Genomic DNA, 144,179 nt, shown 5'->3' with positions numbered 1-144,179 from the left:
AGTCCAATTGTTTGCAAGTCCAACAATCAGTGTCTAGGTACTAGGATGATGAACTAGGTACTAGGTACTAACACATTTGGCTACCGAGGTATATTACAGTACAGTTTGCTTTGGTCATGCTGATGGTTGATTGATTTATGTTAAAATAACTAGCAATGTCTGTCATCTTTTTACCTTGCTCATGTGACAATGTACCCCAGACATGTGATATAACTTTCACACTTAAACATGCGTGAATGCATGTTCATATCTCAAATGTTCATATGTAGGGGACTTAATGTATGTTGTTTTTTTTTCTTATATAGGTATAGCATTAATTACATATCAATGTCCATATTAAATCTATATGGATAGTCACACAAACCTGAAAAAAATGGGTTGCGGTGATCCACCACTATCTAAACGTCTACTTTGTGTAAAAGGACAAAAAAACCTCATAAGCATTTTAGAAGAATTCTAATAGTTCCTCTGGGAATGTCTCTGTCCTCCTTTTTTCCTGTATTTGCATTTTATTCGTGTCTTGGTCCCCCACCACCTTCACACACACACACACACACACACACACACACACACACACACACACACATGTGCGCATACACACGCACACACACAGCTATAGGCTGAGAATGAGCACATATGGCATAAGCCAGTTTTAATGAAAGCCAGCTGAAAAAAAGTACATTTTAATATCAAACACCTACAACCTAACCATCTTTCTCGAGTGTTTTGCTGCACGCTCACGCTTCTTATTCATATTATTCATTACAGAACCTCATAACCTCAAAAAGATCCTTAGAATACCAATAATATTTTAACTTTAACATTTACAAATGGAAATTGGCCCTTCGATTATTCATCACAGGTGCACTTCACGAACCCCGGAAATTCTCCCGAAGCCTTCTTGTCTCCAGCACCTGTTCCCAGCGCAGTCTCTTATTTGTCAGAATATAAACCGGAATATTTTATCATGGGAAATTTAAGTAACTATGTTTTAATGTCAAAAATGACAGATTCAATGATAACTCTCTCTCTCACACTCTCTCTCCTCTCTGTGCACTTTTAAAAAACATTAAGACCTTAATCAAATTGGAAAGAGCAAAATGACAGAAATATTTGATCATTATGAACAATATCAGATAATATACTTGCTGCCAGTAGATGAGGCTATGCTTAGTGTTTGCCCTCCTCATCCCTCAGTCAAAGGTTATATTATTTTTTTTTAAATAAATTTGCTATTCTTTAATGTGCACTTATATACAACGAAAAAATATTTAAAAAATATATTTAAAAAAGTCAAGTTATTAATTTAATCTGATGGCAGTGATAGGATTTGGTCAACCATCCCATAGTTGATCATCTGTTTGATTAAACAGATCGGTTTAACCGCACAGTAGAATGCTTCTGCGCTCTTTTTGTTTCCTGAAAATCAGCTACACCCCAAATTACAAACAACATAGCTATCAAAGCAGAAGTATGAGGGTGAGTCAAAAATTATCCGCACTCTGGTTGAGAAACTTATTTTACTTTTAGTAAAGACAAATACATAACACTATCTCCTTACCGCTCACAAAGTCTCTAAATACCGGCACCAGGTACACCCTCAGACCACAAAAAAAAAAAAAAGAAAAAAGTCACTGCATGCTGCTCTTTTATTGTGCTAATCACAAGAAGGAAGGGCATTTATGCACCGCGCTTACAGATGATTTGATGTAACACGTTCACACTTGCACAGTCCCTCCCGACTGAATGGTGGTGGAAGCTTAATGTGGGAGCCCCTAGTGACTGGGAGGAATTGGACGCTACTAAATTAGGGAGAAAAATCAGGGGAAAATACACAACAATAGCAAAACAAAAAAAGTGCTGATAAGACAGTGCTGCCAACAAAGTTTTAATATAATTAAACTTAATAGTGCGGATAATTTTTGACTCAGGCTGATACATTGTCACTTTAGGCATACTAGTAATTACTTTTATACGCTTACTCTTTTGAGAGATTTTGTATATCACACTCTTCATGTTAAGAGTTTGTATCATTGGTGGTTTAATTGCATCATTTTTCCTAAACTCAAAGTATGCCCACATCCGCGTAGTCTTCTTCTTCTTCTTATTATTATTATTATTATTATTTTATTTTTTTTAACAGGAAAATTGTATAACAGGTCACCTTGAGATATATTGTCTGCCATTTTACATAACCGTGTTGTAAAAATCTTGAAGATGTGCTATAAACACAATAAATATGGTCTATTTTTTTTTTATATTAAATTAAATATATACAGACGATTCAGTTTCGCCCACTCCAAGAAAGGAATGAGAAACCATAAGAATTGCAGCTGATTGTTTTACTGAGCAAGTGTGTACCATCAGAATAAAGTATTTATAAAGAACATCTCAGTGGTGACTTACTTCCACAGCAATGAATTAGTTGTTGCTATGGCAGCAACCAAGCACGGGAACCTAAGGAAAGAATATTTATCTCCACTCACTGAACTTTAGAACTTCAGTGGAATGAAAATGTTTTAATCAATACGAAAGGATTCTGTCTTATCACCTTTATCCTATGATGAAACATTTCTTTCCTGATGGGACTGCTCTAATACAGGATGACCTCCATACGAAGGATGGATACAAAGATTCGGTTGAAAGATGTAAATTCTGTGCTATGGGCTTCAACCTAACTAGATCTCAATCCAGTTTAAGAATTATGGGAGAATTTCATATAAAATTTTAGCTATCTACCACCATCATCAAAATGCCAACTAAAAGAACGTCTTTAGGAAGAATGATGTTAATGCTCATTAAAAGGAAATTACTTCCCAAAATTTAAAAAATTTGCTTTCACTTTTTATGCAAGCAACAATTTAATGCAACAGACAACATCCCCAAATTACCATTAATGTTAATGCTCAAATTAAAAATGAACATAACGGGTTTTAAGTGCACTGGTTTATATACAGTACCGGTACACCACATTGAAAGACTGGAATGGAAATGCAAAGTTTTTGTAGCTGTCTATGATAGTAAAAAAAAGGGGAAAAAAGCAGAAAACAACACAAAATAGCAAAAAGCTTCATTTAGAGAAAAAAGCAGCTGAAGGTCTAGAGAGAGCTGATTAACCGAGTTCTCTCAGAGGGGAGGGATAAGAGATACATAGTGCTCCTACATTAACTATGGCTCTACAGCCAATCAATGTTGTAGCTTAATGTGGGAGCTCCTAGTGACGGGGAGGAATTGGACATATTTTCTAATCAAATACCAACTTATACGTCTACAATACTGTATAATATGACCGAACAAGTACAGTATATGAAGGCACTCTAAAAATGCAAGAAATATGAATGAGAACAAATTTGTGGATTGGTATATAGTACCTACTGCTGTGTTCATAAAGACAATATTTTATTACAGTATGCTCATACAGAACGTCCACTTTATAGTGAAGTGTAATTATTCATAATCATACTATTCTTGGTCACACAGAAGAAAATAAGGACTCTTTTTCATCAAGGTACTTTCTTGTAGGCTTTCCTTTTGCCGCTGCTACCTCTCGCTTGCTTAATATACATCGATCAGCCATAACATAAAAAACCTTCAACATAAAAACTGATGAGGGTTTTGCATGGTGGATTGGGTGTTTTGGTGCCTTTCTGTCATGAATAACATTAACTTTTTTTTTTAGCAATTTCTCCTGCATTGGCTTTTTTGTTGGATTGGACTGAACTTTGGTCTTCACCATCATGGGTGAGCCTTGGGTGATGTCTAGTTGGTGATTAGTGTTGTTCAGAGGGTTATGGGTGATTATTGTAAAGCTATTATTAAAAGATAAATAATGACAAAATGTTAAAACCTAATCCTAATCTTAGCTACTTATAACTTTGGCTTGTTTAACTTTGACATTTTTGTTCAATTTGGAACCCATGTGCTTTACAGGCTCTAATGAAGGGAAAAATTCATAACTTAAGATGTTTAGCAAAAACACAGCAACAAACTCTGACTCAAGCTCTAGTTTGTTGACTTCTAAGAGGGATCCATCTCCAAATAAATACCAAGCAATACAAATGTGGTTAAGCTTTTTATGGAGGAAGTAGTGAAGCGAAGCGCAGCATTGTTTTAGTTTCACCACATAGGCTTTTAATGTCTATACTGTTTTAAGCCATCATAAATAACTTGATTTAAAAAGGAACAATGTATCCATTTTTACAATGTGTAGGCGCAGTTAAACTAATAGTGCCTTGAAACGACATCACTCAAAGAGGTTGTTAAGATCCATTTGCTGAAGGTTTATTAACAGTTGACAATCCATCCATCTATATACTGTATTACCTATACTGCTATACTATATATACACTATGTAGGATCGCAGAGGGGCCTGGATCACAAGCACACACACACATAATCATACATTAAAAGGAAATGCCAGTCAGCCTACAGTCAAAGAGGGGGAGCTGAGTATCCAGTGAAAATCCACCATCTACAGGGAAAACATGCAAACTTCGCAAACGTAGATGAGATTAAAACCCTCAACCCTAGAGATGCAAAGCAACAGTGCTAACAACTAGGCTGAAGGGCTGCCTCAGGCCACAATCCAAAACTCAGTATTTAAATAGTGTTAGGGTAAATGACAGTGATATCAAAATTAACAAAATTATTCATGAAAATAAACTAAAAGTCAACACAGCTGAGTATTGCCTTTTTAAAATGCAGGTGGTAATCTACCTGGGTAAACAAATAGTCAAGGCCAGGATCATACACAACAATCAGGAACTTTGGGAACTATGGCTCCAAGCTTACCTGGATAAGAAATATCAGTCAAGCTTCCAATACATGCATTTATATTCTGTGACACAAACGATAGCTGAATTTATGTTTCTTAATATAGTTTTATATTTTGTGAAAAGAGGAAATCAACCAAAAAAGTTGAGTGACAACCAAAGAAGTGGCCATTAGAACCCAGGGAAGGGTGCCTTCTGGTGGTGTGGAAGTCAAATGTTCCAGATGGATGATGATCCTTCTCCTTCTTGTTCTTCTTATTCTCTGAATTTAATGGCAGATTGCATCCCAGATGGAAGAGATGAATGCATACACTAATAGCTAGTCATGCATGTGAGCCAGACTTTAGACTATATTTCTGGCCCACTTCATCAGTAAACATGGCTGAGAACTTGACTGACACAGTAAATGACCACATACACACCTGTTAGCTGTTTGGATTTTATTTTTTTTATCTGGTTAAAATATCATGTACTGAAAATGTTTTAAAAAGCTTGTTTTCCACAAGGATTTAATTGTATCACTATAGTAGCATTTCCCAGTAAAAAAATTTGCATTGCAATTTCATATATATATATATATATATATATATATATATATATATATATATATATATACTGTATAAACACTGTATACTGTATATAAAACAGGATAACTGTAGGTGGAGTGACTGAAATGCAAATCAGGCTTTCCAAACCCCTAATTTGTCACTATATATCATTAACACGGCTGCTTACAGTAAAGTAGCACATTTTTATTTCAAATGACTTTTAAAACACTCATAACCAAAAGAACCATTGCCCACATAAATTGCATACAAAAATTATTCCTGTCAAATAAATAATAAAGTTTGTTAAACAAAAAAATAAAAAAATCTGTGTCCATCAGCATAAGAAATTAAAAATTCAGATGATGATGACCATGACGTAGAGTCACCATACTGTAGGCACACGCATGCACGTCCAGCTAATGCATCTGAAGGCAAACATCACTAAATAACGACTTTTTATGTGTAACCCTGGAATACCAGCAACCATAGTGGTAGTATTTTCTGTACAATTTCTCATGTCTCATGTCATGTCTTGTTGTTGTCTCTCTTCCAGACCTAGGGCGATCAGTGGGACCAGTTGTTCTGATTCTGTTCCATAGCCTGGAAATGATATTCATGGAAACCCCAAACCATCTGGCAATGTCTGCTTAAAGTCAAAGCATTCCGATGACGCTTTCCTTGCTAGCATTGTCTAAACAGGGCATGATAGTGTGAAGACAAAATGCACAATCATAATGTTATCCTTCCTTTTGATACAAAGCCATGTCAGCTGAACATAATCACATGGCGAATTTTGTGCATGTGCACGGCAGCCCTTATGTGAGTTTATCCATGATTGGCTCACCCTCTTGTGAGCATGATGGCAATTAATAATTTAATTTATCAATGCAAACTAAATGATGAACTTCAGGTTTTAGTAGGAGTACAAATGTTTGATACTTTTAATGCAATGTGTGTTATATATACTAGTGTTTACTTTGAATTAATCCATATTTTTACCAAAAATTAAACACAGAGTTGTCCATGTCTTTCTACTTTGTAGCTTGATCATCTGGAGGATGACAATGAAGTTTAAATTGTTCACCTCCAAGTCAAATGCAGCATATCTTTGATCTTGCGCTTGTGGTTTTGCAAGTTATACACTTTGGAGAAAACAGTGTTAGAGATAGAATAAAAGCTCCAGAAGTAATACAAATACTATTCAGAAAGATATGAAGATATACTGTAGCCCTACATGTACAGTAGCAGTCTCACAAGTTACCTTAGCAACCTGTGGTTGCTGAAGAGGACATTAAGCACATGGTTAACTACTCAGTTCCTCTACCAGTTTATGCTTGAATTGTATTATTAGTCACTTTGGATGAACGTATTTGCCAAATGAATGAATTCAAATGCAAATGCAAATGATTTTTGTTAAGCTCAAGCATGAGCTCTTAGCACTTGGCACATCTGAATTATATTGCAAAGGGACATCTTATTGGAGTTGAAAGGAGTTGCAGACAGCCCAGATGGTTTATGGTATTTAGAGGCCATTAAATTAGGCCATTTCTTGCATAAAATGGTCCTTAAGTCATCAAAGAGAACAGACGTCAACAAAGGGACCGGTTTTGTCTGTGTTCATTATGTCTTCTATGTTTATTTGCAAACTCAGATAAAAGAAGGGCATTTATGCCCTTCATAATCCGTCCTTCAAAACAAGAAATTAATTAGACCACAAAGACAGTTGGATGCAAAATCAGAGAGTTTGAAATTAATTTGCTCCAAAACTGCACATCACTGATGGCTTTTTCATCTGTCTAAATAAGGGAAAGCATGAAATTAAAAATAATTTAAAAAAATCCTTTTGGAAAAAGGTGCAACAAAATGAATGGTAACCCACCGAATCAAAGCTTTACAGAGGAAGAAACTTAAAAAAATAATAAAAACAAGAATCACGATTAGACAATCAAAAAAAAAAAAAAAACAAGAGAAGAAAAATGAGATGAGGGTATTGAGCTCCTCTGTCAGGAGAGTTGTCTTCAGGCAGATACCAGCAGATCGTCTCTGAGATTGAAAGGAAAAACAAATCTTCAAATGCTGTAGTAATTGAGGATGCATTTCATCTTGTTCTTGTTGGAACCCTCGGGACTGTAAATCAAAAGTGTGTACAGAAAGGTATGGATCATTTTTTAATGGCTTGATAGCGAGATGGATTTGCTTTTCCCATAGTGCCTAAACATTGCATTAACTCCCCTTGTTACTGGTAATAAAAGTGTCACACACACAGTACTTTGGGAAAACTGGGTATATCAATATATATAAAAAAAAAATATATATGTATATATATATATATATATATATATATATATATATATATATATTAAACCTGGAAAATGAGACACAACCACACACATTCACACACTTTTTTTACTCATATAAACAGAAACAGTCTCGAACAGAAAGATCCTGGCGAGAAATCAGTCAAGAAGTAGATGCAGGGAAGGATTACTTAATGGGGATACTGGGATGAGCATAAAAAGCCATGACAGATTTTATATAAATGATTAGGATCACACACAATACATACCAATGAATGTAAAGTCACAAAATCCAAATGTTACATGTGTGCGTATGTCTAAATTTGTTATGTATAAGCAGCTTTTGAAGCTTCACTTATATCTTTTCTAAATGTTTGGATTGTTTTTACAGTGGAACCTCAGATTGCAAGTAACGCAGTTTTTGAGTGTTCCACAAGACGAGCAAAGATTTTAAATAAATTTTGACATGAAAAAAGAGCAAGTCTTGGTTCACCAATAACAAGTATCATGTATCATGCATGCGCTCCTTGTTTTGTGATCAGTGACACACAACTGAGCCAACGTTTTTTTTCTCTTTTGCGCTGCGGAATTGTGGGTAATCGTCTCCCCTGCTAGGTCTTAATGCTCGTCTCTTACTGGTATAATCAACATCCGTGCACACGTGTACTGTTTACTAAAACACTGTGACCACGTGTGTGTATAATGTGCATGCGCACACACACACACACACACACACACATTAATGGAAAGACAATTTTATCGGAAAAATTACCAAGGAACATCGCTAATTACTCTCGCATAAGCGCAAACTAACGGAAAAAAAAAAATAATAACCTGCACTTTACTGGCTTGCATAAATGTAAACACTTATCTGGTAATCTGGTAAGCAGGTAAATTTGTTTAATGTTTACTTATATTGTGTGTTAATAATTTTTATGTTTTTTTTTTGGGGAGGGGGATGTGAAACGAATAATTTGAGTTTTCAGTATTTGTTATGGGAAAATTAAATTTGGTTTACAAGTGTTTTGGAATACAAGCCCACTTCCGGAATCAATGATGCTCGTAATCCATGGTTTAACTGTCTATGTTAAAATAGTGTTGGAAATTGAGCGGTATGGCATCTTAGTGTGTAGAACTGTCGCCTTGCACTTCCAGCCTTAGGGGCTGTGTACATGTTCTCCCTCTGCTTGGTGTTTTCCCACCGTCTGGTTTTCTCCCACAGTCTAAAAACATGCAGATTAGGCTAAATGGCATACTCAAATTGCCCGTAGTGTGTGACTGTGTGTACCCCGCTATGGATTGACACCCTGTCTGTAGTGTACCCACCTCGTGCCCTGAGTCTCCTGTAATAGGCTCCAGGCGCCTTGCGACATCCAGAGTGTTAAGTTAAAATATGATGACTAAACTGTTCTTTAAAACTGTTGTCGGTCACTTTTTCAATCAGGAGAAACACCATCACACACAAATGAACGATGGAGTGTCAAAATGTTATCTACCTTATTAACAGAATAAAGAGTTCCTAAGCCACATCTGCTACATTAAAAAGCATGTTACTATAAAGCATGTTCTATAGAAATCCAGGGAAACAAAGAAGGGGATGCTTTGTAGACATCTGGTAGAAGTATTGCCATATAAGCAACGAGGAAGGGGAGTAGCATGGAAAAAACCAACACAGTCAAAGGAAAATATTACAAAACACTAACACAGGATATAACCCCACACTGTGCCCTAAGCCCCCTGGAATAGGCTTCAGGCTCCCTGCAACCTTATAGACAGTATATACAGTAAAATGACTGAATGCACTAACATGCTTAGGCCCCTTTCCTACTTATTCTTTTTTATGTAGACAGTATTATTAATACATAGACATTAGAATAAAACCCTAATTCACATTAGATACAGTATGTTATCAGTTACATCTTAATGTGATGAGTGCATTCACTAAAACTATGGATTAACGAACTTTCTCATTTTGGCACTTATAAACTTGAAAATCAGCAAGCACTGAATTCCTACCGGCAGCAATTTTTCATCTCATATAGCTCAGATTGCTCAGGCTGCTAGTGGGTGGCATTAGTTGCCATGGTTTCACTGGTAGTGCCAGGGTAATGTAATATCCACAGAAAAGCTATCCGTACGAGCTAGCTACAGAAGGTATATAAAATGCATCCCTGGCTTTTAGTATCATAATGAGCTCAAAAATGACATTTTGCTCATGGATTTTCTTCCACCGAATTCAGCAGAATAAAACAAAAAGTCATATAAAGAGATAATATGGCAAAAAAACAAGACATTAAAAACAGGTTAAGAAGTCTGTAGCAGCACAGAATTTGGGGGGAAACAGTAATAATGTTTCTCAATCAAGAAGTATTGTTGCTGAAGTCACTTCATGTCTTTCACCCACTGTTGCAGGAAATGTTGACTTTGTATCTTCACTGCTGGTGTAAATGAGTCTTTTTGATGGTGGCTTCATCATTAACTTAACATCCTTTGAAAACAAATTTTGAATCATTATTGTTTTAACACTTACTGTGGAGTTTGGATCCAGTCCATCTACTGACTCACAATTAGTCTCTATGGCAAATTCTGAATTCCAAAATTTGTGTAAACACGATCTCCGCTGACCAGTCACATTTCAGTTTAAAGAGGTGTATAAACATTCTTTGTGCATGTATTAGACTGTTACACAGGTGACTTTTCCTGACTTCCAGCTCCAGGGTGTTTGGTTTGATCTCGAGCTTAGGTCGCTGTCCGTGGTGTTTCTCCTTTTCTTCTGCATGTTATCTTCCCGGTTCCCAAAAACCATTCCCATACAGTATGTACAGTATCTGGACTGGAGACTCGAAATAATGTAAATGGATATACTAATTTGGGTGTGATGTTCTGTACTAAATCATGTAACCCATGTAAAAGAGGAAACGGTCCTGTTTAAACAAGTGCACCTTTTGAGTAGATACAGACTACCTGGACAAAAATGTCATCATTCAGTAGGGTCAAATTATTGTTCTTCAGCAAAAAAACAAACAGTTAAATTTGACAGAATTTGGCATACAAACTGTCCAACACATTATTAGGATTAGCAGAAGGATTAAGCTAAACTATCAACTTTGTGGAAGTGAAGGTGCATTATAAAAAAAAAAATGCACTTGTTAGTGGAACTAATCAGAAAAAAAATCTTAAGTTTGCTAGGGAGCATAAAGATTGGAATTTGGAGCAATGGAAAAAGGTCATGCCATTTCAGAGCAATGTGTGTGTCAGAGTAAAAAGAGAAGCTCATGAATTGATGCACCTATAATACATAGTGCACACTGTACAAGCCTCTGGAGGCAGTGTTATGATGTATGATATATATGGGGTTGCTTCAGTTGGTCAGGTCCAGGCTCCGCAACATTATGTGGCAATAAAATGAAGTCAGCTGACAGCCTTAATATACCGAATGAACAGGTTATCACATCTATGGAGCTTTTCTTCCCTGATGACACAGACATATTCCAGAACTCAAATTGTAAAAGAGTGGCTCGGGAGCATGAGGAATCGTTTTCATACATGAATTGGCCACTGTGGTTTAAGGTGGTCTGTGACCTTGTGACCATATTAAAATGCCTACTTTGTGACTAAGTCTACTAAGTACCTTTGAAATCAAAATTCGGACATTAAATGATTACTGGAATAAAAAAAATGTAAAAAAAAAAAAAAGAGTCTAAGGCTGGAACACCGTGAGACACTACTGTATATACAGTAGCTTACTATATTGTATACACCTTCATGTGGGGTTTTAAAACTCATGACAAGTCACACTTCCTCTGTCGTAACATACAAAGACCAGTGCTCCATCTGATCCGCTCATCCGTCGTCTCTGCAGCTGGCTATCATCCAATCCCAGTATCCTAGTAGACGCTCACATCATCAGATGTCCGCTCTTTCATTTTCTCTCTCATTATGTGTGTAATGAAGAGGAGCCTGGCAGACATTGTGTGAACCGTGTTGTCCTCTTCTTTTTTTTATCCAACCTATGCCTCACTTTTAGTGTGTGTACGTGTGTATGTGTATGTGTATGTGTGTGCCACCATAGAAACTGTCATGAAGATGAAATACACTATAACCAAATGTCATGACGCCCAGATCCAAGTTGACAGTAGAGCTTTAAACACAGCTTTCTCCAACTCGTTGCCAAGCGGCGCCTCTCTTTCTCTCTCTCTCTCTCATACACACACACACACACACACACACAGCTGTGACCTAGCTTCACCCTTCTGTGGCAGCACGCCTTTACTATGACAAATTTGTTCATTGCAATTTGCTCATCAGCCTTGCGTACTGTAGCCAATACCATAACCACCTGGATGATGTGATTAATGTTCACATTGCTTGATAACAGAGCCAATTCTTTACATCATATCATGGCTAAGTACAACAGAGAAGGGAGACAGGTGGATCAGGTGGTTTGCCTTTTTTCTCCTCCACAGTGAGGAAGCAAAGCTCCATACTATGACTTTGTGACTCTTCTTTGTCTATGTGTGCATTTTCTGGCCATGTGATTGCCGTAATCGTCTTTTGCTGTGTAGGGAAAAGCCTGCAGTGATAGCCCACAGCACAAATATATGAGAGAAAATATTTACCTCTATCAAGTTATCATTAATCGAGTGATAGATGAGTAGTCGAATGTGGACATGGGGAAAAAAAAAGGTTGTGTTTGTTTGACTCTTTGTGCCTGAAGTGTGACTCACAGTAAACTAAACTTAATTAACCTAATTGACTGAAAAGCCAAAAGGATTCCTATAGGCTACTTAAGGTTTAAGTGTAACATTAATTACCTGTGTTAACAATTTTAAAGGATATCAAGTCAACTTTGGGTGTCAAGTTATATCTCTCTTTCCTCGTCTTTAGAAAAAAAAAGAGTTTGGATTTGAATCAACAAATCTTTTCACAGGACAGTCATTTTAACTTGTTCTCATTGCTCTGCAAATCACTGTAACTTAACTCTTGTATTTTACATTTTACAGCTTGCAACTGAAGTTAAAGGGGGACTGTATTCAAATCACTGCCCAATACTGCTTTTCCAGTAACCAGAAAATAAAATTCTTAAAAAAAAATAAAACAAATAAAATAAAAAGTAATTCTAGTTAATGCCGTCGCCTTAAACCCCTATGGTCCAGGTTTAATTCCTAATCCCTGATTTGATCCCTGCATCTGTTTGCATGTTTTTCTCCTGCTTGGTGGGTTTCTCCCGGGTCCTTCCACAGTTCAAAGACATTAGGTTTACTGGCATTTCCAAAATGGCCTTAGTGTGTAAATGAGTGTGTGTGTGCCCTGTGTTGGATTGGCAGCCCGTTTAGGGTGTACCATGCCTCATGCCATAAGTCTCCTAAGACAGGCTTCAGGCCCCGTGACCTTCTATATAGGATAAAGTGATATAGGTAATGAATGAATAAATAAAAAAATTCTGACATTCCAAATATTCTAAAATCAATTTTGGTAAAGCTTTATGTTAAGAATTTCCTAAATGTCAGTGTTAATGTGCCTCGAATACATTAATATATGAAAAACATACATTTTTAATAGAAAGTTACATTTCAATTTTTTTTTATTATTATTAGTAGCTAAGTGAGTTAAGGCTCTCAGTTACTGATTGGAAGGCTGGCAGGTTCAAAGCCTAGTTCCACCAAGGTGCTGCTGTTGGGCTGTTGTTTGTTCAATACATTACATTAAAAGAAAAATGTCATACATACTTATATAAATATATGTAAAAAAATGGGATGGGTGGCACAGTGACTTAGTTGCCTTGCACCTCCAGGGCTCGGGTTCAATTCCAGCTACGGGCTCTGTGTGTATGGAGTTTCCATGTTTTCCCCCATACTTCACAGTGGGTTCACAGTCACTCTGGCCTTCTTCCACAGTCCAAAGACATGCAGGTTAAACTAACTGGCATTTTCAAATTCCCCATAGTGTGTGAATGACAATCAGGCATTGAGCTGGCAAACTGACCCCGCCACAGAAACAATGGATATATATATAAATTAAATCTATCAACTTTTTTTTTTGTTCCTTTCTGGACTCGAAGACGCAAAACAAGCTTAAGGCCACTTTGCCACCAGAACAATTAGGTGTCAGAAACGTATTGTATACCAGACATCAGTGACCTTAAATCTTTACTGTGAAAACATATGTTTTGTTTTACAGTTAACAAAGAAGATCTGCACTAGCTTGATTCTCCTGGCATCCGTTACTTACTTATCGTCATAAATAATGAGGCTAAAAATGTCTGGTTTGTTATTAGGATTTAGATTAATTTGCTCTATAATGGAAGTTAGGAGATGCTAAATGTAAAATGTTATCAATAATGTTCCTGAATAACTTTTACAGAGTGATGTGTCTTTACGACATTTTGTTCTCCAAATTTAACCATGATTTGATTACAATTTTCTAAGAAGAAAATAATTTCCTCCAAAGGCTCATTAATAATGAGGGTCAAAACCAATTAGCTTCTGGTTTGAGACTTTTCATGAGCCTGTTGATGCTCTGTGAAATTAATGTGTGTTAATTCAGCGTTGAGTCAGCGTGTGTTTATGTGTGATGTGAGGCATTAAGTTGATCAGTATCATTAAAAAGATCCTGTATTGATCTTCCAGGTTAACACAAGCCCTCTTGCTAAGCAATGCATTAATCCATTTGTGAGCATCTGCCGCCACTTCCGACACAATCAAATCATCAAGTCCCACCGGCAATTACTATAGAGCTATGATCATTCATTCACAGAGGACTGTGTTCATGCTCTCCTGCACGCTCTATGATCCATGCAATGTGTTCATTGTCTGAGTGAAATAAGTGTGTTAATTAATGTGGAATTCACACTGCAGTGCAGCAAGATTTCCCAAAGGGTTTGGCAGAAAGCTCCAGCACAAGTCCATACCATATATAGATCAAAGTAAAGATATATATATATATATATATATATATATATATATATATATATATATATATATATATATATATATATATATATATATCTGTTCAAATCCTCTCTCTTTTTGTACAAAATGATTTTGTAGAAGAACTGAGTATATATGAGCATGTGGAGGACCACAGGAAACTCATTATCAGTCTGTCCATCTGCATATCAGCTTCTCTGGGTGATTTTCCCTATGCCATATAGGAGAGCAGGATGATGGCAAATGGCTTATGTAACATAACATATAACAGAAATATGATAAATCAATCAGCCATAAAAATATGACAACCTGCATAATGTTGAGTAGGTCCCTTCTTTTGCCACCATAACAGTGATGCACTGTGTTTTGACATCTTCATTACAACCCGCATTAACCATTTTATCAATTTGATCTACACTAGCGCTTCTTTTGGATATGACTACACATGCCAGACTTTGCTCCCCATGTGCATCAGTAAGCCTTGGCCTCCCATGACCTTGTCACCAGTTTACTGGCTTTCCTTCCTTGAATTACTTTTGGTAACTCTACAAGCCAGCAGTTTTGGAATTGCTCTGACTCAACCGGCAACAATGTAGTGGCCCATGTAGTCTGAATAGAAGATCTACTAGAGCTGAAATTGAACCTGCAGTATAAAAGGTTCGAGTCCCACCTTCTGGTATTTGATTCTCTTTGTGGATGCGTGAGTTTTCTCCCACACTAAATTGCCTATAATATTTGACTGAGGGTCTAGGGTGCCAGATTCCCCAAGACCCTGTAGAAAATAACTGGTATGGAGAATGAGTGAGTAAGTGAGTGAGTCCATATAATTATCAGTCAATAATAAATGGATGATTAAAATGTAATTAATGTCTTATTTAGTTTGATCATTTGATTACGGATGGTGAGATTGTTGGAGATGGGGTCTGCTGTGGCTGGTGTAATGGTAAAATGGTGTTGCCTTTGCAATTCGAGCAAGTTGCAGCTCTGGCTTGTTTCTTCTTACAGGACCAACCAAAGTGAATTCCGCTACAGGAGCTGCAAGACACAACATAATCATAGTTTTCGTGACTCCACCAAATCAGCCAAAGTAAAGGTGTTCAGATAAGGTGTTCAGCCCACATAAGTGGGAATCCTGTCAAATTTAACTTTACGGTGGCCACATGAGTAGCTTTTATGTGGATGTCCAGTCTTTGTCTCTACTGTCCTAATGGCAGAAACACACAGACAATTTGATCTATACTTTTACCCAAAATTCCAAACTAAAACCACCCATTGGTTATTTTTATTAAGTTTTTTATAAGTTCATTCATGGGTCATTTCATTAAGTAAACTTGCCCGGTAACAATATTTAGACATCTAAGCATGGACTAGCCGGTCTGCTGAAGTTCAAACCGAGCAGCAGAATGAAGACCACAACAATGTCTATGGTTTACACAAAATAGTTTGAAAAAAATAAAAAAATAAATTATATCCAGTAAGCAGCAGTTCTCTGGATGAAAATGCCTTGCTGATGCAAGAGGTCATAGGAGGAGTAATAAAAAGGCAACAGTAACTCAAAAAACATCTCAGTGCAACCTGGGGACACTGCAGAGCATCTCAGAATGCGGAACATGTGAAACCTCACAACAGAATGTCTTCAGTGCAACTATAGTAGAAGATGTTGGTTGATCTAATGAGTCTTGATTTTTGCAGTGTCATTTACTGTACATTGTAGGGTCAGAATTTGGCAAAAATAACATAGAAGCAGGGATTCATCCTGCCTTGTATTAACAATTCAGGCTGCTAGTCCTGGTGTATTGGTGTGAGGGGATATTTTCTTGGCACACTTTGGGCCCTTTATTACCAGTTGTGCATTGTTTAAATGCCACAGCCTACCTGAGTATTGTTGCTGATCATGTGCATCCCTTTATGCCTACAGGATAACATGCCAAGCTGCACAGCTCGAATCCTAAACTGGTGTCTTGAACATGAAAATGAGTTCACTGTACTCAAATGGACCCCATAGTCACCTGTTCTCAATCCAATAGACCATATATATGTTAATTAATTAAATAATTACTAATAAAATTCTTATATAATTTGGATCACTTTGGGAAAATTCATACAATGTTTTATATAAAGTATGAAGGATCACACAATGATCCTAAATTGGGAAGAAGTGAGATTTTTCTTGGCAGTGGAGTCACTACAAATTTAATGAGGTTAATCTCTCTTTGAAACAGAGAATATATATATATATATATATATATATATATATATATATATATATATAAAACTTATGGTAATTGCATAAGTTTTAAACAGTAATGCTTTCTCATTTCGCAGGTAAATGCCAATAAAGATGGCTATCTGGGAGAGATTACTAGTCCTTAGGGTCCACAATTTTGTCCTCGCCTCGCCTCGCCGGGTATTCATTGTATTCCTTACTCGATTTTGGCAGGTTAAAAAAAATATAGAAAAAATAAGTGGACTACTGTATCTGGGAACCTAGAGCAATGATTCCCAACCCTGGTCCTGGAGGACCCCCTGCTCTGCACATCCCAGCATGCCTGATTTGACTAATCAGCAACCCACCAGGCTTTTCTGAATGGAAGTGGGTGTCTTAGAGGGAGCAGGGGAAATGCGAAAATCTGCAGGACAAGGGGTCCTCCAGGACCAGGATTAGGAACCACTGATCTAGAGGATCAGTTTTGATAGTATGAAAGTCTCGAGCCTCTTTTTTGAGGTTTACTTTTTTATTATTTTTTTAAAGTGCTGACTCTAAAGAGAGAGTAATCATACGTGTCTAATTAATCTAGAAGGCTCCTAATACTGACACTGTGAGAAACGCACACATGCACACACTTACACACACACACAAAGAGACAATCCGAAGCAAAAGGGCAGCGAGCTCATCAGAGACAGAGAGGCAGACAGGAAGAACTCCTCAGGGCCCTGTGGTAATCCTCATAAACATTGCTGAAGTCAGGCTGATGCTAATGCATCATGTCTGCTGGCACATAGGCACTCAAGAGAGAATAGGATCACAATATACCTCCTCCAGGACACACACACACACACATATATAGAAGTGCACATACTGTATTGTAAAGGTCGATGATAATTATGAACAACACATTACAAAGTAACATGCTCAAGTAATTACTGCAGATCACCGTTTTAATAGCATCAATTAACCAAGCATGCTTTACTTTCAGTAATGGAATTCAATTAGTTTATAGGAAAGCCATCAAATGTACTTATAAAACTTGATGCAGTACAGTGCTGAAAAAACTTCTTTCTTTCACTTTCAGGATAAGAAGCTCAAGCGATTTCTTCCGTATCTATTGCATTCTGTCTTGACAGTTTACAAAAATAAATGGAAACAGAAGGTAAATGAAAGAACGTCATGAAATAAACATACGGATCAGGGATCATCAGAATTATTACAAGTAAGGATCAAAACGATGACGAACGAGGCAGGCGGAATGAAAAGGTGATAAAAAGAGTCAAGCTCCATTCCACTGTGGGATGATTCATGTTGGCAGCAAAATTCAAAAGGTTGGAAATGAATTTTCTCCTTGTTTCTTTATTTTTACTTGTTCTTCTTTCGTCCCAGAGCATCCACACATTATGTGCAGTATTTTTGTAGCTTTTTTTCTTTTGGTGACTCACTGCATATGCAGTGCCAATGAAAGTTTTCAGTTTTTTCTGAACATTCTACACAGAGTTCCCCAAAATGACAAAGTTAAAACAGGTGCTTTGAGTGTTTTGTTGATTACAAAATAACCCTGTTTAATTAGGTATTCAGAACCTTTGTTATAACACTTGCATTGTGCATCCTGCTCCTATCAATCGTCCTTGAGATGGTGTCCTCCATGTGCCTAATCGAATTTACTCATTCACTCATTGTCTATACCGCTTCATCCTGTGAAGAGTCCTGCCTGCAGGAGAACCCAGAGAAAACCCACCAGGAATGGGAAGATCATGCAAACTCCATGCACACAGGCCCAAGGTGGAAATCGAACACGGACCATGGAGGTGCAAGGCTATAGTGCTAACTAGTGGTGGGTCGTTCATGAACGATCTGTTCTTTTTGAATGAGACTTTAACGTGACTCAGAAGAACAGGTAGCGATTCGTTCTTTTTCTACTGGACGCGTAACACATTGCAAAACCTTTGTAGGTTATGTACAGAACAGAAAACTAGAAATGAGTAGTTACCTTTGAGTCTTTGGGTCCTAAACGTTCGTTCTTTTGTCACGTGACTCCCATAGACACTTAAAGTACAGTACACAGGAAACAAAATTGAGCGTTTCTTCTAAATTAGTGTTCTAATCCGAAGTGTTCATTCTTTTGCCATGTGACTCCCATAGATGCTATACAGTGCAATAGATTCAAAAGAACGAACAACTCGGACCAGAAGATATGAGAGGTGAGCTGCTCATTCTGTTTATCATAATACGTCCTTAGGTGCATTGTAATATTTTCATTACTGGAACTATAGCCAAAATTTGTGTATGTAGACAGGTTGGGGGTCTGTTTATTGAAAATGTAACATTTAATTTTATTTTTGAACAAAATTATGACATAAACTAAATGACTTACAAAAAGATTAGTTTTTTTGATGAACGAGATTTAACGAACCGAGTCACTTAAATGATTCAAAATTCCCATCACTACTGCTAACCCATAAGTCACCGTGATGCCCTTATTAATTTCTTAGACATATTTAGGAAAGGCACACACCTGTCTGTATATGGTCTCACCATAAATAGTGTATGCCAGAGTGAAAACAAAGCTAACTTGGTAACTGATAATATTAAAGAAAATTTATAGTTACTTCCAACCAAGCAATCTGATTAGATCTGCGGTGTGCCATGAGTGGTGATAACAGCAACAAAAGATTGTACACCGTACATAGTTGATGAGCTTTGAATTTTACAGAATTTGGTGTTCAACCCCAGAAGGGTTAGTTAGCTGTAGCTAAAAGCTAATGTGAAATATGTGTCGACATTAAGAGAAACGTACAAGATTTACAGGTCTGTTTGCCACCTCTGTGGTTTATTCTTCCCAAATTTGGCTGCACATTGCTAGTAAGAAAGTTAAAATGTACTTAGTACATCATACATCTGTCTTATTATGTCTTGCAACATAATTATGATGTAGTGTTTCACATTTTGGACTTTTGACTCAGAATTGGAACATTTTAACTTGGTTTTTAATGATTGAGAATCATCTTGTAATTAATATATTAAATATTTGTGTACAATTGGTGGAAGAAAAAGCTGAAACCACAGTTGATGCACTTTGGTGTGCTAAGTCATGGTTTATCTTGGCTGCTGTCCAGGTTGTTAGTCGACGCGCTGTAGTTTCTTATTTGATAACGTGTTTGCAATTTATTTTCACTTTTTTTTTTTTTTACTTCACCCTCTAAAATATGATCCATGCTCCCAGCCAAAAGACCAAAGAACATCGGGTCTATTCTTATTGCTTTTTCACATCTTATAAAAGTCGATGTTTTGGGGGGGAAAGAGGCAAAGGAAATTTATTCTTCTCCTCTTTTAAAATGAATTTTTTTTTACGAACATTATTTTCTGTCTCTCTCTTACTCTCGCTCTCTGCTAATACTGTTAGCATCTTAATAAAGAGATGATGCATGCATAGGTTGCCATGGCATCTGTTGTGCGTTGCCAAGGCAATTGCCCCCATATGCTCTTTGCTCCGTCTCTGCCCAGGTTAACCCTCCTTTTAACACGGCTTCTGTCTCCATGGCAACTATAATTATGCCAAGTTGAGGTAAAAGTAAATATGCAACGGTGACTGAGGGTTAGCTGAGCTGTACTGTACACCTAAGAGAACAAAGCAGAATTAATAAAAGAAAAAAAAAAACAGGTAAAGTGGGTTCTGATTCATATGTAGGCTGCAAATACAGTATATAGAGAATTTTTCCTTTTGTTCTTTCCTTCTTTTCCTTTTTTGCTCTTGTCAAAAAAAGCGCCAGACATTTGTAGCTTTAATAGAGCACACACAGAGCTGAGGCTAATTCATTGATGGAGAAGTAAAGAATAAGCCTGCTGTCTTGCCGAGACCCAAAAATGCAATAGAATTGGAAAATTAAGCAGAGTGAATGAGAGCGTATGGTTGGCATATTGTACATTCTTGTTAATCCATTCTCTTTTAGAGAAAGTGTCAGGGCGGGCAGATTGATCTGAGTAAGGTAGATTATTCCAGATAAGTGTTTTAGATCAGCTGATCTCGATGGAGCTCAGGTCAAACCCGCTCCGAATCAGCAGGAGGCAAAATCGATAACCGGAATTGAACATGGATAAACAGTTCATTTTGACGGGCGGCTTAGGAGTATTGAGCACCAATGAAGGTGAAAGAAAAAAGAGGGAGGAAAGACATGAAGGGAGGAAACTGTTCATGCTTTAACTTGCAAGTTTCTCAACCATGAAGAAAGTCATTAATGCAGTTTGGCTTCGAGAAACTCACCCTAAGAGAATGAGTAGAGGGCAGGACTCGATTCTGACAGACTGAGCCCTGTGATTTGGCCCCTTGAGTGGTACTGTATTCGGAGTATTTTTGTAGTTTATAGCAGTTACTGAAGGATGGTTTGGGCACGTTAGCAAATCTAGAGGGGAAGACACCAGGGAAACTTCACCTTTCAGGGTAAGCTTGAGACTTAACATGCTCTTTTGCGAAGGACACAGCACATGGTCTGAGTGAAATGCATGCCAATGTAGGACTAGAACCATTACAGCTGGTTCATTACATGAGCTCAATTTCTAGTGTTCTACAGTATGTACAAAATTTTCTACTTACCAGCCAAAACAAAAGACCTTATGGTATTTTCTGATTTTTATTTATTTTTGCATTGTAAAACCAAAATCTAAAACACGCCTTTGAACAGATATTAAGATGTAACTTATGCTCTAATCTTATGCTCTATAACTCTAACTGAACTTCTCTTCTGCAGCAGAGGTAAGTTTTGGTTTTGCTTTCCTGGGAAGGTCTTCATTAAAGCCAGGTTCTTTCTGGTGTTTGATGGGTTTTGCTAATGAACTTGACACAATACTGTTCTTGCAAGCACTGTTCCAGAATAGCTGACCTCCGTGTCTTAAAATAACAACTAACTTTTTTCTTAATTTACTAATATTATGGTATTCCATAGTTTTTAAAGAAAAATCTAGTATTTGGATATAAATTTGGATAAGCCTAAATCTTTAAATCTGCCAAGTGACCTAAAGTCAGCAATTACACATGCCAATGCATGTGTAGGTTGGCAGAAAACTTTGCACAGCATACATACATATGAAGTGGTTAAAATGGAAACAAAAATTGTTCAGTCCACCAGTAATTTTGCTGTAAATCTCCCATATAAAATATGTATACAATTAAAAAGAAATTATTTACTTTACCATTGGTACCAGTGGTACTGTACTATAACCATTATTTTAATTTTTCATTTTTATTTGATTAGATAACTATATATTAAATTAATTTATAGTTATTCTAACTGTATATTTTATATTGTATAATATGATCTTTACATATAAAAATAATAAAACAGTAAAAGTAAATGCACAAAGAAGGAACTCCCTAGCAAACATGCACATACACAGGTTATTCACGTCTCTGCCAGTGGCTGTGCTGTTGGCTGAACACGCTGCTTCTGTCTTACACTCACTGATGAAGTGTAGAAGCTGATGGGCTCATTCTTACATCCGGCACCTCAGACTGCACCCTCAGTTGCTAAAAGGGTCATTAAATCTAACAACAAATTCACTAAGTTGGCAGCACTGCCGCTACATTTATCAAGAATATGCCTGTAGCATGGTGCTGCTGGATTATTGATTCTCACTCACTCACTCATTCTCTATAATGCTTATTCTGTTCAAGGTCACGGAAAAGCCAGGGCGAGAGACAGGGCAAAAAGTGGGGTACACAGGGGGGGCATTTTATTGCAGGGCACACAAGCACACACTCCCTCACACACTACAGGGAATTTAAAAATGCCAATTACCCTACCCCAAATGTCCTTTGATTGTTAAAGAATACAGGAGAACCAAATATTTTTGGTTCGGATTTTCTGTAAGAAAAAGTGTTTCAGCCAATTTAATTCCATGTAATTCATTTATATTCAATTTAGTTTATATAAAGCTTTTAACAATAGTCATTATCAGAAGCAGCTTCACAGGATAAAAAAGAAAATTAGGGAAGTGAGTATGAAATATATGAAGAAATCATATAAATCTGTATAAATCAAAACGATCAGATTGTCCCCGATAAGCAAGCAGAGGGAATTGGTGGCAAGGAAAAACTGTCCAAGATGGCAATAGGAGGAAACCTTAAAAGGAACCAGACTTAACATTAAACCCATCATCATTTGGGTGATAACGGATAGCGGGGATTTATCTGCAGTTATACTGTGTGTTTGGAGGCTGAAAAGTTTTGTCATAGGAGGTTCAGGTACAAAACTAACCATTTGTTGTAAATACATTTGTAAGAATTTCACCCTTAACCTATTGAGTGATAGTCACACTAATTTTTTTGATTTTTGATTTCTAATATTTTGTTATTTCTATGGTACTGTAACAACTAATTTCCTAACTACTGTAACTCACTTTTCAAAACATGCCCTGTATTTAATGAAAGAAACATACTTGTTTTTTTTTGTAATAATTTTCGAAATTATTTACTCAGCTGTGATGTAGACACCACTGACTTGGACATCAGTCCATCACAGGCTGCTGTTCTCATGCAAATTCACGAACTCATTTACATGGAAAAGTGGCAAAGTTTTTGGAAGATGAAAGGAAACCATCACATCCAGAACATACATAGAAACCCCTTACAGACTGTAATCTAAGCAAAGGATCAAATCATCGGCCCTGGAGCTATAAAGTGAAGCAAGTACAGTAAACCTCAGATTGCGAGTAATGCTGTTTGCGAGTGTTCCGCAAGACGAGCAAAGATTTTTAATGAATTTTGACTTGGAAAACGAACAAGTCTTGGTTAACGAGTACCGAGTATCATGTATCACGCATGCCCTCCTTGTTCTGACACCGAGCGATACGTGATCACAACTGAGCCAAGGGTTTTTCTCTCTCTTGCGCTGCGGAATTGTGGGTTATCGTCTCCCCTGCTGGGTCTTAGTGCGTATCTCTCACTGGTATAATTAACATTCGTTCACGCATATACTGTTTACTTTAACACTGTGACCATGTGTGTGTGCGCATAAAACATATTTTATTTTGTGTCTGTATGCATGTGTGTACAGCGCACGTGATGAATAAAGCAAAAGCAAGTCTCATTAGAGAGGATAAAGATCCAATTTCTCTCTCTGCTCAAGACTTAGCATGCTCTTCATGTCTGTGCGCACGCAACATTGGACACCGTGCCACACACACACACACAGACCCCTCCTACTTTCGCCCTTACAGACATGCAGGCACACACACTGCTCTACACAGAAACACTGCTCGCAATTCTTTTCAAAGGTAAAGTGCAGGTTAATTTGTTTTATTTTTACTTTACAGCAGTGATTCCATTAGTATGCAACTTAATCGAGTGTCATTAGAGAGATTTCTTGTTTATTTTCCCGATTAAACAGTGTTTCCGTTGTGTGAGCGTGTGTGTGTGAAAAAAATAGAGAAAGGGTAACTGTGTAAGACCAGAAAGGGGAGAGCGGGAGTGCAGAAATGGAAAGACTTATCTGTTGGGATTTATTTTAACTTTTTTTAAAGGTAAAGTGCAGGTTAATTTGTTTTATATTTTGTGTTAATTATTTTTATGTATTTTATTTTATTTTATTTTATTTAAACGAATAATTTGATTTTCCATTGTTTCTTCTGGGAAAATTAAATTTGGTTTACGAGTGTTTTGGAATACGAGGCAAATTCCGCAAAAAATTATTCCGACTCATAATCCAAGGTTTCACTGTAGTACAGTACAATTTGTCTGCAAAGTTGCATTCCTGGAAAAGGGTCTAAAGGTCAGTCACTTCTTTCAAAATTGTTGATTCATTTACGGAAAATGAGGGATGTTGCAGACTCACCGTGTGTAATACACCTTTAAAACATTCTTTTTTTTCTCTTCTCCCTGGCAGACAGTTGTGTGCTTTCTCCTGCTTCAAAGCAATTAATTAAATCACCTCAGTGCTTTGGGGAAGATGACAGGTAGTTTATCATTTTTTTTAGACTGCTGTTTTACTATCTGGATGGGGAGATGAAAGAAACATAGAATGATGAGCAGATTTTTACTTAGACACAGGCATCACTTTTTCCCAGAGCTTGACTGAACTGAAATAGACGTATAGTTGTTCATCCATCTCTTCTTAACCGTCATTTATTTACCAGTACTGTTTTTTTTTTGTTTTTTTTTGTCAGCCATCAGGAGTTGTGTAGAGAAGATCTGTCTTTGGCCAGTGAGCAGATTCAGAACTGTTTTATTAGCAAATCACAGGCAGTAAACACTGCACCTCATAACACTAACTCTTCTCTTTAAAAAAAAAAAACCCATGTTAAAGATTTTTAAAGAACCTCTGAGACTGTTTAACCACTGGGTGGTTCCATCAGACCCTACCTAGACTTCTGACCAAGCTGCTACTTTTAAAACTCTGTTTTCATCATTATTGTCCTTTACAAGCCAGCTTTCGCAAATTCACTATCCAAATCTTAAAACCTTTCCTAGCTCGGGCATTCCAAATCCACTTTGGTTCCATTCGTCTCCTCTGCTCTGCTCTTCCCTAGAGCGAACAAACGGGTGCTAAGCACCATCTGTAACTGTAGTAATTCCTCGAGCGAAACACAGATAAGTCCTCTTTAGCTTCAGCTGCACACTGGCAAAGCTGAGCTGAATGGCGAGCCAGCAAGCAGCTCAGCAGGATTGGACAGCCGAATCCTTTGCGGGTCGAGAGCGTGCAGTGTGGAGAAAGAGGGGCTAAGCCCATGAAGGAGAGAAAAATCCGAAGGCCAGGAAAAGACTTGCTGGAGACCAGGATAGAGGTTACCAGAGGTCACTGCAAGCTGGGAAATTGAGAGAAATTGCATGTGTGTGTATAATATATTCATCTGCATGTGCGCCTTTAGTATATGCACCTGCATGTACAGTATATGCACCTGCATGAATGTGCACCTGCACCTTAGTATATGTAGCAGCATGTGATTGTACGAACTGTAATAATGCATGTTTATAATGAAGTCCTTCATATATTTCTTTCCTCAGATGAAACCAGGGGGCTGGGTGATTAATGTATTCTGTTTTGCTGATATTATTTTGAGCTGATATCTTTTTTTTTTTTTTTATCAATTATCATTTTCACATTTTTGTAACATACCCAGTGTTCCTGACTAAATACATTATTTTTCATTGTTAAGCAATAAAACATAAAAAAATATCAAGATATCCCTTGAACACACATCAATTGTTTCACTTCATCTCATTTACAAATAGTACACAATATGTTGTTAATATTTGACTATTTTTTGTTTGATAATCAATAATAATTTCTCAATAATCCTTTGTTAATTTTTTCGTGATGGTACAAATCATTACCCTATATAAATATGTACAATTTTTTTTAGCGCCACTGAAATTTGTTCTTCTGTCACTACAGCTTCAGAAAGTCAGTTATACCTACAAAATATTTTATGTAAATAATAAATAGACTTATACATTTTCGCACACCACATAAGGGACAGAAATAAAGCCAATGAGTCAACATCTTTTTGTCGTTTTGTAACGGTTACCTCAGCCACAACACTGCCAGGTAAACTAAATAACATTGATTATCTATTATATACCAGTAAACTGTAACAGGATCATAGGCACCCAAGGCTCATCTATTCCTGTGGAAGGGAAATGCAAGCCCATCTGGTCCGATCTCACAGAAAATCCCAAATTCCTGAAAAGAAAAAAAAAAAGTAAATGCTGGCTATGATAGAAAAGTATCAAAACACCTAGTGCACAAAAGCCTGCCATGTATGGGGCTTAGCAGGAAAAGAGTTGTTGGTCCACTCTCCAAATTCCCCAGATCTCCATCTGACTGAGCATCCATGAGATGTGCTGGACAAACAAATCAGATTTATAGAGGCTTCACCCCAAAACCCACTGCACCCAAAGGATCCTATAGTAATTACAGACACCACAGCATGCCCCTAGAGGTCTTGTGGAGTCATGATGTGAGACTCCAGAGCAGCCCTGGTGGCACAAGGGAAACTCACATACTGTACAGTAGATACTGTATTGGGCTTATTGCTATAGGTTTTAATGGTATGGCTGATCAGTGTAAATGTGTAAAGAAGTAAAGGGCAACAAAAAATACGTTTTCAACTTGTTCTTTAGAGCAAATGAGCCACTGAGTGTGAGATTAAAATATTAATTTGTTGTAGACATTTTTTTCTTTTCTTTTTGATCAAAGCTTTGAAATTGGATCTCGATTAACATCGCACCCCGGGATGTGTGTTTTGAACCTCTGAAGCATAACAACAGACCTGCATCAGGTTAAAGACATTAAAATGAGCCTTTTTGTAGGTTGCAAACAGCACCAGACACGTGGCTTCCCATAGGAACTATCTTCTCAGTTTAAATGGAGCTATAATCTAGTTAAATAAATAAACAAATAAATAAACTACTACACAGCTAACACAGGATTCTTCTGTCTTTAGTATTGTAAGATTTTATATATATTTTTTATCCTTGTTCTTATTGTAATAACTAGAAATCACAGCTTGTTAAATTGTGAAAGTAAAACCATTTTCATACTTACAATGCAATTAGAACTCATTGGATTGGGACTAAAAAGGAACACTAGTTGTTAACAAGAATACTTGAAAAAAATGATTCAGGTTGCCAAGGAGTGGAAAGAAGAACTTTGAAGCAATGGAAAAAGGTTATGTCGTCTGATGAATTCAAAGTGATGAGTGCGTCTGGATAAGAAGGGAAGTGCATGACGTTATTCGTGCATAGTGGCACAATCCTCTGGAGGCAGTGTTAGGATCTGATGTTGCTTCAGTTGGGTCAGGTCTAGGCTCAGCAACATTAAAATTAAGCAATAAAATTAAGTTAGCTGATGAGCTGAATGTACTTAATGACCGGATTCTGAAAAGCATGAGGAATAATTTTTATACCGTACATGAAGGGGTAACCACATTGTGTGCATAAACAAAGTGTGGGCCTTTTTTGGCCAGGAATTTTATGGTATTGCATTGAAATAATGCTGCATAATATGCAGCAATTAAATAATTTATATAGAAACGTCTTGTGGAAATCTAAAATGCATTGCAGGTTTTGCATTTAAAAAAAAAGTTGGCCAGCAGCATTCAGGAGGAGACAATGGGCATAGGATGAGCAGGATATGGGACAAAGCTTACCCATAACATAAACACATAGTTCCCCTTTAAAAGCTACACTCGATGCGGCGTGAAAATGCTATAGGAACATCTTTTTGTGCACGACAAATTTTTGGCTTAGATAACCTTGGTCAGGTGAAATCATCTGATAAAGTGCACCTGAAGGTTATAAATAGGATTGAACCAGAAACATTCCTCATATTTTTTTGTCTTCAGGACTGCATTGTGTTTGCATGTGATGTGTGCAAGCGAATTTTAAAGAATTAACTCACCGATATGGTGGAGTTTGTTAGGAGATCCGTATCCCTGCTCTTTCGAGTGCTTTGCGCGCGGCTCGCATTCTTTTAAGAGAAACCGTGAGCCACAGCGCATTCCTGGGGTTAAACAGTGCAATCTGGCAGACGTGCACGAGACGGAATTCCTCCTTTCTCCTGCGTTCTCGCCGGATCAAGAAGTTTTCCGTCCACTTCTTAAGCGCGCCTCAGCGCTTCCTGTGAATGGACAGGAGAGACCTACTCTCACTTCCGCAGGTAAGGAGGAGTTAATGCAGGTAAGTAATGCATGCGATCAAGCGATTGCATATCGTCTGGCCGCATGAAGAAGAAGTCCTGAAGCTCATTCGCCCAGGACCGTGGGGGTGGCTCCCCCAGGGAGGGGTGCATAGATTTCCTTTTAAGGATGAAGTGTTCTCCCTGGCACACCCAGGAGGTTGGTGTTCATGCTTCGCCACCACTGGTGTTTCGGGCAACACCGGTTTCCAAGAAATGTTAGCACCTTCGGTCTTTTCCTGCCATGTTTCAGGATGCCGAACTTCCCTCACGGGCTGGGGTGCAGTCTTAAATGGCCATACAGCGCCCAAGGGAGGTGGAGAGGGCATCTTCTCGCGTGGCACATGAATTGATTTGAAATGATGGCTTTACTTCTGGCCCTGAAACACCTCATCCAGCAGTTGAGAGGTTATGTTATTATGTCCTAGCGGGTGGACAACACTATGGTAGTCTCATACATAATCGCCAGGGCAAACTGTGCTCGCGCCACTTGAACAAGCTAGCGCATTAGGTTTTTCTTTGGGCACAGGACAAGTTCCTGTCCCTCAGAGCGATTTACATTCCAGGGCATATAAGGTGGGAGCAGACTTGCTGTCCAGACAGGCTGTGACACATGGGGAATGGAAACTCCACCCCGAAGTAATCAGTCAAATCTGAAAGAGATTTTATGTAGCAGAGATGGACCTCTTTGCCTGCAAGAAACAGCACAATGTCCCCTCTTCTACTCTCTGACAGCCCCCCCCCCCCCCCCCACCTCCCCTCCCATTACCCCAATGGGAACTACAATTCCCATCAACCCAGGTGTGGCCATCATCCTTTACAGTCTGTTTTCGCTACAGATCCAGTAATGCTGAATTAGCGGGTGCTGCTATTAGCAGCGATGGAAAAGAGATCCATTCGCCTGAGCAAACTTTTCTTAGAAGACCAATTGTTTTATCGAGTCATGCGACTACGGTATTATCGAAAAAATCTGTTATTGCGGTCCAACGGTATTTACAATACCGTTACATCCCTACCAATTAGCTTTTAAAGGGGTAAATGGTTGCAATATCTTCCATTTAAATACTGCATAAGATAAAGAAGGGGATAATGCCATGATTGGTTAACAACTTTAACATACTCAAAAGAAGAGGCAACTATATACAGTATAATTTATGCTTCATTGTTTTGTGGTTAAGACAGTGTCCTAATAGGTCAGACAATGGGGTTGATAGCAGTCAGATGGAGCAGCAGCTCTTAGCGGGTAATCTACATTTAAAACATACCTATGTGCTCTACTGTAATAATATAAGTATACAAAACCACTAGCTGCTATCACCCCACCATCATCACACACTCACCCACAGCATGGCACTCAGACTGATTATATTATCCAGCTTAAATTGCATTGTAATCTATTGGGCTGAGCTTGTTACCGTTTTAAGCGTATTAAAGGAAGCCTTTCTATGGCTCACTTTTTTTGAAGGTTTGCAAAAAAATATTTACTTACATTCTTAGACAGCAAAGTTTAGGATATTAGCCAGTTCAGCATTTACACTAAAATATGAGGGGATGTGGCTGCAAAAAGCTAGTAGCATTTTTTTTACCTAAACCGTAGCTTGATAATGCAACTTTGTGAGTGGTTTCTGTCACCTAGCAACCAATTAAATTAGATCCAATTATTAAGCTGTTAATTAGCCAGGATTGCTAGTTATTAAAAGAGAAACAAAAACATAAAATGTAAGAATACAGTGGGTACAGCCATCACAAAAAGTTTTGTGACCCACTTCCTAAGGATTGACCACAAGATCTCAATGAGATTAAGGTCTGGGGAGTTCCCTGGCCATGAACCCAAAATTTCGATGTTTTGTTCCTCAAGCCATTAACTGTAGTTATCACTTTTGCCTTATGTCAAGGTGCTCCATCATGCTGCAAAAGGCATTGTCTGACACCAAACTGTTATTGGATGGTTGGGAAAAGTTGCTCACATTAGATGATTTTGTACCATTCTTTACTTATGGCTGTTTTAGGCAAAACTGTGAGCAAGCATGCTCCCTTGACTGAGAAGTAACCCCACAAATGAATGGTCTCAGGACTGATGGTAGTGAAAACACAGCATTGACACTGTATAAATTTGTAATTATACTTCAGCATCCTATTGTAACATCTGACAAAAAGATCTAAAAGCACTGAAGCAGCAGACTTTGTGAAATAAATAATAGTGTTATACAAGTACACGACATCAGGTAAGATTGGGGAGGGGCGTGTTCTTCAACTGTCTAGTTTTGGTGAGTGAGTGCCCTTCTGTACATGAAGCCCACTGCCTTAATGTTTGGTGCATTGTTCATGTTAAGATGATTTTCTGATAATCGTGAATGGTCGAGTAAAGGTAGCCCTTCCATCAACGGTCTCCGCTGACTGGTTTAAATAACAAGGTGGTTCCATCTAGACAACAGCTGCTTGCCGAATGCTGTGTGAAAAAACGAAGATCAAGAGATCAGTCGTTTCCCCTCTGGCACCAATAAGTACAACAGACTCAAAGTCAATGAGATCACATTTTCTCTTCAGTCTGATGTTTTGGTATAAACATCAACTGAAGCATTTTGACTTGTATGATTAAATGCTAGGTTAACTGCTTGAATGTGCAGGTGTCTAAATTAGTAAAGTGATGGAGAGTGAGCTTAAATACATATGTTTTTTTATTTATATTTGTAGCTGCTTTTTTATTCCATCTTATTTACTCAAGGTTGAACTTGTTACTATAGTACTGTACTGATAGACTGGACATATGGAGTTTCTAAAAATGTTGGTCAGCTGTTTTAAGTTATTTTGAAAGGACATTGTTCCTAAATCAATGTTTAATTACCAAGATAGTAATGGAACAGAACAGTCAGCTAACACCAGTGAAAAAAAAAAAAAAAAAACATGTAGTCTATATACAATATTCTATAAAAATTCTTTAGTCTGTTCAGGTTGAAAAGTATACTACTTGGCTTTTCATGGATTACAAACAAACATAATGTTCTGTCTGGTATGTCAGATAAAATTGCATCTCTCGGGCCAATAGCAGCATAAAAGACAATACAAGGGCTTTATACTGACAAGTCTGAGACAGGACTAGACAAGAGCCTTGTACAAAACTACAGGATTAATAGACAGACAAGTGCAGCACAATACAATAAATGCACAGGACAATAAAAACACCGTTCACGCTGACTGCGTGGAGCCGTGTCGGGATAAATGGAGCAGTGATGGCTTATGAACTATCCTGCCTGCCGAGAGCAAAATAGCGCATACAAATGCAGACCGCAGTAGTAATCAATAGTCACTTCTTTTGAACTCAGCACTCAATTGAGTTCAAAAGAATTCGATATCAGTGCTGGGACTCCCTAGCCATGGACAGTAGCTTCTACTTAAATCTGAATCACAGTAAGGGAGAGCATCAGAGGACTATTTGCCTAATGAAGCTTGATTTCCCCATACATTAATCAGGATGTTTGGTTACTTCTTGGTCCCTTTTTTGTCTAGTAAAACCTTTTTTTTCCCCCTGTTTATCAGAACCATTGATGAACTTATTTTTGACATTTTGCGATTTTGACAATTCTTCAGATTTGTCTGATCTGTTGTTTGTTAAGATTTAGTTCAGGGTGTGCATTTGTATATTTGTTTATGATTGCGAAATCTTCACTTTGACATGTTTTATAAGCAGCTACAGAGTTTTATTGTCATTCTAACCATATTGTCACGGGGCGCTAGAGGGCGTGATGGATCCAAGCGCAGAGTTAGACCTGTGATTAGTGGTAGTGCTTGTGTAGCAGACTGAGCCGGCCGAGTGCCGGTTAAGTTCTGTGCTGTGGCGTGAGCAGAGTCTCGCTGGAATGCGGAAGCGCGCGTGAGCGCTCTGTGTGCAGCGTGGACCTGTGAGGAATGCGAAAGCGCCGCGAGTCGGCGAGAGCGTCTGGTGTGTCCTGTGCAGGAATGCGGAAGTGCAAAGAGCCGGTGAGGAAACTTGGTGTGCAGCGCGATTCGCGCAGTGTTGCAGAGACGTGGAGAACCGGCGAGCGAATGGAGACGCCGCACAGGTTGGTGGCTGGTCTTGCTAAGCTTTTTCGTGGTCGAAGGCGAGCGAGGTTCAGAGCCAGAGAGACAAGAGAAAGTCCGTGATCCAAATTCGTAGTCGTTATAGAAAATCCAAAGGTCGATAACAAAAGTCTGTGAGCGTGGAATCCAAAACATGAGACAATGGCGAGGTCGGGAACAAACAAAGCGTGGTCGGTAGCAAAGAGTCAAGGCATGAAATAAACGCTGGAGAATTGGGCTATGGAAGGCACACAATAATCTGGCGACATGGTGGTGTCATGGCATGGTTTAAATAGGTATGATGGGTGATGACTGATAGTGAACAGGTGTGTGGAGAGCGGAGAGTGAGGCGGTAAGAGATAAGAGGTGGTTGGAGAAATGGAATGGAAGTTCTCAGGTGATCATGACGGGGCTGTGGCTTGACGTGTCGTGACACATATATGATGATACAGTAAACCAGTGTGTCCTAAATATGTAACTGTGAGTAGGTTTTATAAGAGGGAATGAAATAAAGAGACAGAGAGCTTAGTGGTTAAAGTGGTTAGTGTGTGATGGGGTTGTGTTTGTTAATTCAGAGGGCGGTGGATATTGGGTAGTTTATTATTGAGGGTGCTGACAGCTTGTGGGTAGATGCTGGTGGAAATCTTGGCCTTGACACTTCAATATTCCATTGTGAATTGCAAAGTTTATGGGAGGAATTAGAGGCATCAGATACTATTCTAGTGCAATGTTTGTGGTGTATGTACTGTATGTCAGGACATAGATTCTGTATTAGGAGCAAGGAGACTCTGATGGTCTTCTCCACTGTCTTCGATATCCACTTGCAGTCTGATTGGCCTTACCACCAGACAGCGATGCAGCTTGTGATGAAATGACTGTAAAAAGTGGTGAAGAAATGGGGTGACTTGCATTGAAAATACAGGCATTGATGGTATTTTTTGATCAAGGACATGATGTTGCTTAAAATAAAAATAACTGTCTCTAAAAGAGAGGCATGCTGTGAGCAGTGCTGGTTCAGTGTGTTAATGCTCCAGGCAACTGATCTAAAGAGGGTGATCGTTTAAGCGGCAGCTCAACCAAGGTGCTGCTGTTGGGCCCTTCGGGCGGACCCTGTGTTCTCCAGGGCCATTGTACCATGGCTAAACCTGCATTCTGACCCCAGATTGCTGATAAGCTGGGATTTGTAAGAAAGAGTAGTTGACTGTGCCATAATGAATATGTGGGAAATTAAGCTTAACTTAACTTTGTGGTAAGAGGTGCAAACTAGTTAGCAAACAAGTCCAAAGCCAAGATCGGGAGAATTTTTGGCTGTACAAACAATGTTGTGATGTTAATTTGGAAACATTAAAGACATTGGACTAACTATGCCAGATCGGAACCTAGAATACTTTACTCCCCTTGAGGAGAATGAACTAATTTCACTCATCTCTTCAGCAAATTCATCAACCTGTATATGAGATCCTATACCGACACATTTTCTTAAAAAGATAATAATAAAACCCCTGTTAAGAATAATTAATTCTTCACTCAGCAGTGGGTATGTTCGAAATTCTTTTAAATTAGAAGTAATTAAACCGGGTATTAAGAAATCTGACCTTGACCCCTGTCAGCTGTCCAATTACAGGCCAATATCAAACCTCCCCTTCGTCTTTAAGATTCTCGAAAAGATAGTAGCGGTGCAGTTAAGCACATATCTACATGGAAATAGCATACATGACCTGTATCAGTCAGGATTTAGGCCTTATTACAGCACAGAAACAGCACTCGTTAAAGTAGTCAATGATCTCTTATTAGCCTCTGATTAGGGTTGTGTAACTGTACTTGTATTACCCGACCTCAGTGCAGCATTTGACACTATTGATCATAGTATTCTTCTTCACAGGTTAGAAAATGTAGTAAAAATTAAGGGTACAGCCCTCTCCTGGCTTAGATCCTATTTGACCGATCGTTATCAGTATGTACAGTAGATATAAACGGTAATTATTCTGCATGCTCTCTAGTGGAGTTTGGTGTTCCACAAGGTTCAGTTTTAGGCCCACTGCTTTTTTCCCTTAACATGCTTTTTTGGGCAACATAATCCGTAAACATGGTATTAGTTTTAATTGTTATGCTAAAGAAACAGAGTTATATGCCTCAGCAAAACCAGATGAGAAAAAACAGCTTACTTAAGTTAAGCAATGTGTGCAGGACATAAGAGTAACAGTAAAAGACCTCAGTGTGAATATAGATTCTTGCCTTTCATTTGAAGCTTATGTACAGTAGATAATATTACCAGGATAGCATTCTTTCATTTCAGAAATATTGAAGGAATATTAAGAAATATACTGTCGCTAAACGATGCAGAAAAATTAGTTCATGCTTTTATCACCTCTAGGTTGGACTATTGTAATGCCTTACTGTCTGGTTGTAAAACTAGATGCATAAACTAGCTTCAGCTAGTCCAGAATGCAGCAGCGAGAGTCCTCACTAGAACCAGATGATGCGAACACACCGAAGATAAGTGAACTTATCTTCACTTCATTGGCTCCCCGTGAAATTTTAAAATACTACTCTTGACATATAAAGCATTAAATGATCTCGCACCACAGTATCTGAGCGAACTGCTAGTGTCTTACGATCTGCCTCGATTAAAAGATGCAGGCTGCTTGTCAGTACCCCGAATTAGGAAAACTACAGCTGGAGGCAGAGCTTTTTCTTACAAAGCCCCAAAATTATGGAATAGTCTTCCAAATAATGTTCAGGACTCAGACACAATCTCAGTGTTTAAGTCCAAAAAACCCTATTTATTTAATCAATCATTTTTATAAATAGATTTGTCTTGGGTAAAGGGGCAGATCTGGGATGTAAAGTATTATGGTGAACTGGTATGTTTAAATGCTGTCTTCCCCACCCCCCACTTGATCACTCAGGTTTGTTGATGGTGAGGTGATTGTTTGCTTTACATTTCAGGGAGCCCTCAAGTCTGTGTTTCCTTCTGGCTCTCCCCTTTTAGTTATGCTGTTATAGTTAGTACTGCCGGAGTCTCTGCTTACACTCGACACTAAATATACGTTCACATTTTACATTATGTGACTACGACCATACCCAACTGTTATTTCTCCTCTTCTGCTCTCCCCTTTTCTGTTCTCTCTCCTCCCTCTCTCCCCCTCTCTCTCTTCCCTCTCTCTGTCGAGCTACACATGTCGTTCTGAGCTGCCAGTGATCCAGACTCCCCCTGCCCTCCGGACCTGTCTGACCCATCCTGGTGCCCCGCTTCTGGTTCAAGGTCTTGTCGCATGGATATCATATGTCTCTTTGGGTGCGTCTGGCATCTGGAGATGGTTTCACTCTACCATGAAGACGGTACTAGCCTCGACTGGTGTTGACAGCTGTTTCTCAGAGGGCTTGATTTGGCTGCAGTTGCTAGATAGTTCAAGACTGGATTTACCTGAGTCCCCAATAACTACCTGAACTCCATATTAACATCAATTAACATCAACTCTTATAGCTGCTCCATCTGCTCATTTTGATTCATGCACACTTGCATTCCATACAAACTTAAATAATTATTTTAAATTTGTAAAGCTGCTTCGCGACAATGACAATTGTTAAAAGCGCTATAGAAATAAAATTGAATTGAATTGAATTGGGGCAATGTTTGTATGTATAGGTTGTTTTTAATAGTTGGAATTACTTTGATAAAAAGATAACAGAACAATGTTGACTACATACCGATGGGATAGCGAAAAGCTGCAAAAATTACTTTGGAACAATATTAAGAATAAACCAGTGTCCTGAGCGGATATCCACTTGATGCTGCTGCGGTATGATCACTGTTTGCTTACCAATGGACTACTTGGGAAACAGGCTGCTGATATACAGCAAATGCATCTACATGACAAGTGCCAGAAAATAAAAAAAAATTCAAAATATTGAACTGGAAAGCAGTCAAAAGGGCAAAACTAATTCGTTTCTGGTATAAAATACATTCTTTGAAACAGGACGGGATGCAGTTTGGACACTGTACACAGCACAGTAATTTAAAAGCTAAAATGCATCTCATGGTAATATTTCAGACAGAAAATGAAACAGAGAGGTAACATTACAACACTAAGAGATGTCTGACATGAGATGCATGCATTGTCTGCAGAAAGCTGTTGTGCCTGCCTCAATCTTTCATCAGAATTTCAAACCCTGTTAGAAACGTAAGGGACGATGTATGTAAATTTAAGGTTGTATTTTCAACTTTATATTTGGGTTACTTATTTACTCATTTAATATTATCTCATCTTTTCAACTGAATTTTTTTTTCCAACCTTGGACGTTATCGAAGCATTGTTACAACTATATTTAACTAACTGTCGTGCAACATAGGGGTTCCTGCTGGGAATTGTCGAGCTGAAGTTTCTTCATTAGATGATTCACCTCAAATCTGCCTACTCTCTTGTTGTTGATAGGCACAACTCCTGTGGTATCATCTTTAAATTTGATGGTGCAGTTTGAATTCATTTATGAATTATAGTTCATTATTGTTAGTGAAATATTGCATATTTTTAAATGTCATGTCCATACTGGCATACTGGTTAGCAATGCGGCCTGGACTTTCAGGATTGAGGTTTTGATTCCCACCTGGAGGCTGTGGGCATGGGGTTTGCATGTTTCCCCTTGCTTGGTGGGTTTCCTCCAGGAACTCTGGTTTCCTCCAAAGTCCAAAAAAATGCAGATTAGGTTAATTGGCATTCTCAAACTGCCTGCAGTGTGTGTATGCTTTACCCGGCTTTGTACCCAAATTCTACTGGGATAGGCTTCAGGCCCATTGTGACTCTGTACAGGATAAGTGATATACAGTATAGTAGTGTCCTTGTTTTCTATATGCATCCATACTCTGAAGCAATACGTGATTGCCTTGGTTAATAGAAAGGAATTTGTTAATTCATTCAGGAATTTTGTTTTATCCCTTGAGGTGATGGTGGATGAAGCATATCCCAGGTTAACCTCTATGTGAGACAAGAATAACAGCAGTTCATCCTTGGATATTTTGCACACATGCAATCAGCACCTGTCATATTTTAAAAAGTCTGGAGGAAACAAGAGAACATAAAGGAACACGTGAAACTTAATAATGTGAAAATTGAGCTCAGGATCCAACCAGGGATCTTGATGAGATAGCGACACTACTAGTGTCATTTTTATTTGCACCCAGAATTGGGACATGCCTAAGCAATGAGCCATGAGGGTTAACCTCAGAACCAAAACAAACAGAAAGGAAAAAACCCCAAGGGCCTTTTTTTTTTTTTTTTTGCTTTCAGACAGACTCAGTTAATCATTGTTTAACCATACACACACACAGAGACGCACAGAGACAGATGCAAACCCCTCAGGTGGCCATCACTGACAGACCTGAGTTTATACAGGAATTTCAAAGTTAAAACTCAGACAGCAAGCAGGAAGGAACGTCAGAGTGACATAATGTAACTAAAATTCACTCCACAAGGCTCCCACTTCATATTTGGAAGAAACTTAAGATTTTTTTTTTACGCCCCATGCAGAACAGTCAAGTGTTTGGCAACACACAATGACAGATCCTGCATTTTTTAATTCACAGGTTGTGTGAAATCATCAAGAGGACTGCTATCGTTTTCCATTTCACTGGACAAAAAGAAAACAACCTTTCTTCTACAAGGTCAGTGTGAGAAGCAGACAGCAGGCTCTTTTCTTTTACATCACTACGCATTTTAGTAAGCCTATTGTAAATCTTCACAGTACAATGCATGCTATGTGTCAGCTATACCGACAATCTTTAGGGCTTTTATGTCTGATTTCTTAGATTCTATGCTATTACAGTCTTTCAATACAGAACGGGGACATATCGATTATAGTGTAATGTCCTTTGAACAGCCAGCATGTGACATTACCTTTGTAAAGTCTGGTATTGTAACGCATTCATTGGGTTCACAGTAAAGAAACAACTGGTTAGACCATCCAGAAAAGCGTGCAACGATAAAATTACCATTGAGAACGCCGTCAGCATGTTGTGCGTGTGTGCTTGTGAGCACGGGCCTATTGCAAATGTACTTAGAAGATAAAATACAACAGCGATATAAGCTTGAGTGAATGTTAAACCGGCATATGAAAGTGTTTGGCGTATAAGTGAATCCATGCTGTATTTCTCAGCTGGCATCTCAGAGATGATCTGCTTGATGCTCGAATCTAACTGAGATAATCCCAGACTTCCGATAAACCTGTAGAGAACACATATTGGGATTAATATTATTATTATCATTATTTTGATTCTATATAAAGTTGAAATCGGCTGCAGTTAAACAAATCTCAGTTGAATTGTAACGCATTCATAGTGGTTGCTTGGCTTTTTGCAAATTTTTAAACTTACAGTACTGTGTTTGCTGAGATTAGTGATTTCTGTTAAGCTTTAAAATGACTACATGACACAAAAGTGACGCACACACAAACAGACAAAGACAGCGTTTGTTCTACCCAACAAAATATGCCACTTTTAGCCTATGACCTAATAACTAAGTGGATATGAGAAAATAACATCAAGTTAATGAGCAGGAAATCAGATGCTATCAGCAGCCAACTGCATGCCTTTTCATGTTTAAAGGCTTTTTGATTACACGAGGAAGTATACTTTGGATGTATCTTCAGGTCATAAAGAGACTGACTCATAGTAAAGTCATTTAAAAGATAAAAATATTTCTAAACATCGAAGTTAAATTCTGCATTTAGGGATTTTCGCCCTATCCGAGACATTCTCTGTGTATGTGCGCGCGTATGTGTGTGTGTGTGCAAGTGTTTTACAAAGTTCCAGCAGTGTAACAGAGACATGAACGTGGCTAACAGCAACCCAGTGAAGCAGAGCAGAGTCGCTCCAAACAGACATCAATAATGAATGAACCCCATCTTCTAAGGCTCACACAGCAGGAGGACGATAACGATACACAACCCCGTCTGCGGCTCTAAGCTTCCAGACAAAGGGCAAGCAGCACATGATCCTGACCCCCTGCACCTCCTTATCCGGCCTCATGAGACACTTTGGGACTTAGCGACTGTTTAATCTTTAATGCCTGTGAAAGCCTTAAAGAATGCTAATTTCAGTGACCTGCCACCAATTTTCCCTCTTATTTTTTCGTTCTACAGTTCCTTGAAATTACAAATCTCAGTTCCCTGTGGTCCCATTTACTTCTACAGACTACAGCTGAGGACAATTAGACACAGGAAAGCGACAGGGGGTTGGGGGAAAAAAATCGAGAGTGGTGCAGGAAGTTGTGGAAGATGAAGGAAAGAGGAGTCCAGAGTTGATGCATGTGAGAAGATTATCAACAGGATAATCTTCAATAAACATGAAAGATGAGGCCAAAAAAGAAACATTATTAATTCATTGCACTGTCTGCACACCTGCTGGTTTGAAAGACACATGTTTGTTTGTTTGTTTGTTGTTGTTTGTTTGGTTGTGTTACTGTTTTATAACTGCTGGCTCTTCAGATCTAATGACATTAGACATGGCTTAATATCATCCATAATGTACTTCTGTTTTATAATTCATATTGTCTAGTTCGATAATTCTGCATCATGTTGTGTTTATTCAGTGTTTACAAAAGAAAAGGTAGGGTACCCGTACCCGTCTGCGTTTAAGGCGCATAAAAACAATGAAACAATACTGTTATAGGCTAACGTCATACATTTTTGTAGTCCTTTTGCACATGCGCGGGTGCGTTACAATAATAATAATAATAAATTCGGAGAAACTACTACTAATAATAATAATAATTCTGAATGAAAATGAAGAATAAATACATATCAGTTTGAGCTTGACACGTTTATGAGCTCTGTCGCTTGCTGTCAATGGGCGCCTAAGAGACATAACATTTTTCGGCTTCAGTAGACACACAATACTTTAGACTGAAACACGTCTGCCCCCTACAGGTATTGAAGGGCATTTTCACAGCTTGCCCCGCGCAGCCGCGGCAAGTCGTGGGATCCGTTTTCCGAAAACGTGCGTTTTTAAAGGCCAGATCTGTACAGTTAAGGAAAGTTTTCAAACCTTCCAAGTTTTCCATCTCTTATGTTTCACACTCATCTTTAAATGGATTCAATAATTTAAACACTCAGGTGTTTGGAGTGTTCTTTTAATTTATATTACATACATAAAAATAACAAATTAAGACTGAAATATTTTATTTACATAACCATGGAAACCTGTTCAGGACTTGGTTGTACTGTAGCACCTTTGGCAGAAATCACAGCCTCTAGTGAATGATGCTATAGTACAAGCTTGGCACACCATTTTTTTTGGAAATGTCTTCCGATTTTTTTGGCAGAACCATTTAAGCTCAACCAGGTTGGGTGGGCATAGCCATTTTCAGATTTCTCCAGAGATGCTCTATTGGGTTCAGGTCCAGACTTTGACTGGGCCACTAGGGGACTTTTACAGACTTGTTCTGAAGCCACCCCTGTGTTTTCTTGGTGGTATTTGTCTTGCTAAATTCTAAACCATCGCCCCAGCCTCAGATCCTGTGCACTCTGGCGAAGATCTTTACGTAGGATGACTCCATATTTTTCTGCACCCATTTTTCCCCTTTATGCTCACATGTCTCCCAGTCCCAGTTTTAGAAAAACTATCCCCATAGCATGATGCTGACACTGTGTTTTATGTTTTTTTTTTTTTTTCAGTTTAGTCCCTGTACCTAATCAGTTTCAGAGGAATAGTAGCCTCACAGTGACCTACAGTATAAATCATTCCAGCATAAAAAAAAAATCTAGTTTAAGGTATGAACCAGTGAGAAACAGATGCAGATGATCAGGCTGGTAATTAGTATACTGCTGATGCTAAATGCTGAGTGGTAGAAACAGACGAGAGGGGAAATAAGGTTGCTGTTGAGGTTGTTACATAAACAATCAATTATTAAACAGTAAAACAATTGTTCTTTAATTTAATCTGCATAATTTCATTTAATCTAATATGATGAATGAGGGTTAGTACTTTTTTGGTACTGTATCATAACTGTTTATAATTTATGCATTTTAGTCACTTTGTAAAAGAAACACACTTATTGAACATTGAAAAGTTCTCTTTATTAAGTTTCACTTCACTGTTTCATTGCAAAGTAAAGAATTACATTGGGCGGTCTTTAAAGTCAGATTTTGCTGAAGTAGTATATTAAATTTGAATGCAAATGAATAAAATTGACAGTATAAGTTGATAAACACCATTTTTAGACCTTTACTCATTTTGCCAAACTTTTTTTTTAACACACAAGGTTGTCTATATTAAATCATTTAATTTAAAAACCACTTTTTATCCTTACTATTGCAAGTATACTTCACTGATACAGAGTTTGTAGAAATTGTAAAAAGGTTAAAAATAAAAAATAAGCTGATCAGCTTTAATGTAATCAGTAATATTCTTATTTCAAGTTGAAGCCCATGTACATGTCTGTCTGTCTTGCTGTACAGCAGAACTCTCTGTCTCACTTATTAATGCAAAGAAATACAATTTAGTCAGGTTGAGTATCTTATGCTTTGTTTATGCGTAAACAAGGTGTTACAGTTGGTACAGGTGGTATTTCTTTCATTGCCAGGCAAATACATTCCCTGTTTAGTAATCGGAGAATAAATCACATATACTGTGAATAAAAAATCAATAAAGTAGATTACAAAGTACATTAAAATTCACTATACCACATCATTTTAATTGATTCATTTATTTATGTTCTACATCCATGATAAATAAATGATACTCGAAAAAACTTGTGGCTCATAGTGTTCAACCCTTGTGTGAACCTCAGGTCACATTTATCCCTTTAGGAAAAAAAAAATTATATATATATATATATAAACAAATAATTTCCTACCTGCAATTTAATAGTATTGGCTTATTTTCTGTAATACACATGTACAACATCATCAAATTTAACCGCACCTTCTACATCCTACAAATTTACATCCCTTATAGAATCATAAAGTCCTTCTATGATCTATAGTTAATTTTAATAATTTAATAAATGTGTGTGTGTCTGTGAACATTTTAGGAGTATTGGGTGTCTGATAGAGACTTTTCTCCATTGTTATGTTGCAGCTAGTGGCGAAAAAGACAGAACTGCCAGGATTTTATATCAATAAAAGACACCAGAATGTCTTAAATGTACCAACTGCAGCAAGTACACTTGCAATGCTCATACTGTAAATCTTCAGGAAGATTCCAACTCCCGACAGGTCTACCCCGACTTGAGTACTAGTTGTCCATTCCCGGATGCTAATACATTTAGTATATAAGACTCTCTACACACACACACACACACACACACACACACACACACACACACACACACACACACACACACACACACACTATTCAGACTATTCTGTCAACACTTAGCTGTCTCTTCCTTTGCTTTACTATATTTGACCCTGTTTGTTTTTTGCTGGTTTTGAGTATTCTAATTCAGGCTTGTTTTTCTATTGCCTGATCTTTAGATCCCCCTGGCTCTGGCGCTGATCTAATGTCCCAGTATTTACTTAGATTGTTTGGATTTTATTAAAAGTTGTTTAGCTGCATTTATTTCCTCACTGCAATGATTCAATTGTTTAGCAATTCAGTAATTGAATCTTGATTGTTTAGTGATTGCAGTCAGTTACTGCGGTTTTAATTGCGGATTGCACTGCCAAGTTTATACAGTATACAGCCTGTGTATTTTGGTTACAAACAGTTTTATGAAACTTGAAACTATGCTTTGCCACCGTGTTACAGTATTAATATAGAACAATCAGTTAATGATAGAGTATACAGTACCTTAAAAAGTTTATTTGAGAACATGCCATAACACATCAGGACATATCACAGTGTGATGTTATTTCCTCATTAAGTACTAAAATGAATTATAATAATTATATCATAAATTAAATTATAAATGTTGAATAAAAATAAATGTAAATTATTGTATTATTTTGTTAGTACATTTTCACATAGATTTAAAATAATTCACTTCAATTTTATTTTATTCGTATAGTACTTTTAACAAGTGACATTGTAGCAAAGCAGCTTTACACAATAAAAAGAATTATTTAAGTTTGTATAAGATGTGAACGTGTATAAATGACAATGATAAGACTGTCCCTGATGAACAAGCCGAGGACGACGGCGACAGTGGCAAGGAAAAACTCCCTGAGATGGTAATAGGAAGAAACCTATCCTTAAAGGAACCGGACTCAACAGGGAACCCATCCTCATCTGGGTGAACGGATAGCAGAGATTGATCTGCATTCATACTGGATGAGATACTGTGTGAGACTGAGAGTTCAGTATAACAGGAGATGTGTTGAAGTTAAACTTGAGTCCAGTTTATTATTGGAGGTTCGTGTAGACTGTAGGAAACTCCAGTTCTAAACTATCGAGCGACTGAAGTCACAAGTCCTCAGAGAACAGCTGTCTGCATCAGCCGAGGACAGGACCGTCTTCATGGAAAAGTGGAACAGTCCCCAGTCACCACACACATCCTAAGGCAGACCACTCATTAGCTTGGTGTGACAAAAGCAACCACTTTTGTATGTGTATACAAAATATGTATTTATTAAAATAACAATGCAAATATGGAAAGAGATGTTAAGTAAAGAATTACATTGGGCGGTCTTTAAAGTCTTTAAAACATTTTGCTAAAGTAATATATTAAATGCTAATGCAAATAAATAAAATTGACAGTAAAAGTTGAAAACTTTTTTTTTCAACACACAAGGTTGTCTATATTAAAACATTTAATTTAAAAAACACTTTTTATTCTTACTATTGCAAGTATACTTCACTGATACAGAGTTTGTAGAAATTGTAAAAGGTTAAAAATAAAAAATAAGCTGATCAGCTTTAATGTAATCAGTAATATTCTTATTTCAAGTTGAAGCCCATGTACATGTCTGTCTGTCTTGCTGTACAGCAGAACTCTCTGTCTCACTTATTGATGCAAAGAAATACCATTTAGTCAGGTTGAGTATCTTATGCGTTAAGTTGTATTTCTTTCGTCGCCAGGCAAATACACTCCCTGTTCAGTAATCGGAGAATAAATCACATATACTGTGAATAAAAAAATCGATAAAGTAGATTGGATTTTTGTCAAGTTTTGTCTTTAAATAACCCAAGTACATTAAAATTCTACTTCAATGTTGCTATTTCAGTGGTGAAAATATGAACTAATCCCAGTAAAAATATTCCTTCATGATTTTAAACCTCAGGCAGATATCTAATTATTGCGAATTTCGTTAAATTCTGTCCAGCCAGTTTTGCGTAATGCTGTAACGAAATCTGCCTGGACAGACATAGAGATAGAGAGAGCAATTTTCTGAGACTGGTTTTGGGTCCTCCAATGTACAGTACATGTCAATATATCATAGGAAGAGTACGTTCTGACCAATGTACAGACAAAACCTTTCTTTTATTTATATGGATTTTAAAACTTTAAAACTTTCATGTTTTAAGAAAACCATGACACATAGTGGCCAAATTTTCAAGCAAAAGCCAGTGTGTCACGAAAATCCAATTTTCAGTTCACCAGCTGCACAGAAAATAGGCTGCAATGAGTGAACCTAATGTGTTCAGTGGATTTTGGGGGACGAGTATGCATTGCTTAATGATTACAATACATTCTGGGAAATATAACAGCATGCAATTTGGATGTTGTCCGAACAACATATTATAAATGTGAAGCTATGTAAAATTGTTTTGTAGTGTAAGCGCTGTAGTAAGTTTAATTTATGGTAAATTATAATATAATTATATTATAACTTTTGCTCCATTTCCAAATTCTTATTTATGTTAATTTATTCTTTCTTCAGCTTTTGCACTGGTTTTACTGCATTTGGGGGCCATGATGCCCTTACAATATTATCTTTTGAAAGAAATTTAAGCAGTAAAATAACATTACAGCATTAAAAAAAAAAAAAAAACATGAGTAATTTGTGCACAAGAGACAAGAGATGCACATGCTGTGTGTGGGAAGATGTTGCATTTTCTTTGTCTGGTTTTGTCTGCTATGTTATAAACTTAAGAAAATCACTGATGTACATGTACTATACCTGTACCAAAATTTTTACAAAAAATTGGTGGAAGTGCAATCTGATGATGCTGTGAAGTAAAGTTTTTGTATTGTTTCTAATGTTTTTTATGGTCTTCATCAATCTTATTAATTAAAAAGGTCTCATGTTCAACGAAACTTTTGATCTATTTTTTTCACTAATATATATATATATTCTTTTTATAAAAATAAACCAACATATTACTGATATTAAATTTCATACTTAAATAACCACAAAGACAACTGCAGGCTAAATTTATCTATTATGACAAAACTGTGGGAGATGGAGAAATTTACAATGATAAAACCTAAAGAAATTTTCAAATTTGTGCTTATTAACACATTTGTGACTCAAAAAAAAACATGCACAAAACATTTTTTATCAGTTTACAATGCTTCTCTCATAATTTCCTTCTGAAACTGCAAAAATTGAGTTATCCCACTGGTCCTTAACCAGCATTCGTGGCAGAGGTCCAAATGTAGCTCAAATGCTGCTTATATTCAGACAGATACAATAACAAGAAATGATGACTAAGATTTGAATACCAATTGGATGGGATATTATGTGGAGCCTAAAGTGTATGCGCACTGGTAAATAAAATGTGGCATAACTAATATTGCACGCAAATCCTTGCTAGATCCTCATTCGCATATTGCCACACATATTGTATTGACATTCCCACTGTGTCCCAGATAATAATCATGTTGTCCTGATACATCAAGACATTATAATCAGTCACTTCAATAACAATATGCATATGACAGGATTAAGAGTCATGAGCATCTAGGAATTAATCATCGCATTACTGGGCCCAGCTCCCTGTCAGAGGTGCTAATGAAAATGAGCTCATCGAACCCTGCTTCTTTCCTTAATACCTTATCGAGCAGATCGGCTGCCTGGATCTCAGAGGGATGATCCTAATTGCTAGCATCTCTGATTAGAACAATAGGGAGAAAGGAAGCCCTGCCAGTCAATTAATGGCACGCTTTATCTTCCAGAGGCCGGGCCCGATGGGGAGATGGATGTAGTGGAGTGGGAAAGGAAACGTGGATTCATTGCCTCATGGGCTGACACAATGTTGTGTTTGTGTGTGACATTTATCGAGAAGTGGGAAAAGGGGGAGCTCTTTTGTTCTTAAAACCCCCCGTGCTTTTTAATAATTTAGTAGTGGCTTTTTCCGTTGCCATGTCATCCTCTCTGTCTCTTCATTCTTATTTGCACCACTTCGGCAAGCTACGCCAAGAGCCACTCAACTCTGTGTCACATGACACATTGTATTTTGTCCCCTTATTATTCCTTTTAACCTCAGAATCATCTCATGTTCAAATCATGTTAATGAGGAAAAAGAAATATCCATATGAGTCAAAGTAACACTGTATATGTGATGAAATGTTACTGAATATGAATTCATTATTTCTAACAATATGTTCCTAATGAATGCAACTACAGGTGTGATGCTTTAAATAAGTAAATAAATGACAGGAAACTTGTAAGGTGTGAGGTCAAACAACAATCATATTGGTTAATGTGTAATTATTATTATTGTTATTAATATTATTATTATGATTATTATTATTTTAATCCAGGTTCATTAACATGATGATAAACAGGACAAGTATAATTATCTTCTAAGACCTTTTACATTCTGCAGCTTAACCTAAACATTGCCTTACTGAGTTCCAAAAGAAAACTGTATTTCTATTATATTTCTATTCAAACTAGTCTAAAATAAAACAAAACAATATATTTTTATTTATAGAGCATTAGCATCAAATAAGCTATGCAGAACACACAATGATCACACGTATTACAACTGAAAACACTGCACATTTTTTTTTTTGTTATTTGTTTTTGTATTTGTTGTAATGGTTTTCACTGGAGAGAAATAAAAAAATATATGAGGCATAAAGATATTCCGAGTTATTGCCGTTGTGACATTGATACTCTTGTGACATCAGTCTTAAAGGGAATAGACTTTGCTTGTTCCCAAAAAGTAATCAAATGGAAGTAAGATCTTTGGCACGTCATAGATCCCCATTCGCACCATTTCAGCCAGCTAATGAATCACTGCTGTAGGAAGATTACTAACCGACAGGATAAGGGCAAACAAATGTACCCTTTGAGATGAATGAAGCCAGAAATGCAGCTGCCAGTACAATGCTGCTGTGCCGCTGGGCAGCTGAGCGCACTCAGCAGCGATTGTTTATGTCCCGATGATTTCCCGATGCATGCCACACTTTTTATTATGAAGGGGGAAAAAAAATACAAATAAATGTTGGAGGAATCCTGAAGTGTCTAACTTTTGCACTAATTGTAAGTCTTTTTATCTGTGTTAATTTATAACAGGTAAAAGTTATTATACTATCCTTATCATAATAGCAAATCAAACCAAAAATATGAATAAATAAATGCTGCATTTAAAATTTTCATTAAGTAATAATAGACTGTTTTTTTGCGTGTATGTGCTTTTTTTTTTTTTTCTTTTTCTCCTTGCAGTGTTTTGTTATCTTGCTTTGTAAGCACTCACACCAAATTAGCTTTTAGGTGCTCATAGTTTCCTTCCTGTAGGCCTGTTTCCTCATCCATCACTCTCGCCCATTACCTACAGGTCACAATGAGCCTCGTCCTCTACAAAGGAGATATGAGAGGGCAGCCTCATTAGAGTGATTGATCTCTTACTCTCTCTCTCACACACGCACACATAGATGCTCACACATGCACCCAATGGATTCTGCCTTTACCCATGATGCCTGTTGCATATTACTGCATCTCACATACTCATATATATATATATATATATATATATATATATATATACAGTGGTGTGAAAAACTATTTGCCCCCTTCCTGATTTCTTATTCTTTTGCATGTTTGTCACACTTAAATGTTTCTGCTCATCAAAAACCGTTAACTATTAGTCAAAGATAACATAATTGAACACAAAATGCAGTTTTTAAATGAAGATTATGTTATTAAGGGAGAAAAAAAACTCCAAATCTACATGGCCCTGTGTGAAAAAGTAATTGCCCCCCCTTGTTAAAAAATAACTTAACTGTGGTTTATCACAGTTAAAAGTTCAATTTCTGTAGTCACCCCCAGGCCTGATTACTGCCACACCTGTTTCAATCAAAAAATCACTTAAATAGGAGCTACCTGACACAGAGAAGTAGACCAAAAGCACCTCAAAAGCTAGACATTATGCCAAGATCCAAAGAAATTCAGAAAAAAATGAGAACAAAAGTAATTGAGATCTATCAGGCTGGTAAAGGTTATAAAGCCATTTCCAAAGCCTTGGGACTCCAGCGAACCACAGTGAGAGCCATCATCCACTAATGGCAAAAACATGGAACAGTGGTGAACCTTCCCAGGAGTGGCCAGCCGACCAAAATTGCCCCAAGAGCGCAGAGAAAACTCATCCGAGAGACCACAAAAGACCCCAGGACAACAACTAAAGAACTGCAGGCCTCACTTGCCTCAATTAAGGTCAGTGTTCACGACTCCACCAAAAGAAAGAGACTGGGCAAAAACAGCCTGCATGGCAGATTTCCAAGGCGCAAACCACTTAAGCAAAAAGAACATCAAGGCTCGTCTCAATTTTGCTAAAAAACATCTCAATGATTGCCAAGACTTTTGGGAAAATACCTTGTGGACCGACGAGACAAAAGTTGAACTTTTTGGAAGGTGCGTGTCCCGTTACATCTGGCGTAAAAGTAACACAGCATTTCAGAAAAAGAACACCATACCAACAGTAAAATATGGGGGTGGTAGTGTGATGGTCTGGGGTTGTTTTGCTGCTTCAGGACCTGGAAGGCTTGCTGTGATAGATGGAACCATGAATTCTACTGTCTACCAAAAAATCCTGAAGGAGAATGTCCGGCCATCTGTTCGTCAACTCAAGCTGAAGCGATCTTGGGTGCTGCAGCAGGACAATGACCCAAAACACACCAGCAAATACACCTCTGAATGGCTGAAGAAAAACAAAATGAAGACTTTGGAGTGGCCTAGTCAAAGTCCTGACCTGAATCCTATTGAGATGTTGTGGCATGACCTTAAAAAGGTGGTTCATGCTAGAAAACCCTCAAATAAAGCTGAATTACAACAATTCTGCAAAGATGAGTGGGCCAAAATTCCTCCAGAGCGCTGTAAAAGACTCGTTGCAAGTTATCGCAAACACTTGATTGCAGTTATTGCTGCTAAGGGTGACCCAACCAGTTATTAGGTTCAGGGGGCAATTACTTTTTCACACAGGGCCATGTAAGTTTGGATTTTTTTTCTCCCTAAATAATAAAAACCATCATTTAAAAACTGCATTTTGTGTTTACTTGTGTTATCTTTGACTAATAGTTAAATGTGTTTGATGATCAGAAACATTTAAGTGTGACAAACATGCAAAAGAATAAGAAATCAGGAAGGGGGCAAATAGTTTTTCACACCACTGTATATATATATATATATATATAATTACTTTAATAATAATGAGAAAACCAATGCCTATAAGTTTCAGATCTCTCTCTCTCTCTCTCTCACACACACACACACACACACACACACACACACACTTTCCTCAAACTTAAAAGTTGGGTTTATATCTGATTTCAGCATCACAGTTCACCTTCACTGACCCCAGCATGTTAGTATTTATCCACTGCATGATTTAACATTAGTGGGAGTATGGTGGGATCAGGGGTGACATCATTATTTCAGGATGAGTGTTTATGACACACACAAACACGCACTTGTGGAAACACACTCCACAAGCCCACCATTAAACATTCATTTATTATAGATATGTTTGTGCCAACTAGCCGTTGCTTGTCGTAATAGTTTAGAGAAATAGACACACAGAGAGAGAGAGAGAGAGAGCAGAAATTAAAAGTTGAGAAAATACTGGATAAATGACAAGCGAGTGGAACAGAGAAAGTATGACACATTTGCTTCACCTTTTCAGTTTGTTACATTTAGAAAAGGTCAGAAAAGTCTGCTTTTCTAATCAATGTCTAGACATTATTTCATTACAACAATGCTCTATTAATAAAAGCATTTTTCATACCAGGCCAGTTTGTTTAGATGTCTATCATATCTGTCATACTGAGAAACAGAAAGTACAAACTCATCTCTTTTCAAGACTTAAATCTCTGGAGTAAGTTAAAGCATTCAACAAAGAACTCTTCATAGAAACAATCCCTATGAATAATAAGGCATTGTAATTATATAGGGTGTTATAGACATAAAGAATGTCTTTATAATGTCTTGCATAACCCTTCATGAATAGAAGATTAATGGCCAATATTGCCTATAATACTCGCCTGCAATATTGGCGCAGTTACCGCATCCAACTCTGAGTTTGCAAGTATTGACTGAATAAACTGAAATACTTTTTAGAAACATTTCTGCATTGTAAAACATTTTGTGATATATTCTAATATTTTGAGATACTAGATTTTTGTTAACCATAATAATTAAAATGAAAACAAAAAGGCCTCAATATTGATCTGTAATAAATTTACTGTAGAATGTGATTTTTTTTAAATATTTTTTTGCTGTCAGAAAGTGGTCTATACCGAGTCTGCTCAATACTAGTTTGTACCAATCTGTACCCATCTGGTGTGTATAAGGTCAGACCAAACTGACAATGTATTTCACAGTTTACATAAACACCCTGTCTCACTGTGCTAGACTGGTGCAGTCTGTACCTGGTCTTGTGTCCTTTAAACTGATCTGTACAGAGTTATACTGGTTTGAAATGGTGTGTGCCAGAACAGGTTCGGACTCTTCTGTATCATTATAAACTGTTCCTATTACATTGCATTTTTTTTATAATAATTTTGTACATACAACATCAACTTCCATATACCAACTGTAACAAAACACGAACATTCTAATAATGTATTCATTTTTGCTTTCATCCCTACTATTGTATCTGTCTACTGTATTTATCTATCACTGCCATGTGTGCTTGTTTATCCTTCCCAGCTCGAATTTATTTCAGAAATCAACTGATAGAAAATAGAGAGAACTGTGATGGTATGAACAGTTTCAGACAAGCAGAGACCTCCCTTCATCTAGTCGAGGAAATCACAGTGTGCCATTTACAAAGAATCTGTTTGAGAAGAGCAAAGAAAACCGTCCCAACACATTCTCTAAACAAGATGAATGAAACTTTCAAAGTGTCTTGAGGGGAAACACAATATCCTTCATAACAGCCTCAGCCCAAACCGGAGTTAATACAGAATAAACAACAAACGCTCTGAGGTTTGAAGTTGGAAGCAATTGCACAAATAGCTTCATATCTGTCCCCTCTGAAATCTCACTCTTTCTACCAGGGAAGCTGGAGATACAGAAGTCTTTATTACATTAGTTCCAAGTATGTGGGGACTAACACATGCATGCTTGGTTATTTTTCCTCCTTTATTGGGGTGTGTTATTGCGCTCCGTGTCAGTTATTAGGTAGCAACGGTGTTGCTGCGACAATCAATTATCCGCACAAAGCAGCACTGTTATGTCTGTCTTTATAATGGCAGGTGGTGAAATCAAGACATGGTGTAGACAATGTGGAAAAGTTAGACAGGTAATACACAGTCAGAATCTCCCTCTCTCTCTCCCTCTCTCCACTATAATGCACATAAACACCCTTAGCATATCCCTGCTGCAGTAATGTAATCACCCATATCCACCAGGCACTCGTATATCACAAACAAGTCCAGTAAAGACGACAGAGGAACTTCGCAGAGTTGTCTGGAATCAGAGATAGATAGACTCACTTTGCCCTTGTGCACATAATTTACCACTTAAATACTGCAGATAAACACTCACTGCCTTAACTAACATTTTTGTTTCTATCTCCTCTCATGCTAAGGTATTCACACAAAAAATCGGAGACAACTGCACTTGAGATGATTTTCATGAGGGGGGTCGTCAAGTCTACGCAGGACATTTGATTGTGAAGAACACAGAAAATAAAGTCAAGACCTTCCAGAATAATGACCAGGCTACCTGCTTCATGTCTGAAACACTGGCCTCCCAGGAACACCTTTAATGACTCAAACATGTGGAAATTGCTTTAAAGAGATCAAGGACTCCATATGGGGGATGTGGCAATAACTCGCAGTTGAGTTTCTGTAATATACAAGAGGTGCTGGTGAATTATTGTGTGTACAATTCCCATAGACAAATGCATCTTTTCCACATGTTGACGTGTCATTTCAAGGATCGGGCATTTCACTTGCCGAATGTTTACTGGGATGACTGCCATCATCCTTACAGCCACACCGGCCAGGATCATCATTCACAGACATATGGCATTCTTTAAAAATATTTGCACCATTCAAATGTTTTACTAAGAGTCTCATCACCCTACTGTCCCTGAGGTCTTCTGTAAATGTCAATCAGTTTTATACCTTTATACACAAGTTGTCTTGAACACCCTTTATATTAAACACTGATTTAGAGTTAAATATGGATGTCATTTTAGAACCAACCCAGCAATGTTAGTGTCCTGATTGGACATTTATGACTAATCATATACTATAGTATTTTAGATTAAAGGGTCAGGTTCAGAAGTTAGCGCCAATTCTTTTGGCATTGGCTTCATTTTTTTAGGAATATTAATTGTTATTACAAAAACAAAACAGTTTTGGGAAACCAAGTCTAAATCTGATCATTTTGATTCTTACACATGCACATTTCATACAAACTTCCATAATTTTAATTTTGTAAAGCTGCTTTAAGACAATGACAACTATTAAAAGTGGTTTACAAATAAATTGAATTGAATTGAAAGTCCATGTTAATGCCCATTGTTTTGAAAGCTGATGTTCGACAATGATGGCATGGTGGCTTAGCCTTTACGGGATTGAATCTCACCTCCTGATTGCGTATGGAATTTGCATGTTTAATCCACACTTTTTGGGGTTTTTCTAGTTTCCACCCAAAGTCCAAAGACATGCTGTAGTTTGATTACCATTTCTAAATTACCCATAGTGAATAAATGCGTACTGTATGTGCACCTGTGCCCTTTGATAGGTTGGCACCTCATTCAGGGTGACAACTTGTGCCCTTGGAAAGACTACAGGGTAAGAAAGGTAGATAAATGATAGCAAAATGTTTGACCAGTAAATTTGATTGTTATGGTTAGGTGTCAAGATACATACATGAGGTCAAATACTGTTGCTTGGCAATTAAATATATATTTTAAAAAGCAAGCTAACATTTGTGCCTGGGTACTGGGTTTTATGTCTCGAGCACTGTACGGTGTACTCGGATGCATCACTTGAATCAAATATGAAAGCCAACCATATCTAATCACAAAAGTGATGCAAAACGTCCCCAACACCACCAGCACCAGCATGTGCCATTCGCAACCTCTGAACACAGCCATAGCTGATAAAGATGAAACGCTCGTGAGAAGGTCGCTCGTCATAAGTCATTGATACAATTAATTATAGTCCAAAGGTTGGCTCCATTGTACTCTTATTCCCTTTGTGTTTATTCAGTTTTTACAAACCAACTGGGTGCACACTGCCACCTGCTGAATTGGAGAGCGTAAATATGCAAGTGTACAGTACATAGGTACAAAATCGTTTTATGGTGCCTAGTGGGAAAGCAGCCCCAATGAATTTTTAATAATATAGTTGGCACCAAACAAAAAATCTGTATACGGTAAAAATTTTTTTTTGCATTTTGTACACTGATTTGGTGCGATAGGGTTGGGCAAATAATGGCTCTTAAATAATGGCATAAAAAACACCTACAGATTGTTCTGAATTTATTATGAAATTCTCCACACTATAGTTAAGGCCTTCATTTGATAAACTGAGACATTTTCAATGCTATTTTCATCAATACACAACATCATGGAAATGCAGTCATTTTAAAAGAGCTGACTTTTACCTCATTATAGTCACACTCATTAAGTCTAATAGCACATATGGGAAATGATCGGGTTAATTTTAAATGCCTGCTTATGTTGCCATCAGGGCTTGATCAAGGAGACACTTTTGAGAGCAGGATATGACCTTAGCGGCCACATAGGTATAAACACACACATACACACACACAAACACACAGCCCTCTAGCCCTAACCCTGGTAACTAAAATTAAATAGTTTAGCTCTTTTAGTAAAAGCTGTGGGGTTATGGTGTGGGGGTGAGGGGTTAATGTCAAATGTAATGTGTTAGAACCAGGTACATTTCCTCTTAATACCATCCGCACACATCCGTGTAAACTAGTCCAGATGGTGTTTGAAAGGGAATGGGAAAAGAAATGCAGACAGTAAAAAAACAATAAAGGAATTAATGATGAAGCCAATTCTACAGACAACCACTGAACTGCTTGAATGTTTAGTCCCCCGTCTGTTTAAATGGAACATTATTACTTTGTGTAAAGATTTTTGCAAAAGCATTTTTTTTTGGTTGTCCCTAAAAAACATATAAATAATCCATAAAACAAAGTCACAATCCCGTGAAAGACTGAATTTCGTTGTGAACGGCTGCTAAATGCCTAAAGACACTATTTTAAAATCAGTTCTTTATGTAACAACCTCAGCAGCAACCTTGTTTCCCCTTTTATCCAACCACTCAGCATTCAGCATCACCAGTGTCCAGCACTAATCACAGGCCTGACCATCTGTCATCATCTGGGAAACCTGTTTTTTACTGGTTTATGCCTTAAGTTAGATGTTTTAATGCTAGAATGGTTCATGGGTGGCTTGCCAAACATTCAACTGAACTGCTTAGGTAAAAGGACTAGATCAAGGCCATGTTCACATGTAGCCAGTAAATAATTTTGTCCAATCACTCTATATTTTAAACATATCTTTGTTCACATGAAAATGCAAAACGACCTTTTAAATGTTTTAAGGAATGTCCCTAATCAACTGGGGGCCAATCAGAAGCCTAGACAAAACATTACTGGTTGCGTTTAATAGACGTCCGATGGGTTTAGGTCACTGACTGCTGTCTGCTGTCTGTGTCCTCTGAGTTTTTTTTTATGTAGCAGCAGTGAGCTTCATTCTACATTCAGGTACCTCTGTTCAGTAACGTAATGTGCGAGTAATTGCACCTGCACGTACATGCATGTAAAAAGTCCAGTAAGCAACAATAACACAGTCACTAGTTTACTGTACGTAAGTCCACTATTGCACAAATGTCCTCATAAAAAAAAGCTGATGTCAAATCAAGAAGACCAGCACACAAACGATGACATTATCTGCACACAAGCTGACATTACAACAAGCCAAGATCTCTGTTTTTCCTGTCCACACACCACCACTGAAAACAGAGTTTTCCAAAAGCTCAGTTTTCAATGACCAAAACTGCATTTGCATGTGAACGAAAGGCCAAAACCGCAGATAAAAATCTTGTTTTAATTTTTTTTTTTTTTTTTTTTTTTTAGAAATAGGGCCTGGTTCAAGAGCTGTAGGTCTTCTTTTAGTTAAGAAAAACAATAAAGAAAAAAGAAAAAATAATAATAATCTTTCCTAAAGCTAACAAAATTATCTTTCAATAGAAGCTTAGAAAATAAGTGAAATTTGCCTAAAACTTGGCATAAAAATATTATATTTGATTCCTTGTAATTTTATATTAAGAGATCACAAAAGCCATTTATATATGAAAAAAAATGGAAAAACTAGCCTCACTTCAAAGTTAGAGAAAAAATACTTCTGTTATATTAGATCAGATTAAACACTTCACAACAGGCCAAACCACTTTGCAAATGTCAAAATGTTAGATTCTGATTGAATGCTCTGAGCATATAAACACACATCTCATCAGATCAGCATCCATGATACAGGTAAAGTTACGGTAGAACTTGTAATAAAAAGGATTTCAGTTGAAGAATTTTTTCCATGTAAACGAAGCTACTGCTATAGACATTAAATCCCCAATCAAAGACAAACATGTGTGTTACAAAACATACTCATTCAGCCAAGTTATAGTGTCATTGGGTATTATCTGACACACTGATTTATTATTTTCTTTTCGTTAATATATTTTTTGTATTTATTTCTTATTGCAAAGTGATTTATTCATTTTTCAGTAAAGCTTGAAATTTTATTTGCAGCCTGAGTGCAAACAGTAATTAATTGTTAAAAAATATATTATTTTAAAACTTATTTTTTCTTTTGATTCCTGGTTTACTGTACTAGTGAAAATTCACTCATGCAACTCATCTCTCTCTCTCTCTCACACACAAATACACACACACACACACACACACACACACACACACACACAAACTACATCTAATGGTTTCCAAACAGATTCCTAACTGCAATTACCACTGTCTCTTTCAGATAACTCGTCTCTTTCTTGTGTTCCCCTAGTGTGTGACATCTTACAGTCTTCTCCTTTTTGATCGCCGACACCCTGGTGAAAAGCCGGTCATCGTACAAAGCTCAAATTCCCAACAATGCCGGACTGAGAGTTTCTGTTTGTTGTTTTTAATAACATCCCACATCCTGTCTTCTGTCTAAGTCCTCCAGCAGAGTTCATGTCTCTTTTAAGGTGTTTTTTTTTTTCCCTTTCAGAAGAAAACGCTAAATATGCAGTGAAAGGTAGCAGTTCTAGAAACTGCTTCTGAAACTCATTTAACGCTACACAGAGTACTGAATTCCTAACACATCCAGCCACACCTGCTGAAGATGTAAACCACTGCTCAAACTCCAAAAAAAAAAAAAAAAAAAAAAAAAGCATATTCGTATGGAGTGACACTCATCATATCTTTTTATTTTAAGGTTTGGGGAAAGTAAACATTTTAAATCTGTATAATTTATTATTAATATTATTTATGCATACACTTACTGTACACCTTATTAGGACTACATGAATATGTGTACACCTGCACATTCTTGCTTAATAATGTGGAAGTAATGCGATGCATAAAATTATGAAAATATAGATTTTATTTATTTATTTATTTATTTTTGTGTGACTTAACTAGAGTATAATTGGTGAAGTGGCTTGAACATTTCATAAACTGTTGCTCTTCTGGGATTTTTATACATAACCATTTACACAGACTGGTGTGCATAATAATAATAAGAAGAAGAAGAAGAAGATGAAAAAGAATCTTATTATTAGATGGTCAACAAGCTGAATATGTACAGGGGATGACAAAGCTGGTTTGTTTTTTAAAAACTACTGTGTTAAATTCTTACTATAATTTGAATTACATTCTTTGATCAGTGTGTGTGTTTTCATGTCTAAAGTAGATAAACTACATTCTAAGAACCAGAACAATAAAGTATCAGAAAAACGAACCCCATTCGAATGTGCACGCTGTCTACTCAGCACATGATGAAGTCATGTTTACAGTACAGTGTGTCTGCATTACAAATGTACTGGCTGTTTATGCTACATGTAGAAGGTGTCTTTGTCCGAGTGGCGCAGTGGTAAAGTGCTCGCCCTATCATCCGGAGATCGCTGGTTCGAACCCCGGGTGATGCTGTTTTCCTCTCACAGCCGGAGGCACAGAGAGAGCTGATTGGCCGAGCTCTCTTAGGGGGGAGGGATGAGAGGTACTTGTGCTCCCACATAATCACGGCGCTACAGCCAATCAGGGGCGTCTGTGAGCTCGCGCACGCGAAAGGAGCGGCTAGCGCTTTCCTCCGAGTGTGTTACTCCGCCCCTAACGGTGCGTGAGCGAGCAGTTCGAAAAGATGCGGTCGGCTCGCGTCACGTGGTTCGGAGGAAACACGGGATAGCTTTCGTCCTCCCGACTGAGTGGTTGTAGTAGCCTTGATGTGTGTGGGAGCCCCCTAGTGACGGGGAGTAATTGGCCACGACTAGATTGGGGAGAAAATCGGGGAAAAAAGAATTGGACAGGACTAAATAAAAAAAAAAAAAGATGTCTTTGGTTGGTATGAAATCCTAGCAGTGCTTTCTCTTATCACCATCAGTTCCAACCCACAGTATAATTGACAAAAGACGTACATTATATACCGATAAGAAAAAAGAAATCCCTCATATTTCATGCACTGAAAGTGGTGGATGTTTAGGACGTGTATTTTTGGGTAACAGGAGCATCATCCTTAATCCTTTTCACCATGAATGAAGATTATTGGGATTATTCTCTACTCTGGACATTAACGGTCACAAGTGCCTTATATTGTCTCTTTTACATGAGCTTGTGTTTAATTTCATATATAGAAAGACTTGAGTGTTTTAAGTGCTTAATATCTTATAGGGGATGTACAATAAATGTGTAAATGTGTATTTCTTCACAAAAAAGGAGTAACAATCACAGGGTTATTTATTTTATATTATTATTATTATTATTGTAAAAATTCTAAATGATGGTACAAGATTTATATAAAAATGTTCCGTTTTATAATATATATATATATATATTATAAAGGAAAAAAATATATATATAATCCAGAAACTCTATTGATATATCTGTCAATAAAAGCTGCCTTATTTCTTTCTTTGCACTTTACTTCAAAAATGTAGCATGATCGTTGTGTTTTGTTCCGTTTGTATTGTGTTAAACACATCAAAACAATATTGCTGCTTTAGTCTTTCTTGCTATCTGCAGTTCTTGATACTGACAGTGGGACTAATGAGCAACTGGATCCTATGGGAGGGTTACGAAGGACATTAATGAGGTGTGTGGAAGCTTTTGTGTATACTTCATTGACCCAATTAACACCACCAGTCTTCGGGGTATTGAGACGGACATGTGCTTTTATTTGTTCACTTGTGACACCACAATCTCATTTGTCATTTTGTGGAAAATGATCAATACGGATGTTTTGGTGCTTGATTTCTCATCTTTTTTATAGATTTATATGAATCATTTTATATTTGTTCTCCCTGTTTCTGTTCATTTGTTCATTCTTTTTAAACAGCAGTTGGTGTGATTTCTGTGTTGAATATTAGGAGCAGTGTACCAAATTGAAAAAAAAGTGACAGATTACATTAGACATGGAAATATCAATGAATTAAAGAATCTGGGTTTAAAATCTATGTGTATTTTTAGGATCTAAACGATTACAGTTCCAAAGAATTTGCACATCGAGTAATTGATTGCTAATTGGTGTTGCATGTGGCGAATGCACGTGTGGATGTTGAGGAAGTCCTGCCATGGTCATAAAAATGGGGGAAAATTCCACAGTCCCCATTGACCTCCACAGTCCCTAGTTGAACTAAACATGTTCCTAGATTGAGTAAATAATAAGGCATGTAAAATAAACATACATATATTCCAGCACAATGAATTAATATCCATAATGACAAAAGATGGATTTAAGTTTCCTGGCTGCCTGAGAAATTAAAATTTTTTCACCAAAGAAAAAAATGATCTGATTTTTGTAATTAAGAAATAGTTAGCAACATTTATAGTAACGTACTTAAAGGGTTTTAACCGTTCTTAAGGTTTTTAAACCACAAGTGATAGATAGATAGATAGATAGATAGATAGATAGATAGATAGATAGATAGATTGGTTAATTGATATTGCGTATTGTAAGGAATTTGAGATGTCTGATGATTATTAGTGGTATCAAAACACTGTAAGAATGAAATACTCAAGCCAAGGTGTGATCAGACAGATTCCAGTTTCCTGACAGGGTGGACTGAAAAGAGTCTCAGCACAAGATCAAGACATCAAGGTCCTTCAGTAACTACAGTGACAAGAGACTGCCAAAAGCAACCCCATCTTTCCTCTATCTCTCTCTCTCTCTCTTTCTCTCTCTCAAACACAAACACACACACACACACAATTGCTGCCAGAGTCGGCCTCATGCTGTCTGGGTCTGACTCAAGCTGTGCTACATCCCTTTGAAATCTCCTCAGTGATGTATTTCATATTTATGAGTTGGCCACTGGACTGCATTCATGCCATAATTATACCATTGTCAGCAGTAATTTCCATTCATTTCACCGGGAAAAACAGAAAGCCAACCCAAAACATACGACTGACTGTATTTCCTCTTGGTGCAGGGGGAAAAAAAGCTGGCCACGCACATCGGCAATATGTTTCTATTAAACAGCAGGGGTTGGACGTGATCGTCTTTCAAATGGCCAATCAATCTTAAAGCATGAGACAGCTCTGGATGAGCAAAGCATGTGGTCTTAATTGATCCGTAATATGGAGATGATCATTGGTTGCCGGCTTTCATTTTACGCATTTGATACAGTCTGTTTACAATAAGGATGTAATAATAATAATCTTAACCATACTGAACGCATCTCACGATCAGAGCGGGTAAAATGTTCTGTACGCAATATTGGGGCTCAATCAAATATGACTAGGACATCAAGATGATACCCAGTCCATCAAAGTAGCCATCATGTCCATCTTTAAACTCTAAAACATACATGTGTCTTCATACTGCATTATTGTGTTTGACAGCCTCTTTCACATCCCTGCTTCTATTTAGTTCCTCCCCTCTCATCATGGCTCCCCCTGCATCAGATTCCTTTATCTCCTCCCTTCTCTCCCATCCATCTCCCATAAATGGATTTGCACACGTGCGATTCAATCATTTCAGGTCCTGTGTGTAATCCACACATCGCTACCTCCACTTCTCTTGTAGGATGAGACCGTCTCCAAGATATTGCTGCCTCTATGATATTGCAGCCGCAACCATCACTTCAGACGGTGATTTCAGCCAGCATGCAAGATCTGGGAAATATATTTCCATTATGATCCACTCAAAATAATCCCAGCATGGCATGATGAATATAGGTCCATGCTCAATTTAAGATTCCATAAAGAGCACTGCCAGTGAGATGAGGAACGTCTCTTCTGGGGTACAATGAGCATTAGCAATCAGACCAAAGAGAATGTGCATTTAGCCAACTGCTTCATGACAGCAAATCATACTATGGGGGGCACTCAAGTCAAACCAGGACTTCTGATTGAATGACAGCATAAAACCGATTGACATTTATACAAGACTTCAAGCACAGTATGGTTATGAGACCCTTAGCTGCAGTAAAACATCTGAATAGTGCAAAGGTTTTAAGGTAGGGCCGTGAATGATGATCCTAGTCAAGGTGATGCAAAATCCACTGTAGTCTTTAGCATGACTCAAAGCGGTGAATAAGGCTCGTAGGCATGAATGTTCAGTGAGTAGGACATCTCATCACTGAAAATTGTTTGAATAACTGCCAGATTGCAGAAGAGAAGCATCTGTCTGTGGGAACTGTACACCATCATTCACAAACACCACTTGCACATTACAGGAACTCGGCTGGGAGTTATTAGCACATCCTTTATACAGCCCTGATCTCGCTATAAACCATTTCCATATGTTAGGACCTTAGGAGAAGTTCTGGAAGGCCAGACATTTTTAGACATTTACATTTCTGGCATTTGTCAAATGCCCTTATCCAAAGCGACTTACATAAGTGCTTTGAACAGAAACACAATCAGTTAAACATTGATGGGAAGGATTATTATTATTATTATTATTATTATTATTTTTTTTTTTTTTTTTTATTAGTATTTTAGTTTTTGGCAGTTAAAGTTTACCCCAAATACCTAAGAAACAGTTATGTTTTTAGACATTGCTTAAAGAATGTAAGTCTTTGCACTTTCTTGGTGTTAAAACAGAAAACAGTCTGGATGCATGTCTTCTTCAATTCCTGAGAAATGGTGGGACCAGTTGAGCAGGATGGGAGGGAGCGTGATGCAGTGGGGGGATAAGTGCTTTGGGGTAAGTGGGTGCTAGGCCATTTTTGGCTTTGTAGGTGAGCATTAGTACTTTATACTTAGAAAACCTGTCGTATAGCAAAAGACAAATGATGTACAGAGGCAGATCTGCCAGGAGTAAGTTCCAGTAGTCCAGTCTCAAAAGGTACTAAACAAGCACCTGAGTAGAACGTGTGGACAGAAATGAACAATTTTTTCTGATGTTAAAAATATGAAATTGACAAAAGAGTGTAAGTTTAGTAATGTAAGGGGGAGAAAAATAGTTGATTGTCCAGGGTTACCCCAAGGATGTGGGCAGCCACTGAATGTGTTATCTGAGTGTTGTCCAGGGAGATCACAAGATCCCGACAGTGGGATTAATAACCCAGGAACATGTGAAAATGTCCAATCATGGCTCCGGCATACTGAAAGAACTTTGCTACCTTGATGGTATCCAAGCACTAGTGAAACACTGGGATAAGTGCATTAGTGCATTTTATATATATATATATATATATATATATATATATATATATATATATATATATATATATACTGAGCAAAAAAAGAAACATTCTCTGACTTTCAACTGTTTTTACTTTCAGTAAACTTAATGTGTAAATATTTGTATTAACACTAAAAGAGTCAACACCATAAGACTTGAACTAAAAATGTACTCAAAAGTACCAGTCAGTATCTGGTGTGTCCACCAGCTGCTTAAAGTACTGCAGTGCTTCTCCTCCTCATGGACTGCCTATTGCGGACAGTCTGAGCACTGATGGAGGGATTGTGTGTTCCTGGTGTGACTCGGGCAGTTGTTGTGGCCATCCTGTACCTGTCACGCAGGTGTGATATTCGGATGTACCGATCCTGTGCAGGTGTTGTTACACGTGGTCTTCCACTGCGAGGATGATCAGCTGTCCTTCCTGTCTCCCTGTAGCGCTGTCTTAGGCGTCTCACAGTGCGGACATGGCGATTTATTGCCCTAGCCACATCAGCAGTCCTCATGCCTCCCTGCAGCATGCCTAATGCACGTTCACGCAGATGAGCAGGGACCCTGGGCATCTTTCTTTGGGTGTTTTTCACAGTCGGTAGACAAGTCTCTTTAGTGTCCTGCGTTTTTGAACTGTGACCTTAAATGCCTACTTTCTGTAAGCTGTTAAGGTCTTAACGACCATTCCACAGGTGCATGTTAATTAATTGATTACAGTTAATTGAACATGATGGAAAACATTGTTTAAACCCTTTACAATGAAGATCTGTAAAGTTATTTGGATTTTTACAACATTATTGTTGAAATACACAGTCCTGAAAAAGGGACGTTTCTTTTTTGACTGATATATATATGTATATATATAATTTATTATATGTATTTTTGTGAAAAATATTTGAAAAAAATCATCTGATCATAGTGTGTCTTAGTATTGTGAAAAGAAACAAACAAAAAAAAACATGTTTGCAATATTAAGTGCCCCCGTATTGCTTTTACAGGTTTCAGAGGGTATGTTGCTGCAGTTTGCTAGTCTGGATCATTTAGGTGTGTGTTAACATAAGACATAAGCAATTGTAAGGTATTATAATATAATTAGAGGGTCCTGGGCCAATAGAACAGCCCCCTTGTTGTGCTTCCTGACTCCTTATGTGGTAACACTTCCTATAGTCTGTATTTAAATGGCTCTTGTCCACTAGAACCTTTTTTTTTTTTAACCAAGGAAAATGCTAATTTATCTTCCATCGCCTGTCTATCTCCGTGTCTGACATGTTAACGTCTGGATATATAGATGTTCGGGACACAGCACCTGGCCAAGTGCTTTAAATGTTTTCTGAGAATAAACAGAGATCTTCTGACATCATGTCTGCATGTGTATGTTTGTCTCTCCCAGTTTGGGCCCAGCTGGTAAGTGTATCGAGGTGCGGTGGACACAGCAAGCAATAACTCTTTTTCTTAATTCGGACTTACTTCTTCTAGTAATACTAACAGCAATGGTCTTATAAAATTGTTGCTGTGCACTATTCTACAAGCTATTGAATCATGGGGTACATAGTATTGGACATGTTTTTATTTCTTCCCTTTTTTTGTTGAATAAATAATTGCATGGCTAAAAGAAGTTACATATTATTGACTAAGACTAAGACCAGATAGGAACGCATGGTTTTTATTTTGAGAAAGAGAAAAGGAGAGATACTAACTTTGAACAAGACTTTTTATGGTAGTCTAGCAAAACAATATTTCATATTATCATTAATCCTTCTTTTTATATCATATATCATACAAGCCATGGATATAACTTCTATTGTCAGCTCTTCCAACCATCTCATTAATTAAAGGCTGGTGTACTGGATCATCAACAATGGGGCCAGACCTTTTAGTTCGAGAGGCCCAAACACTGGACTACCGCACTTTCTTCTCCTGTTTTAATAGTCACCTTTCCACTAACGACGTCTCTACCAAAATTTTCCTTTATTCTTTTTACTAGTCCTAACCAAGAAGCCTGTATGGTGTGTCTAAAGATTGTTCACATTTGATAACATTCAGTCCCTAATACAACATTAAATACGGGGTTAAATTTGCGCTTAACCTGTTGACAGGAAAATATTTAATACCTATATGGAACCACTACCTGAACTTTCCTTCAGATATGAATCATAAACCATAGTTAATCAGTTATGGTATGTAAGACAATTACAATAGCAGTATATTGTCTTTCCTTTTTTCCAGACCTCTTATATCAAATATTTCTTGTATTATAATGTCACTGAGGAATAATAAGATTTTTAAATACTATAACAGCAATTATTTAAATGAACTTCAGAGCTAAAAGATCTTGATCTCAAGCTTTTACTATGCCTCTTACAGGACTAAAATCCACTTGATTGAATCATTTTGCTTAAGTAAAGACTTTTCATTATGTATCATGTCACAGCACAATCACCAACACAAATCCCACATGTTCCCAACAGATGGTTGTGATTACTTTCTGCAGCTAAAATGAGACAGAATAGAGGAATAAATGTAATATCAGTCTTCCATCTTCATTTACAAACTCAAATTTATAGCTCCATAATAGCAACTTCTCCTCATAACAGAAAATATCAAAGTCAGTGCTTTTGGTTCATGCCACAGCATGGACAAACAGAATCAATCTTTCACACATGCCAAAAAAAAAAAGTCAATACCTGAAAATTGTGTGTTTGACCATCGTGGACTTTCCCCCAAATCTATTTTCGGTCTTGAAAAGCTCTGTTGACTAGGAAAGGACTCCACGAACACTTCAGTAATGAAGATTAGTCCTGTGTCTGAGGCGGGGGGATAAAGCGATGTAGCGTGACAGGCCTTTTACACACCCTGTTATTGAACCTTTCCTAACTAATTACGTCCTCCGTGTGACTGGGTGACACGCACAATCAGCCTCATCGTGGCGGAGAAAATCGCTTGGGGCTAAGCCATAAAGATTTCGATTCATTACTCCAGGATGAGTGCTAAAAAGCCTTCAGCAATAACAATACCACAAATTATATATGAGTAGACAATAGTCTATGAATTACACATTGAAGGTAGGGATATGGGTGTTGTTTAGTTCTAATGGGAAATCTGTGATAATACTAGAAATCCCTAAGTTCCTCTAAGGAATATGCAAATATTGTTTTTGCATTAAAGAAATCCACATTTAGTTTACTGAAAGCTGACATTTTAAAGATGTCAGCTATGTAACCGATTTTTAAAGCCACATTTTGTCTACCATATTATGTAAAAGAATATATTATTGAAAAAATGCGGTAAATTACCAATTTTTTATTTTAGTGTTAAGAAATATAATGAACACTTTTGTTCCTGCTCATCAAGAATTTATGCATGACAGCATTGGTTGTTTAACGGTATTATAGGGGTTCAATACACTCACTCACCCGGAGGAAACCCACCAAGCACAGGGAGAACATGCAAACTCCATTCACACAGAGATGGGAATTGAGCCTGGCCGGGAATCAAACGCTGACCCTGGAGGGGCAAGGCAACAGTGCTAACCACTATACCACCATGCCGCCCTGGGTTTAATGCAATGCCACTATATTTATTTAGAATTTTAATCCGAAATTAGCATATTTTTAAGCAGAACCAGTGAATTTTGACAACATGATATACAGTATCACTTAACATCAACTACGATCCGAATTCAGGAAAAGTTGGGACGTTTTTTAAATTAGAATAAAATGAAAACCAGATCACATGAGCCAATATTTTGTTCACAATAGAACAGAGAGAACATAAATATTTAAACTGAGAAGTTTTACAATTTTATGGACAAAATTGCTCATGTCAGGACATGACAGCACATATGACTTCCTTTTTGCATTAAAAAGCTTTAATTGCTATCTGCAGATGGCACGGCAGATTGTGTTTCCAGTGGTTTCTGTAAGTATTCCTGTGCCCATTTAGTAATGTCAATGACACAATCATGCCGATAAAAGATGCAGTGTTGTCTGAGGATATATATATATATATATATATATACACTCACCTAAAGGATTATTGGGAACACCATACTAATACGGTGTTTGACCCCCTTTCCCATTCAGAACTGCCTTAATTCTACGTGGCAATGATTCAACAAGGTGCTGAAAGCATTCTTTAGAAATGTTGGCCCATATTGATAGGAGATTTGTGGGATGCACATCCAGGGCACGAGGCTCCCGTTCCACCACATCCCAAAGATGCTCTATTGGGTTGAGATCTGGTGACTGTGGGGACCATTTAAGTACAGTGAACTCATTGTCATGTTTAAGAAACCAATATGAAATTATTCAAGCTTTGTGACATGGTGCATTATCCTGCTGGAAGTAGCCATGAGAGGATGGGTACATGGTGGTCATAAAGGGATGTACATGGTCAGAAACAATGCTCAGGTAGCCCGCGGCATTTAAACGATGCCCAATTGGCACTAAGGGGCCTAAAGTGTGCCAAGAAAACATCCCCCACACCATTACACCACCACCAGCAGCCTGCACAGTGGTAACAAGGCATGATGGATCCATGTTCTCATTCTGTTTACGCCAAATTCTGACTCTACCATTTGAATGTCTCAACAGAAATCGAGACTCATCAGACCAGGCAACATTTTTCCAGTCTTCAACTGTCCAATTTTGGTGAGCTCGTGCATTGTAGCCTCTTTTTCCTATTTTTATTGGAGATGAGTGGTACTGTACCTGGTGGGGTCTTCTGCTGTTGTAGCCTCAAGGTTGTGTGTGTTGTGGCTTTACAAATGCTTTGTTGCATCCCTTGGTTGTAACAAGTAGTTATTTCAGTCAAAGTTGCTCTTCTATCAGCTTGAATCAGTCGGCCCATTCTCCTCTGACCTCTAGCATCAACAAGGCATTTTCGCCCACAGGACTGCCGCATACTGGATGTTTTTCCCTTTCCACACCATTTTTTGTTAACCCTAGAAATGGTTGTTCATGAAAATCCCAGTAATTGAGCAGATTGTGAAATACTCAGACCGGCCCGTCTGGCACCAACAACCATGCCACGCTCAAAACTGCTTAAATCACCTTTCTTTCCCATTCTGACATTTAGTTTGGAGTTCAGGAGATTGTCTTGACCAGGACCACACCCCTAAATGCATTAAAGCAACTGTCATGTGATTGGTTAATTAGATAATTGCATTAATAAGAAATTGAACAGGTGTTCCTATTAATCCTTTAGGTGAGTGTATATATGGGAACTCGGGAACTTACAGTATTGGAACTAAACAGCTGCAACTAATTTAAAAAAAAAGCTTCAGTTTACTTAGGAGCATTAAGATTAACCCTTTAGTATGGAAAAAAGTTTGTGCGTTTTGCTGAGACCAAATTGATCTTGTTCCAGAGTGATGGGCACCTCAGGGTAAGAAGGAAGCCTATGAAGCAATGCATACATAATGTATAGTGCTCAGTGTACAAGCCTGTGGGTTCTAAACTCAGCAACTTTTTGTGGCAATAAAATTAAGTCAGCTGTCCTGAGTGACCAGGTTATCAAATTTATTTTTTTTTTTTTGTTCCCTGATGGTACAGACATACTCCATAACCCAAGAATTGCTTTAGTAATATGAAACGTGTAAGGAGTTTTTCTTTTTTTTTTTTTTTTATTTGGCAAGGATTCTATAAGTACAAAGTGTACCACACATGCTTACATACAGTAGTATTTCTTTACTCAATAAGCTTCATATCTGAGCCACGTGCAACATGCTGCTTACACTTTGTTCCTTGTATCTTTTAAGATCCTCCAGTCACACACACCTTCAGTCTCATTTTTCTGTCCCAGATGGTCTGTGAACCTTTTGGCAAAAGAAAAAAATAAGGAAAAGGTAAATATGCCTCCTATCCATATCTGCATTTCTATTTAACACGGCTATTACCTGTTTATTTTGTATATTCTTATTCAGTTTCTTCCCTACTCTGCTGTACATTAAAAGCCAACAAACATCCAGCCGTCCACATCCTTATGTTGGAAAATAACTAGAATCAGTCAGGTACATCTTTGAAGTTTAATAGGTACTGGCAGAATGACACTACCTATCAAAAGATATCATTTGTTATGCTGAAATATTAAATATTTCTACAACTACAAGCTGCCACTTTGTATTCAGTAACATTTTGCCATGCATTAAGAAGATTAGGCTCCATTCATCGAGGCTCTTTCATCAGCAGCCATGCTTTTATTCATCCACTCTGCTTACAGACTCAGCAAACTGAACATTCAAAAGGACACAGTCAAGGTTGGTGTGCAGAAATCTAAAAATGATGCTGACTGCTTTGTACGAACCTTGAAAGGTCACAGTTCAAAATCTTGGCTGTGAAAAATATTGATTACAGACACCTGTTGAAATTAAGACTAAAGTACACAACAAGACAACAATTAAGTGCTGCCTTCAAATCACAGATTTATATTAATAAGTAAATATATACATAATAAGGACAGCGGCTTTGTAGTTTGTTATTGACATATCAAATTATTATTTTTTGGGTATTATGAACTTTATAACTTAAACTGAATGAAATTAAGGGAACAAGTATTTATTTTAGTTGTACATAGATGATTCCACATTACTGATTGTAACAATTAAATGAGAGATCTTTTAATTCTAATTCTAGAAAACTAGCAACAAAGTTGTAAATAAGATATTATACTATAAAAAATATATTATTGCTTTTGTTACTAAAATAATGAAATACAACCAAAAAATATTTTATCTTTTTAGTTAGTATCTTCTTGATTGATGCACTTGGTTACAGTAAATAAACTATTAATAACTTTTCCTTTCCTCTTCTCCTTATCCATGGATTCCGTATGCCCTCTGTCCACTAAAACAAGGAAGACTACTTGTCCTGCTTCAACAGGAGAGAATTAAGAACTGCAGAGAGAAGATGGAAGAAATCACAGCTTGATACAGATCTTGTCTCCTACCTGACTTCTCTCCAAATTCTTATGTGATGTGACTTTTGCTTTCTACAGGGAAAAGCTGAAAGCCTCTGCAATACTCTCCTTAATACTCAACCAACCGGCTCCTCCTGCCCCATCTAATAACTGATGATGACTTTGCCACATTTCTACAATGGAAAAATTGCAGCAATCCGCGAGTCCTTTGACCCTAACCTAACTTCCACACCAGAACTTCAGGACCTTCCGTCCACTCCCTTAGCAGAATTCTGCAACCTGTCATTTGATGAGATTCAGCAGATCATCTTGTCAACCATTTCATATCATGGTCATGTTCTTCTATCAGTCACTGAGAAGCTCCATGCTGTCAGATCAACTAAACTATCATTTGTCCTCATCTTCCTGGACCTGTCGACTGCATTTGACATAGTGAATCATGGGATTCTATTTTCTATTCTTACAAGCCTTGACATCTGTGGAACAGAGTGGAAATGGTTTGCTTCCTACCTAGAAGAAAGGTCGTACGAGGTGACATGGAGGGGATCCACATCTGCCCCACACAGACTCTCTACTGGTGTCCTTTAGGGCTCAGTTCTTGGCCCTCTTCTGTTCTCCCTCTATACCCGGTCCCTTGGTAAGGTCATAACATCGCACGGCTTTTCATATTATTGATATGCAAATGACACACAACTTATTCTCTCCTTTCCTCCCTCAGACACAGGTTTCCACTTGGATCCCAGCATGTCTGGCAGACATCTCATCCTGGATGGCAGCTCATCAGCTGAAGATCAATGTGAGTAAAACTGAACTGCTGTTCATCCCTGGCATTTCATCCCCAGATCAGGACCTTGTGATCTCCCTGGACAACAATCAGATGACACCTTCAGCCACGGCCTGCAATCTTGGGGTAACTGTGGACAATCATCTGTCATTTTCCCCACACTTGCTAACCTTACTCGCTCTTGTAGATTTGTTCTTTACATCATCAGAAGAATATTCCCATTTATTTCTTCATAGGCTGCTTGTTCGGTTCCTTGTTATTACAAGACTGGACTACTGCAACTCACTTCTGGCAGGTCTGTCTCTGTCCACCATTCGTCCTCTGCAGCTGATCCAGAATGCAGCAGCACATCTCGTTTTCAACCTTCCCAAGTTCTCCCACACCACCCCACTCCTCCACTCCCTGCAACGGCTTCTTGTAGCTGCCCGCATCAAATTCAAAACCCTGATGCTCGTCTACAAAGCTAAAAATGGCCCAGCACCCACCTACCTCTCTGCATTGATCACACCAACCACTGCACCACGTTTCCTTCAATCCTCCAGCACTGCTCGCATCATTCCACCATCTCTCAGGAGTCAAGGAAGACATTTATCCAGACACTTTTCTGTTCTGGCACTTAGGTGGTGGAACGAACTTCCTCTGGATGTCCGTACAGCAGAGTCTTTGACAATCTTTTAAATGACGACTCAAGACATATCTATTCCTTCAATACTTGGACTAACCCCCCTCTCCAACCCACCTCCGACCCAACGCACGGAGTGCAGCGCGGGACAAGATTTGATGGGTGAATGCGGGTGCGGGTAAGATCCTCATGTATGTGCAGGAGAATAAAATTAACCGCAGGACTCCCGCAAAATGGACTTATCTTAAAATTAATTTATTGAAAACAAAAACTATATTATTTATCTACTGCACAAAAGCAACAAGAACGACTAAATTAAAATAAAAACTATTTACAGGCGCATGGTCAGAACTTATTTTTATTTATTGAGAAATAAGGATAAGTTATGTTTAATGTTTGGACATTGCTGAAAGCAAAAAAGCCTAACATTCTGAAGCAGTATTAGGCCAAATGCTTTTCTGTTTGACCACTTGAGAAATCAACGTTTATTATTATTTTGTTTCATTGCAAAATTATAAGCCTATTTCTAACAGTTCTGATTGTATTTCTATGTTCTGAAAAGCTTCTTGTTCGTGTCCATGTTCATCATTCCATTTAATCAAACTCAAATAAAACAAAACATTTTTATTTTCTGTTTCTTTTTTATACTGTATATACTCAAAAGGGAAGCATTGAATACTGCGGGCGGGAGCAGGAAAAAAATAATATTTATTTTTGAGGGAGCGGGACAAAATCTTGCGGGAGCGGGACTGAAAAATCCGTCCCGTGCAGGTCTCTACCTCAAAGCACTTTTTGTGAGTCGGTCTGGATAAAAGCATCTGCTAAATGCTTAAATGTAATAAAGAACCCAGTAGAGGGATTTGTTCCTTTTTAAATGCACATATTTGTAATTGTCCAACTTAAATGGACAGTAAGTATGTTTAAATCTTTTAATTGTTAAGAGGGTAGTTCAAGTCAAACAGGGACTTTTGATTGTGCAGGAGAAAAGAACACAGTAATGAGAATAAAGACTCTCTTTATTGTTTTATATAATCAGCTGCTACACTAATGCACTTATTCTAGTGATTCACTGGTACTAGGAAACCATCAAGGTAGAAAGTGTTCTCAGTACACCAGAGCCTGGTTTACATCTTTAATGCTAAAAATAAAATAACGGCTTTTATAATGAACAAAATCTGCATTTTGGGGTTTCTGTCTATGTGGAAAAGCTGAAACAGTTCATGGAAACACCAGGTTGCTTTTGGCACAGAATGTTATGCAGTTAACTCATACTTATATATTTACTTACTACTACTGTGTAAGAATGCCACGCATACATAAGTAAAGTGTATAACGTACTGTAAATTTGCTTAAAAGTGAGAAACCAATCACAACCACCAGCTTTTGGCTAAGGCAAGTACATTTTAGAACTAATAATCAGATTTTTTTTTACTAATATAAACATTCAAGTATATATTTTTTCCCTTTTTTGCTATCTTGATACTATCTATCATTTTACTTCATTATTAATTTCTGGAAATTTAAGTGTATTTAAAATTTTTCATCTTATTTTAAATATACTCTACAAACAAAGGCTCTTTGAGGACCATCTTATTGTTAATGCTTGCTAAGTGCTGGAATTAATGTAATGGTTTACATTTTCCTAACAGTTGGGAAATGGTTGAACATTGCCCTGATTTTATAGGCATATTTACATAAACAGCATGTTGGGTGAAAATTGCAGTGTCACTGATATCCTATGCAGAACCCAACATCAACAAGAAGTACTGTTATACAAGAGTTATCATGAAGCCATTAGTGTGATTAGACATCAGAGGACAGGCATCTGAATAGGCCGGTGGAAAAGTAATACATCATGAGTGCGTGCACACACATACACACACCGGAGAGAGAGAGAGAAATGAAGAGGGAGAGGGGAAAAAAGGGAGAGAGACGGAGATGGATGGATGGATGGATGGATGGAAAGAGTGCTGTAGATTGCTATTCGTGTGATCCTGAGTGCCTTGCTCGAGAGCTCTATGATGGTGCCCGCTTTCACCCGTGCCACTGAGAAGGTTGTTTCCAGGGGCAACTGAGTGCAGACAAGAGATGTACCGGGCACTCGAGTGTATGTGAAGAGCCATGGACTCAGGCCGAGCATCTTAGAAACAGAACACTCACAGAGATGACTCATGCAGACCTACATCAAGAGACAAAGAGACAAAAGTGACTGACAGAAACCAGTATACTAAAAATATACACGATTTTAGATTCATGAACTGCTTGACAGTTAGGCACTAGTTTATTATGCAAAATTATGAAAATATTATTTTATCTTAGACTTGTTGCAATTTGAAAACAGTGTTTATGGTGTTTTAATGAAAAAATAAATTAATTAATAAAACATTTAACTGTAGTCAGACTATCAGACTTAAACCAAAGTCTTTAGCATTTAGAACAGTAGGATAATTTGCAGAATTATACAGAATCCATTCACATGCTAAAATAAACCCTACTCAATTAAAAGACATGTTTTTAATGCGTTATTTTAAAAATGATACTGATGTCTTCAGTGTTCTCTGATTATACATTTATTTTGACGATCAGTTTGGCTGCATTTTTTCCAAAACCAGCGCAAATGAGCCTACAGTATGTATAATGGATTTGTGTTTTAAAAATATCTCGGCTTATTACTGTTGTTGTGTTGAGTAAAAGATAACTGTAAACTTTCATTGGAAAAATGTGCACACGTGTGTGTGTGAGTGAGTGAGGGGGGGAGTGTTGACAGAAACTAATTCAGAATCTCACACCTACTACCTACTAGACTAAATTCAGAGCCTCTCTTTACTGTTTACACACACACCCACCCACGCGCGCACACACACACACACACACACACACAAACTAAGAAATCTCCTATTCCTCCACCATATCCCTCTAACACACTTCAAATCAATTTCTACGACATTTTGAAGGATCTCTAGGTGAGCCGGAGTGCTGGAGAGTTTTTCACGTTGTTCCACTTCCCATAATGAGATACTTATTGAAGCCGAATGCAGCACTCGGATTTAACTGGCATTATCTCATCAATCTCACACTGATTTTGAAACCCGCGAACGCTCAAACGCTCTTATGAACAACATGACTTGTTCCTTAGTCAAAGAACTTTTATAAAACCCTCTTTTAGGGCTGGTGTTTTAGATTATGTGAGCAAATGTTTAAGAAGCTTTAACCAGTCTTTTATGAGGAAAGTACGTAATATGTACATGAATAAAAAAAAAAGTTTTAGTTTGTATGTTGGTCAGAACTAGATTTTTCAATTAGATCTTTATATTTCATACATTGGTGGACCCAAACTAGTCTCAGAATACTTTTATCTGTCTGTCTGTCCAGCCAGATTTTGTCAAAGCATTACCAAAACTGCCTGGACAGAATTTAATGACACTTTGGCAGAACTTAGATATTTGCCTTAAGTTAAACCTGCACTATAAACTCAATTGAAATGTTTAAAAGTGAAGTTTTGAGTAGTTATGTACCAGATTATAAACCAGAGGTTTTAATAGTGTACTGTGCATGCATCAAACTGTAGGTGCGTCTTAAATCGACCGCTGGACAGGATTTATTAGGCCTCTTCCAGATATCTGCATAAAATTTAACTTGCACCATACAGTATGTGAAATAAAAAATGTTGTGTAAAAGCGATGGTATGAACAGTTATGTGCTGGTTTTAATAATCTACTATAAACTAAGCTACTAATATGCTACTTGCTCAGTGTAAACAAACACCTGCACCAATAAATATTAATTAGTAAAGCAAACCTGAACTTTTTTACTGGGATTAGTTCATATTTTCACCGCTGAAATAACAGTGCTGTATATTCACTTAAGTGGTATTAGTGAATTTTAATGCACTGGAGTCATTTTGAGACAAACTTTAATCTTTTCCCGATCTACGTTTTTCTCATCTGTAATTCCATCTCCACTTAGCGAACAGGTTAACAAAGCATAAGATACTTTTAACAATTTTAACAATGGTCATTGTCGCAAATTAAAAGAAAATTATGGAAATGTGTGAGAAACAATGTATGGATCAAAATGATCAGTTTGTCCCTGATAAGCAAGCCAAGGGCGACAGTGGCAAGGGAAAAACTCCCATGGCATTGGAAAGAAGCCTTGAAAGGAACTAGATTGATTAATGAACCCACCCTCATTTGGGTGATAACGGAGAGCAATAATTGTTTTCCAGTCATACTGTGTAATAGGCTGCTGGAAGTTCAATATAACTGATTATTTGTTAATAAGTTAATATTGAATCTTTGTTATTAAAGGATCAGGTACAAAACCGTATGAAATTCCAGTTCTGAACTGTTGAGCGATGGTAGGCTTAATAGTCAGGGAAGTCCTCAGAGAACAGCTGACTGCATCAGCTGAGACCAGGACCGTCTACTATACATGGTCCTCTGGGTACTCCGGTTTCCTCCTTCAGTCCAAAGATATGCAGGTTATTGGCATTTCCAAATTGACTGTAGTGTGTGAATAAGTGTGTGAGTGTGTATGTGTGTGTGCCCTGCGATGGATTGGCACCCTGTCCAGGGTGTACCCTGCCTCGTGCCCTAAGCCTCCTGGGATAGACGCCAGGTCCCTGCGACCCTGAATACAGGATAAAGCGGTATAGAAGATGAGTGAGTGAGTGAGTGAGTGAAGTTAATAAATAAGTTAATTCGGCAGAGAGTCCATGTATGTGGGCTTCAACCTGAAATAATATCACTTACTACATTAAAGCTGATCAGCTTATTTTTAGCCTTAACCTTTGAACTATTTTTAAAACTCCTATCCTAGTCCTATCAATGACGGATACTTATGCTAGTAATTAATAAGGAAATCTTCATGTCCTTTGAGACATTACAGTACAATAAACTAGACTTTGGAAAACCGTTACCAAAGTTTTTGCATGGTATCTTGTCTTCATGGATATACAGTACAACACTGTGAATCAGAGTGTCAGTTTGACATATGACTAAGTGCAAGCAATAGCCTAAAATCAGATGAACTGGAAAATAATAGCTCCTGACAGTATTGGATTTTAAGGACAACACAATGACACCTAATAACTCCTGTGGAAATAGCAGGTTACGTCAATCGAGACAGATGACAGGATTAATGGACAGGAACCTTTAAATCTCTATCCTGGTTGGAGCTGCTGGGAAAAGAAGTGGGATTTGTTCATACAACAAATCCTCCCATGGGAAAAAAAAAATCTTTAAACAAATCTTATCAGTTATCTGTAGAGATCTGCTAAACACACACATTTCATAAATTTTTTTTATGAACTTCCATTTCACAGTTGCATTATTTTACTGATATAAAAATTCAGTATAAATAGTAAATACAAACACAGGTAATAAATACCAGTCAGATCAGTCGCAGAGCATCATGTACACACATTCACACACTTTTTCACACCTAAGGGCAAATGCAGCCAATAACCATGGTGGAATGTTTTTAGGAGGTGGGAGAAAGTCAAACCAGAAAGAAACCCAGACAAGCACAGAAACAATAACCCACGTTTAGTATTGTGGGAACTATGAAGCTGTGAGGAAGCAATATTTAACAACCTATTATGCCACTGATAATCTAATGAGTATATGAAAAAAACAAACACAGGAACAACTAAAAATTGTGGACAGGGGTATCACAGCGGATAAATACCAACAGTAACAACGGTCACATGTTTGCGGCTAACCACATAACATACTGTAGGGAGGGCAGGAGTAGGACAATCTGTTTGTATGCCTTGTGTTCCATTGTGCTCACTCTAGTAAAAAAATAAAAAAAAAAGTAAGTATATTAAATCCTAGCATGCCAAAGCATACTTAAATGTACTTGCAGCCAGACTAATGACTAGTATAATTGAAGTTTGCTATTTTGAAACAACTAATTTTGTACTAAGTGTATTTAAGTTGTAATTCAATTTTACAAAAGCACAATTTTAAGTGTATTACTTTTAAGTGAGTATACTTTTGTGCGCTAAAGTGGAACGACTTTAAGTATATTTAGTACACTTAAAGTATATGGCTGTGTGTGTACTAACGCACATACCTGACAGTAATTAATAAAATTTAAGTATATATTTAACTTATTATAAGTACATTACAGCTATTTTTACTGCATTACAAAAATTTGTGAACAATTTCTGAACACAGACAGACATTAATATTAGAGTATACAGGTACAGTATAGTTTAAACCTGGTGTGTTGATTCTAGCTGTTACACAGAGACTGAAAACAGGCCGAGAGCTACGGAGCCATTATACCACAAGCAAAGTACATAAGTTTTAGCAACACATAAAACAATACATTTTATAGATTAAAGTATGTACTTAATTACAAATTACCTAACAAAAACAATAAAATTTACCTTATGTCGATGTAAATAAAATAATAACGATACAAACTAACACACGAAATGACGCAGCTTCCAGCCGTTAATTCAAACTAGAAGCGGAGAACTGGGGAGCCAATCAGGAAACAGATGATTGGCTGGTGTTGCGCCGATTCTAGTCTCTGGTTTGCTGGAATAGCTGCAAAGTTATAACACTGCTGCAGTTTGTGCAAGTGTTTCTTCAGTGAGCAGACAGAAGAGTGAGAGAGTGCAAACACAAATTATCTTGAACGATAAATGAGTTTCAGCGCAAAAAACGAGAGAGAAATTCAGCGAGATTCAAAAACGAGTCTAAAAGCGCACGCGCATGAGAGACTAGTGCACTGAATATAAGTACACATGTATAAGTTCATTTAAATTTAACTGATAATATACAGAGACTAAATTTGTATTCTAATGTGTACTTTCTGTACATTTGTACAATGATTATTTCGAGCATATTTAAAAAATATATACCAAAAATACATTAAAAAACAAAGTTTAAATAAGTATACTTTGGAAATTAGACAAACCTTTCACTTAAAGTATATTTTTCAATAATATATTTTTTGGAAAGTGTACTATACTACAATTATTTTGAAGTACATGTAAAGTTAAATTTTTCAAATCAGCAATTCAGATTTTTTTTTTTTTATATATTTCCTTCCAATTTTTTTGTGATATATAGTATACATACAACAAGGTTGGACAAATCATTCATTCTTTAGCTAACTAACCAAGTAAACCAAATAAAAGATCCAATGCATGGTATTGTACCATGCTTTGCATGACCACAAAGCTAAATAAAAAACTGATAAACTTAATAGAATACATTATGAAGAGCTAGTGATCTTCATTAATACAGCTTGAAGGTCAGTTTGTGATTGATGCATGACTTTGCATGCACATGCAAAAGCAGCACCTGCATACTTTATGTACATCTGGAAGATTTAAAGTGACATTTAATAGACAGATGAGGTCTGTTGAAACTTTCAATCATTGTTGTCATGATGGCTGTCAGGAACTGTGTCCAGGCATAGACACTGTGACCTTCAGTTCAGAAAACAGACCTTTTTGTAGGTTTGAAGACTGCTGCAGGTTTAAAAAAACTCTAAGTTTTAGTACTTAATACATAAGTATTAATTTTAAGATGAACAAACTCGAGTTTGTTTAGTCAGCTTTAGACGCAGGGTCACATGGTATTATTCTGCTCCTGCTGTTTTACTCTGGTTTTGCACTTTAGATTTGCATACTGTTAATTTTCGAGGATGTACTGTACACAAGCGGTCCCTCAAATGACCGCAGCATACAAGTGACAGCTTTTTTCATTGCAGAAACTATTCACCTTCTCTTCCAAATCACTGAATCCTGGGGTTACAATCACTTCCATTGTTAGAGGTTTAAAAAATCAAGCACCTAAGCATGCAGACTGCATCTACAAACATTTGCGAAAGAATGGGTCACTCTCAGGAGCCCTGTTAATTTCAGTGTGTATGGTAATAGGATGCCAACTGTGCAATAAGTCCAGTCATGAAATGTCCTCGCTACTAAATATTTTACAGTCAACTGCTAGTGGAATTATAAGAAAGTGGAAGCGACTGGGAATGACAGCAACTCAGCCACTAAGTGGTAGGCCATCACAATTACAATCACAGCGTGAGGTTAGTCTATGCTGGGACACATAGTTCACAAAGGTCGCCAACTGTCTGCAGTCAATAGCTACAGACCTACAAACTTCAGCTTAACTCAAAACCAGTGCGTAGAGAGCTTCATAGAATAGATTTCCATGGCTGAGCAGCTGCATCCGAGCCTTACATCACCAAGTGCAATGCAACGCATCAGATGCACACCACCACTTGACTCTAGAGCAGTGGAGACGTGTTCTCTGGAGTGATGGATCACACTTCCCTGTCTGGAAATCCAATGGACGGTGTAACGATGCGGGTCTCATGAGGGGCAAAACCATGTGAAAATACTTTGCACTGTGAGAATGGGCAGATCCTCAGGCTCTTTTAAATATCTAGGGATTTTGCTGAAAGGTGTTCCACATATTCCATTCATCATTATTTACAGACCTCCAAAATACTCTCCAGACTTTACCGAAGAGTTCACAGAACTGCCATCAATGATTTTTTCAGAGTTTGATGGTTTTGCCATGACAAGGGGCTTTAATATTTATATTGATAATGCAGAAATCAATACTACAAACTAAATGATAATTGTTTAAAACACTTTTGACCTGATTCAGCATGTGCACGGGCTTACACATAATCGTGGACACACTTTAGATTTACTCATCAGTAAGGGTCTAAACATCTCATCCATTCTTATTAAGGAAGTAGCACTATCTGATCACTTCTGTATTTTCTTTGATATACTGATCTCTGTTACCACTGAATCTAAATCTGTCTCTGTCAAAAAGAGATGCATTAATAAAAATACAAGCATTTCTGCAGACTCTTTTGATCCTCTCCTTGATTCATTAACTTAAAAGTTATTGATGATATTGCTCCGGAAAAGGTCCGAAAGACAAGCAGACAGAAACAGGGGCGGACTGGAACCAAAAAGTGTCCCCACTCATACAGTTATTCACTCATACAAATCCTCAGTAAGGGCGAACGCCGAGAGGATCAGAAAGTTTATTTTTGTTTTCCCCCATTCAGTTTCGAGGAGATGGCGGATCTCTGCTTCTAACTTTGTAAAAACAGTTTTGGGATAGCCCCTTCCTGTTCCAACATAAAAATGTCCATTAAGACATGGATGATGAGCATAAGCAAGTTTGGTGTGGAAGAACTTGATTGGCCTTAACACCTTTGGGATGAATTAGAGCAGGGACCTTCTCGTCCAACATCAGTGTCTTACCCTAACCCCCATAAAATGGGCCAACATCATATTAAACCCTATGAATTAAGAATTGGATGTTACTCAAGGTCATATGCATGTGATGGCAGGCAACAAATAATTTTGTATATATATATATATATATACACTCACCTAAAGGATTATTAGGAACACCATACTAATATGGTGTTTGACCCCCTTTCGCCTTCAGAACTGCCTTAATTCTACGTGGCATTGATTCAACAAGGTGCTAAAAGCATTCTTTAGAAATGTTGGCCCATATTAATAGGATAGCATCTTGCAGTTGATAGAGATTTGTGGGATGCACATCCAGGGGATGAAGCTCCCGTTCCACCACATCCCAAAGATGCTCTATTGGGTTGAGATCTGGTGACTGTGGGGGCCATTTTAGTACAGTGAACTCATTGTCATGTTTAAGAAACCAATTTGAAATGATTCGAGCTTTGTGACATGGTGCATTATCCTGCTGGAAGTAGCCATCAGAGGATGGGTACATGGTGGTCATAAAGGGATGGACATGGTCAGAAACAATGCTCAGGTAGCCCGTGGCATTTAAACGAGGGGCCTAAAGCATGCCAAGAAAACATCCCCCACACCATTACACCACCACCATCAGCCTGCACAGTGGTAACAAGGCATGATGGATCCATGTTCTCAATCTGTTTACGCCAAATTCTGACTCTACTATTTGAATGTCTCGACAGAAATCGAGACTTATCAGACCAGGCAACATTTTTCCAGTCTTCAACTGTCCAATTTTGGTGAGCTCGTGCAAATTGTAGCCTCTTTTTCCTATTTGTAGTGGAGATGAGTGGTACCCGGTGAGGTCTTCTGCTGTTGTGGACCATCCGCCTCAAGGTTGTGCGTAACAAGTGGTTATTTAAGTCAAAGTTGCTCTTCTATCAGCTTGAATCAGTCGGCCCATTCTCCTCTGACCTCTAGCATCAACAAGGCATTTTCGCCCACAGGACTGCCGCATACTGGATGTTCTTCCCTTTTCACACCATTCTTTGTAAACCCTAGAAATGGTTGTGTGTGAAAATCCCAGTAACTGAGCAGATTGTGAAATACTCAGACCGGCCCGTCTGGCACCAACAACCATGCCACGCTCAAAATTGCTTAAATCACCTTTCTTTCCCATTCTGACATTCAGTTTGGAGTTCAGGAGATTGTCTTGACCAGGACCACACCCATAAATGCATTAAAGCAACTGCCAGAAAGAAAATACAGAAGTGATCAGATAGTGCTACTTCCTTAATAAGAATGGATGAGATGTTTAGTCCCTTACTGATGAGTAAATCTTAATCACCTTTCTTTCCTATTCACACCCGTAAATGCATTGAAGTATATATGAATATTTAAAAAGCAAGAATAAACCAATGTTTTGATATTTTCCCTAGAGTGTGTTAACTTTCACATCTCTCTCTTTCTCACTTTCTCTCTCTGTTGTCTTGAATACATGCCTCAGATGTCTATACCTAGTGTTAGGGTTAATTTCATTGCATTTACATAAGCACACTTCATTAATTTTTTTCAAACTTTTTTTTCTTCTGTAATTCTTAAAAAATAAAACCATATAAAATGGCATCCAAAAAGAAATTAAAATCCCTAACTGTAAAGCCATGTTGAAAAATTTGTTTCTGAATATCCTCACCCTGGAACTGGTTTTCAAAAAAGGAAATTTTAGTGACCTAAAACGAAGAAAAAGGCCAAAACGCTCAAAACAACTTCAGTTTTAAACAATAAATAATAAATACCAGAGTACGTTTCATGTGGATAGACACAAGTTGTTGCCAGATGTTTTATTTATGAGATGCTGTGTGCCTTCACACTGCAAATAAAAATATATGTTGAACCACAAGGTGATGCATCATGTGTAAGGCACTAGCAGGAGAGTCATATGACAGCTGTGCATTGCAGTTGATAAATGCTATTTTCTGTCATTAAGTTATAACAATTCTACAGGCAAACCGATCAGGGCTTTGGAGATGTTTGTAGAAGAGAAAGTTGTGGTATTTTGAAGCATGTGCTGTAGGTACTGTAGATCAAGCATTAAATTCCACTACACTGTCGTTTTGTAAGACATTATATTAAAGCACACACAGTGAGAGTAAAAGACTTCAACGTTTTTTAAAGGTAGATTGAATGAATGGATTAACAAGCAACTTGAAGCTACAGGATAATTATTGTTATATAGTCTGTATAGCCGAGTCACTGGCAATCTGTAATCTGTTCCTTAGGCATTTGGGATACCCAAATACCTTCTTCCCAACAGTGTTTGACTGGTGGTACTTACAGTTAGCAACCTATTAAAAAGTGTTAGAATGTATCCAAGGACAGAAACTTAAGTAAGGAAAAGAGCGCCTGCCAATTGCACGAATGTAAATGTTACATATCATACCTATGTTTGTATTTATGATGCACCAGACAAACCATAATGACATGAATGCAAAGGCAAACGCTACTGTATTTCGTTTCCGAGCATGATTGAATGTGTGTATGCAATTTAGTGAGGTAGCAACCGGAATTTAAGGATTAACGTTATTAAAGATCTCAATTGTAAATCCATCAAATCAAATGACTAATACATTCAGCATGTAATGAGGGTGTAATGAGTCAGGGGTCGGTGTCAAGGCTGATGTTCCTGGCTAGGCTAACACTAGCAAGTGAGGTTCTCATTATGTCTTAGCTTCCTCTAAGATATGCTCCAAGGCATTCTAACATAAACAATCTGTAGCCGCTTTGACGAGTTCGTTGCAGTGGGAACACAAGTATGGATTTGCTCTCTCTCTCTCTCTCTCTCTCTCTTCTTTCCCCTAAAGATGCTGATGATATTTGACAACTACAGCAAGATTAGCCATTAGTACCATTGCTTCTTGAAAGCTAAGAAAAATCCCTCTGTCTGCTGGAGCTGATAGAGAACATGTTGATTCTTTTTGTTTGCCTACAGTGATTTTTAGTCATGTCGCTTTAATTAGACTTGAGAACCGCGTCATCAGTGCACCGTTCCAAAAAACACATAGACGGTGTGAAAGACATGGAAGGTGATGTAATAATAGTAAGGTGGTGAGCACTGAAATGTTCACCATAGTTTTAGGATTGTGTTCACCTTCAGGGCATGGAAAACATTTAATAGCTGTTAGACACCCTTTAGCACAAAGGAGGTAACACTTTCGACTATAACTTTGAGGATTGCCCTGGGAATGTAATCAGCCTCACATCAGCAATCTGCTTTAATTCCCTTATGTCCATGTGTATAGTTTGCGATATTGTGAAATAGCAGCCAAGTGCATATCTTCCATTTCCTCCCATTAGAATTAACTTGATGTCCTACTGCAGAACGGTAATGGAATTTTAACTCTGTGATGCCGTAAGAAGAAAATGGGAGAGGGAGAGAGAGAGAGAGGGAGAGAGAGAGAGACTGCCCTTTTCACTTAATGTGATGTTAACCTGTCTCTCCCCCTGGAGCCACCCCATATTCACCCTTTCTTCCCCCATACCTCTAAAAATAAACCATAGAAAAAAGAATTGGGAAATGAGAGAGAGAGGGGGCGGGGGTGGGGGGTCACCTCCATCCTACTTAACACACACACACACACACACACACACAACACACACACACACTTTTGTCCGCCCAGGGGAAGGAGTGTTGTCAGCTTTAGAAAAAGAGTAATTAATTAATTCTTCATAGTAATTAAACATTTGCTTGGATAAACAATGCATTAAGTGCATAAGAAAAGCACTCGCATGTCCTAAAGGATCCAGGCCGAGGTCTCGGAACAATGCAGAACATGGCGTGCTTTAGTGTAAAGGGGTATTTAATGCAACGGAAAAGCATTAGGTTAGTTCTATGAGCACAGGCCAGTCAAATCCAGCCAACTGAAAGATTAATGTAAAGCATTAAGGATTCTCACTACATTCAGCGATTGTCCAAGTATAAGATCCAGATTCAGTTTTTGGCTTTTAAAAGGACCCTTTCACCACCAATAGTCAATTCAAGGCCAATCGAAGCACATCGCCAGACGCTTCATAAACCATCATCGCTTTGTCCTTTGAAGGTGATGAAGTGCGTGCTCACCCTCGCAGCCAAATAGCCTTTCACTCCAATTTGAAATGAAACCAACTGCCATTTCTGCAAAAGGGAAACGTTTGCTGTTTTGACTGTGCCATTTGCTGACAAATGTAAGATGCCTTTGAAGAACAAGGATAACCAGTCGATGCAAGGAGTCCTAACAGAAAAAAATGAGAATAGGAGGAATGAAACAAAACAAAGGCTAAGGTATGAAAAAAGACCTGTAACAAAAGCTTGTACGGTAGTGCAAACCACCAAAACTAATAATTTGTTTAGAGTAATTTAAACATGCTTTAATATTCTGTAATATTTATGTTTGAGAATGAAAAAAATGAATATACTGTATAAGAAACAAGAAGTCAAGATCAAAGGTGTCAAATGTCGATGAAGGATTATTGAGGTTCGACCACTGTTTTTTTTTTTTTTTCCTGAGTCAACAGTAACCCTTCAGTCCATTACAACATATAACAAAAGGATTACAAGTTCTCTAAACCATTCAGAAGTAAATAAATAACAAACAGCAAATGTTAATAAGAAGGACTGATTCAAATTTAATATTTAAAGTCTGTCCAAATCTGTTTATTTTACATCATCCGTATTGCTGCTGTGTAAACTATGATGCTACCCTGGAATACCAATTTATCGGTTACACTTATAGTTACAGAAGACTTTAAGCACAGTACGGTGATGAGACTCTTAGCCACACTAAAACATCTGAATGGTGCTGAAAAATATTTTTAAAAGGCCATACGCCTGTGAATGACTATCGCGGCCAAGGTGGCTCGGAGCCCATTGTAATTGTTCCCTTGAACTTCCAGCAAGTGGAATGCTTAAACCTTAAAAATTAATAGGTAACTTGTCCCCAACTGAGAGATGCATCTGTCTGTGGGAACTGAACAGACAATCGTTCATCACTTGCACATTCCAAGAACTCGGCTGAGAGTTATTACCACATCCCCGTACAGTCCTGACCTTACTCCAAGCCATTTCCACACGGTTGGGGATTAATGGAATTCCTGGGAAGCCAGTGTTCCAGACATGAAGCAGGCAGTCAGATCATGGCTCTGGTGTACTGACAAAACTTTCTACCTTGCTGGTATCGAAGCACAAGTGAAGCACAGGGGTGAGTTTGTTATTGTTGTAGGGTGTTATACAAAATTAAGGAAAAAAAACTAACACTATACAAAATATATACAGTGTCCAGGAGTGGTGTAGCTCCTGGAGTGCAGCAAATCAGAATGATTTCTCTTAGCAGAATGAACGATATGCTGGAGTCTGTTTTTGTCTTTGGCAGTAGAGGCAGCATACCAGATGGTGATGGAGCAGGTCACAATGAACTCAATGATGGCATGTGTAGTAATGCACTGTCATTGACTGAGCATCCTCTGTTGCGGCTTACTGGATAGGGATCTGATGTCAATGAGGTCGTGGGTGATGATGGTGCCCAGGAAGTGGTAGGACTCCACAATACTGATTGTCGAGCCATACAGTGTGACAGTGTTGGCTCAGCCTGCATTGCACATAGCTATTATTTATTTGTTGCCTGTCATGGATGATCCGTCCTTCACGACGAGGATCATTACCGGTGATGAAACTATGGGTACGACCCTGAGACGAAGCAGCAGTGGAAGAGCCCATTATGGAAGAGCAAGGCAGGTAGACAGCTCGACCATGTGCATGGACATCGTCTTTTTTAACGTTTGTGGCGATGTGTATTGAGAATTGTCCCCGGGAGCCAGACTGTCAATAGCAAATTCTACTGCCAGGTTTAAAGGCATCTGACGGAGGACATAGGGTGAAAAAACAGAGCTTGTAAACAGAGCTAAACTTGTAACTTTTAGATACCTCGTACCACACCCACACATGCATTCTAATATATGCTAATATATATATTTTATATATTGTTCTTGTAATTAATCTCTTTTCTTACTTCCTCTCCATTAAATAGTATTGATCCACAGTTTGTAGTGTACAAAGAAACTGGGATAACTTCACTGATGGGGATGTTTTTCAGTGGAGGCAAGCAGTCAGAGGTTCTGTGTATAACAGATGTTTCCCTATTCCACAATGTTTGTGAGCTGAGCTACACAATCTTCACAGAAGAGCAATGGACATTTAATTAAAAAGTACCAAAGTACCTTTTATAAACACTTTTTCTATTATAACTCAGTAGGGATGGGTTTCTTGCTACACATGAGCATGACTGATTATTCAGTATTGACCGGTACTGAATGAAATTCCAGAAAGAAGGGAAGTAAATGCGACGGCTTATACAATACTGGCCTATGGAGAACAAAAAAGAAAGAAAAAAGGGAAAAAAAGGAATCTTAATTATTTTATTTGTTTACATTTATTATTATTCACATATTATTTCTTTTTGATGTTTGGCCACAACACAATAAATTTAACATTCATATCTCAGAAAAAACACAAGTACTATTCTAATATACAAATATCATACATAATATAACACCTGATATACAAATATTACACAATAATATGAAATGAAGTGGAGACAGAAATAGAGGCTGGGTGTACTGTAGTTCAGGGTGCATTAAACAGAGTAGAAAAATTCTTATATATTGTAATTAACATAAATGGTAATTATAATTTCTATTTATTAATAAGAAGAAGAAATAACATTTTAATTGTATTTTTTTTTTTTATTAACATACAAATTTCTTCTAATAATAATAGCCAAAGTAGTAGTTATACTATGCAAGTATCTATCACAGGAACCGAAACACAATTATAAGTAAAAACATTCAATGCAATATTGCGCATACCTGACAGGTCAGCATTATAGTGATTACAGAATACTGCCTAGCTGGCCTGGGTAATGACAGAGATTGCCAGTGCAAAGAAGCTCTCTCGATAATGTGCAGTTTTTGTTGTCAGGGTGCAAAATCACTTTCCTGATGGTAGTTTTTGGAATGGGCAATTAGCAGGGTGGAAGGTGTTTCTGCTGATTTTTTTCCTGCTAGCGTCTTTGTCCTGGCGATGTACAAGTCTTCAAATGATGACGGATGGCACCCGATGATTTTCTCAGCAGGCTTTTGAAAGTGCATCGCAGTTTCCTGTTTTTTTTTTTGTTTTTTTTTAAGAAGGCTGCACCAAACCAAATAGTAATGGCAGACATTAGAATGCTCTCTACAGTGCTAGTACAAAATTGTACTGGTATAACCTAGGGTCAACTTTTGTAAAAAGTACCTCCTTAGCTGAGCCTTCTTGTTGGTGGGTAATGTGAGCACATGTATGACTGTAAACGTTCCCAAAAGCTTGAATGAAGTGACAGTGCTCACTCAGAAGGGAGAAGATGTGCATTTGCTGAAGTCACTGTGAATCTGGACAAGGTTGTCCAGGCTACACCGGGAGGGCTGGTTGTTGATCCTCTGGTGATCCTACTGGTGTTGGGACCGATCACAGATTTAATGAACTTCACAGATGTACCACTGGAAAAACAATGAGTAAGGTAAGACTGCACATGACCATGTGATGGTCCAATGCTGATTGACTGGGGTTCAGAAATGTCCTGACTGTTTCCTGTCGGAAAGGAAGTATGTGATCATGTACAGAATGCATGAAGCCAGGTACTTGCAACTTGATGAGTTTCTCTTGAAATTTCTCAGAGATGATTATATTCAAGGTTCCACAAAGAAGCTTGCGGCATGTGTTTGGAGAGTATATGCTTTAATATGAAGTGAATCCTGATGTTAACTGCGTTAACTACAGATGTGTTGCTTCTGTATTCAAACTCCAACAGATCCAGATCCTCAAGTACTAAATTCAAGAAATCTTATCACCAGTCATGATCATAGAGTTCAAACCTAATGACTAACTAACTCTATAACTACAGGTAACGCCTAACTTGTGTAAGCATTTTGAGGGAACTTTTACCTTTTACACACCTGTACACTTGCACAAAATGGCGTAGTCGTAACTTTACTCGCTGACTGATTCCAACGGTGACTTTCCAAAAATCTGGCTAACGCATTAGGTAAGCACAAAAGAAGGAGAGGTTGTGGTATATAGAGAACAGGGCATCATTGGAAGAGAACTGCTGATAAGACCTTTACCTCACCATCACACCACTAGACCAGGGTCCTATTTCCCTTTTTTCCCCACTTGTGCTTTCTATCGCACCCTGTGTTTTTTTTTTTTTACTTATTCTTTGGTCTACTGACTCACTGCTATTGAAGTTAAGCGATAACATGACTGGCCTTCTGGTTCACTGACCCCTTCCGAGTGTGTGTGTGTGTGTGTGTGTGTGTGTGTGTGTGAGAGAGAGAGAGAGAGAGAGAGAGACTCCTACTACTGTCTACATGATTTGTGTGAAGATATATAAAAAAATTAACTCATCATGGATAAATTCAAGACTTTAGTGTTATCCCAGGAAGTTAAAAAAAAAATAGCCCCTTTATCATGGATTCACAGAAAAAGAAAGGAAAATCACCACGCTAGACTTCTCAGAAGTCAGACATAGGCCGTCATAATTTGTTCTATATTTTCCTTTTTTGTATTCTTTCCTCTCTCTCTCTCTCTCTCTCTCTCCCCCCTCTCTCTCTCTCTCTCACACACACACACACACACACACACACACACACACACACACACACACACACACACAAACACACACTCCAGTGGTTTTTCTGCAGGTGACCGAGATGGAAGAAAAACAGATTTAACCTTGTCAAGCTGTAGCTATCTTCTCTTCTCCTGCTTCCTTTACCTCAATTAGAACCTGACCGATCCAGCCTGAGGCAGAGGAAGGAAAGAGGAGAAAGAGAAAGCTCACAAGACTGATGGAACACAGCTCCAAAAGAGTCAGGAGTACCAAGGGTTTAAAGATATTTGTATGAAAAGTCAAATCTGAGCTATTTCACAGTGTCTCTTCCACGTGCTACAATGACACCAGGGTTTATTTTATATATGCTTGATTTTCATGAACACTCATTTAGTTATGTCGAAATCCTCAAATGACAAAAAACACTGTGCTAATTACCAGCTGACTCTGAAAAATGTGATTACTTTAAGTACGGCGATTCGTCTGTGATGGGTGAGTTTGCGTCAGGGCTAATCAGAAATACATGCACGTGCAGACACAAGGTCAGCTGGGCAATTAACGGATATTAATCTTCTGTGGCTGTTAATAGACTGATTACAGGTAGATCAATGTGGGGTGTCACTCATTCTTGGAAGTCTGCAAATAATAATAATGACAAAATGGCCGCATGGGATGTAAAGGTCATCTACAGGACACCAGAAGTGACTTAGTGAGGAATAATTTTAGAAAAACACATTATAGAGCACATTACAGTATAGAAGTCTGGAAAGCTGCCCATGGGATACCCTGGACAAATATGTCCGATCTACAGAAGCCTCATCCCTCAACCCAGAGCAACCAAAAGGCCTGCTGTCAACGTCTTGGCTCCAGACACAACAGAAGAACAGAACACCCCTGGAAGTCTTGTGGAGCCATGCCCTGAGGGGACAGAGCTGTCCAGGCAGCACAAGAGGACCTAAATGGTTCTAATGTTAATGTTTTTAACACTATGGCTGATCAGTGCATACACTTGACACACTTTTTCACACTATTTCCCTGTGAAAAGCAAAAAAGTGGTAAACATGTTACAAACTAACCAAATGGTAACTTGAATACTTTCATTACTACAGGAATTTAAAGTACTGATCAACTTATTGGCTGTGCTGCTAACCAGTGAGACCAACTTCTTGTTTTTTGAGTTACAAGCTTTTACATACAGTGTACTGCATTATGGATAAACAATAATTTGGATTATTATTATTAAGATAATAATTTTTATAAATACAATTTGACTAGCATTAAATTACTATTTGAATTGAATTAAGTTAAATAAAATTTTAATAGGCCGTTTCGTAAAAATCAATAAGCATCATTTCATCCTTTGTGTTTAGCTTTATATAGTTACACTGAATGCCGTGGAATGTCCACTGGACAGATTAGTTCCTGTTTTAGTAACTATAAATGTTTGTTCTATCAGCAGTTTTTTTTTTCCTCGATCTTTCTTCAAGTTAATGTGAAGAAAAAGGGCCTTGTTAACAAGAAACCTCAAAGGGCAATGTTCTTTTTCTCGACAAGTTTCCCAAGAAATAGTCCTCTCCTAACAAAACGCTTTATCATATCAATAATTATGCTTTCTTCTTTGTTGAGTGATGGTATAAATTGTAAAATCCATTACTACTATGCTGAGACTTTGTGAAGTGTCCTCTATACTATATTAAGTCCCTTGAAAAAAAAGGCTACTGTAAAAATTATGGTGTTTCGAAACAGGAGGATGAATCAGTTAGAGCTGTTATTGCTGTCGAAGGACTAATTAGATTTTAATACCATAATAGCCACAAATTCATGAATTTGGTAATATTATTATATTTAATTATCTGCATAAACACCCTTAAATTTGATTTTTAATATGTCAGGTATTAAGCGAATCGCTCTTAAACCAAAGCAACTATTAAACTATCCATGCTGTTAAAGGGAAAAAAATGGAGAGGGAAAAATGTTTTCATTCTGTCACTAAAAACAATGGGGCAAAAAGCAAGCGCAAACGAAAACAGTGACTATATTTACCCAGCATTTTATCATATAGACACCGCTCACATTCTTCATTGGGCCTTTTGTCATTGTTGGCACACATATCAGCTGCAGGGCAGACTGTTTATATGAGCTGAAAAAAAAATGTGACGTAATGGAGGGGTGTAGAAAGGAAGTAGAAAGGAACGATGATCTAGGCGAAAAGCCTACTTGCAACAGAAGTCCAAAAATAAAACCTTTAATATACCTTTTATATTTAAATATAAAAAGGTAAACAGCTGCTGATGGAGTGTGTGTTACTGTACTGTAGGTTTGGATTCTCCGTTTCATTTCATCCCATTGGATTCAGCAATTTTAGCTGGACCACTGAATCCAGTTTAAATCCTTATCATCATCATCATCATCATCATCATCATCTCCGTTTAATCTATACAGTGTTCTCTTTAGTCTCTATTACACGGTATGCATGGTACTAGAATTCCCCTTAAGAGAGAACCAGTAATTGAACATGATCATGTAGATATGCTATAATTCACAAGCGTTTGGGAAACCTCATCATGCCAGGTTCATCAGGCTCGCTGTTAGTCATCGCTCTCCTAATGGTTTCAACACTGTTTCAGCACACAGCTCCAGATGTTGCGATCTCAAGCTCTCCCCTTTGCCCGAGCACTGGGAAATTAGAAAAAAAAAAAAAAAGAGCCAAAGGAAAACGAATGAAGTTGTGTCAAAATGCAGCTGCAACTCGTGAACCCCCTAATTGCTTAACTTGTCCCGTTCCTCCCAAAATCAATTACCCGGGCAAATTGCAGATGATTGAGTAGGTGAAGCGTACAAGCAAGCGAAGAGAGCTGCTGTTACATTTGTTGACTTGTTCCACCATGTACTTCTCAAGACCAAGCACATTGTAAGTAAAACGGCGTAGCTCAAGGCCTCAGCAGGTGTTGGATGAAGCTTTAGTTCCAGCAAAACACACACACACACATACACACACACACACACACACACACACACACAGAATGTAAAATGCTTTTAAATGCTACCACACTTCCCACTATAGAAATAAGAAGAAAAAAAAAGCTTAGGGCACAATTTCTGCTTCGCTTAAAAAGAAGAAAAAATACAAAGTAATCAATTGCTAAAAATATGCTCTTTAGTCAATTATTTAAAGACTGTCATTATGTCCTCAGTTAAAATAATCCATTACAAAGTTGTAGGGCTCGCAGGTCATATGGGGTATAAATAAATGTTCGTTCTAAATGACTGGATTTAGGGAACAGGATTTCATCGGCATTACACACATGGCTAAGAAAGCATTTCTGTAAAAACAAACTCTTGCCCTGGGACAAGCGAGATGATAACAGATAAGTGCCTTTGAAGTTTAGGCTGCTGTTTTTTTTTTTTTTTTAAGCATTGCTGATTTTATGCAAAAAAAAGGAACAAGGAAAGATGCAGTGAAGTGGTGGAAATTAGGAACAAAATAACAGCAACAAGAAATATTATGATTATCATGATCTATTTATTTATTTTAACCACTTCACATTCTTCTTTGCTTTTTTTGTAGTTTTTTTTTTTTTTTTTTTTTTTTTACATAAAAAAGCTCTTTATTCTAAAAGAAATGTTGAGTTAATGTATTACAAATAAATAAATAAATAACTTTTTGGACATAAAGCATGAACTTGTTTTTTAATAACACAATCCTGATTATAGGTGTCTGCTGTACTGTACAGAATACCACAAGCAATTTCTCCTGTCCATCAGTAGGTTAAGACAGGAAATGTACAGTATGTTGTTGTTGCCGGCAAGGGGTCGCCACAGCGGAATACCCAGTCCGCACTACAACTTGGCACAGGTTTTACGCCGGATGCCCTTCCTGACGCAACCCTCCCAATTTATTCGGGCTTGGGACCGCTGGGGCTAGGGTTTGGGCATTGACTGGGAATCGAACTGGGCCCTTCCGCATGGCAGGCGAAACACCTACCACTGAGCCACCAGTGCCCTTAAGACAGGAAATGTATAGATTTTTTAAAATGTAATGAAATTCAACTAAGAGTGTGTGTGTGTGTGTGTGTGTGTGTGTGTGTGTGTGTGTGTGTGTGTGTGTGTGTTAAGAGTTTACCCAGGGTATACACCACCATGTGCCCCTATGACCCTTCATGTTACTGTATATGCAGTGTAGCTGATGGATAGATGGCTAAATAAATGAATGAACTATCTGGATATGCGTAAAGTAGATACATGCTTTACCAGAGACATCTCAAAAGTTCTTCAAGCTATTCAAAGAAATTCGGTGATTAAAAGAGAGTGAGAGAGAGAAAGGATGGAGACAGCAGTAGTGTCAGCATTAATAGCAATGGGACTCCCCAGATGACTTAGTAGTAATCCCTGCTAGTCTGCACACTCATACTGATGGTCTAACAAATTTGTAAATAACCCCACCCAACACACATGTACACACACACACACACACACACACACACACACACACACACACACACACACACACACATTTGTGTGTGTGTGTGTATATATACTGTATATGTTTGTGTAAGAGATTGAGACGGGGTGGACAGGGCCGTTTTCAATCCCTTGTGCCATCATTTACTTGTCCGCTCATAAGCTCTAGCTCCACACATTGACATCCTGTCTCTTTATTTTAACCCCTCTTCTCCTGTCATCCCTTCATTCTATCCCTCGTTCCTTGTGGAAGCATTGACCACACTCACACGAATGATTCCACGATTAGGATGCCAGTTCTGTCCCATTGATCTTACTCTGTACTGTGTTTTTGTCTGGTTCAGCTCACTATAACTACTTCCTTTTCCTTTACAGTATGTCAACTCTAATGCATAATAAAAATTTGTGAACCCTTTTTAAACGCACGCACAGAGAGAGAGAAAGAGAGATGATGAGAAATTTCTGAAATATTCTACGTCACATGTTTCACAGGACATTTTATTAATAGAATGTCTTAATGATCATTTGAGCAAACAAAGTGTTTTATTATTTTATTGTGGAAAAATGTGTACTTGGTTGACTGATGAAGTCACTTGAAAAGTAGAAACATCTTAGTCAAATTATTGGTGGAAAATCAGACATTGAAATTTCTATTTCAACATGTTTGGGTCATTAAAAGAGTTCTTGGGAGGCCAGCATTTCAGACTTAAAACAAGCAGTTTGATCATGGCTTCAGCATACTGAGAAAATATTCCACCTTGTGAAATACATGGATAACTTGGGTACTTGAATAAATATCTAAAAAACTTGGATATTTGGGTTAATACCCACTTCACCATGAAAAACTAAATCTTTTTAACAGTGCTGCAGTGACACTTTTGTAAGTGGCTTTGGATGAAAGCATCTGCCAAATGCCTAAATGAATATGTAAATGTAAATATAAGTGCAGTAGTGTTACAGGGGATTATATAAAGAAATAAAGGTAGTTTTTACTTTCATAACTGTGTTCTGCACAATCAAAAGTGTGACTGAACCTTGTACATTTTCGTATCTGTAACTGTAGAAAACCTGAGCCTCACATACATTTAACGTATGATGTCACTGACATTATGATATATAAACTTGAAACCAATACTTCTGCATTTATCAATTCTTGAAAGTAAAATGTTGAGAGAGAGAGAGAGAGAAGGATAAATGTATAATTACTTAAATGTATTGTGCAAAAGTTATATTTCACAAAACTCAATAACTCATAGAATCATGAGGACCAGCCAAGTTGAGCAAATATCCAAAGGGTTTTCTAACCAAACATTTTAGTAGGATTGTATTGTTGGTATTATTTGTCCACTTATATACCTGCTGACTTCTGAGCTAAATGTGCTCAGAATATTTCTATCCCTTAAGGCTTTCTTCACACGGGCGTTAAATTTTTGGATAAACGAACGTGCTCTGAACGTCCTAGACGTTTATGTTGTGTTTTGTAGTGGCGCTTGATTGACTTCTACACCGGCGTTCACTTGTCTCTGTCTAACGTCAGCCTGCAGCCCAAATTGTAGTTTGTGTGTTAACCTGTGGGGGCAGTGTGTCGGGAACTGGATATGAAAGCCTGCCGCTACCGGGTTCACTCTCTGACTGCACAACGTCGGATTAAAGGACGTTTTTTTGTGGTTTATGAAGGAATGCGAAAAGTTATTTTGTAAAGTGTTTATTTTGCCCTTTTACGCATTTCCCTATGTATAGCATGTAGGATCATGGGATATATCCGGTCCTCCGAAGTGTAAAATGAACGTGCAGAAAACGAACTAGAAGCGGTTTCCTTGCGTTCGTTGGGTTTTGAACGCCAAGGAAAAGCTGCATGCAACGTTTTTTTGATGCCGTATAAACACGCAGCTGGACAAACGCACGTCATCAAAGCCCGTGTGAACACTCTCATTGACTCCTGCGTGTAGAAAACATCATCGCTTGATCCGCGCTCACCGGACGCTACGAACGCAAGAAAAACGCTCGATTTTAACGCCCGTGTGAACAAGGCCTTATAGTATGTTACTTTTCTGTAGCACTCACCGATCCATGAGTACCCTCAGTCGGTCACCATCATTTCTCTCATTCACTCTCAACAGTGCTTTAAAGCTGTATATATACACAATATCTCCAAAAGTGATGAAATCATCTAAGGTAATAAGAAAAGTAGCCTCCAGGAAAAACAGAGAAACAAAAGAAAAATGATGGGGCAACATCGGAATTAAATCTCTGTCTGTTTTTACTTTCTTAATGCATCTCACTGTGTTTTCAATTTCATTAGAGAGAGGAAGGAAAAAAATATTTTTTATAAATAGACAGAAGGCTGACATTATCTACTATACCGTATATTACAGACTTTATATAAGCAGTGTGCTTTCAGTAACCTTACTCTGTTATTCACTTTCAAATAATATGTCATATACTCATGATGTATTAGGGGTATAAGGACTCCAAGGACGCATGAACTAATAACCCCATTTAGTATGAGTTATCCTTCTAGCTCGCATGTTAATCGATTGCACTTTAAGCGTAGTCATGCTTGTCCTTGTCGTATGTTGTGCATGTTGAGTATCTTTCTGTAAGAACTTAAAGATTGAGGCAGGCCTTTTTCATTCTCAATTTCCAGACAAAAAAGACTGTATGTCATCAGTGCAACACAAAGCAAATAACAGATTTCCTCTAGCTCAAAGATAATAAGAGACTACAGATTATCTCTATAGACACAGAGAAAGACAAAGTACCGCCATTACAGCAAAATTTGTCACAACAGACCACTACTTGAAGGACACTATACACCGAGCATGCTGCACTAGAATGGTTATAGCAGTTATACACTGATCAGCCATAACATTACAATGCAAAACATTTTGCCTAGGGCGACCATGGACCCTCAGGGCATGACTTGACAAGACTATTTAGGGATGTGCCGTGTTGTCTGGAACCAGCACATTGGCATCGGATCAAAACATGAAAAAAAAAATCACAAACATATAAAAAGCCTTCTATACTCACCGTAAGAGTGTACACTTAGCATGGAATTATGGGCGTTCCGCAAAATAAAAAAAGGTGCAGAAACTCTTGTTTGCGCCTGCGCAGTAAGCGTATGTAAATAGATACACAAGTAGGATGAATTTATAGAACACCAGCTGGAGATTTTTTTTCCTCCACTATGCCACCTGATCTGATCAAGTAATGGAGTCATGTGATCATTGTTGCTGTGTCTGATTGGTGAAACAGTTACAGTACAGTAGGTGGTAGATCCACTGACTGCATGTGTAGAATAAATGATTGAAAAAGTAACTGGTCAAGTGTAGCCAAATGTAGTGGTGTAAGAGTAGCATTTCTTCTTTATTAATCGACTCAAGGAAAATGGAAAAAGTACAGTAGGGTGCAGTAAAACTACTACTTGTTTTCAAAAAGTTACTCAAGTAAATGTAACAGAGTAAATGTAACTCGTTACTACCCACTTTTAGGTTTAAATTAGATATCAGAAGTGTTGGGAAGCACTGAAACCAGTAGAGAATATACAGTACTGTAGCACTCAATGGCAAAAGTTTACACACACTTAAGCAAAATACATCAAAACACAATTTCCACACATTTCAGCTTTAATTTATATCAGAATTCCAATGGACCAGAGGTTTACAAACAAATTTAACTGTCTCTTGAATCGTCTGGAAGATCCCAGAAATTGTAAAGATGTAATGCTTAAAAGCGTCTGGTTGGGCATTTGTTATAATTAAACAATTTTACATGAGAAGTAGTGCTGTTGTGCTGGATATCAGCACAGCTTTGATGCCTAAGGTTGTTAAAACAAATAATTTGTGTTTCTATTATTTCTTATGGGGAAATTAAATTTGGTTTACGAGTGTTTTGGAATACGAGCCCGTTTTCTGAACGAATTATGCTCGTAATCCGAGGTTTCACTGTACTTAGATTATTGTCTCTATATGATCACAAGTGTTCATTTATTTGCTGTTTTTTGATTGATTTGCTCAGGACAAATCCAAAGCACATCATGCAGTTATTGTAAAATAAGGCAAATAGCCCTTATAATTACAACTTATCCACAATCTGTATTACTGTATGTAATGTAGCCTGTGCAATTAACAAACAGGCACTATAATATAAATTAATGAAGGTTTACTTTACATTTATAAAAAAACAACTCCAGTTCCAGCGCTTCAGAGTAGTATTTGGCTACGCTGTTTCTTATTCCTCAACATTAAAGAGATAGATAGATAGAGAGAGAGAGAGAGAAAGAGAGAGAGAGAAACTGAGTTTAGGTAGGAAATTATGATAGACTACTCAGCCAGGCAAAGGTTCATAGAAGAATTTTCCTTTTTTTTTTTTTTTTACAAGTTTCTACTATTTTTGAATAATAACGAAGGCACTATGGAGTAATACAGATGGAATTATTCAGTGACCATGAAATGTGTTAAACAAATCAAAACTCATTTATATTTAAAATTCTTAACAATATTCCTTATGAGGTTTTGCACACACTTAAGATCGACTTCAAGAGAAAGTTTCACCCAAGAAGACTTACGTAAAGTTCTCCTAGTTCCCAAACAGGCTGTGCATTTGTTACCTGCTATTACCCATTTCCTTAAGAAAATTACTTTTTGGTTAAAGACAAATAAATTTTTAATATAATTGCTTTTATTCACCAGTAAGTAACAAAATATTGTTCACATTTCAGTACAGTATATAAGAGGATGACTCATTGTAATAGAACTTATATATATATATAACAAAAATATATAATTTTCTTTTTCTTTTAAGTTCTCCAAAAAAATTCCTTTTTTTTACAGTATTTTCATCACTTTACAGACTAAACGTGAACAAGTAAGTACATTAGTAAGTATGTAAGGAAGCAAATAAATGGATGTACAGTCTAAAAAAAGCAAATAATTTTCAGCAGCAATGTCTGAGAAAGTGCAGTTAAGTATCCTTGACCTAATTAATCAGGTATCTTCCATTTTAAATTGTTCAAATGAAATGGGAATGATCTGCAAATTTTGCAAACCAATTGTGATCTTTCACATCATTTTATTTATTAAGTCTCATTTAAAATTATTTAAGTTTGCATTTTTTTTTTTTAGATTCCTGGTTTAATAAGCTCTATTTGGATATCAAGATTATTACTGTATCATGTCCAATAGCTACAGTACATACAGTATGTGAGTGTTTGTTTACAAGGAGGGCCTCTAAGAAAAAAAATATTAGAATATTTAAATGAGGATTTTGTGACATACAGTAGTATGAAAAACCCGTAGCTTTATTTTAATATTGAAATATCCCTTCTAGCCCCTAAAATAGTAGGGATATTTTGACCGGCAGCATCAATTTATGGTGAGGGAAAAAAAAGCATGTTTTTTTTTTAACACAACTGAAGTAAACAGCTGCTTAAACAAAGTGCTTTTAAACAATGGTTAGGTTTAAAACTTTCTTAATTCTGTTAAATTACCAAGATAAGATAAAATGTTTATAAAATAAGGTGAGGAAGATGATTTTTTATAATTTAATACATTTATTCATTATTGACATAACATACCACTTAACATTGATGCTAGAGGGGATAAAGAAAAGAATTGACCCATTAAAATAAAAAAGAAATAAACAAACAAACAAATAATTAATAAATGAAAGAAAGGAAGAAAGAAAGTAAATTTTATTGCTTTTCATAAAAAGAATTCAACTTTAGGATTATCTGACCACCTGCATTTTTCAGAAACTTGCAAAACATGTGTTCTTTCATGTGTTTTTTTTTTCTTGCAACCTTCTGATATAAGCCATATTTGTGGAGAAATTGTGATATTGTTGTCACTTGCCTCTAAATAATTTCCTGCAACTGCTTCAGAGTTGTTGTGGGCCTCTTGGTAGCGTCTCTGACCAGTTTTCTGTAGTTCTTTTAACAAGTTTGGGGCAACACAAAGTGTTTCGGTGGTACCAAATACCTTTCTCTTCTTAATGATAGACTTCAGTGTGCATCTAGACAATAATAAAGTCTTTGATTTTTTTTTTTTTTTTTTGCATACACCTCATGACTTGAGCCTGTGCGCAACTTGCCAGAGATCTTTTGACAATGCCTTGACACCCATAGTTGATTGTTCGCGGGGTGCGAGTGAAGGAAGGGTGTTTTTTTCCTGACATGTTAGTGTTATATTTTTCACTAGTACTGTATGTTACGAGTTAACTTAAATAAATATAGCCGAATAAAACAAAAGCAGCATCTGTCTTCATTTCAGGCTACAAAGCAACCAAATGTGATTATTTTCAAAACCGACTGTCTGCAAACGGAGAGAGGCATTATCAAACATTCCTTTTGATGTTTGAAGGATGTCCACTGACCCCAATCAAGGACTATTCACTCTTCTTCCATCCAGCAGGCGCCACAAGTCCCTCAGAGCCTGCACCAACAGACTGAAAAATAGCTTTTTTCCTGAGCCTGTTTCTGCTCTGAACAGCTGATCATAATCAGCTAATCAGATCTAAATAATACACTATTGCACATTGTCACTTTCTGTAAATATTGCATTGCTTCGTCCGCTATGCATGTTAACACCATCAATAACTCATGCCTATCATATATACAGTAGGCCACTTACAGTATGCACCTCTTACTGCATATATATATATATATATATATATATATATATATATATATATATATATATATATATATATATATACGCAGTAAGAGGTGTAGTTATATATATAGTTAAAGGCATTGAGGTAGCTAAAGAAGCTAGAATAATTTTGGCAAATTTTGTATAGTATTGAAACTGTAATAAACCAAAGGTGTTAATGCCATTAGGTATTGCATGTTTTGTCAATTATGGTATTAAATACTTAAATATAAGTCCTGCTATAAATTATAATTCTGTTTAAGTGGTGTTGACATAGCTACAAACATGTATTAATTAGAAGTAAATGACTAGCTAATGGCATTTACATGCTACTAAACCCACAACAACATGTGGCCAAGTAAACTATTCAGCTAATTTTACTTTATTTTATAATGTTTTTTTTTTTCGTTAATATTTTTTTTTTATGTTGATAATAAAGATTGTGTTCAATCACTGTAGCTTACTTGAACATTTAACATAACAGGTCAATTTATTTCCTCATATATACTGTAGAACATTTCAGAGCTAGCTGTGTCAACTGGGTTTGAAAGAAGAAAGTAAGGAAACAAGCAAGTATTGTGTCACCAGGGAACTCATTTACTTCAACTCCAGTGAATTTCTTTTATTTTCTTAGCAATACTTTCACGAAAGTCAGTATTATTTGTATGCTTTTCACAACTGCTATTGTAAAGTAATAACCTATTAGTAACCTAGAACATGTAACAATTCACAAGCACATTTATACTGCAATATCTTAAAGCTCACTTACAGTATGTTTTATTAATATTAAATGTCTTAGAGGTCTTTAAAATGGATGAAATAAAACTTTACCCATGCATTCTGACTTGCCTGATTTTCTGTTTTAAATGATCTGCTCCTTTATAGAAGTGTATTTTCCTAGCGAATTAAAACACAGGAAAACAGCTATTTAAAAAAAATTGCATGTTTGAATCCCATTTGTGGTTGGGAGCTTTTCAGACATATCCCACCTATTTTCAAGCTTTTCCAACCTAACAATATATTTGGAATATAATGTTTTACAATAGCAACCAAACGTTTGTGTTTATATATAGGAGTTTTAGTATACTCGTACTATGATTTCTTCAATGTTTAGCCTTTTAAAAGTTGAAAAAGGCCAGTTTATCTGTTAGGGGCTAACTGCTCAGCTTTCACCGTCTTTAGCTTTTAAGGAAGGGAAGGTCTGGAAATTTAGCTCCATGTAAGTTGCATTATAAATTTTATATCACTAAACATATTAAGATTGACATTTTTATATCCATAGGCACAATACTTTTACTGCTACAAAAAATTACCATAAAAATAAAAACCACACCAGTTTTATGAGTACTATCATATAATACACTAATGAATTTGGCTTAAAATTGACTGGGTGTCACCCAGATTTTCTGGGACTATTCTGACTATACTAAATTATAAGCACACAGAGATATTCTGCCTTGACGTGCAATGCATAATAAAATGTTTATCTCAATATTAGCCTCACAGTGTGCCTAAATTTAACAAATTACATTAACTGACTTAAAGTCATTATAAACTTAAAGTAACTTATAGCAACACAGCTTCAGGGTGAATCTGAATCACAGACAGCCAGAACAGATCCACTCCTGAGCCTCAATATGATGCAAATTCATGATTTAAATTATTATTTTTATTTAGTAGTCTCTCTCTCTCTCTCTCTCTCTCTCTCTCTCACACACACACACACACACACACACACACACACACACACACACACAACCTTGGAAAAAAACTGTCAGAACATTTCCGAAGAAAATAAACTATAGCCACTGTTTTTTTTTTTTTTTGTTGTTGTTGTTTTTTTCATGCTTTGAGGTCCGGAGTTAATAAAGTTCTTGTTTATAGACCAAAAAGAGATCATTTACAATATGCATTGATAAGCTGTACAGTAGCTGTAATATGCTCTAATCAGTCCTAATGTAACACACCCACTTCATTTATTCATGTTATAGATACAATATCAATTGTTAAGCAATTAGAAATGTAATATTTATGACGTAGTTTTAAACATTTTTGTAAGACAGATTTCTTTCCTATAACCTTAAGCAAATGTATACAGTAGGAGTGCTTGGGAAATGCTTTTACACTTTAGTTTTTAGATGCAATTTTTTCTTTTTCTTTTTTGTCCTGTAGATTAGCTAAAGAAGTTCAGGTGCATGGCTGAAGTGCCTGGCCAATGGTTACAATGTGTAGGTAGTTGTAAGTAATCTTTGCTTAGCTCTCAATATGTTCACTATACTACATTCCTCACATAATTAACTGGATAAAGTACCTGTAGTTAATGGTAAAAGAGCTTGTATAAATAGTTAAAAGATTAAAGCTAAAATAAGCTGATCAGCTATTAATTTATTTATCGATATTATTATTATTATTTCATGTTGAAGCCCACTTACATGTCTGCTTGTAGCGCTATACTGTATGTCTGCTTATATATATATTTAATATTGCATATGCATTTCACAACATACATGAGACAAACTGGTTTTAAACTTCCTGCAGGAAGAATAAACATACCTTTATCTGTCTATTCTCCTTTTATTAGTTTTTATAGTCTACTTACTTTTTTTTTTTTTTTGGAGTAAGCCATGCTTGATATCACATTAATTGGCTCTGTTGAGTGATGCGTGTAGCCATGCCCACCTCAAGGGAAAAAGCACTGTATTCATCTAAAAAGGCACTAGATGTTGTAATGTAATCTGGTACATAACTATGCATAACTTCACTTCTACTCAACATTTTGATTTCTTTTATGGTGCAGGTTTAACTTCAGGCAAATACCAAAGTACTTGAGTGAGCCAAAGTATCAAAGTAAGTAAGTTTCATTAAATGTCATTTAATGAAACTTACCTACGTACTTTGGTACTTTGGCAGACATACAGACAAAACTACAGACAGAACATTTTCTAAGACTGATTTTGGGTCTTCCAGTGTAGGAAACATAAAACATAAAATATAAAAACATAAAATATCATCACTCTGGATAAGATCGTCTGCCAAATGCCTAAATTTAAATGTAAATATCATTAAAAGAGCGAGTTCTAACCAATTTAGAGACAAAACCTTCCTTTTATTTATAGTAAGTCCCTAAATTACAGTACCATCGTGTTCTGGTCCCAGAGCACATTTGTAAGTCGGATTTGTTAATAAGTCAGACAATGTTAGTATTATACACCTTTGACACAAATATACAATGTAAACCATAAAAAAACAAACACACAGGTTTGTTGTTTTGGTTTCAGATTAGACTCTCGCAAGACTGCACCTTTAAACTGTGAGGGGAATCCTAGTGACACAGCGGGGTCAGCTGACCTTGTTTAAAGCGAACCCAGGAACACGTTGGGGGAGGACAACCCTACTGTACATGCTATTTATTATTTTATTTATTGTGTGCTTAAACAAATGCCATTTTGTCTCAGAGCTGAATTGGACTTTTAAACTCTGTGAACCCTGTCTCGCTTAGGATTTTCCTAAATTCACCATCAGGATAGGTAAACTGGTGAGGCCGACTTATTTCTCCTGCACCCCCACGCACTTATATAATTGTAAATATAAGTATCTGGGGCACTGCAGAGTCTACTTTTTGTACAGTACACGTGAGCTAATTTCATGATTTGTCCGCATTTATGAATGTTCGTAGATCCATGGTCCATTTGTATTAATCGTATAAATTTTAACACAAATGTTCGGAAGTCGCAGACTTATTGTATAGAATTATATACTGTATATCCTTTTTTTTATTAAACTATATATTGTTTCTTGCCATTGTTTAAGTACTGTTACTAAAACATCCTGGCCTAAGAGGATTAAATTACCCTTTTTCCTAAATAGTAGGGAAAAAAAGATAATTTAATGATGTTTTTCAAATCTGCAACTTTGGGGCAATAAGGGTGTCATACTGTATATTAGCCAGGGTTCAGAAAGTTATTTTTTTTTAAACAAGCTAGTACTGCGTAGGTTTGCAAATATAAAGTTTTATGCTAAGTATCTAACACAAAATGTGTAGAAATTGTATATAATAGAAAAAGATTGTTTTATGATTTCATATGATGTCAAACAACTATGATAACTAGTCCTGCAAATGTTTTAAAGGTTTTATATTACATCATGTTTTCTTATACAATTGTGTTGCTTTTTCTCTTTTGTCACTCTTGTAAGTAGCAACACAGCCAAAGCCTTATTAAAATAGTGCATCCTCACTACACAACTTAAAAAAATGTTGGCTAGACTGCACACCTACTGGATAAAGTGAAAAGGACTAGGGAACAACAAATCTGCCGTCAAAAGAACAAGTGCGACCATGTGAAGAGAGAAAAAGGAAGATAAATCAAAGATGGGAAAGTAAATGTGACAATGCTATAGGCGCAGCACGTAGCCCAATAATTTGGGTAGATTAAAGCAGTTCCCATGGGCGAGTGAGAGGAATTTAAAACAGGAAGATGAGACAGAGACTCGGAGCGCTGAACGTCATCCTGACTAGTACAGAGACTTAAGATCATCAAGCATTCATGAGAAATGCTAACTTCTGGATATAAGTACAACATTGCTTCTAAGTAATCTCACATTGCATAAGACAGTTGGAAAACCACCAGCTATTCATGTAATGGTCAAAACTAGTGCCACTTTGGCTTAGGAGACATCTTACCCACAACGCCTCTCTTTCAGCTGCAGATTGTTGCAGGTAAGGCGATTTCTGCCGAAAATGCTAGCATAACAAAGTATTTCTGTTATACATAGCAGCTACCAGCCAAACTCCATCAGTCCACAATTCTCCATTAAAATAATAATTTTACAGCCATTTTTTTTCCAGCTATTAAAAATGCAGTGATCTCCATGCTCATGAAATACAAGAGGTCTATATTTATAAATGTGAAAAAAATAAAAATAAAATGAAAGATAAGAAATTAAAATTTGGGACCATACACATTTAAAGTGTTTTAATCATTGTAAGGTCGTCATAAGCTGATTTGTTTAATTCAAGTGATTAAACGAGATTGATCATCTGACACTTGTCGCTGTTTGATCACTGCGAGTGCTCACGTTCAGTTCATCAAAATGTGCTTCTATTTGCATATTTAGAAATGTTGCAATCACAATCAGTGTGTCTTTTCATATCGAAATTATTTTAAATCTTACGCTTAGAGCAGAATAATGTGGTGTGCATTTCTCACTTAAATGCAGCAACTAAACCACAATTACTATGACAATAAAGTTGAATGACAAGTGTGTGAGCACCAGGAATTTGTTATAATATAAATGTTAAATAAAATATAAAAATCTGTTTTAATATTAAGTAACAGCTTCATGCACAGTAAAGGCATGAGTCCCTGTGATTCAATTTTTTAAGGCATTTTAAAACATTATGTTTGCTATGCCAAATATTAATTTGACCATAAGCAAATTAGTTTTTTTTCAAGGGAGACTTTATATGCAATTTTTTTTAATCACTCAGATTGAGTCTGCATGAACCACATACAAAAATTGCTGTCCCAGCTGTTTGTAATTTTTTTCATTTGTGTATTGGCCAAGGCTTAAACAAGCAAATCGGATTTTCATCCTATTGTGACCTCACTTAACAAGAGAGCCTCCCCGGTTCAATGTCCACCAGTTCTGTCCAGTTCTCTTGGCACCATTTTAGAAGAGCTACAGTAAATAAGGCTAGGATTGAAAGTAGTGACTTACTGCTAATGGCTAACCCAGCTGCTTTAGTTCATAAAAAGGGCTAAGTTACATGTTAGTGGTAAGCAGTTAGCAGCTACAGTAAATGCTTAAGCTAGACTTCAAATTCAAATTCAAATTTTATTTGTCACATACACAAACATACACAGTACGAAATGTAGTGAAATGCATTATACGACTGCCATTGACCCTAAAAGAGAATTAGAGTTTACAAATAAGAAATAAATATAGATAAAGAATACGATAGAAATTAAATAAAAAAATTAAATTAAACTAGGAAAAAATAGAACTAAAAATAAAAGTAGAAATGTGCTAGGAAAAATAGAACTAAAAATAAAAATAGAAATATGATGTGCATAAAAATAGAAATATACTGTACATAGAAATATGATTTGCATAAAAATAGAATATACTGTACAAATTGGAATATACTGTACTGGGTGTGCAAATATGCGTAGAACAAAGTGTCTTTGTGCAGAGGTTATTAAAGTGACTTTGTGCAGAGGTTATTAAAGTGACTTTGTGCACTGGTCCAGGATGAAAACGTAAACATGTAGTGTAGTTGTGAGGGTAGGTGTGCAAAGTTATTAAAGTGTCTTTGTGCAATGGTCCAGGATGTAAACGTACAACATGTAGTGTAGATATGAAGGAAGATGAGCGTGTAATTGTCCATAGTGTTCATGGATGTAAAAAGATTGATAGATTTGATCAGTTATGAAAATATTGACTTCTCAGAACTTAGTTGTGTTTTTTTACGTTTATACATTGCAAATTATTGAGGATGCCATTGTGAAGTAATGCTCTTCTACTTATTTTATTTGCCAGAAAGACGGATGGGAATAACTTGTAAACGGGTGAACCTTCCTCAACGGGGCAGTTCTTTTAAATCTACTGACACTATACCAGTATTTTTTTTTTTTTATGGAACGTTTACGCACTCATGGTGTTGCCATTTTAAAATGACCCGTCATTAGAAATGAATAGGTAAGATTACAATTAGTGTAGTAAACAGAGTTCAGGCTCATTTCCACACTCCTTTCCCACACTTAAACATGCAGATGCCTTTAAGCAAACACACAAACACACACTTCATACCCCCCTTTTTGGCTTCCATGGAAACCCACATGGGAACCTATCAACAAAATTTTTTCACCACACCTGTTAAAAAAACAAAACTGCCACATTGTTTTAATCATACAGCTTTCTTGCAGGATTATAAAGCTTTTCGAGGCCTTACTCACAGTCTTTAGCAGCACAATAGGCAAAAGATATACTGCATGTGAAGCTGTGGAATTATACACTCACCTAAAGGATTATTAGGAACACCTGTTCAATTTCTCATTAATGCAATGATCTAATCAACCAATCACATGGCAGTTGCTTCAATGCATTTAGGGGTGTGGGTTTGGTCAAGACAATCTCCTGAACTCCAAACTGAATGTCAGAATGGGAAAGAAAGGTGATTTAAGCAATTTTGAGCGTGGCATGGTTGTTGGTGCCAGACGGGCCGGTCTGAGTATTTCACAATCTGCTCAGTTACTGGGATTTTCACGCACAACCATTTCTAGGGTTTACAAAGAATGGTGTGAAAAGGGAAGAACATCCAGTATGCGGCAGTCCTGTGGGCGAAAATGCCATGTTGATGCTAGAGGTCAGAGGAGAATGGGCCGACTGATTCAAGCTGATAGAAGAGCAACTTTGACTGAATTAACCACTCGTTACAACCGAGGTATGCAGCAAAGCATTTGTGAAGCCACAACACGCACAACCTTGAGGCGGATGGGCTACAACAGCAGAAGACCCCACCGGGTACCACTCATCTCCACTACAAATAGAAAAAAAAGGCTACAATTTGCACGAGCTCACCAAAATTGGACAGTTGAAGACTGGAAAAATGTTGCCTGGTCTGATGAGTCTCGATTTATGTTGAGACATTCACATGGAAAAGTCAGAATTTGGCGTAAACTGAATGAGAACATGGATCCATCATGCCTTGTTATCACTGTGCAGGCTGGTGGTGGTGGTGTAATGGTGTGGGGGATGTTTTCTTGGCACACTTTAGGCCCCTTAGTGACAATTGGGCATCGTTTAAATGCCACGGGCTACCTGAGCATTGTTTCTGATCATGTCAATCCCTTTATGACCACCATGTACCCATCCTCTGATGGCTACTTCCAGCAGGATAATGCACCATGTCACAAAGCTCGAATCATTTCAAATTGGTTTCTTGAACATGACAATGAGTTCACTTTACTAAAATGGCCCCCACAGTCACCAGATCTCAACCCAATAGAGCATCTTTGGGATGTGGTGGAACAGGAGCTTCGTGCCCTGGATGTGCATCCCACAAATCTCCATCAACTGCAAGATGCTATCCTATCAATATGGGCCAACATTTCTAAAGAATTTTTGCCACATAGAATTAAGGCAGTTCTGAAGGCGAAATGGGGTCAAACACCCCAAATAATCCTTTAGGTGAGTGTATTTGACAATGACAGTGATCAGGAGGAGAGAAGCCAGGTTGACAGTGAGGAGGGTTTAGAGGAGGAAGAGAAGTGGGGAGTGGTCCTAAAAATGACAGCAGAGTTGTAAATATGTTTATACGGTGTATGTATCAACTATTATATTTGTAATATAGTTAAGTTTTCCCTGTGTACATTTGGGTTTTTGTTTTCAATAAATAAATCATACTGGTTTTGGTCCTGGTTCTGATCAGGAACACAAAAGTTGTTATTTTGTGCTACATTTTAAAAAATTTAATTGTTTCGAAAAAGTGACATTTTTGTGACGCAATCTGTGATAAATAGTACAATACGTTTTTATCTTAATATTTGTCAAAATAATATCTATATACTGTTTTTTCCCTAAAACAACGAGTGGTGTGAGTTCAGGTAAATAAGGTCTACAGGACATACACAGCAAATACAAGGTTAAAACTTGTAATGTTCACAAGAGCTAAAGTTGATAAAAAGGTCTTATGCAACAGTAATAATATATGTATTATTGTAGATTTATAATGAAATAAAATAATCTTGTCAAAAGTGATTGGGAACATTATGAGTGTAGCCAAAAACAAACACAACATGAGGGTTAAAGTAGATCATAATATGTTTCTAAGAGATTAAAATATTGTAAATATTGTCATGTAAGAAAATGTTTCTATCCTTGTATCCTTGCCATCTACAGTAAATCCATGGAAAATGGTTTTGTTTTTTAGCACCGTTTATCATTCATAGTGCTTTTCTAGGGAACTTAGGGTCCAGACACGCCACGCCTTGAATTGGGCACCAACCCATGCAGGATACACACACACACACACACACACACACACACACACACACACACACACACACACACACACACACATACACCGAATTATTCATTACAGGCAATTTTAAAATTGCAAATTGTATTACAAATGTAAATTGTATTGTAAATTACATACAGTATATCATATTGAAGGCTACTATGAGTGCACATGAGCTAACCCAGGGAGCTTACAGGAAATGGATGTGCCCGGATTATTCTCATCAATATACTTTTTTATATCAAAATATTGCAAAGTATATTAAATTCCTCCATAGCAATGTGAAAGACTTAAAGCCAGTAATCACAAACAATTGGCTGCACTTGAACCAGTTATTAGTTTTTAGGGCAATTATTTTACATAAAGCCGGGCAGGTTTGGGCATTTTTTCCTCTTAATAAATAAAATCATCATTTTGCTTCTGCATTTTGTATTTATTCTGGTTATCGTTGTAAAATATTGTAAAATTTGTTTTGTCATTTAAGTGGGACAAATATGCAACTAAGTGACACTTATCCTACATAAGGACAGGCACTGACGCCACACCTTTTACATAAGGACTGGCACTGACGCCACGCCTTCTACATAAGGACTGGCACTGACGCCACACCTTCTACATAAGGACTGGCACTGACGCCACACCTTCTACATAAGGACAAATACTAAGGCACTAGGATTGACAGGCATAAAAAAGGGCGCAGGGAAACCAAAGCATATAAAAGCAGACACTCATACCTGTAGAAGTAACAAATATTAAATAACCACTGAATAATGTGAATTTATTTATATCCATATGGATGTACTTTTTATGTAACTGATGTATGTAAACAAACTCATTTAGTTAATACCTAACTCAGACATCAGAACAGGATGTAAATCTGTGTAACATTCACTCTGGCTGGGTTTTTGGTGCCCAACATGAATAGTGTGAAAAACTACAAAGCGTCCAGTTCTGTGGACATTTCTCGACGAGAACATGGGCTACAACGATATAAGAGGCTAATTGGAAATTTGCACGAAGCACTGGTGTACAGTACAGGTGTTCCTATTAAAATGACTGTACATATACTATTATATTTTCACTTACTGTAACTGTTCAATTCTACAAACATAATTCCTACACATGTATGAGGAGGGATGAATAATTTAGAGAACACAGAAATGCACGAACACACACACGCATTGATCTTCACTCACACAAAGCTCTATAATTGAAAACATACTTTCAAACTAAATTAATTCCTTCACTGTTTGAATCCGTCTTCACTGTTACATCTGAGACTTTCTAATGAGAGAAAGGCCCTGAATGAACACAACAGCATGTTTCGGCCTTGAGCTTACAATAGAAATGTGCATCTTAATTAAAAGAACGATTCCATGGCTCATGTGCCACAAACTCGAACAATCAGGCAGTATTTATTTTTAAGAACGTCTTTAAGTGGGACGTCTTTCTAAACTGGAATTTCATTGCACCTTTAAATTATAAGGGCATTAAAGCACTTTTTATAAAATGCTCTAGCAGGGCTGTTTTGTTTACGGAAATCTTTAATCGAGATAAAAGTATGAAATGTGTTGCTAGCACTATATTGCATCTCTATATAGAATATAAATGTAAAGACAATCATGCATCGACTTGGATGGAACACTCTTTATTTAACGGAGTTGCCACAGTGGATCACCTGGGCCACATGCTTTTGATGTGGTGCAGGATTTTTTATACTGATTGCCCTTCCTGATGAAACCCCCCTGAATTTCTCCAGGCTTGAGGCCAGTACTACATATTAGTGACCAGGAATCAAATCTGGGGCTATATATTGTACAAGCCATTACTCCACTAGAGAACCTTCATACTTTATGTGAGCAGGCATCGTAGGTTAATTAAGCCTTAAACATTCATTAGTTATATGTGATTTACATATATAAGAAGGAGGTAAGTGCATTTATGTCGTGGGAAAGAATCAGAATTAAGTTCAGTGCTACTGTCAGACAGTTGGGTTTTTGATCGCAGAATCAATTCGATGAGGATTTTTTGCTTTTGCAATTTTTAGACTGTTTAACATCTGAACATTTATCCAAATAATTTCAAAGTGTGAACTGATTCTCAATCAAAGCCGGCCCTATTAACACAACGAATCAAATCGAGCAATTAAAGATCAATTAAATTGCCTAATCCATTTAATCAATCGACCCTAGTAAGCACTCAAAACTCATTTATTGCTCATTAATTGTGCAAATTTTCCAATATAGAGGGCGCTGCAGGAGACAGCATCTTTATCTAAACCTACACACACACACACACACACACACACACACACACACACAGAGGTCTTGATCACCACATTCCTATACCCTGACCTTAATGGCCAGCTGAAGAAGTTCCACTTATCACACTGTGTCTCACACATTCATGTACATTTTGATCCTTTGATCTGCAATCTCAAGCACATTCTGATTTTGGACTAATAATAAATATTTCAACTGGTGGATGAGGAATGTGTGTAACCTCAGACACCATTTATCACGTCAATGGAAAAATACAACTCCGACCATCTGTGCCTGAGAAGTTTCCTCAAGCTAACCGAACGGACTGATCATCAAAGCCGTGCTGTGTTTAGTCAGCACCAGTTAGACATAAGTTAATGAGGTTCATTTGGCTTTTTGGGAAAACTTAGCTTTGTTTTTTACCTGGGTCCAGCAACATAATAAACTTTATAAACCTAGCTGGAGCTGTGTTTTATAAGAATTTGCTTGTTTCTTTTGAGTACGAAGCAGTTTAGTTCTGATCCAGATTTCGATTTTATAATTTTTCTTGTTCTGTTTAGTCTTTATGAAAGGATGTCTCATTAATCCGTGTGAACTGTGAAAAATTATTTTTAATTCTAGGAAAGTTGCACAGCTCGGTTTTGAGAACCTGCTAAACAAAGGTCATTGTGTATCAAATGTTAATTGGCGATAACAAGCCAAACAAGTTAAGCAAAGATGCAGGATGATCTAGAAGATTTTATTTTAGTATTAAAAGAAATTAATAATATGTTCACAATTTTATATAATAATGCTAGAAAGGTGCTCATGTGCTAATTGCTGGTCATTCAAATTAAATTTTATTATATAATAAATTGATAGAATTATTATTATTATTATTATTATTATTATTATTACTGCATTGACAAAGATGTGACATTCCATTATTCACCAGGAAAGGGTTCCATTTGTTAAACATTTAATCAATCAAATACTTATTAATTGCTAAAAAAATATATAAACAGCATTATACATTCATTTGTTAGAAATTTGGCTACCTGCCTAACATGCTTGCTTATTAGACTCACCAACACTTACTGGTTACATTTAATATGTATTCCCATGCTTGATTTATTGGAAATACTGTCTGAATATAGCTGAATAAAAATAGTGGTGGTCAAAAGTATTACAGTAAGATAACATAAACTGATGAGCCATAACATTATAATCACCTATTGAGTCGGTCCACCAAAGACCTGCAGCTCTGACCCAGTTGTCTAGCCATAACAATATGGTGCTTCTTACAGTAGCTACATTTTTAATACTGTATCTCATTAAAATGGTGCCTGGAAGTGGGTGGGATATATAAGACAGCAAGTGAACCTCTTTTCATGCAGTTGATGTGGTAGAAGCAGGAAAAATGAGCCAGCATAATGTTTTGAGTGATTTTGATAAGGGTCTTGTGGGATGTTCGTGCAGTGGTCCGGACCTACCAAAAGTAACACATGAAATGAAAACCATCATAGGTGGCCAAGTCTTACTGATGCACATGTGAAGTGAAGGCTGATCCGTGTGGTCAGATCCAATAGAAGAGCTACTGTAGATTAAATTGTTGAAAAGATTAATGAGGGTTGTGATAGAAAGGTGTCAGAACACACAGTGTTTCACAGTTATGGTGGTAAAAGTGGGGCCTACAGTACTTAATATTAGGCTTATCAGTGTATGTCATGTAAAATTCTCTCTGTGTTTACAAAACAGGTACTTTCTCTACTTAATTTTAAACTATCTGGCAAAATAAGTTGTTCTATGTAATAAACAAATTGAAAAAAAAAAAAACTGGCTACGTGATAATATTGCTCAGTTTCTGCAGCCATGGCTTTGGCCATATTAAACCTAAACCCATTTAAACCCTGTTTTCTGTTATCTTTAGGATGCAATCAACTACTGTAGGCATAGTTTGACATTCATTCTTTTGGTCACCACTGTGTATTATATATTATTATAATATATATATATATATATATATATATATATATATATATATATATATAATTTTTATCCATCCCTGTATGGTTTGTAATCAAACATTATATTAAGGTCGCATTACTTAAACCAAGATATGTAACATAAAATAATTAGCAATTTAGATTTTTTTTTTAGAAGAAAAAAAAACTTACTAAAGATGAATGAATGAATATTTTAATTAACCAGATCCGTTTTACATATTACTGGATCCCCTGGGCCTATACCCACATCAGTTATAATTATCCCATGCCTATTTTCTAACTTGTAAATTGAGAATGTTTATGGGTGATATTATGGTGATTATTTTCACATTTTACTGCATAACTGAGCAAGAGCTCAAACTAAAAGAAACCTCTTGGGAAAACATCTGACAGTAGGTCAATAATCATTATGACTTGTATGTGATTATTGAACAATGTTCAAGAGGAGTTTAAGATTGCAAAAATGGTGTTAAAAGACAGTAAAATGGAAAGGGGAATTAGATAACAATACAAATGATGTGCAGTCTGTTTACGATTATGGATTATGGTAAAAAGATTATTTATGTACAGATTGAGGAATACATAGAGGAATCAAGGCATAATGTATTGTATGAGCTTCCGTTTGTAAGCAGAGCTAACCTTACAGACACTCGTTTGCTGTACTGTATTTAACTTATTAAAAAGAAAGCATTTCTATGAATAAATTATGCTGGATCTGAATAAAAACAGTCTTGTGATACTATAGATTATGAGGGGGTCCAAGTCAAACTGGACCTTTGCTTGTGCAGAATAACAGAATACGATTATAAGAATAAAAGCTACATTTATTTCTTTATCTAAGCCCTTGCTACAATAATGCACTCCCAGTGTTTCATCCCAGTCTTTCACTAGTGCTTGGATATCAACAAGGTAGAAATTTTCTCAGTATGTACAAGGGATGTGGCAATAACTACCAGACAGTTTCCTGTAATGTACAAAATTTGCTGGTAAAAAGCATCTTTCCAGCAAGTTACCAGTTAACTCTCAATTTTTAAAGATCAGGTGTTAAACTTAATATACAGTAGTAAATCACCATTACGGGATCACATGTGATCATGTACGGGAAGAACAGCCTTATTTAAAATGTTTGCACTATTTACTGTAGATGCTTTACTGCAGCTAAGATTCTCATGACTGTCATGTGCCTGAATTTTTCTGTAAAAGTCAGTACTTTTTGGCCTCAACTCACAAGAAATTTCATCATAAGTCCTGGTTTGACATGAACTGCCTTCGTAAAAGAACTAGACTTAAGTAAGTTGGCCATTTAATGGGTTAAATGTGACTTTACTGGAAGATCTTAAAGAGTACACAAAAATGTAACATATGCTTGTGGAGTTCCTCAAGAATGCATTTCTGGGCCATTATTTTCCCAAGAATCAAGGAGTATAAAGCTTGTGCAAGCTGCTCATGGTGCATTGCTCCAGAGGTGGAAAATTTATTAAATGCAAAGCTCCAAAAAGATTTAACCTGGATAAATTGTACCTTCATTTGGAAAAATGGATGGCATCTTATTGGGTTCTCGAGACAAGCAGCAAAGGTAGGTTAGTTTCTTTTTTATTGTTATAGGAAAAAAAAAACTAATACAAAGTTGGACAAAAGACATGTATGTATATGCATCAGCTTTAAAAACTCTGGCTAGGGATTGATTTAGGGACATTTTGGTCATGCAGTCAGCCACCCACTTTTTCATTATTAATTCAAGAGACTTAAAAAAAAAAAAATCTCGAAACAAGCTGTTTAGTGTTGCATTGAAAAATAAGTCTCTGAACGCATTTGAAAGTGGATAAAATTCTTAATAAATTAGTGCCCAACCTTCTACTTACTTTAACCCAATGGTTTTCAACTATGGGTCCTGGGGGACCCCCTGCCTTGCACATTTTAGTGTTTTTACCTGCTCCCAGCACAACTGATTTAACTAATCACCTTTTCTGAATTGAAGTGGGAGTGGGTCAGCAGGAAAAACAGTAAAATGTGCAAGGCAGGGGGTCTCGCCATGGTTAAGAACCACTGATTTAACCTACAGTATTAGACCTTTACTACTATGCAACCAGAAAGACTCTAACAAAAATATTCAACTTCATAAATTCAATAGGTTAATGGGCAAAATATGTTTTTAAATATAGAGCTCCTGGTAGGTGGATATAAAGTTTGTGCCTCTTTTAAACAAATGAAACTAGGAAGTATAGATAGTAGCTTTAAGCATGCAGTGAAGAAAGTGTTAAATTTTATTTTTCTTGTCTATTCTTTCATACTACCATGATCTGTATCTCACATTTTTATGGGTCCACAATGGATTTGGGCTTTATTGTGTTTTTATCATGAACAATTTTAAATACTTGATAGTTTTGTATTAATGCAGTGTTTAAAAATGTATAATTTTAGAAGTGTCAAATTTATTGGCCTGTATTAAGCATAGAAAATTGGCATTGGTGGCTCAGTGGTAGGTTTCTCGTCTGACATAAGGAGTGCCCAGGCTTGTTTGCAACCCAATGCCTAAACCCCAGACACTGAATGCAAGCCCAGATAAAATAGGAGGGTTGCATCAGGAAGGGAATTCAGCATAAAACCTGTGCCAAGTTGTTGTGACCCCTTGACAGAAGCAGCTAAAAACTAACAACAAAATAAATTCTATTTATTAATTAATTTGATTTGATTGTTTTAGAAATAAAAATAAAAAGAGATTTGAAATGACTAAAATTGGGTTAAGAACTGTCCCATATAGTACATTGGTAAAACATGAAAGGATATTGCTGAATTATCATGTTTCATCACTTAGTTGGTTGCATCACTTTGCTTGGTTGCATCCTAAAAATCAACAGTAAAATCACAGCTACTGTATGTTTAAAAGTGAATGTAAGAGCATTTCCACATGCACAACGTGACAAGAACTTACAGGATTCTGACCAAACAGGTGTGTTGCAAAAAAATTAACTAAATAAATAAAAATAACCTGTTGATCTAATCCGAAAAAAGGCTTCGGTTTGCCGGGAAGCTTGAAGGTTTCGGACTGGAGCAATGGAAAAGGTCACATGGTCTGACGTTGCTGAGTCTTGACCTGACGAACAACAGATCATAACACTGCTTCCAGAGGCCTGCACGGTGGCCACTATGCATGATGGGGGCATCGCTTCATGCGCTTTCCTTCTTACCCTGACACATCCATCTCTGGAACAGGATCAATCTTAACTCATCAGACCACATAACCTTACTCCCAATCATGGGAGTTCTCATCATATTGTGTGTGTATATGTAAATGCTCTCATATTTATACAGACCTCGACCCTGGAGGTGCAAGGCCACCTTGCTAACCACTATGCCACCATGCTGCCCACCTTACTGCTATATAATAAACTGCTGAACTACAAACTTTAGCACTAACAAAGGGCAAGGTCAGTCCTTAGTGGTTAGCAGTTAGTAGCTTACTTTTAAAGGACAAACTAGCCCTTCTTCAACTCTTGTTTGTGTTTAAACTTTAATAATCGTTAAACATTGAGGATGTCAAGGATTACCGATCTGAAAAATGGTAAGAAATGCTTAATAGAAGAATGCACTTCAACAAAGTGGACTTTTTAGGGACTTTTTTTAGGGACTTTAAATCAAAAAAGTGACTAGCGACAAACCTAGCAACGTTCAACACCGCGTTCCAAATTATTACGCGAATGATATCTTTCTTTGATTTTCATAATTAGTCAAGTCAAGTTCAGTAATTTTCAAGTCATCAACCATTAGGGTATAATTCAAATTTTATTAAACAAACCTCCTAATGATAATATTTATTTAAAAAAAAAAACTAACTGAAAATGCACTGTTCCAAATTATTATGCACAACAGAGTTAGAACATTTTATAGGTGTAGAATATGGGCTTCCATTGAATTTGCAGCATTATGAGGTAATATTTACTAAAATAAAAACTATTTAAATAAATAAAAAAAAAACATCCTAACAGGCCATGTTACATCTTAACATAGGACCCCTTCTTTGATATCACCTTCACAATTCTTGCTTCATTGAACTTGCGAGTTTTTGGACAGTTTCTGCTTGAATTTTTTTCTCAGAACTCAGAGAACTGCTGTTTTGATGTGAATTGCCTCCTACCCTAGATCCTTTGCTTGAGGATGCTCCAAAGGTTCTCAATGGGGTTGAGGTCAGGGGAAGATGGTGCCCACACCATAAGTTCCTCATCTTTTATGCCCATAGCAGCCAACGACACAGAGGTATTCTTTGCAGCATGTCATGCATGAAGATGATTTTGTTATGGAAGGCACGGTTCTTCTTCTTCTACCATGGAAGAAAGTCAAAAACTTTATATACATAGCCAAGGTCATTTTTACACCTTTAGGGACCCTAAAGGGGCCTACCAACTCTCTCCCCATGATTCCGGCCCAAAACATGACTCTGCCACCTCCTTGTTGATGTCGTATCCTTGTTGGGACATGGTGGCCATCCACAACTCCATCCATCTGGACCATACAAAGTGGCACGACACTCATCAGTAAACAAAACTAGTCTTTATGTACAGTATGTCTGGGCCCACTGCAACTGTTTCTGCTTGTGAGCATTGGTTAGGGGTGGCCAAATAGTAGGTTTATGCACAACTGCAAGCCTCTGAAGGATCCTACACCTTGAGGTTCATGGGATTCCAGGGGCACCAGCAGCTTCAAATACCTGTTTGCTGCTTTGTAATGGCATGCTCTCTTTAGCAGCTGCTCTCCAAGGTATTGCACTATTTGACGCTTTTGGGCAGCAGAGAGATCCTTTTTCTTTCCAATATTGCTTAAAACCTGTGGCCTGCTTAATAATGTGGAACAACCATCTTTAGTACTTTTCCCTTTAATTGGGCACAAACTAATTATCACAGGTGTCTGAGATTCATTTTTGTGATCCAAAGAGCTCTGAGACCATTACCATCCATGAGTTTAATTTAAAAACCACAACATTTAATGTTTATGACACTTACCTCCAATTTGCATAATAATTTGGAATGCGGTGTATACAAAGTTTATCTACTTTCGCTTAAGTAGAGTCACCATGACTGCCCAGTATCTCATTGTACTTAGCCATGGATACTGCATGTAAATTTTGTATCATGAGACTTTACCAGGTGTTTAAATTATATATATATATTTTTTACCCAAGGGTTCTTTAACTAGTTCCAGTAATTTAAAATCTCCTTTGTTGCTTTCTCTGCTTGATTTAGCCCTATAATTTGACTCTTCTAAAATGGTGACTTTTTTTGTTTTTGACCAGGCAGTGAATATTGACCAGGCCATTATAATAATTTCCTCCAAATTCTACTGTCTGGTGAGAAAGGATTCTGTACAAACAGTGTTTTCTCTTTGTTTTCCTACTCCAAAGATTGAAATGTGATTGCATAGACACCAAGCTAGCAATTAGATTAATTTAGTAAAATGTCAGCAGTCCAGGAAACAGAAAACACTCACACAACTTAATGTATCTTACTGTAGGGGGGGGTTAGTTTTTGTTCAAACAAGCACATTTCCACCATGTAGCTCTTCCATATAAATTCATAAAAAGTTTTTGGTAAGATTAACAAAAAGTTGGTATATTTTATATCAACACAGCTGAAGTGCTGTGACCTTTATTCTTAATCCCGTCGTATCTTCTTTGGTTCACTATAAACAATCTTAATGGAATTAGAGACCAAAAAAACCTTAGAGAGAGGTAGGAGTGTAAATAAGAGACAGAGAGCCTGGTTTTGATTTATAAAAAGAAGAGCAGGGGATGGCGATGGGATGTGAACTCTCAAGTGGGGGTCAGGGGTAGCTCAGTGGTTAAGGCATTGGATTACAGTTCGGAAGATGCCAGGTTCAAACCCCACAACCACCAAGTTGCCACTGTTGGGCCCTTGAGCGCGGCCCTTAACCTTCAATTGCTCTGATGTGTAATGAGATAAAAAATGTAAGTCGCTCTGGATAAGAGCGTCTGCGAAATGCCTAAATGTAAATGTAAGTACAGTGTGCACATTGTTTTTTTTTTTTTTTTTTTTCTGCAATGCTTGTTTTTTAAATATATATTTACCAAAGCCTCTCATTAGGAGAACCTGTTTTAACAAGAACTATGAAGAAAAAGCCATGTCAGGTGATCAGTTTGCATGTACTGTACATGTCCTGTTTTTGCCACAAATTATGCTTTTCTGCTCTAATCAAAAATGCACAAATGGTTTTATGTGCTTAAAATTATTTGAGCCAGCGGTATGCATATTGTCATGTTGTCTTTAAAGCGTTATACCGCGACAGCGGAGGTTTATTTAACTGTTGCTTGTAGACAGAAATAAAGGAGGCAGTTTGAACCGAGAAGTAACAATTGATTGCACTCACCTGTGTGTTCTTACAGAACTGTTTTTCTTTTGATTTGAGATTGCGATGAACACAGAAAAATGTTCATACTACATAAAAAGAAAGAATAAAAAGATTTTTCTAGATATATATTTTGTAAAAAAAAAAAAAAAAGAAAGAAAAAAGGCCATGATGACTAACCCACCCCCCTGACTCAAACCTTTAACCATACATATATGCCTTTTTCTTTTTTTAAACACACAGCTGTTTTTTTGCAGCACAAATAAGAAACGATGTGAAATAGAAGACATGCATTTAGAAACCTAACTACTCCAGAGCCCAAATCTATCTCAGTCTCCTCCACTCTGAATGCTTAACAAGGATCCCTGAATTTTATGGATGATCAATAAGCACAAGGGTGGTGGTATATGATCATGTGCTAAGCTACCAGTATATTACCCACATGCCTCATGTCACTTTTATTTCCAAACTTTATATTCCTGATTTTCTAATACACCCGATTGCTACTTATAAAATATCATCTGCTTTCACTGGGCAAGCGCTAAAACCATCAGTGCATGAAGAAATGCTATTTCTGATTTACGAGAGCAAGCAGAATGTCCTACGCCTCCAGCTTGGCCAAAAATAAAACACTAAATTAAAAAAATAAATAAACACAGTACAGAATGATCAGTGTTATACTTTCTTATTATAAATTTAAATACATAAAATGTTTAATGGGACTGTATTAATATGCATTTAATATCATATCGATAAACTGCATCAAAGTGTAGACAGCTTTTCATTTTATTCCCTATCCGACCGTGCTTTTTAATTCCGTCTCTGAGAGAGATGACTTTTGTACTTGGCTGTAATTGGCTAACCAGATGTTGTCGAAGCATATTAAAAATACAACACTTTTCCCTTGATTTATTATCATTATATTCTTGTTTGAAATGGTGCATTGCTTGCTTTACTGTTATGCACATTTTATAACTAAAAGTTTGTGGACCCTGAAAATAACACCCATGTGTGTTCCTCCTCCAATCCCTTGCTATAAAGTTAGAAACTCAAAAATCCCAGCAGGAATCCTACCTCTGTATGACCGTCGTGATGTTGTTGGAACGAGGAACGAGGTTGTGACGTCCTGACGTTCTACCATCAGGACTATGTCAGGACACCATTCTTTTTGAAAGTTATGCCTGCTACACAGACATTAACCTATACTCCTTCAAGAAATCTGAGATCATCATCGTCACCAAATTTGGTTCTTCCTCGTATGCGTTTGGCAACCATGGGATCTCGAGCTTTTAGCTACGCTGCCCCTTACCTGTGGAATCTACTACCTCTTGATATCCGGAATAGTAACTCTATTTCTGTTTTCAAATCCCGTTTAAAAACACATCTCTTCAGGCAGACATACTTTTAACACTGCATTGCTTGTATATTGTCCTTTACTATTGTTATTGTTTTTTTATTTATTTATTTATTTTATTTTATTATTATTATTATTATAAATTTATTTTTTTTATTATATATTTTTTTTATGGTGTGTAAGGTGTCCTTGAGTGTCATGAAAGGCGCCTACAAATAAAATCTATTATTATTATTATTAAGATAATTTTAAATGAATGACCCAAACATATTGTGCCACTGCTTTGGGCAAATACCACCCCAAAGCGTGTGTGGCTTAGTGGTTAACACTGTCGCCTTGCACCTCCAGGGTCAGAGTTCGTTTCCCTGGGTCTGTATGTTCTCCCCATGCTTGTTAGGTTTCCTCTGGGTACTCTGGTTTCCTCCCACGATCTGCATGGTTAGGTGTATTGTCATTCTCAAGTTGCCCGTAATGTGTGTGAATGGGCATCAAGCTGGCAACCCGACCACTAAGTAACTGCCACAGAAACGACAGATATATCTCTAGAGTGGGGGGTATCCACTGCCCAATGTGGATGGACCAAAATACAGAAAAATAACCAGAAAGAAATGCTAATTAGCAAACATCTGCACAACGTCCAACCTCATCCATAGTCCCTAAAGTTTATAAAAAAAGGGGTTTCTCAATCGTGCTTGAGACAGACAGAAAATCTTACAACGCACAGAGCATGTGTATCTCATGGCACGAATCTCTTAGTTTTGTAATGTTAATTTTATTTCAAGAAACATTACCGCGAGGTGCATCTTAGCTACCGAATTATCTACTTAGCTACTGTAATATGGTGTCTGCAGAGCATCCAAACTGCATCAGGTCTGCTTTTACAGAACAGACCTCAGACATTAAGTGGGTTTTGTTTTACCCTTCAGACTGCTTTCCAATTTAAACTTTTGATCAATTGCTATTGTCTGGGAATTTTTGTGGTGTCATGTATACACATTTACTTGTATGAGCAGCATGTTCCCTAAGAGTCTAGCGGTAAACATGTAGCGCTCTCACGCAGCAACCAGAGCTTTAATCCTGCTCAGGACTTTGATTTAGTATTAATAGTGACAGAATGACAAAATATTTCATCAATGTAATTCTTTCCAAACTTTCCAAAACATATAAATATAATTTTAACAACATTGATGTCGCCACATCGTTTGGACAACCTTAATTTATTATTATTATTTTTATTGTACATCAGTTCGTGCATAGCAATACCCTATGCACAAAGCAAGCTCAATGGAGACATGTCTTGCCAAGGTTGGAATGAAAATCTGCACAGAGCCCTCAACCTCAGTAGTGCTTCTGTACTATAGTTTAACGAACACTAATCCCCATAGCTACACGTCAACATCTAGTGGAAATCATTCCCAGAAGAGCGGAGCTTAATAGCAAAGGTGCACTTAACCTTTTTGTCATATAGTGTATCTAGAGAAAGTTTCATTCTTTTAATAAATTTACTGCATTAGTGAAGCCTGATGTACATACAGTATAGATTTTTGATGAGCTATCCACAGAAAGAGAGAAAGCTCCATGAGATGACATGAGGAGAAGTCCTTGGTTAGAACCAGAGTGAAAAAGAAAAGCTATCCTGTTCTGATTGACAGTGGACAAGTGTAGCATAAATAGCCTTAGCCATTCCACAGTATCCTGGGGCCTGAAGAAGTGGTGAGACTTGGGTATAAACCACTTTGCAATCTTTAGTGTATTCTTATGGGATGGTCTAGATCAAGAGGAAGTCACAACTGCTAAAGCTCAGAGCAGAAGTAGTGCATACGGGAAAATCAGGCAGGTCTGAATGATGACTGAAGCAGGGTTGTGGCTGACTGGAGTGTGTCAGGATGACTGGAGTGTGTCAGGATCTGCCAGCAGAGTTTTATTTATTAGTGTCAACTTTCATGTCAAATTCCAGCAGTTTGAGAGGTACGTGTTATGTGATGGGAAATAAACATGGGTAGTGGAAGGAGGTAAGCATAGTACTGGACTTAGATTGGTAAACCATACTGCAAAAACACTGATAATCTGGTTGATTAAGTGGAAATATAATAGGCTATAATCTACAGTTCCACTGTAGATTTACAAATAAGAAATTTGCCATTTTGTTCAAGATTTATTAAAACACAGCACCATGGGTCCCAATACTCAGCATGTGCCAAAAGGAATCATAAATTAGGGTTAAGTGAGGTTTATTTACTTTATATTTTACTATATTTACATGTATTTTCTAAATGCTTTGATCATTTTTAATATATGCACATAAATATGATTAAAATGTTGGAAATTGGTAATATGGAACAAATTATCTGCATTTACATTATTTCCTATAGGAAAATGTATGTTGCAATATGAATTTTTGCCTTAAGAACTCGCCTCCAGAATAGATTCAATTTGTATGCCAAGTTACCGCTGTACACCAATTAGCCATAACGCTAACACCACTACAAGGTAAACTGACTATCAATCATTCACCAATAAACTGGTGACAGGCTCATGGACAACCACGACTCGCCCATGCCTGTGGGGACCAAAGGGCCTTTCTGAAAAGGCAATGTAGCACAAATTGATGAAAATTCTGGCCACGATGAAAAGGCACAAGAACACCCAATGCTCCACAGGATAGTCCAACCACCCAGCCACTAAACTCCTACAGTACTGTATGTGCCGGACAAACAAGTCCAATTCACAGAAGCCCCGGCCCAAAACCTACAGCACCCAAAGGATCCGCTGCCAATGTCCTCCTGGTGCCAAACACCACAGCACACCTCCAGAGGTCCTAAATGCCCTACCCCGAGGGAGCAGAGCCACCCAGCTGGCACAAAGGGAATCCAGTATCTACAGTAAGTGGTTTTAATGGTAATGGTCTTTGATTGCACACACACACACACACACACACACACACACACACACACCTGGTTCAAGGTTTTAATCAACATGTGAGCGGAATAAAACTTTCTGATATTCTTTTGTTCAAGATTCACAGGACAAAGACACACAAAGACACACAAAGACAAAGACACACAAAGACAAAGACAAGCACACAAACAAATACCTACATTCCATATAAGAGCTGTAATTAATCAACTAGTACGGATATGACTTGATGTATGTAAATTCACATTTGGCTTTTAATGTATTTATTTTTTAACCAGAAGCTTTAGCTTTTATTGAAAGTTTTGGCACCTTTTCCTGTAGATACCGAGCTTAAGGATTAACATGTTACATAGCAGTGTGGTACTTGTCAATAGAAGGTTCACATAAGGATCCACAAACGTGTGTGTGTGTGTGTGTGTGTGTGTGTGTGTGTGTGTGTGTGTGTGTGTGTGTGTGTGTATGACTACATCAACGCCAGAAAAAAACCTCTAATCGTCCTCTTCGCTGTTTAAATGGGCTAATGACCAAAAATACCTCATCATTCAGTCAGAGAGAGAGAGAGAGAGAGAGAGAGTATTATGTGAGAATAAGAGTAAATAAAGTAACTGTGCTCTCTCTCTCTTACACACACACACACACACACACATATATTAAGTGAGCATTATAGGAGCCAGTATAAACTTCATCACATTATCCGAGACGCAGATTGAAGTCTAATTTATGGTCCATGCAGTTGCACTGCAAAATATCTGATGGACTTCTCTTGTGTGTGTGTGTGTGTGTGTGTGTGTGTGTGTAGCAAACTGTTTTCACATACAGTACTTAGATACGAATGCACACATTTGCACATGTAAACACGATTATTAAACAAATGAATTACAACAAATTGATAAATGCACACACACACACACACACACACACACAGACACACACACACACACACATACTTTTGTGCATTCCACATGTCAGGAGAACAGATAGCTCAGACATCTGACCTTTTACACCAGACAGAGCAACAGCTTCTTTATGATATTTGTGTGTGTGTGTGTGTGTGTGTGTGTGTGTGTGTGTGTGTGTGTGTGTGTGTGTGTGTTGATTTAAATGATAAAAAATAAAAAAAACTGAACAGATTGATCTCAGGCCTGTTAGTTGCATGTGTGTGTGTGTGTGTGTGTGTGTGTGTGTGTGTGTGTGTTCTTCATGGGTGAGAACGTTAAGAATCAAATGACGCATGTGTGTGTGTGTGTGTGTGTGTGTGTGTGTGTGTGTGTGTGTGTGTGTGTGTGTGTGTGTGTGTGTGTTTTAAGAGCAGGACATATCAAATTCCTCTGAATCGGTCTATTTGTTTTAGGAATGCATCACCCTAATTTCAATTTTCTGAACTCAATTGTGTGTGTGTGTGTGTGTGTGTGTGTGTGTGTGTGTGTGTGTGTGTTCAAGAGCCACTCTCTTGTTTTGTTTTACAGCGTTTCCCCATTTGCTGTCTCCTTACACGCGTTCTCCAAGCGTGGGTTCGCCATTCCAAGCGCTCCTATCCGAGCTCGAATGTGAACACGTGTTGAATGTCGGAATACTTTTCGGATTTCCTACACTGCTGAGAAATCCGGAGAGGCGCAGAAGAGCAAACTGGGAGTAAAGTAGAGGAAGTAGAGGAGTTAGCCGCTCGTGGGTCAATTAGAGAGAAAGAGAAGGAGGCAGGCAGGCAAGAACACAGCCATGCAATTACCTTCGTATGACAAATGTCTGAGATTAGCCGCTTGCAGCCGTTTTTCAGTGTTGCGAGGGAGGGAGCGAGCAGAAGGAGAAGACAGGGTGCAAAAGCATGTTCCCTGCTGCTACAATTGGGCAGTAATTAGACATCTGCGGATTTGTCTGGGAAGAGATTGTGCACGCACGCACGCACACACACACACACACACACACACACACACACACGCCCCTACTCATTACAACAATAAATGTCTTCAACATCAAAACCATGGTGGGAATACACAGTACGAGACTGAATGTACTGTAGCACTCAACCTTCTTGCAAAATGTTCCAAAAAAAAAAAAGTCAGGTTTTTACTTGACGACTGTAAGATTCACTGAATCTAGTGTATATGAGATTCGCTGTGATATTTTGTCGTGCGAAAGCATTCAGCCATAACTCAATCAGCCTTTAACACACAAGGCCCCATCTGCAGATTCAATTCATCCTTCATCCTAAATGTCCTCTTTTATTTTCTCAACCACTTTTCCTTTATGTAGATGATATTCCTGCTTGGCTTTCTTCTCTCTCTCTCTCTCTCTCTCTCGCTCCCTCACTCTCTCTCTCTGTCTTTCGCACAGCATCCAAGCAGCTCTGAAAGGTGCAATTACCTTGGTGACGCGCGCCACGGCAACCGGGCCCTGGATGCCGATTATGCACGGCAGAAACGGAGCTGATTGGCCAAATGAAGCGCTCATTAGCTTGCTGTCAGTCTCTCGGCAGCCATTAGCGCATTAGCTAAACTGACCATTAAATGAGCCCAAGTCTCCTCCATCTGCCTCGGCTCACAGAAAGAAACCGAAGGCGAAAGAGGAGGGGGGTGGGGGGGGGGTGGTAGGGGGAAGTAGAGGGAAAAAATAACAAGGTGACAGAATTACCTAGAGCAGAGTACTGGTAACTTGTAAGGATTAAGTTGTGACAGGAGTTTTGTAAAAAGCTGAGAAGTAGGACCTCAGTGGTTAAGAACAACAAGCGGCGTTCATGTTGAACCAAGACGTTTTCGGTGCAGAATAACAGAACACAGTAATGCGAGTGAAATCTCCCTCTATTCCTCCCGCTACACTAATGCACTTATCCCAGTTTTTCACTAGTGCTTGGATACTATCAAGTTAGACAGTTTCCTCAAGTTGATCAGACTTCCTGCTTCACACATGAAACTCTAGCCCCCCAGGAACTCCTTTAATATCCCAAACATGTGAAAATGGCTTGGAGCGAGGTCAAGGACAAGTTATACGTGGATTTTTAAGAGTCGGGAGTTCCACTCGCTGAATGTTAACGGCAACGACCGCAGTAGACTCCCAGCCACCTTGGCCGGGATTATCATTCACGGACGTGCGGCCTTCATTAACGTGTTTGCAATCATTCAAACGTCTAACTGCGGCTAAGCGTCTCATCACTGTACTGTGCTTGAAGTCTTCTCTAAATGTCAATCGGTTTTACGCCTTCATTAATAAGAAATGTCACCACAATTTCATCACATTTCATCCTGGTTTGAATTGAACGCACCTCATATTTTGGTTGTCAAAAGGTTGAGCTCAAATACCATGACTGCTAAAATGTGACTGAATGACTGACTTGTACAAATTATACTAATTGACAGCTACCAAAGAGTAGCTAACAAGAAACACAGTAGCTTTTTACCCAAAAAGAAAAAGAAAAAACACTCCTCATGTCGGGGAAAATGTAGTGATGTTAATTTGGTAATGTTAGAGACTTTAGGAAAACACAAGAACAGGAATTAAAGGCTACAATCAATGTGAGTAAGTGAGTCCTTGCATCATGCTGGGGTTGTCTTGGTCATCCTGACAGAAATGTGTAATCTTGGGTGAAGGTCGAGAATAACAGACTTCTTGTTAGACTTTCGGTTGCTCCCATTGTGATGTGGCCACAGATACCAGATCAGATGCCAGATACCCTTCCTGATGCAACCCTCCCATTTTATCCAGTCTTGGGACTGACACTGCATACAGTACAATGGCTTGGGTTTGGGAATTGGCTTTGAATCAAACCCAGGCCTTTCACATGGTAAGCGAGAAACCTACCACGAGCCACAAGTACCCCATAAGAATACCAGACTAATAGTGTAATAGAACCACCTTAGAAGAAAATTCGACCTTGGCCATGGCAATATACAGTACTGTAGCACAACACTGGTTTATTTTTCTTTTAGTTCGTCACATGCTATACACATATTGAACATTGTGCACAAGAAGTGTTCATTACTGTACTTTTAAATGACAGACATCGAGCGAGAGAGAGAGAGAGCGAAAGATGCTGCAGTTAGTTTTGTTGCTGAGGGAATCACACATTCCACCTGTGGCCTGATTGAAATAAGTAACCAATGCTAATCACATTTCCATAATGAAGAGATGAGTTAAGAAAATTACACACACTCTTCTCGATCAGTGCTGCTCTCAGTGTGTGAGATTCCCCTTCCTGTTGGCGCACATCACTGTCTCCAATTGCGTAGAGTACCGGAAAGCAAGCATTAAAAGCATAAGAAGTTGCACTGCAGGTGTGTATAAGAGAGAAAGAAAGGGAGAGAGAGAGAGAGAGAGAGAGAGAGAGAGAGAGAGAGAGGAATAACATCTCTAGGAATTTAAAAAGGAGCTTGGAAAAAATAACCATATAACATGTTCACATGTGCCTACATGAATGATGAATGGCATTTATCTGGACAATTTACAGTATGGGTGTGATAAGGGCTGATCTAACTGCCTGCTTGATGCCTGGAACCCCGGCCTACCAGGAACTCCTTTAATGGCCTAAACATGTGAAAATGGCTTTGAGTGACGTCAATATTGTATGTGGGTGGGATTATCCTTTGAGGTGTTGTTTTAAATGTACATTTAAATGTTTTTACTGCAGCTGAGGAGTATTTAAGTCAAATTGTGACTGAATTTATTTTGAAAGAAGGTATTAAAATGATTGAAATGTATGTCAGCTACTTATATCATATGTCATATAATTGCGCTCAACTGCAAAAAATAACTTTTTTTAATACCTTTTTTAATGCATGAATTACCTTTCAATCATTTTTATGCCTTCTTTTAAAATAAATTTAATCACAAGTCCCGGTTTGACTTGAATACTCCACATATAATACAAAACTATTTCATGATTATGAAATCAGATTTCCCTTCCGTATATTATTTTTACATGCAGACTATTTATAAAATAAAAAAAACTTCTAAAATAATAATATAATAAAAATTTTTAATAAATATTTATCATGTGTAAGTCTCCTTATGTTTAATATGAACATTTAAAATGTGTGTTCTGTAAAAACAAAGTGATTGTGCAGAAGTAAGGGACTTGTTTAGGACCTGGCAGAATTTTCACTGTTGTAGTGATCGTGCCACTTTCGCCAGGTCTCAGGGCACGTGTAAACAATTCCTTTAAAATCTTTAATCGAAGCAAATTTGTTCCAATTAATGGAAATCTTGGCATGTAAACAAGGTCAGGGGAAGGCGGCTAGAAAAAACAGCTTTAAATTACCGATCAGCTCCAATCAAAGGAAAACAGATGTGGAAAGATTTAAGAACAGGGGGAAGGAAAGAGAAAAAGTGATCACCAGCATTGTTTGTGACAAAGATTGCCATGTACTTTTAAACAGCATGCACGCAGCGTTCCCTATTTCCCTGTGAGGACTTGCTATTGACTTAATAGAGCTGATTAATGCCATGCCTACACAGAAACGTATTGTACCCATTGGGCACACAGAACAGCCTGGCGCTCATCTGTATATGTTTCTATAACACTTAAGGCACCATAACACCTTACCTCCTTGAGAAGAAAATATTAGTAGTTACAGTAAAGTAAAAATGCCGTAAAGATTAAATTCAATTCAAACACCCTAAAGATGACTTTTGTATGATTATATGAGGATTTGCGGCTTGAAATTAATCCTTAATGCATCTGGGGTGTTAACATTTTTAGGGCTTTAATTGGTTCTGAAGATCTCCTCAGATCTCTACTTCTAAGTCCTATTTTTCCACACGGGGTTACCTCATTAACTAAAAGAAAACAAGTAAATTTGAGACTTTACCGACATTTTCAGCACAGTACAGTATGGTGATGATATTTGAATGACAGCATTTGTAAAACTTCCTGGTTGGACTCGAATACCGCTAGTACTGTACATATTAGTTTTTGTTTTAAGCTGAAGATGCAGTCTTTTAATCATCTTTGAATTACAGACAATTCTTCTGACCATAAGCAGAGACACCAAAAGCACCATAAGGACATACAGTTTATTGAAGGAACAGCAATCAGATGACCTTGTATTATCTTCTCTCTGGGTATTGTTTATTTTGTTGTAAGCTAAGAACGGTGAGGTTAAGTTGATGTGCTAGTTTAGCAGTGCATCTTTCTATTCCCTATCTATCTTGTTACCCTAGCTTAGCAGTGCGACTCCTGGTCTGCCCGCATTTTGCTTGTCAGCCACTTCCAGGGCTGTGTTCATTGGCCTTGTGCCTGACAAAAGCGTAAATAAAGTTCAACTATGCATTGCGTTAGAAAAACTTTGGGGAAAGGGGACAGTATTTATATACTGCAGCTTGGGAAAAATAACCACATAACATGTTCTCAGGTGCCTACAGGAATGATGAATGGGATCTATCGAGACAATTTATATGTATAATGGCTCTCCATTGGGGGGGGGACTTTATTTTAAAACACAATGACTATGTAGTCTCTGAACTAAAGAAAGATAGAAAGCAATGGATTACCAACTGATTATGTATTACGCCTAAGATAGACTGTACAGTATACAGTATTAGTTGGGCATATAGGGCAATGTGGACGCTTCACTCATCTCTTAAAAAATTACCAATAAGTATCCATCCCAGCCTTGTATAAATAGTATTACACATTTGAAAATATCTAAAAGGAAATCTGGGTGTTTGAAAAGACCTAATGTTACTAATATAATAAAAAATTGTATGGTTTTATATAATTTACAGCTAAATTGCATATTAACATACATAGTGCAATGGGAGCACTGGAATATCAGGTCTTACTACTGTATGTGACAATGGCCAAGTGTTCACATAGTCCACCAGTCAGCTTAGAGTGCTACATCTCAAAATTTTGCTTAGGGCCCCAGGAAGGTTAGGACCAGTTTTTTTGGGGACATCTGGTCTCTTTAACAAGATATAATCAGAATCTATCAGAGCCGATCTTGGCTCCAGTGTACTGGGAAACTTTTTACCTTAATGGTATCCAAGAACTAGGGTTATCTCAGATAAGTGCATTAGTGTAGCAGGAGATTATAAAAAGAAATACTGTTTGGTTTTTTGTTTTTTTACTTTCATGACGGTGTTCTGTTATTCTGCACAATCAAAGGAAAGCATTGAAAGTAAACAGACTCACAACCTCCCAAAAAGTTCCAAGCGATTACAAAGAAGTTAGTTTTTTTGGGACACAATTATGATGTAAATGGATTTTAGTATCAGGTTCCACGAGGATGTGCATAATGCTCTCAGAAACAAATAGGCTACCAAAAAAGCTTTTTTTTTTTTTTTTAAATACACAACATACTGCCCATGACACCAATTGCACATTATAAGAACTCAGCTGGAAGTCATTGTCACATCCCATCCTGACCTCGCTTCAAGAGTTTCCACATTAAAGGTCTGTTAAAGGAGTTCCTGGGAGGCCAGCGTTTCTGACCATTGCCCTGACATCCTGAGAAAACTTTCTACCTTGATTGCATCCAAGCACTATAAGTGCATTAGTGTAGGATTATATAGAGAAATAAACTTTTACTCTCATAACAGTGTTCTGTTTTTCTGCACAATCAAAAGACATGATTTGACTTGAACGCGCCTTATATTAAAACAAGGACATTCATTTAGACTTTTGATTTAAATTAAAAGTAAAAAACCGACAAAAGGTTTAAAAGTTAAACAGCATTGTTGTATAAATAAATGAAAGTAGGATGGATATAAGGGAAACATTTAATTTTTTAAATATTCAGAAAAAGGAAATAAACGGGAAAAAAACGATTGTTCTGTAAAATAAGCAAAAGCCTGTAAATTACAGTAATTGTCAAAAGTTTTAAGAGTGGGCTACTTCACAATCCTTCTGTCAATCAGTTCAACGATCCAATCATGGCATCTACAATTATGATAAAAAAAAGTCACCACCATTTATAGGTCTTTTTGTTTTTTCTTTCCTGTTACACCATTCACTATGAGAGAAAAATGGAAAAATCGAGGGAATACAGCCAGCAGTTCGGCTCAAGATTGGAGGTTGTCAGCATTATGATTTATAACCACAATTACCCATTATCGCTGAATATCAATAACCCCGTGCAAATGCTGACTTAATCATTTTGTCATTTAGCTCATGTCAGTCACTGTGACTGTAAGAATAAATTCCAGTTAATGTCATTTGCAGGAAAGAGTTATAGATTTGAAACGGTAATTGAGTACGATGTTCATATTACACTCGTAGGTATTATTATTTCCCCGTTCTAGTACAGGACAGTGAGTAGATTGCTTCAGGTAATAGTGGTGTCTGCACAAAAAGGCATAAAATAAAGAGTTTTATATTAACTCATAGAATATGGGTTATGAAAAGCAGCCAGATACTGTACTTACATGTGCCATTATATATTCAGGATTATAAAAAAAAAAAAAAAAAATGTCTGGCCAGCTAATGTTTAGTCATTCAGTGACCAGTGACTGGATACATAAATACCAATCTGCCATAATATTAACAGCATATACAGTAACATTAACACATTTACACAGAGTTATATATCAGTTGACTGGTAAACATCTGGTCCGATCCCAGAGAAACACCAATGTAGCATATATTGCCATTAAAAGGCAATGGATGGAAAGGCACCAGGACACCCAGTGCACCACAGCCCACCGTGCACCAGCAGACGAGAGGTTCAAGCCCTCCAACCCGGCCGCTAAACTCCCCAGATCCCAATCTGATAAAGAATATCCTAGTCTGATAGACTCCTCACCCAGCAACCCACAGCACCCAAGGTATAGGCTGCGCCAGACATCACAGCAGACATCACAGCCGAGATTTTGGTAAGTCATGCCCGGGGAGACAGAGCTGCCCTGGTGGCACCAAGGGAAACTATACAATACTTGGGATAATGTTTTGTTTTAATATTATGGCTGATTGGTTTATAGAGGTGTATGTAGTACTGTATGTTGTGATTATGGAACATACAGTTGAATTGCATATTTAAAGTATAAAAGCATCATCATCAATTATAAACATCAACATTAATTATCCTTTTTTTCATACTTTGTATATTCGTATATGTATTTTCAACTTCATATACAAATAACCATAGCAGTCTGTATGTGGAAATGTAGTTAGTTACATAAGATGATGGTTGTAGGGGGGGATAAATTCTCTAAGGAAATGAGGTTGTTTTTTTGTTTGATTTAAACAGGGTCTACAGTATATGACTGTCATAATTCTCGTGTGACCGGAAAGCCGAGACGTTCCTCTTTACTGCAGCGCATAAAACACAAACTGTGCTTCTGATGGAAAGCCATTTGTCCCAATTTCTCCTTAACATTTTCTTCTTTATCCTCATTTCCTTTGTCACTATTCATATTTAGTTTCAAATGCATTTTTTGTGTCTTCTTATCCCACCACTCCTTATCCCTCCACTCATGTCTTCTTTATACAGTGCTTTCTGGATGAGTATGTGACTAAAACAGCTCTCAGAAAAGAATCGTAAGAGGAAGCGACGGCGAACTCACGGAAAAGAATGAAAAAAAAAAAGAAACGTTACAGCGGCTTGACGTCAGCACCGTGCCCCGTTAATTAACATCTCTTCCATCAGGAACAAACCTGTACAGGAAAATAAGTGAAGTGAATTAATGAATTACTATTTAAAATAGACAGTGAAAAATCTAGCCACTTTTAAAAATATTGCAGTTAGGATGTGAAGAGATAATAAGGACACAATTCACTTTACTGCTTTTGTTTTGTCTTTCGGCGCTATCTGTGTCCAAGTTGGCCGTTAAAAACCCTTGAGTTATGCTCCATGTATGAAAGGTTCTCTATAAGTTTATAACTATCCATCATTGAACACTGGCATATGGTCGGTTGCCTTCACGCAGCTTGCTTCATCCGTCTGCGTAACATTTAATCTCCCTTGCCTGACTGAGCACACTTCAGCCTCGGGCCTCTTTGACAAAACACTTAATGCTTCCAGATGACTTAAAGCCTCCCTGTCAGTCTCACTCTCCTGCTCCACCTCGACCTGTCAATCTGCTCCACATCTCCACCTTTAACTCCCTCCAGGCCAGCTCACTCATCCGTCGTCCTCCAGAGCAAAAGGAAACGGAGATGGGTGGATGGTGGCTCCCTGCTCAAGCCATGGATAAAAAAAAAAGAAAGGAAGAAAAACAGAGAGGATAAAGCTTGTTTCACGCTTTCAGGCCTCAGGCTGTGAAGGATTTTACATAAGAAAATCAAGCTTGCTGCTATGGTCAATTAGAGGTAGTGTAGCTCAGAAACGTGGTTCAGTGATACCTAAGTGTGTGTGAAGGTTTAGGGTTAAAGATTATTATTCACACACACACAGTATCTTAATTCTTTTGTTTACCCAAGTACCTGTAAATACCTTTATAAACCATTATAGTTTTCTACCTTTTACAGAATTCTCACAAAACAGTGGACTAGAAGCACGAGCTATCTAAACCTAAATAAGCCCTACCATACATACTTGTAAAGTTTTGTGCAGCTTTTTGTGAATCTACCCACCAAGCTTACCATCCAGGCCATGTTGGTTGCCAGGTTGCAAATTGACCTCGACCCAACATACTGTAGATTTCGGGTGGCTGTCTTGGCCTTCCTAATACAACATTTGGCCAATGTTGACCCAACGCAAGTGGTACTCTTCATTAAAGTTCTGGCCCAATAAACAGAAATGCTCCCATTCCCCACCTATTAGAATAGGACCTGTTAGAACATTGGCAAAGTGGATTTTAATGTGGTTGAAAAGGTGTTGGTCCTGTAATAACCGACAAAATGACACTGACGCAAAAAAGTTCCAATGGAATGGCTGAAGGTAGCGCAATGTGAACCCGACACTAAACCAGTGTCAGCATGCTACTTTGTTTGCTTGTCGTCAGGCTAAAAATGCAAAGATAAAAGATCATTGACAAAAATATTGGTGTTCAAGTCAAACTGGGATTTTTTATTGTGCAGAATAACATGTTCTATGTGACAATAACTCCCAGCTACGTTCTTGTAATGAGCAATTAATGTGGTGTTTATGTTTAACCTTCAGATTATTTGGGAGGTCGTGAGTCTGTTCACTTACACTGTTTTGGTGCACATTTCATTTCAGGGGGAAATAGTGTCCCCAGGTTTTTTTCATACTGTAGGTGCCAGTGTTCAAGAAACTCCTGGCCTTCCATGTCAAACTGCTCTTTTAACTCACTGCAGATTAGCAATTTTCTGTTCTGTTTGAAGGCATAGAGTTCTCTTGGTACCCTGAAAGAGTCTTACTGTATGAGGTACCTTATGAGAACATGTGGCTTGTACCAGGAGGATTCAAGCCACATCTAATCTATCTAATTAGATATCACTCAGTTTCTTTTATGGAGTGATTTGTAGTCAGATCTGAAAGGAAATAAACACTTTGTGTTGATGTTCTAATACTGTACATTCATAAAATGAAAAGTACCAAGTGTTCCTAATAGTTAAAGGGCCCATATTTTATTATTTCTTAAGTTAACACAGGTGTCAGAGATGCCCCAAAATGTGTCTGTTAATGTTCTAGCTAAAGTACCCCTCAGATAATGTTTTTTTTTCTCCTGATCTTAAAAATCCTCATATACTTATATGAGGTCACAAAAGGGGGAAAAATCGTCTTTTTATAAAATGATGGTTAATACGGTACAACAATGTAAAAAATTACAAACCGTGAATCCTGCATAACCGCATTGTTTATGTTTGTATCCACACCGGAGACCCATCAGAATCTTTGCTGTTGGTCAACAGCGCTAATAATTTAATAAAAACAATTGATGTAATAAAGATCAGTGACAAGAAATCATAAACTGTAGCAAAGTGCAACAAGTTGAATTTAATTTTGCCTTCAAAATCGGGCCTTTCGGGCCAGTGCTGGATGATTTTTTTTTTTTTTTTTTAGCAGAAGTGTCATCTGGAGAACCTCATAAGACATGTCTGCTTCCATTTCCATCTGTTTACGATTTGTTGAGAGATAGAGAGATGAGAGAGCGGTACAAAAGACTGAGGGAGAAAGAGTAAGGAACAGGATTTACATTCATTTATGCGTCACATGATGCTGAATTCTCCCATACCTGTGTGTGTGTGTGTGTGTGTGTGTGTGTGTGTGTGTGTGTGTGTGTGTGTGTGTGTGTGTGTGTATGTGTTTTATAGTGCCTGCAGCAAGATGTCACCTTGCCTCTCTGTTTTATGGTCAACATTCCACGTTCCACAAATCAAACAGGGCTCCCAGCGGCCGTTTAGGAAACATGCACATTGACTACACTTTGGCGATTTACAGTCTCTTGATTCTCACCCCATGAGCTTGACAGCATGCGCACACACACACACACATTTTATGAGTCACAATGGGAACGGTCTGTTCTGAATTAGCCGGTCCAGACTGCCGGCCATTCCTGAGCCCTCGGGAGGGACGGACACGAGAGGAAGGGAAGGAACGAGAACATGTGGAGGAGGAAAAGTGTGGAAAAGGTGCATGACTGCATCACCGGGTGTGTGAGAGAGAGAGAGAGAGAGAGAGAGACCCTCGTGCATTCGGGTCAGGTAGAGCTCACACGTTCACTAGTGCGCTGATGATAATTCCATTTTAAGCACAGCAGACAGCACTGACATAGACACTATTTCACATTCTTTGGCTTGGAGGTGCGGAATAGCGCTCTGATAATGAAATAAGGGGTCATAAAACTCATCATAAAACAAAGTGCCTTATAACTCATCAGGAAAATAAAACACCAATCATGCAGCAGAGGTATGAAGATTAAACGTTGCATGTAACAGCATGAGATACATTAACGAAGAATCAGGGGTGAATACCATCCAGTCAGGAGTTACAGTATGTACTCGATGTCGCAAATCTCAAACAGGACGTTCGTGATCTCAAGTATGATTGAAAATGAATTATCCACAGCTCATATTGCCGAACAGTCCATTCTCTTTTGCCTTTCTTTGCCTTATTTAGCCTTTTCCATTAAAGAAAAGAAAAAAAAAATACGCCCACACAAGCATAAGGTCCATATAACACACATGGATGGTCACAAGTAAACCGTGGGATACCAGTGTAAATAATAAAGCCCCAAGTGTACGAAACAATCTACAGAACAAAGATCGAATCAAAGAACACACAGATCATAGCTGAGCCACACACACACACACACACTCACAGTTTAGTATTTATCAAAAGCAAGCCTGTGTGTCTATGTGTTGATCTGATGTCTGACAAAAAGTCAAATCACTAAATCAAACACACGGCTCTATAAAGTGGAGTTTGATACGACTTCAATTTCCTCTCCTAATGAAAAGCATAATGAGAGAGAAAGAGAAAAAGAGAGAGGGAAAGACACAGAGCGTGTGTGTTTTGTGGTCATTAGACAGTCATTAGCGGTGACGTGCAAGCTTTGATTACACTTTGGCTTGGACGCACAGACCAGGAAGATAGAGAATTAGATGGAGAGAGAGAGCGTGACAGAGGAATTACAGCTGGGGGTGTGTGTGTGTGGGGGGGGGGGGGGGGTACAAGTGAAGAAGACTAATTCCAGGCACGGAACTCACGTCAGGAGTGTGTTTTACTCCCTGCTAAGCAACTGATGAGCGACTTCGGATGAAATCACAGGAGGAAAGAAGTCGGAGAGGGAGAGAAAAAGTTTTGGCAGTGGTTTATTGAGATTATATAGGACAGAAGGAGCGAGCAAAATAGAATCGAAGAACGGAAATGAGGAAATGGAGAGAATGAGGAAAGCGAGAGAGACAAGTAGAGGAGAGAAGATGACAGGAGAGGACGACAGGAAGGAGAAACGTGAAGAAAAAATTTTATAGTAGCCTGGGTAAATGGACAGCTTGGGAAAAATGAAAATGAAATGAAGGAGAAGGAGAAAAGTATAGGACGGAGAAAAAAAAGTCTAACTGAGATGAAGATTAGAAAAAAATTGTAGATGACAACAGGAAGAGAATGAGAGAGACAAAACTAGAAAAGAATGTTTTTATACTACACTATTATCAAGGTTGTGTTTCTTTTTTTTTTTTTTTTTTACTCTGATCATTGCGTAAACTGATTCGGTATAATTTTTTGGGAAAATAAAATATATATTTTTTGTTTTTCTGATACAGAAACTCGAACAAGGAAGCAAATCTTGTATCCATCTGTTTCTTCCGAAATACAATATTGTGCGAAAGTCTTAAAACACGCCTCATTTCTTCATTTGTGATAAAATGAAATTAAATGATGTAGATTAAATGAAAGAAACAGGTACAAATGTTTTACTGCGACAAAGTGTCATTTAAAAACTAGTTATTTTATGTAAGAACCTGAGCAGCAGCCTCGTTTCCCCTCTCGTCTGTTCCAACCACTCAGCCCTCAGCATCACCGGTACACTAATCACGTCCTGATCATCTGTCATCATCTGTGATGCTAAGTTAAGAAACAAACACAAAAATACATTCCTGTGAAACTGCTCAGAAACAGGAACTTTATACGAGTCAACACGTAAGGCGATAAAAACTAAATATACAACCCGAATGGTAGAAAAAATAAATACACACAAAAAAAAATACTTCGCTTTTCGATGCGTAGTCACGCTTCCTCATCGATATCTGTTTCTTTTACAGTCAGAAGGACAGTACAGTACCTCGCCCTGGAATGTGTGGCCACCTTCTATTACCCAAATGTAGTATTTGTTCAGCAGGATAAGATTACTTAGTTTTGAGCTGTAGAGCCACAATCCTAACACAGAAGGTGGGGTTTCTTAACCTCACACAGAGGCTTGCTAACAGTTTTGTCATTTATTATTATTATTAATATTATTAATATTATGTTATTTAAAGTACTATAAAAACAAATAAACCAAAATAATGAATACTTGTCTAGCAACGACTCTCCGACTCTAGCACAGACTTGGGTACACTTTCTCCCAAGTTTTTAATTTATTCCTTGATTCTTTCTATGTCATGTTCTGTATGTAATATTGTGACTCAGTGACCAGTGTTGGGGGACGTTACTTTTCAAAGTAACTAATTATGTTACAAAATTACTGCCTTTAAAAAGTAATCAGTTACATTACAGCGTTACTTTCTGATAAAAGTAACTAGTTCGAGTACTTTTCCATTGCAGAAAATGAAAAACTCCTTTGTGATTCCTCATGCATGTTGTTTTAGTCGAGACCTTTATAATTATTCAAACATCATCACTCAGCACATCAAGTTTGGCCCATAATCTGTTAACTACTGATACCCCTATCTCACCTGCGCGGTGCCTGTAAGTACGGTTCATCATGATTCACCGCGAGTTTTGGCGCTGTGATTAGGTGTTCATCTTTCCACACGTTGGTCCTCGCAAAGTCAAACGGCATAGGTGAGATAGGGGTATAACAACAGGAATAACAAGGGGGGCTTATCGGGGGCGGGGCTTGTAAAACGGCTTTCACACACACACACACACTAACGGATTGGGAATGACTGTTGTCTGGCTCACAGATTACATAAATTGTCTAAATACTGGATTACATAAAAAAAAATAATAATAATAAAACAAATAACTGAGTCCTTGTTGTTAGCTTACTCGTTACATAAAAAAAAAAAAAACACATTACACCCAACACTGACAGTAATATACTTTTTTTTTTGCACAGATTTGGCAGAACTAAATTTTAATAAATTTGAAATAACTATACAGAGAAGACTGATAACAGGATGTCTATGCTGGCAAGACGTCCATATAACCATGACCTCATGCTGTATTGCCAGGACAGATACTGTATGTGTCGCTTAAATTTAAAGGGTTTGAAGGAGCCCTGTAATAAGTAAGTAAATGTAGTAAGCTGCATATTGTTTCTGGAGGAGTTTGCAAGTGATTCCGGAATGGGAGGAGTACGACATTTCTTCAGGAATTGTTTGAGGAACAGCAATGGAATGTTGATCCACAGATATGTTCTATTTGAGAAAATCAGGGAGGAGGACGGCGGAGACCCTGGACTCGTGTACGTGCTGTAAAGCATGTTACTTGATCCCAGCTCTCATGCATGTTGTCTCTAGTCACTGTGTGAATTCATAAAAGCCGATAATAAACCGCTTGGATGATGAAGTATTTATTAATTTTTTGCATCGTGCCACACCAACGCCACATGAGATCACCGGTAATGGCATCAGGACTCATCATCGACGCGTTGATGTGTTTCGGCCCACCTCGTTGTGCAGATATTTCTCCCTCCATTCACAGTAATTCACAGCAATCATGTGCCCTTTGCACTTCCCTCTATATCTGTGAATGCTAAATAGAAGATCCTGCGGTGTGTTAAAATGTTTTGACTCATTGCTCACTGGTGATTCAATGCACATGAGTAGTTGATCCATTTCCCCTTGCTTGTAAACATGATCACTTTGCCGCGAATGAGTAAATTGCGCTCGGCTTTCCGATGCGTCTTAAATGACAAACTCAATATTTGTTTGCGTCGAAGGTAAAGACATGTCTGGGCAGAAGCGTGGCCTGGAGGTTAATGTTACAGCAATTGTTCTCATTTTCTCTCTCGCTCTCTGTCTCTCTCTGTATACAGTATGTGTGTGTGTGTGTGTGTGTGTGTGTGTGTGTGTGAGAGAGAGATTCAGTCCATATGGTACAGAGTTTTTCCACAACTGTCAAGTGTCTCTAAGAAAAAAAAAACTCACACTGGACATTCCTCCCCTTTATTTTTTGACTCTTTGTATCTGTGTGTGTGTGTTCCCTGAAGAGAGACGGAGGATGATAACCAGGACTGATGATGCCTCCCCCCTCATCTCTGTCCTTTTGTCCTCTGCTTTAAGTGCTGTAAGAGCAAAAACAATCTCCCTTGCCACTCGCACACGGACCATGATGCAACTCTCTTGTCTTCTCACAGCTCTGTATCTATCCATTCTTCATTTTGATAGTATCTATGACTGACTTTCGAATACACCTGCCCTTGTGGTCGTGGTACCCAGAAGAGTCAGCGACAACATTTCTAAATCAAAGCATTAAGGAACCTGGAGAGCAGTTTCTTGCATCATGGAAAGTAAAAATTAATTAACAATAAAACTGAGCAAACAGTCAACAACGTTATGATTTATGTTCATTAATATGTTTGATTAGTTTTTTTTTTTATATTGTAATTTCCTTTATACTATAGAGTTGTTAAACTCTTAAATTTACTTGAACAGAAGGTGATTCGTTTTCTTTAGCCGCAGCTTTGACAGTAGTGCTGGCTGTAATTCAACTCACAGCTTTATATTTACTGTATGCAATTGTTCTAATACAGTTCTAGAGCAAAGTAACAGCTGCTTTTATGCCATATGCTTTATGTAATCCATCCTTGTTAATAGACCAATTTAAAAATATGTTTTTTTTTCAATAAACAGTTTTACAGTAAAGAGACCATTAATTTAATACTTTAAGGAGTCTCGTTTACATTTACAGCATTTGGCAGATGCACTTATCCAGAGCGACTTATGTTTTTTTTTTTTATCTTATTATACATCTGAGCAGTTAAGGGTTAAGAGCTTTGATCAAGGGCGCAACAGTGGCAAATTAATGTTAATGTAAAATTAAAGTTACTATCAATAATAGTAACAGTTAATAAGTTTTTACATAACTGGCATATTTCTTATTTTATTCTTATATTTTTTATTATGTTAAAAAAAAGTAGAGATCACAGAGGGAAGAACATGTGTTTGTGTTAACAGAATCTTAACTAGGTTTAGTTATTTAGTCTAGAACTTGTCTTTGTCTTATTTATTTGTGAATTGTAAAAATTGTAATTACTAATATACTGCATGTATGTTATTTTTGTCTTTTTATGTGGTACTTAAGAGTAACTTTGCTTAATGAGTTGCACCACCTCATCTTTAATAGTTTTCCTTAAACAACACACCTCTGTGGTTGTGGTTTATCCTGTACTTACTGTAGGTATCTATAACTGTGCATATTTCCAAGTTCAAAATAATGCGATAATAATTTCCAAGCATCTTATAATCTAGCAATTATCTTTCGATATCTAAATGTATTAAAGATTGATGACAATATTTTTAATTATGTAATTATAAGAAATCAAATATTATACAATTCAGTCTGTTTTTTTTTTATTTTGGGTTTAATATTTTCTGCCTTTAATTGTACATTCATTCCAAAAAAAAAACAGTCAATAGACTAAAATTTCGAGCTTGAAATTAGTGACTAGATATTTGTGAAATACAATATAATATGCGTCTATTAGTTTATTGTAACCATATAATCAGAGATACTAAATAAATTTCAATACAGTATATGATATTTTTTAAATGGTCCATAAATAAATACTTTAATATATATATATTTTTTAGGAATAGGCAAAGATTATGAGTTTAATTGGAAAATAGCAACTTTTTTTTTTTATTATTAAAGCATGGCGGAAGCCAAACTGGCAAACTGCCAAGATTTATGTCATCTCTGACACTCCTGAGATTTACACTCACAAACTTCTAATGCTTTGAACACCTTTACTGCTTTAGTCCTGATCTACTAACGCTTATAAAAAAAAGAAGAAATAGACAGGTCACAAAGTTTGAGGTGGCTTTTTTTTTTAACAAATGAACCTGGCTGAAGATGGACAAGAGTTCGACTGACAGACCTGGAACCCATGATTTCTCTTCTTTTTTTTTTGATGATTCTTTTTTTTTTATCTGATGGTTAATCTTGCTTTTCATTTGACTTTCAGCTGATAGTGGTGCGGTGAATCATTGGTACATTTGACTTTATTTGGAAGTTGAGTTTCTGAGCTTCTGAGGTTTTTTTTAGTAAAAAAAAAAAGCCAGTTAACAAACACTGCTGATCATGAATTTATAATATAATTTCTTTCTTAAAACAACAAACTATTATATATACTTACTATTATAAATTTGACCTTCTAATGTATTCATACTGTATGACTTGATCATCTACATAAATAAACGAAATGTTTATGTGTACCTTGGTCAGAACTCACTTTTTCAATTATAACTTTATGTTTTATACATTGGAGGATTCAAAATTATTCTCGGAAACATCTCTCTCTGTATGTCTGTCCGTCCAGCCAGATTTTGCAGAAGTTAATGACACTTTGGCAGGAGTTCGCTATTCGCCTGAAGTTAAACCTGGACCATAAATGAAATCGAAATGTTATGAAGCAGTGAAGTTATAAGCAATTTTGTGCCAGAGTCTGTTACAGCACCCAACAAAACCGTCTGGACAGTTAATGAAACTTTGGTCTTACTATGTGCCTGGAGTTTCACATGCACCATAAGTTAAATCAAAATGTTAAGTAAAAGCAATGATATGAACATTTATGTACCAGATTTAAAAATCCACTTTAAAATAAGCTACTAATAAGCTACTTGCTGGAGGAAAACAAACACCAGCACCAAGAGATATTAATCAGAAAAGCTAAGCTGGATATTTATACTGGGATTAGTTTATATGTTCTCTGCTGAAATAATAGCACTGAAGTGGAAAAAGTGAATTTTAGCTTGCTGGAGTCATTTCAAGACAAAACAATCATGATCCGGTCTACTTCTCATTAGCGATTTACTCTCTGATTACTGAACCGGGAACTATGTCTACAAACTCTTTTCCTGTCAAAAACAAATACTTTAGCTAGTAAATGCTATAAAAACTTGTTTAATGTAGTAAAGTGATGTTTTATTTGGTGTGAGCGGCCGTGATTACCCGACGACGTTATGCTGAAGTCTTTTTCACGTTAGGAATACCAACCAAAAAAAGCAAAAGTTGTTTTTTTCCATTTCCATTTGGTATTTTAAACACTGATCCCATGTAAGTGACAGAGTAACCATTAACGGAGCCACACATGCAAAAGCAGAAATCCCGGGAACACTCGCTCACACAATAACACCTTGTTCATTTTTTCATAGTCGTCCATTCATTTTTATCAGTCTCCAGCTTTGGTCACGATGAACGAGAAGCACTAAAAGAAGAGAGGAGGAAATAGAGGAGAGGGAGCTCAACAAAGCCTGGCCACATTACCCATCGCTTTGTTCGTGATCCACACACACACCTCGACCGACAGCCTTTTCCATCACTTCAAAATCACCTGTCAATCTCCACTCCCGAGCCTGGCTCGAATTTCGGCTCTGCTTCCATCACAAAACCTCATTCCACTCTGGATTATGAAGAAAAAAACTGCATTTTTTAAAAAAAGAATAGAACGGTGGAGGGAGGAAAAAAAAAACAATGCAAGCTGACAACAGAGGGAAGCTAAAGAAAATGCTAGCCTATGCAAATATAACAGAAAATATAAAAGAAAAAAAAAC

Source organism: Clarias gariepinus, chromosome 5 (assembly GCF_024256425.1).
Source record: "Clarias gariepinus isolate MV-2021 ecotype Netherlands chromosome 5, CGAR_prim_01v2, whole genome shotgun sequence".
Lineage (NCBI taxonomy): Eukaryota > Metazoa > Chordata > Actinopteri > Siluriformes > Clariidae > Clarias > Clarias gariepinus.
This window is presented reverse-complemented; position numbering follows the sequence as displayed.